This window comes from Gobio gobio, assembly GCF_949357685.1.
Source record: "Gobio gobio genome assembly, chromosome: 22".
Lineage (NCBI taxonomy): Eukaryota > Metazoa > Chordata > Actinopteri > Cypriniformes > Gobionidae > Gobio > Gobio gobio.
In genome coordinates this window covers 22633692-22777870 of record NC_137118.1, presented here as the reverse complement: position 1 = coordinate 22777870, position 144179 = coordinate 22633692, and the positions used below count along the sequence as shown (strand labels likewise).

At 37.2% G+C, this 144179-nt stretch overlaps 1 protein-coding gene across 1 annotated transcript; it reads left to right on the top strand.

The window, feature by feature from the left end:
* Positions 1 to 24986: 24986 nt before the first annotated feature.
* Positions 24987 to 131245, top strand: epha5 (EPH receptor A5). The gene is made up of 17 exons (XM_079804515.1): positions 24987 to 25261; positions 33559 to 33623; positions 54370 to 55033; positions 82613 to 82768; positions 82850 to 83185; positions 100375 to 100499; positions 103395 to 103554; positions 105430 to 105532; positions 111816 to 111883; positions 113216 to 113341; positions 113794 to 113979; positions 114514 to 114575; positions 116260 to 116469; positions 118414 to 118563; positions 125429 to 125622; positions 128376 to 128531; positions 130333 to 131245. Exons 1-17 carry the CDS (start codon positions 25171 to 25173, stop codon positions 130436 to 130438), a joined length of 2958 nt encoding a protein of 985 aa, XP_079660641.1. The 5' UTR covers positions 24987 to 25170; the 3' UTR covers positions 130439 to 131245.
* Positions 131246 to 144179: the final 12934 nt, after the last annotated feature.

Here is a 144179-nt window from a genome sequence, read left to right as displayed (position 1 = left end):
TTCATAAATTTTTTGATTGATATAATGTTTAATGTTGATGATCACGTTATTTTACATATGCAAATGATTACATACGAACGCTTGTTTTTTTGTGTCTTCTTCGCTAGTGTTTTGATCAGGAGATTCTGTACTCATTCAGAAGATGCGTAATAGTGCCCCCTAGCGTATAACAGTGAAATCGCGGAAACACGGAAAATACCGTGTTTGGCAGGGAAGCGTCTTCTGCAACAAGGTCTCATTGGCAAAACGTACCAGTGCCAACGCTTTTGCAAACCCCAAAATACGTACCAATACATACATATCACTGCAGTTTCCAACATAAATGAACACTTGAGGCAGTAAAACAGCAAGCACGTTTTTATTATCATAGTCCATGATTTGTAAACATACATTTTGGACACACAGTTATAGTACATACAGTTTGCATCAATTAACCAGCTCCATATGTTCGACTTTTCTGATATACCAAGCTTGCTCAGTAGCTCAGCTGGTACAGATTTGTACTTGCAATGCCAAATCTCGTGAAAGACGAGTCATGATAAAAGAGCTCAAAAACGAGTTCAAAACACAAGCTAAATGACATGGTTACAAATGTATTTTTGTCACATTTGTTTTTGTTAACACTATCGGGTAGGTTTAGGGTGTACATTAAAAAAAAAAACTTAAACAAACGTTGCCAGATTCACGCTCATCTGTTCTGGAAAAAAACTAAGCTTTTAGCGCCACCCAGTGGACATTTCACTTTGAAACTGTCGCGATATGCACGTATTGGTTCGTATTTTGGGGTTTGCAAAACCGTTGCCACAGTACGTTTTTCCAATGAGACCAGGCTGGTTTTCTCACAAATAACAGAAAATTCTGAGTTCGGCGGGCAAAGAGTTAATAGGATCTTAATAGAAATGCAATGTAATTGTTGTACAATATTACGGTTTTGTAACAATTGGCTCTATAGGTTAAATCACACAATGAAGGAGAAACATGACCACACAAATGTAAACAAGAACGGACAAGGGACATAACAGGGAGTATAAATTGAAGGTGAACATAATGACAGACAGATGCAGATAAGTACAGGAACAAATGAGGAAATAATCAGAAAATAAGGAAACCAAAACTAAACAGAGCAGGAATATCAAAACAGAATATCAAAATAAGAGTCCATAATCGTGACAGTAGTCCCCCCTCCCGGAAGGCGCAGCTTTGCACCATAACTGCTAATCCAACTGTAGTGGGAGGGAGGGGGATCGCTAAGCTGGTGATGGACAGGGACCAGTATGAGCCAGTAGAGGGAAACACTATGGCGGCGATGACGGCAGGAGGAGCCAGGGTGGAGTTTTCAAAGGTCTGGGTTGAACCTGTCCACAAGAACAAAAGTACAGAAAACAATTTAAAAAAAGAGCAGGGAAACAGAAACTAAAGGACACGGAACAGAATATCAAAATTTCCATAAAATATCTAAATGTCCATAATATCCAGTCCATAATCTGTGACTATGACAGTTTTTTTTTTTTTTTTTTTAACTAATTGAAACTAAACTAAAATTGGATTTGAAACCCTGACTCTCATACAAGAAGTGAATCAAGCTGATGTTCTCCATGTTTTGTGGCTTTTCACTACAGATGTCGGATGTCTGCTGAGTTGACATGAATGTTTATGCAAGCATTGTGAACCTGTTGAATGTTCAATTAGATTTGGTTAACACTTTATTTCAATGGTCCATTTTAGACATTCTACAACTATAAGTAACTTTGCAACTGCATGTCAACTATAGCCATGTTTCCACCGCAGGAACTTTGGGGTGGTACTTGGTGTGTTTCGACCACAGGAACCAGGGTCTAAATGAAGTTCCGGGTAAACATTTCCCTTCCGAAAGTCCCTGCTCGTGAGGTAGTCCTTTTTCAAAGTTCAGGAACTTTCGGGGGTTGGACTTGGGTACTGAATATGTTGATTGGTTGAGCTCACGCAGCATTTTATTTCAACCGCCATAAGTCTTTTGCGAGGTTCACGTTCGCTCTGCGTTCAGTAAAAATCAGTCTTGCTCTTTCTGTTCGATGGTGCGCGTTCGTTTCAGCAATCTCACGGTCAATATAATGTCCGTAAAAGCTGATAACATATGTTGTCTTATTTTAAATCTAGCTTTACAAGCTTTCAGAATACGCTTTAGTATCCGGGCTCGTCTCTTTTCCGCCATTTTGTTAATTACCTCTTTTGTAAACCAAAATATAATCAACAAAAGCAGCACAGCTTGAATCTCCTCCATACTTGTTATTTTTGCAGACATTATCGCACAAAAATGATTACTGTCTGTCGTGACTGGGAGGAGCAATCGCGCATTAGTCTCTGGACTAATCTTCAAGGTACTTTAGACCGCAGTGGAAACGCAGACAGTAGCAGGTCTGGGGGAAAAAAGTTGTTCCTGGTACAAATTGTTCCGGGTAGTTTCGGTGGAAACGGGGCTGAACTCTCATTAGAGTATTGGTAGTAGACTGTTAGGTTAGGGTTAGTAGAATAAGTTGGCACGTAGCCTACTTGCAAAGTTACTTATAGTCAGTAGAATGTCAGTTGGGGAGCATCAGTAAGTGTTAGCAGATATTAAGCAAACAGTCTCTACTGAGAGTTAGCTAACATATAGTTGCAAAGTTGCTTAAAGTTAGTAGAATGTCTAAAGTGGACCATTTAAATAAAGTGCTACCTAGTTTTGTGTAACAAACCATGGATGCTTACAGCAATATTAATGTGTGAGTCACTGGTCACTGGCCACTGCCAGAATGTTTTCTCCCTTCTTTCAAAGAGCTTGACAGTGTGACAGTGACGAATAGCAGTGATTGATCACCTCATTGTTACACATGATTTCATTAACAATGAAAACAAAAGCACTTTGGAAGCTTTCACATCCTTCCATTTACAAAGGTGATTTGGTCTTTCAAAGAAAGTGAGAGGATTTCTTAATGAAATTAATTTGAAACAAGATTTTAGGATTTTTTTAAAGACATTGCGGATAATGTTTGTTAGGGATGCACCGACACCGATACCAGTACTCGGGTGTTGGACCGATACTGTTGTGAAGTACTCGTACTCGTAAAACTACGCCGATACAACCGCACCCGATACCACTTTATGGCAATGCATCTTTGGATGTGGAGCCGCGCGGAAAGTTACATATTTCGCCGCGCACACCGCGCTGCCAAGTGCAAAGGGGTCTCGCGCTCTCAAAGCGCACGACTGCCATAATATGGCTTCATTTTTGCGCGCGCACCTGAGCGCTAGTGCGGACGCGACAAGTATAAACCAAGCTTAACCGCTCGTGAGGCAGATACCTCTCGGTAGTGAGTGCTGAAAGTGAAGGGCTGTTTAGTAGGGATGTGCGCAATGACTAGCCTAACCCTGGTAGTATAACAAGCCTAAGCAAGCTTATTGTTAGTTTGACATGACATGGAAGAAAATGGAAAAGTTTTGTGTAACCTTTCAAAATCCCTCCTTCACCCGAGTGGAGATTTATCTGAAGCCTCCGCGAGCGCCAAAGAAAACCAACGCATGCAAAACCTGAAGTAAAATTTAATTATTTTGTTTTGCTGCAGATATACACTTTTCAAAATAATATATTAATTTCAAGATATAACATTAACACGACAGTAATTTAAACAATTAAAAAATATATATTTAAAGCAAAACCTTAAATGTGCCAAAAAAATGTAAACACCTAGTATTTTCCAAGTGGTCTAGCAGCAGCACTAACGTTTAATCGACTAGTCTCGCACATCCCTAAGTTAGCTCAGTGGTCACACATTGTAGATGAAAACAGAAACAGGCTCATAGCTGATAATGCAAAGAAGCTTCTTTTCATCAAAAAGAACCTGCCTCTCACTTTTCCGAAAAGGGCTGTATGGCTATGATAACATATAATAATTTAATTCAGTGGTTCTGCTACTAAGTTGTGTGGTACTGGAATCCACTGAATGTTACAGGTTACATTTATGTGAAATGGGCAGCAGTGCCATGTTTGTTTAGGAAAGCACCAAGTTGAATGATAAAATGTCAGCAACAGCATCAATTTGTGTATTTACTTTGTTACAGTCAGAAAGTGAAAAACATCTGATGAAAATAAAATATTGTTAGAAGAACTGTATTGGTATTATTAAGTACTCATATCAGTACTCGGTATCGGCAAGTACCCAAATGTAAGTACTTGTACTTGTACTTGTACTTGGTCTGAAAAAAAGTGGTATCGGTGCATCCCTAATGCTTGTCCATTCTTACCAAGAATGATAATGTATCTATAACAATGATAACTATATCAGTGCCCAGACTAATGGTCTGACAGATCTGCCAGGCTCTCTCACCAGTCAATCACAGCAGACCCAGTCACCAGAGTACTTATCACAGTCAGTTGTCCGTTCTCGTTCATACACGGACTACTTACCTGTTCCTCCAGCGATTTCTCCTTTGTGCTGTTCTCCAGCGTCTATCTCCAAGCCTTACCTTCATGTTCCATGTTCATCCATCACAGGTCGAGGTCCATCCAACCTGGTTTCATCTGCAACGAATCCCCATGAGTCCCTGCACCTATAAGGAAAAGACATTCCATCATTATCACATCCAAAGAACAAGAAGTTTCTACTGTGTGTCTACTCACCTATTGATACTGCCTCTTGCTTCATGCTGTCTTGAATAAACTTGAATAAACTTGTTTAATATACATTTCGTTACAAATGGACAATAACTTTCTGTTTATTGTAAGCGTGCAGTAGTTTTGTCATCTGCCACTATAAATGCTTGAGCGCTTTAAAGTCTGGGGAATTCTGATTGTCTGTCAATGTTTTAATCTTTTTTTTCTTAAAAAAATATTATATGTCAATATTCCACCCTCAAGTCTTTATTATATTTATTGGTTCAGATAATCAATTTATAGAACATTTTTCAACAAGAAAGCTTACACCGTCTTGTAAAACAGCTGCAGAAAGAACTAGACTGGGTGCCAAAGAAGGTTAACCAGAGGTGTAAAGTATTTGAGTAAATGTAGTTACTAAGTATCTTTTTGGCTACTTTACTTATATTTGCTTGAAATGTTATGAACAGCAACTACACTAATTATTTTCCATTTGCTTCTCTGTTTGGTCGGCCTAACTACCGAGTTCGCAAGCACCAGTTTGGATCCATCCTCTTAAAAAGATTTCAGATGACTTAACACCTGTGAAGAGATGATGCCGACCCCTGCAAGGACTTCAGATGACAATTCTGAATCAGCATGCACCACTGCCAAATTGTCTATATATTGTAATCATTATGATCACAACTTGTAATGATAATTGCTTTATTGAGCTCATTGTTTCTGTCTAAATTAATACATGTTAGATAACTGCATGATTTGTATTATCTTAGAACTGTATATTTCTGACATATGGACATTATTTTGACACAGTCACCTCTGATAACAGATCACTCTAAATTGTAATGTAGAAACATGCATGTAAAGCTGCTCTGAAATTATGTGTATTGTGAAAAGCACTGTACAGATACATGTGAATTTAATTTAATTAATCAAATCAGGAACAAAATTACTGCTAACTGATGGTGATTGATTATAATTATTACACAGTTTGAAAAAGACAGATCCAAACAAACGTCACCAATGACATTTTTAAGGACATTTTTAAGGTATGTAAGCTTATTGCAAAACACGTGTCAGATATACACAATTTTTATCAGCTTGAGAGAGTAGCTAGAATCTATGCAATCTGGAATTTCGTGTGAGGGTGAAAGATTTCTCCACAGAGATTTCACGATGGTTAATGTTGGTCATGTGGATTTGTCACAATGACCAACATAAACCTTCTTGGTTGATTTCATCTATTGCTACACTATTGACAATAGACAATGGCCTGTGAACTCCTGCTGAAAAGTTGAAAGATATAAAGACATATCTTGACCTGAATAGAGCACACATATAATAGCACAAATAACCAAAGAGTCTGAAGTCATGTGGTTTGACAAGTTTGTTAGCATCAGTGCTATATAATGTCATAGGAACATGTTAGCCGAATCTCACCATGGGGGGTTAAGCCTTTCACCCACAATCCAGACAGCAAGTGGGATTTTGCAAATTATATCTGATAACCAGAGCCTCTGATAGTTGACTTGTAACAAAGAATCAAATGATGCAATCAAATAATAAAAAGTATGCATTCAGCACAATGTCGTTCGATGTGAATGAATTGCAGCTGGCAATGGTGTCATAAAGAGACGCAGTGTAGCAGACGTCTGGCCTGCTCGTATGCAGCTCACACACTCACCATATGCTTGAGTTTCACAGAGTTACCTCAGGAGCCTCCAACATGCTCAAGGACCGGCTTAAAAACATGCTGCGATGGATTGCTCTTAATATCACTTTCAGTTTATTTTGAGATGTATGTGAAGACTCTGTCATTGACTGTACAGTGAGCTCAGCTTGAAGCACAAAACATATATATATATATATTTAAAGGTAGATTTTGATTGTAATTGTTTTTAGTGGTGAGGCAAGCGGCTCTATTACTCACATGAAATCACAAAACTGAACACCTCAAAATTGCAATAAACCAAGGTCGAAACAACAGCCTCTTAAACACACAAGTCTAAGTTAAGCTCAAGTGCTCAAAAAGGCCACTAGTAAATAAATATCCTTCAAAAAGGTCTCTTCAATATAATGGATCAATAGAATAATGTTAAGTAAAATTAAATAGTCAACTTGCATTGGACGTACTGGTTTCAGCTGCAGTCACTTCCTCGTCTCATAAATTAACAACTGCAATTCACAACTACCTGCTAATGCATTCATGTAAAGTAATCTTGTTTGGGTGATATAATACACTGTAAACCTGAGTAAGTTGGCAAAACTCAAAATAATTGAGGTAATCAGTTACATAATTTTTTTAAGTTAAGAAATGTAAAGTTTAAGTAAGCAGAACTTGCAGATTTTTATTTTGCATAAATTTTCATTGCTAATTAGTAAGCTAATTCATAACTTAAATTATAATTTTTAGTAGCTAATTCAATACATGCTACCTTGCTAAATGGTGACACAATACTTTGATAGCATTATAGCATATCAATTGCTGAATGAATACCGCAATATAAAACATTGAACACATCTGTTCTCAAATTATGCTCATGCTCCAATCGTCACCATGATGGTAACCCTACAAAAAACAATGTAAGTGAAACTTTTCCAAATTAGCATAACAAAACATTAACCACTACTAAATATCCCACTTATTATTAATCTTTAATAATAATGATACATTTAAGTTTGTCTAAATTAAAAGAAACAAGTTCATAAAGCTCAAAACAATTAAACAATTCAAATTACTTCAAATGTGTCAGTTTTGTGAACTCAATTTTGTTTAATTTGAGTTGGCTCTACTCAAACCAATTACTTATTATGAGTGTTAGGGTTTACAGTGCATTTGATCTGATATAACTGGAGTGCAAGGTTATGAAATGTGAATACTTGGCTAAAGAGATGTGTATGTGTAATCTAGATTTTAAATGATTTGCAATTATTTAAAATTATAACGTTATTTGCCTTGCTTAATGGGATGTTAAATTGGTAAGTATGTAAAGTGCAAAGTTTTATATCTGTCTTTAGCGCATGACTTGAGGTAGGGGAGTGTGGGGGTAAGATGAGCAAGTGGGTAAGTTGACCCACCCCCTTCATCTTGGCAACCGCAGACTTTTATTGTCATGTGACCATATATTTTGGAACAACCCATCATTTCTGCCAGACTGTGAAAAGGAGAACCACATGGGAGGAGTGGAAGGCACCCATTTACTTTAAAGAGTCAAATATTTAAAGTGTCAAAGTAAAATGTTAGATGTAACAGATGTAATGGCTGTTACATCAAAGCAAAGTCCAGGTCTAAAAATATGTATCATAAAAATATGATTTAGCAATGTATAAAACCATGCTAATCATTTAGCAAAATATTAGCCTGAATTGCTAGTTTTGTCCAAAATGGTGGAAAAGTGAGCCAAATGCTGTGGGGTAAATTGAGGCAGCATTTTACAGTAACCTATCCCATCATAAGACACTATAGTTAAGTTAAATCTCTGAAGTACATTTTCAATATTACACAACATGGTTTAGTTTTTCTATTTATTTATTTAAGTTTATTTGAAAGTAACAATGCACAAGTACACTAAATCCTGTTCTGGTAAGACCCAGAAGATGCTTAATCATATATATCTTACACCTGTAGTTCCTAATGGCCTAACATGTTCAACATTGCAGAAAAAACAACCATGCCAAAAACCTTGTTTTTGGGAAGGTTACAACTTTGCTGTTCAACGTTTTGTTTCAGAAATGCAAACAATTAAAGATATTGAAATGTTAGCTTAATTTGGTTGGTTTATGTTGTTTAAGTTAGCTTTAAGAAAATAAATATGTCTAAAAGGAAATATTACCTAGATACCTAGAAAAAATAACCCAAGGTTTTTTAGAGTGTGGGGCATCCCATGAGCCATCCTCAACTGGGCTGGGGGATTCCCTGACTCCTCCTCTGGCCGCTGTCCCCACCACTCCACCTCAGCCCATCACCCTAACTCCTCTGCCTCCACTCCTCCCTCCCTCCCCCACTGATGACCATCGGCCATGCAACATTACCGGGCTCCCTCGACCTGCCAGCTGCACCTGGGTTGGACATCACCGGCTTTTGACCATGGACCATTTCACCATTTCACCAGCTCCCCACCCCTGCAGCTTAGCTCTGCCCTCCCTCAGGCTCAGTGACAGTCTGAGTCCGCCGCAACCCTCCGCAGACCTAATATAAAATGTGACCAGCTAATTTTTCCAATTGTAGTGTGACTGAATGTGTCACACTGGAAAATCTTTACTACTGTATAAGTATTGTGGCCTGCAACTTGACAAGTCTCTAATACTGACAGACAGACATTTAACATCAGGGTCATTTAGAGCTTCATTATTCCAAAACAATGTCAGAAAGAAGTTCTGTCTCTAATTAAAACCATCATAACATGTGTAGGATGGAAATGAATAATAGATCTTGACGGCACTCAGTATGTTATCTTTGGACTAGTGGCTGGGGATAATGCATATTTGTGTCATTTATGATTTTGTCGCAAAGACATGGTGAAATTCTCTATGCAGTGTGCAGCAATTATTGCATCATTATACATATTATTGCATTACGATTTTCAAAATGCAGCTATAAAGTTCATTCATCATGGATGTGAGCAGATATTTGCATATTATCCCAATCTATCAACTGATAATTACTCAGAAACGCGTCTGGGGTTGGTGTTAAATACTGAGGAGGGTTGGTTTGGGCCATGAACTGCCAGGCCCAGCTGTCTGAACCACAAATCTTCTTAGTCCAAAGGGAGGGGGGAGAAGAAGAGTGGGTTGTTAAAATGGCAAGCCCGTCTGTTACCGTGCATGTGCGAATATCTCACATAGAAACTCTCCATAGTACATGGAAAACCTTCTCTGGTAATACTCTGATTTATACTCTAATCCTCAGACAAACTGACAGTGAATGTAGTTTGGGGCTGCAAAGAGAAACCACCAACATTTTGATCCTGGTTACAGTGGTCGGTCTATGTTTTCCTGCTAGATAACCTGAGGTTACAACCATGTGTGGCTGTTGAGGTTGCACATGCATATGACACTTCTAATCACACAACCCACAACACTGATTGGACCTCAGGGATTTGGGAGAGTAACATGAGGAGACTTAGCTGATGAGGGTATTCATCACTTGCTTTGCATAGCGGTTCATCCTGTCAAAATACTTACAATGTCATTAGTGCTGTGTGGCGAACTTCTGAAATGAGGAGGTAACGTCCCCCCACTTGGGATTTTTTTTAGTCTAATGTAAATAACGGTTCAGTTCCTTCTGATGTTTGCACATTTTCTAGATCAAAGGCATTTGGAACACCATTGTTTTTGGGTTGATGATATAGTTTTAGTTGATGATATAATAATGTATAACTATAATAACTGTCTTATTAAACTATTTTATTTCAGCTAGGTGCCAAGGCAACATTAATCATGTTTTAATGTAGTAAAATAGAGTTTAACCCTTGTGTGGTGTTCATATTTTTGTTATCCAGCCAGTGTTCGTGGGTCTGGTAGACCCGCTGCATTTTTGGGTTTTTAATTCAACACAATCAAAAATGTTACGTTAAAATACTCAACAGATATTTACTGCATCCCAATTACAAGCAATATAAACAGCATATATGGTTAATATTTTCTCTTTACCTTTGTTAGATCACATTTAAGAATTGCAACCTCGTGTGGGAACGGCAGGGGTAGAAACAAAACTCACTCTTGCACTCTCTCACACTTACACACAATCTCTCTCTCTCACACGCACGCACACACACACGCACACACACACACACACACACACACACAAACACACACACACACACACACACACACACACACGCGCACACACACACACACACGTTGGGTTTTCATGTTTTATGGGGACTTTCCATAGGCGTAATGGTTTTTATACCGTACATACCGTATATTCTATCCCCCTACACTGCCCCTGCCCCTAAACCTACCCATCACAGGAGACATTCTGCATTTTTACATTTTCAAAAAACATCACTTAGTCTGATTTATAAGATGTTTTCCTCATGGGGACCAAAAAATGTCCCCACAAGGACGGATTTCGGACATTGCCATCTTTGTGGGGACATTTTGTCCCCATAACGTAGGGATTACCAGTCCCCACACACACACACACACACACACACACACACACACACACACACACACACACACACACACACACACACACACACACACACACACACACACACACACACACACACACACACACACACACACACACACACACACACACACACACACACTCACTCACTCACTTGGATATGTGGTATATGGTTACTCTCCATAGGCATAATGTTTTTCCTAATGTAAAAACTGTATAATCTATCCCCCTACACTAACCCTACCCCTAAACCTACCGATCACAGAAAACTTTTGGAATTTTTTGAATTTCAAAAAACACCATTTAGTATGTTTTAGTATGAGGACACAGATGTCGTCATAAACCATGTTTATGTTATAATACCCTTGTCATTATACACATTTGTGTCCTCATAAACCATATACATGAAAATACACACACTAACAGCAGGCCCTGACAGGTGGAGGACAGAGTAAAGGTACACAGGACCTACAATTTCCACACTTTTATTAGCCCCGGGTCCAGTGGACCCGAACATCCTGTGTGTAATATAAATGTGTAGGGGGGGTATACAGTGTGTGGTCATTGAAAATGTGTTCTGATATATATTCCTCACAGAAAATGAGCCAAGGCCAATGAGTCTCAGTTTGAAAAAATAATTCATCGTCTCATTTTTCTTTTGATAAAAAATGAAAACGGGTCCAACAGACCCGAACACCATACTAGGGTTAACATGACGTACTGAAATAACAAAAACTAAAATTTATAAAAAATGTAAACACTGCCCTTCAAAAGTTTTTGATCGGTAAGATTGCTAATGTTTTTAGAAGAAGTCTCTTATGCTCACCAAGGCTGCTTTTATGTTTATTAAAAATACAACAGTAATACAGTGAAATATAATTAAAATGTAAAATATACTATATATAATATTTGATATATATATATTACTATATATAAGATATAATATTTGAATATACTTTAAAATGTATTTTATTTCTGTGATGCAAATCTGAATTTTCAGCATCACTACACCAGTCTTCAGTGTCACGTGATCCTTCAGAAATTATGATGATTTGCTGCTCAAGAAACATTTATGATTATTATAAATGTTGAAAACAGTTTTTAGGATACTTTGATGAATAGAAAGTTCAAAAGAACAGTTTTTATCTGAAATAGAAAACTTTTGCAACATTGTACTAACATTCAAAAGTGTTGGGTCAGTAAGAATTTTTTATGAATATTTTGGGGGAAAGAACTTAAATAAATGAATACGTTTATTCAGCAAGGATGCGTTAAATTGATCAAAAGTGACAGTAAAGACATTTATAATGTTACAAAAGATTATATTTAAAACAAATGCTGTTCTTTTGAACTTTCTATTCATCAAAGAATCCTGAAAAAAATGTTTTACACAACTGTTTTCAACATTGATAATAATCATAAATGTTCCTTGAGCATCAAATCGAATGATTTCTGAAGGACCATGTGACACTGAAGACTGGAATAATGATGCTGAAAATTCAGATTTGCATAACAGAAATAAAAGACATTTTAAAATATAGTCAAATAGAAAATAGTCATGAGGAGATTGACCAATCAGAATCACATATTTCAGACAGCCATAATATAACCTAAGTTTATCCTCACATAATGTTTTTTAGTGTGTGGTTATGTGAAGTGCCCTCTTATGTCTAACCATATTATAGTTTGTATTTTATCAGTCATGACTACCCACTGGCTTCTGAGTCACCCTCTACATCCCACAATGCACAAGTGTGTTGCTCTGAGATTGTGTGTGCTGACTCTCAGATTGTTCCTCTTCCTTTACTTTTATCCAAGTCCTCTCTCTCTTTAATGCCAGGACATGATTATCAGTAGTGACAGCTCAGCTGTGCCTGCCTAAACCAAGCCTCCGCTCTGAGTGTGGTGGCAAAGACCCTGCTGATTTAAGGTTGGTCTTTGCTGAAGTCTATGACAAATCCAGTTCACTCTTTAATTTAGAAGCTGCAGCCTTTTAAAAAGAGCTGGGGTTAGGGTTAGGACACAGATGCTCTCAGGTGGACTTGTACTCGAAATTGACATTTTTTAATTTTTCAGAGGACGGTCAAATGCACATATAAGAAGAAAACAACAACAACATAAATTAAGATAAGATATTAAAAAACTCTCCCACTCAAACAAATTTGGTTAAAAGGGGTATAACTGTAACGGACTGCTCCAAGGCTTGAATGGTTGAGGATCCAAAGGCAGCTTTATTGAAGGGTAATCCACAATCGTAGTCAAAAACAAGCAAAAGGTCATACACAGACAAGCAGTCCAAACAAGGCAGGAGAGACAGGCAAAAGCGTAATCCAAGACCAAGAAACCAGGGAGAATGCTCAGAAAGGCAGTATTACACTTAACAAGATTTCACAGTGAATGACAAGGTGAACATGGTTTATATAGGCAGAGGAAATTAGGTAAATGAGACACAGGTGTAAACAATGAGCGATGATGAGTCCGTGCAAAGGATTATGGGTATGTAGTCCTTGATGGAGTGACAGTCCAGGGTGGAGTGCCCTCTGGTGGTAATCAGGGGCACTCTCACTGATGAATCGTGACAATAACACGCACGGTTTCTGCCAATCTCATGTTAATCTTGAGTTCCTATAGACAACCCGTTCTCACTCCCAAGGCGTCAAAGTCCGAAGCATGGTCAAGTGCTTTCCGCATCACAATAAAGACGCTAAAGGTACCCCTAGGCATCACTATATCGACTCGCTGAGTGCTCCATTCATTTCAATGTGAAAACTTTGGTTTTGATTGGTTTATGATTTTGCCATTATGACATGTTGGACTGTGATTCCCAATTTAATCAGCCAGCAAAATTTTATTTACGCTATCTAGACACGTTTTAACATGTAACCCAACCCCATCCCATCCCTAAACCTACCCATTTGTGTGGTATATAAAACACAGATATAACAGGCAGATACGACTGCATGCACAATTTATTCAAAAAGTACAAATATTCCAAGTCTTCCGAGGCCAAGCGATTGATTTGTGTGAAGGAAATCCCCAAAAGCGATCAGCGTCTCCATCCGCTGAAGATCATGAACACATGAAATTTCAAATATTGCCGCCCGTTACGTCAGTTTTCAAAGTGAAATTGCATTGGCTCTCGTATGTCTTGTGACCAATTGCGTCATTACGTCAGCTTTGATAGTAAAATGTAATATACTCTCATTAGTCTTGTGACTGAATGCGTCATGCTAAAGAGTCGTGTGTATTATTTGAATGAGATATGAATGCGTGCGTTCACGCTGCGGCGGGATCGTCATCTCAGCGATTAAAACATTAAGATCAACTCTGTTCTTTACGTAAAGACATTGTGTGACTTCAGAAGACTTGAAATGCAACATCAGTTAATACTTTTATACTGTTTTTGGTCAGTTTTTGCAATAAATACCTGTGACTGTATTTGTATTTGCCTGTTACGGGTTTTATATTGTTTAGGAGTGGGTAGGTTTAGGATAGGAGTTGGGTTAGCTGCTCCAAAATATAAAAGTAACCTTTAAATATTAATAAAATATGAATAAAATCATGTCTGCTTTTACACATGAAAAGAATAAAATCCATCCTGATCTGACGCATTGGGTAAACAACTGAAATGAATGGAGCACCCAGCGCGTCGATATAGTGACGCCTAGGGGTGCCTTTAGCGTCTTCGTTGTGACGCGGAAGGCACTTGACAATGCTTCGGATTTTGACGCCTTGGGAGTAAGAATGGGTTGCTATAGAGTACTATTGCATCCTTCATATGTCCGAAGAGTCTTTAGTTTTATCATATTTATAAAAGACAGATATGCTGTACCGATTCTTTCTGAAAACAGGCGAGCTTGAGCTGGCGTGCAGTGGGCAGAGCTAAATAATCTCCAGCACACACACACTCCCTAGATAACTTTCGATTCACTATATGTTCGTGTTTGTTCACATCATATGCTCTAAAACTAAATGACACTGCTCCAGACGACTTCCGTAACCCAAACAAAGCTCGTTGTTGACACTCTTGCTCTAGTTCTGGTTGATGTGCGCATATGTACAACAAATTTTTTAAAATTTTGGCCATGTTTATAGCATGAGAAAAAAAGTGTAAAGTCAATAGCATTAGAGCCTTCACCTTTAAGAACTTGGACTTAAGAAGGTGGACTCGGACCCAGCTATTGTTCATTTTTAATGCTGTACTTTGCTGGGGGGGCTACATATCTGTTGAGGACAAAAATAGGATAAGTAAGCTGATCAAGAGAGCTGGTTCGGTTATTGGTCTTACACCAGACTTACTTGAGGTTACTGTGGAGAAGAGGATAAGGTCGAAACAAATTTTTTTTTTGCTTTTTGAAGGCCATCTACACAATCTTTTTAAAGGACTCAGAAGCTCTTTCAGTGAGCGATTGCTGTGGTGCTCCAGTGAGCGAATGAGAAGGTCTTTTGTCCCTGCAGCGGTCAGATATTTCAACAAACAATGTTAAACTATATATATATATATATATATATATATATATATATATATATATATATATATATATATATATATATATATATATATATGTTTTTGCATTCTGTACTTTTGAATTGTGAAACAGTATCAGTATGTCATAACAGTATGTATACATAACAGTATGTCTCACTGGTTCTTAATCAGGTTGTAATAGTCTTTTAATGCAGAATTATGTATTTATCTGTCTGTTAGTTGTGTATTGAGTTTGTTGGCTGTATATGGTCTAAGTTGGTGGCAAACCAGTTTCCCTATTGGGATTAATAAAGTTTTTCAATCAATCAACAGTATTGGAACATGTAAGATGCATTTTGACAACAACTGGACTTGTCATACTCAATACTCATTGCCCTAAAGATTCACTTCTTAGTAAGTAAGATGTTTTTTAAAGAAGTTTCTTATGCTCAATGCTGCATTTATTTAATCAAAAATACAGTAAAAACAATAATATTGTGAAATATTATTACAATTTAAAATAACATTTTTGTATTTAAACATGTAATTTACTTTTGTGATCAAATCTGAATTTTCAGCACCATTACTCCAGTCTTCAGTGTCCCATAATCCTTCAGAAATCATTCTAATGTGCTGATTTGATGCTCAAGAAACATTTCTGATTTTTATCAATGTTGAAAACAGTTGTGCTGCTTTATATTTTTGTGGAAACCATGATAACATTTTTCAGGATTAATTGAATAAATAGAAAGTTAAAACTGCAGTCCTTTTATTGGTTAAAAATGATCCAAAATAAATTTTTGAGCAAGTACATATAACTAGTCAATGTTCAAAACTATATCCTTACCCTAGCCCGATTCACAGCGGTAAGCTTGTAATAATGTGTTATAATTTGAGTGGTACTGGTAGATTTCCACAGGAAATTTGAGCATGGCGCCGTTCGTCTTTGCGTCATTACGCCACGTCTGTATACATAAAGAAGGAATCACATGTAGTATCGTATGTCAGGATGCTGCAGGTGGCAGATCATTTATAGCCTTTTCTCACAGCAGCTGGAATAATTAAACATATAATTTTGATGGCCGATTGTAATCCTGAAAGGTCCAAAGTCATCAGTGACAACTGGAGATTCACCCGTAGTCAGATTAAACTGTACAGAAATTGAAATCTACAGGTAACGCTAATACACACTAAAATCACACAATGATCTAATGTTAATGTTGTTAACATTAACAATTTGAGAACAAAGTATAACAATAATAATAATTTGCAATCGTTAGATTCAATAGAATCTCCTCCTTGAACTGCCACCTTAACGTGGTGGAGGGGTTTGAGTACCCGAATGAACCTAGGAGCTATGTTGTCCGGGGCTATATGCCTCTGGTAGGGTCTCCCAAGGCAAACAGGTCCTAGGGGACGGGTCAGACTAAGAGCAGTTAAAAAAACCCTTATGATGACCAAAAAAAGGAGGACCGTGACGTCGCCCGGTACGGCGCAGCCGGGGCCCCACCCTGGAGCCAGGCCTGGGGTTGGGGCTCGTATGCGAGCGCCTGGTGGCCGGGCCTTCCCCCACGGGGTCCGGCCGGGCTCAGCCCAAAGGAGCGACGTAGGGACACCTTCCCGTGGGCCCACCACTCACAGGAGGGACCGTAAGGGGCCGGTGCAGAGAAGATCGGGCAGCAGTCGAAGGCAGGAGCCTAGACAACCCGATCCCTGGACACGGAAACTGGCTCTTGGGACATGGAATGTCACCTCACTGGTGGGGAAGGAGCCTGAGATTGTGCGTGAGGTTGAGAGGTTCCGACTAGAGATAGTCGGAATTACCTCTACGCACGGCTTGGGCTCTGGAACCACACTCCTCGAGAGAGGATGGACTCTTCACCGCTCCGGAGTTGCCCATGGTGAGAGGCGGCGGGCTGGTGTGGGTTTGCTTATAGCCCCCCAGCTCTGCCGCCATGTGTTGGAGTTTACCCCGGTGAACGAAAGGGTCGTTTCCCTGCGGCTTCGGCTCAGGGATAGGTCTCTCACTGTTGTTTGTGCCTACGGGCCGAATGGCAGTGCAGAGTACCCGGCCTTCTTGGGGTCTCTGGGAGGGGTGCTGGAAAGTGCTCCGACTGGGGACTCCGTCGTTCTACTGGGGGACTTCAACGCCCACGTGGGCAATGACAGTGACACCTGGAGGGGCGTGATTGGGAGGAACGGCCCCCCTGATCTGGACCCGAGTGGTGTTCAGTTATTGGACTTCTGTGCTAGTTACGGTTTGTCCATAACGAACACCATGTTCAGGCATAAGAGTGTCCATCAATGCACATGGCACCAGGACACTCTAGGTCGTAGGTCAATGATCGACTTTGTGGTCGTTTCATCTGACCTGGGGCCGTATGTCTTGGACTATCGGGTGAAGAGAGGGGCGGAGCTGTCAACTGATCACCACCTGGTGGTGAGTTGGATCCGATGGCGGGGGAGGAAGCTGGACAGACCCGGCAGACCCAAACGTACTGTAAGGGTCTGCTGGGAATGTTTGGCCAAGCCCCCTGTCAGAGAGATCTTCAACTCCCACCTCCGGCAGAACTTCGACCGGATCCCGAGGGAGGCTGGAGATTTTGAGTCCGAATGGACCATGTTCTCCACCTCCATTGTCAAAGCGGCCGCTCGGAGCTGTGGCCGGTAAGGTCTCCGGTGCATGTCGAGGCGGCAATCCCCGAACCCGGTGGTGGACACCGGAAGTAAGGGATGCCGTCAAGCTGAAGAAGGAGTCCTATCGGGCCTGGTTGGCTTGAGGGACTCCTGAGGCAGCTGACATGTACCGGCAGGCTAAGCGGACTGCAGCCCGGGTGGTTGTGGAGGCAAAAACTCGGGCCTGGGAGGAGTTCGGTGAGGCCATGGAAAAGACTATCGGCTGGCCTCGAAGAGATTCTGGCAAACCATCCGGCGCCCCAGGAGGGGGAAGCAGTGCCCTACCAACGCTGTTTACAGTGGCGATGGGCGGCTGTTGACCTCAACTGGGGATGTCGTCGGACAGTGGAAGGAATACTTCGAGGATCTCCTCAATCCCGCCATCACGCCTTCCATTGAGGAAGCAGAGGCTGGGGGCTCAGAGGAGGACTCGTCCATCACCCAAGCTGAAGTCACCGAGGTGGTCAAGAAACTCCTCAGTGGCAAGGCACCGGGGGTGGATGAGATCCGCCCTGAGTGCCTCAAGTCTCTGGATGTTGTGGGGCTGTCTTGGCTGACACGCCTCTGCAGCATCGCGTGACGGTCGGGGACAGTGCCTCTGGGATGGCAGACCGGGGTGGTGGTCCCTCTTTTTAAGAAGGGGGACCGGAGGGTGTGTTCCAACTACAGGGGGATAACACTTCTCAGCCTCCCCGGGAAAGTCTATGCCAGGGTACTGGAGAGGAGAATACGGCCGATAGTAGAACCTCGGATTCAGGAGGAACAGTCTGGTTTTCGTCCGGGCCGTGGTACACTGGACCAGCTCTATACCCTCTACAGGGTGCTGGAGGGTTCATGGGAGTTTGCCCAACCAGTCCACATGTGTTTTGTGGATTTGGAGAAGGCATTCGACTGTGTCCCTCGCGGCATCCTGTGGAGGGTGCTCAGGGAGTATGGGGTCCGGGGTCCTTTGCTAAGGGCTGTCCGGTCCCTGTACGACCAAAGCAGGAGTTTGGTCCGCATTGCTGGCAGTAAGTCAGACTTGTTCCCGGTGCATGTTGGACTCCGGCAGGGCTGCCCTTTGTCGCCGGTTCTGTTCATAATTTTTATGAACAGAATTTCTAGGCGCAGCCAGGGGCCGGAGGGTGTCAGGTTTGGGGACCACGCGGTTTCATCTCTGCTCTTTGCGGTTGACGTTGTCGTGTTGGCCCCTTCTAACCAGACCTTCAGCATGCACTGGGACGGTTTGCAGCCGAGTGTGAAGCGGCTGGGATGAGGATCAGCACCTCCAAATCCGAGGCCATGGTCCTCAGTCGGAAAAGGGTGGTTTGCCCACTTCAGGTTGGTGGAGAGTTCCTGCCTCAAGTGGAGGAGTTCAAGTATCTAAGGGTCTTGTTCACGAGTGAGGGGAGGATGGAACGGGAGATTGACAGACGGATCGGTGCAGCTTCTGCAGTAATGCGGTCGATGTATCGGTCTGTTGTGGTGAAGAAAGAGCTAAGCCATAATGCGAAGCTCTCGATTTACCGGTCAATCTACGTTCCTACTCTCACCTATGGTCATGAGCTTTGGGTCATGACCGAAAGGACAAGATCCCAGATACAGGCAGCCGAAATGAGCTTTCTCCGCAGGGTGGCTGGGCGCTCCCTTAGGGATAGGGTGAGAAGCTCAGTCACTCGGGAGGAACTCGGAGTAGAGCCGCTGCTCCTCCACATCGAGAGGGGTCAGCTGAGGTAGCTCGGGCATCTGTTCCGGATGCCTCCTGAACGCCTTCCCGGGAAGGTGTTTCGGGCATGTCCAACCGGGAGGAGGCCCCGGGGAAGACCAAGGACACGCTGGAGGGACTATGTCTTCCGGCTGGCCTGGGAACGCCTCGGTGTCCCCCCGGAAGAGCTAGAGGAAGTGTCTAGGGAGAGGGAAGTCTGGGCATCTCTGCTTAGACTGCTGCCCCCGCGACCCGGCCCTGGATAAAGCGGAAGAAGATGGAGATTCAATAGAACAATTTATTTTAATGTTTTTTTTTTTCCTCAGTTGGTCAAGACAAAAGTGGCAGACATGTTACTTACTAGTTCAGATGACATTTTCTTATGAAAATTCTTATTTTGTTCATAATTTACAAGACGTAGAATATGTGATATATTCCGATGTACAGGATCCACACCGGTGTGGTGAATGAATGACAGCCACAGAAACTCCCCAAAACATTTGATTTATCCGTATATATATATATTGATTTATATATATATATTGTTTGTTTTTTTTGCACATGTTGGTTGCATTAGCTAAACCTAATTTCACAAACACTTGTTTTTTTCCTCTATGTCATTGTATTAAATGTGTATTCATCGTTCTTCTGCATCTAGCCAGCATGTGACAGTTACATATGGTTCCACAAGGAATAAAAAATTTGCCACCTGCATTTCCCAACCCATATTTAACAGCCTGGCTTAATGTCACAGCCGTAAAAACCCACCAACTACGTAGTACAAAACTGATTTCACAACCAACTTTACAGCAGGTGAATATTATGAAATATATATATATATATATATATATATATATATATATATATATATATATATATATATATATATATATATATATATATATATATATATATATATATATATTATATCAATACCATTACATCAATCCCTTATTTTAAAGACCATTAGATAGCTTGGTAGCTTTTCAAATTCATGTCTTGATGGAACCATTCGAACGCCATAATAGTTGCTCTTAAACATACATTGAAGACTTTGAGGTGACTTGTGGAAGCAATTTTATCAATGACTCAGTGATGCATATCATAACATCTTAGATTAGAGGGATGTGTCATATTTAAACAGATTTAAATACTTTTGTAGGTGTTTAAGCCTTCTTTATCTAGAGGATAATCATTAGGACCTGACCATGATTGTGTGGTGTCACATGCAACTGAAACAATGATGCTGTAATGGATACGTTTGTATAACCCAACTCTTTCCTTCTCTGTTTTTGTTGACATCTGAAGACAAAGCCATCGTTGTTGTTCTTTAGTTTGTCATTTTGAACTCAGGATCTGAGTCTGATTTTGGTTGCTGAATTTCTCTGTGAGTGTCTGGTGAATGAGGACGTTGAGGAGCGTGGGATGTGTCAGGAGGGCACGGCACGGGAATATGTATAATCATGCAGATGAAAGAGATTGAGCTGCAGTCATTGAGCCACATTTATCTTGTGGGTGGAAGTGCCGCTTCGGCTTAAAGTTGGATTTTAAGAATGCAGTGAAAAATAGAGCTGCAGATAAAAAGGCCATGTGAGCTTAAATCACATTTGTTCTGTGAATACAGACTTGCTCTTGTAAATCTTTACATTTTAATGTTGCAAAAGCTTATTGCTTTGAGGAAAATGTATAGTTAAATGTAGTTCGCATAGTGCAAATTACTATGCCATATTATTAGTGTTTTACTTTACATGTTTTCCTTACAAAACTATAAGTGCATATATTACATAAACACTAAAGCCCGGTTTACACCTGGTATAAATATGTGTTTTGGTCGATCGGATCACAAGTAGACGAGGGAGATTCATTCTCGTTTACATCTGGTGTTGTAATCTCTTTTGTCCACTTTCAACCACTTCTGTCCTGATTTCTTCTTCGGGGTGGATCCATGGCAGGTAAATGTATGTTTTTTTCCCCAGATCTTTCAATCTAATGGACGAACAGCCGAACTTAGCCCCGTCCACAACATTTAAGGTCGGGAAGTTCGGTCTGGACTTGATCCGTTGTGGAGCAACTATGCCCGAACCAGAGCTGTTTGGACCAATCAAATTGTCCCTTCATGTCACCAAAGAGCGCTTGGGTTGAATTCGTTCTAATCCTAAATGGAGAACTTGTTCATATATGCATTCACCTTTACTATTTCTCTCAAAAATGATTATCGTGTTGGTAAATACTCCGATATATCCTTAAATTATTTTTACAACTCCGGCAAAGATCGTTTACACTCATCTTCTTCTTCTATTTCTTCCAGTGTGCGTGCAGTTGAGTTCTGTGGACAACTATGCGTCGCTCCGTTGCTATGATTGGTTGTAGACCTATCCAATCGAGTGCAGATGCATTTTCTTTCCTGGTTCGGCTGAAACACGCCTCATAATCACAGCCCAATGGATCAGTATCAGACTCATATTCTGACTAGATTCTGAGTATGACGACTTCAGGCAACGGAAATGGACGAAAGCATCAGCTTTCGTTTTTGCTCTGACAGCCTCAAGACCACACCGAACGCTGTGAGTGTGTGTTAGAAATCAAAAATGGTGAGAGAACATTGTGCTTGGTACGTTTTTCATCTTCAAACCAAACTGGGACTCCAGCCAAAGTTTAAATCCCGTCTGGTTAGCGCGCTTCCCATAATGTTCATGCATTAGGTGAGTAGGTGTTCTTTTGTGGCTGTTCGAATGCATTTAACCACATGAGCATTTACACTACGAGAGCAATTCGGTCATGCATTTTTGACTATCTCTGGAAGTAGTGGAAAGTGAATCAGCTCAAACCGTTTTAGACAGCCTGGACTAAATATAAAAACATACCTGTGGCAAAAAAAAAAAATTCAAAATACATTGCGTCAAAGTTTCAAAGTGAAATGTCCAGTGAGTGGTGCTAAAAGCATGTTTAGTTTTTTTCCGGAACAGATGAACGTGAATATGGCAACATTTTATTAAGTTGGTGTTTGTACATATTTCCGCAATTGTGATTTAAAATGTCAGAGTGAGTGGCACTAAAAGCTTAATGCTTCAACACGTTTTAAAATAATGTACACCTACACTAAAACCTAAACCTACCCGATAGTGTTAACAAAAGCAAATGTGACAAAAACACAGTTGTTACCATGCCATTTTAGCTTGTGTTTTGAACTCTTGTCTTTGAACTCTTTTGTCGTGACTCGTCTTTCACGAGATTCGTACCCAATCTCTCAGCATTGTAAGTACAAATCCGTACCAGCTGAGCTACCAAACATGCTTGGCATGTCAGAAAAGCTGAACGTGGAGCTGGTTAAGTGATGCAAACTCCTAAATATATTCGTTATGAATTCATGCACTATGGTACAAAAGTGTTTTGAGGTCATAACGCAATATTGTGCAAGGTGCCGCGTGAAAAGTCATTAATCCATAATCTGCCCCTGTAATCATAATTGTGTATGAAAATGTTTAAAAGTACTTGCTGTTTTACTGCCCATAGTGTTAATTTCTGTTGGAAACTGCAGTAATGTGTATGTATTAGTATGTATTTTGCGTTTTGCAAACATGTTGCCACAGGTACGTTTTTTCCAATGAGCATGTGTTGGTTTTAGATCCCATTTACAACTGTATTTATCATCGTCCACTTGTGATCCGATGAACCAAAAGACATCTCACACAGTTTCTCAGATCAGAATTGAAATTCTCAAAACACATCGTAACACTTGTGCACATCGAAAAAGCAGTTTCTTTGAACAAGTTGCAAATGCTTTGGTACATCCATGCAAATGATTATGTACAATTCTCTGCTGTTTCCTACATTATCAGTTGCTTATGCCATGTTGATCAAAATGTTTTATAATGGGTCTCTGTTGAATAGTCTCACCCCCCACAACATTTAGGAATTATCTCATAGCATAAGTCTTTACATGCATAATGGTTGAACAAGTTGTCATAATATGTCAAGCATATTTTACATTTCCATTCTAATTTTTTTCTAAAGATATTCGTTGTGATGTGGATGAGAATTTGTGGCCTAACAGCCAGGAACGTCAGGAGGTGTAGGAAGACTAAGCACTAAGTAATTCCTACAGCACTGCATGTAGTTTTCCCTAAGGAGACTGTCCTATGTTCACATTTCTACTTTTGTTTTTTGTTTTTTTCTTCTTTGTGCTATGCAGTGCAGTCTTTTCCTTTCTGTATCGCAATGACATGGTCTGTCAACAAATTACAGTACAAACAGTAAAAGTGTAAATGTGAATCTTCCAGTCTCTTGCAATCAAACTCCCACATACACTAAGGCGTAACCTACAATTGACAATAATTGTCATCAAAACTTTAGCCATAGTTTACATCAGAACATCCCTCCAGAGTACACTGTTATATTGACAACATGACTTATCCATACACAAGGACTTGTCATTCTGATGGCACTGACCTGTTCATTGACACAGATATTTACTTTTGAGAGATAAACAAAGGATTTTGATTAAAAGACTGGCTTTTGCAGGTAGCCTAATCCATGGCGTTTTGCTATTTGTACAAATTGTTTTGAGAAATGCACTTACTGTTTTGCAAATGTCGAGGATGATTCGAGAAATGTACCAAAGCGACTGAGAAAAACTGTAATACAAAGATGTACTACTATTGCATTATCATTGCCACTGACATTTTAACCTATTATTCCAACTGTCCCTATTTGATGTAGCCTATTGATTGTATGTCCTCATTATACTTAACCACTATAGAAATGTTTTCTAAATAACCATTAAACAGTTGTGTAGAACTTAAAAAGTTGGCATTAAACTGCCAAACCCATAGATAGATAGATATATAGATAGATAGACAGACAGACAGACAGACAGACAGACAGATAGACAGATAGACAGATAGATAGATAGATAGATAGATAGATAGATAGATAGATAGATAGATAGATAGATAGATAGATAGATAGATAGATAGATAGATAGATAGATAGATAGATAGATAGATAGATAGATAGATAGATAGAGTTATTTGGGCTTTTAATAGTCTCCATCAGGATTTTCTTAGCTAATAGCTACAATACTTTATGGATTAAAATATATATAAAGTGCAAATCTATCATCGTTACATTTGTAATGCATGCATCTTCATCAAAAGTGTTCCTTTATTAAGCTCATTAGGGAAATTGCCGTGTCCTATTATAAGTCAAACACGATCAATATAGGATTGACACAATGTGCACAAAGATGTCTTTGTTTTTTTTTGTTTTTTTTACCATTATTCGTCTGACTTACACCTTCATTAGTCTAGATGAGTCTCATGTCTTGAGCAGTCACTGATGTCTATTGGAGAGCTGTAATCGTTTACTCCTCCTCCTCATGCTGTCGGCTGTGTGGGTGTCTGACAGCTTCGCCAGTCTCAAACGGGAGCGCTTCAACACTCACCGCAACGTGCGCGCCGCTTCTCTCCGCTCAAATGTGTTTTTATTCCTGCGTGTCTACGGTCAGCGGTCCTCATGTCCTCCGTAACTCTCTCAGGATCGCTTCAGCGCTGATGTGATTTCAGTACATTCATTCATTTGACACATTTCTTCAGTCGATGAGTATGCGTTCACGGTGGAGTTACATCGCCTGGATTTGCGTCTTCAGTCTCGGCGCGTTCAGGACTTTCAGCATTCCTAGCAATGAAGGTAAGACATGGGCTTTGGGAAAGGTGGTATTTGCAGGGATATGATGGTTGACACTGGAGTCCGCAAAGAGAACATGCGGTTCTGGAAGTAAAGGTTCTTCAATGGTTTAGCAAAGAACGCTTTTCTTATTCAGAGCCATTTTTGGATCCATTGGTTTCTTGGGTTGCTATGGTTGTTTGGAGAATAATACAAAAGTTCGTGATGTTTCATTAAATGTTTCTCAGATAACGAGTTTTCTACATTACAGGTATACAATAGGCTACTTTATACATGACCAGAAAAATAAAATTTAAAAGTTGTTTGTAGAACTTAAAAAAGGTCTCCATTGATATCAGATTGCCAAACACCTTTGGTCTTAAATAGAACCATTATTATGTTGTTGTTGATGTTGTTGTTTTAAGATGCTTAAGATGCATTGCCACTAACGTTTTTAACTATTATTCCAACTGTCCCTATTTGATGTAGCCTATTAATTGTATGTCCTAGATTCATAACCACTAGCTATACAAAGGTCTTCTAAATAGCCATAAAACACAGTTGTGTAGAACTTAAAAAGTTGGCATTAAACTGTCAAACCCTTTTGGTTATAGATAGATAGATAGATAGATAGATAGATAGATAGATAGATAGATAGATAGATAGATAGATAGATAGATAGATAGATAGATAGATAGATAGATAGATAGACAGACATATTTAGATGATGACACTGTACAGCACAGAACATACCACAGATATTACAATAAATACAGGACATTATAAACAGGGTCCACAATATACACATGAAGAAGTATAAATTCATCAAACACCAATCAGATCTTCTCTAGAACATTTTATGGGTATTTCTCTGTATTTTATGGTATACACGGTTACATGTGGCTCTACACAGGTTGAAATGTTATGTCGTTTGTGAAGCATTATGTAATATATAGTCCATAAAGCCAGCAATAATTTCAAACCAGACCGTTTAATGGAGCAGAAGTTCCTGAACATCAGTGAATACAGTTCACCAAACTCCCAGCCTGGTGTTATTTAAACATCACTATGCCACACTGAAAACGTGGATATATAAGTCATAAAGTGTATTGTGAATTGCTTCATTTCCTTTGAACATGTTCAATGGAGCCCTTTAAAGATTTTGTGAATTGTGTTGTTCAATAAGAACATCCATTCAAAGATGAGCAGAATGAAAGCACTATTCAGTGATGCTTTACAAGTTATTAAAGTAGATTCAATAGTCTATTTTAAGACCTGTTGTAGCATATTCTTTAGGACATAGATATTAAATGCTATATTATTGCAGGATGAAAAGGAATGCCTATACAATATGATTTCTACAGTGCACGGAGACAAAGATGAGGCACTTTATGAAGGTTTTAAATATATCAGAGGTTAAACATGTAATAGAAAGGATCAGACAGCTCTAAAAACATGTTGCATTGGACCACAATGGCACTTTTGGTAAAAAAAAAAAAAAAAAATTTGTGATAGCTGTACACGTGGGATGGTGAATTTGCATTAGAGGCGTAGAGACAAAGGAAACATAGACACGGCGTGCATCAAAGTTCCCTAAATTTGCTTTGTAGTGGTCAGAGAACATCAGGCACAGTTCCATATTTTACAGCTTTATTTCTCAGGATAGAACAGCATATTTGCATGAAACCCTTTCAAGCTTTTGGACATTTTAACTAGCAAACATAAACATTTTTTTCCCGCTGTCACCATGGGAAATGTCAGCAAATTATCTGCAACTAAAATGAATGTGTTCCAATTTATCACTCGGGCTGAAGTGCTCGGACTATAGAATATGTAAATATTCTAATGAGCAGAAGTCAGCATATGGATAGTGCAATGACAAGTGTGGGGATGAGTTGATTGATTGTACGCTGATGATGGCACAATAAAAATGAGAGCAGGATGGGGGGAGGGCGCTTGGGTGCCTACACAGACTGGCACAATGGCCCGGCAGACGCGGAAGGACAACGGCCACTTGAAAATCACAATAGCTGCAAGTATGGGCGAAATTCGAACGAACCTGTCGATTCTGAGAGCTGCTTGCCTGTGGTGAACTGTAATCTGTAGGGCAATGTGCTTTTAAAACACTTTAAATGAACATGAACAATTTTAGCCGTTGCATTTGTACTGTTTAACCTTCAGTACTCCAAAGGAGAAAGGCAATAAATCTGAATATTTGCCAGCTAGAAAATATCCCGAAGTAGTCAGTGTTTCTCGAGAATCTTTCTTTCACGGCTTGCTTTTTTGTGCTGTGTTTAAATATGTTTTCTTCCCCTCTCAGAGTTAGATTTCCATATATTGCACCTCTTAAACACTTGTATTTGCCTAAGGATGGACATAACCTCTCTTTTATCTAGTTCAGAACTGTACTTCTTCATGCTAATTAGATTTATGTGATTCTCCCCAGGATATTTTTCAGTTTAAGTAGGACAATGCACATCAATGTCTGTCATTCAAACGAAAGACATTTAGACCTCATTTTAAATGGGCCACACAGGCTATTTCATTGGGTGTTAAAAGCAGATGAAATGTAATTTAGTGTTTTTCCCCTTCTAATGTGTATGAGTCTCAAATTTGGGGTTACACATAAGATCAATAATCTCTCACTTGCATCCAATTTATTGATTAGGGCGTGAAGAAAAATGTAGGGCCGTAACCACCATAGACATTTAGTGGGACAAGTTCCCCGAATAATTAAAAATGGCCAAATTGCCCCCCCAATATTTGATATTATTGATATATTTGATATACTCGGCTGCACTCCATTACGCACAGCTCTGTTTATTGTTATGATGACAGTTTTAAAAGTTACATTTTTAGGCTGGTCTGCCTCAGCAGTCTAACAGCACTTGACCATGTCGAAATGATAGCCAATCAGATCAAAGAAGGTGGGTCTTACTGCTCACCGAAAACGAGTGTGAATTCCAAAGCGATGCTTTAGGTTTTAAAGTGTAAGAATGCATAGTAAGATATACGTAGCTAAACATTTAATATTCGACAACTATTGTACAATATATATATATGTTTAACAACCCTCGGTAAAATACAGTGATGCTAACCTGTTTTTTATGGAATTTCGACATTTTGAATTGAAAATATTCTATCATTTACATGATCTATGTCATTCATAATGTGACGAGACAAACATTGTGCGTTTTTGACAAATTGGACATTCAAATAAGAGCAATTGTGTGTATATTTTTAAATAAAATATTATTTGCAAGTAGTTTAAATGGATTATTTAACAACTAGGCGACAATTAGACTCAATTTATTTTCTTTATTCCATTAAATCCATTTTAATCCTTTAATTATTACATTTATTTATATAAAAAGACCAACACCCAAAACAAACTTTTGATCCCCCCAATGTTCAAGGCATGGCCTTGCTTTTACGTTCTTTTTTTTAGCACCATTGTGACATTTGTGTTGGTTAAGTCATTATCTTGTTGTTTTGGAGCCAAAAATTATATTGCTATTGTGAGTCATCTCACACATGCTAAATAGTCTCGCCACACAACCTTTGATCAACACAAGGTCAAATTAAAATTCAGCCCATATCGGGCTGTGAATGTAAAGGTCATCTAATTAGCTGTGGCGGTACTCATTCGTAAAAGGTTCCAGCAGATAAAAAAAGGACCTGTGACCTACTCTGCGTATCAAATACTGGCACAATAATCTAAAAAAGACAGGATTGTTTTATAGAAATCTCACAAAGAATATGCACTCAATTTAACCAAGGGCAAAGATTAGGCAAGAAATATTTTTCCTTGTTCTATTATTTTCCTATAGGGCATTTTTTCAATGATTGTTCTCAGTGTTCAGACAGATTTTGATCAATATTGTAACAAGCCAATGTGATTTTGTTGGTGTTCAGATGCAGAAGTGTCTGGATACATGATATTTTCCATCTGGGATTGATTTTACCTTTATGAGGGTTTCCCCCCCTCAAACCATATGAGACACACTGTGTTCAAATCTTCATTTTAGATTTTCCATTACAATACACTCCCATCTAAATATTTAAAATATGAAATATAATATTATATTATTTCAATTTCAATAAATTTTTTTGATATTTGTGGTTGCAATTTTGACCCAAGTCCTCGTTCATTTTTGATGATATTACAATATCAACATACTGACAACATCTAAAATACATTTACATATGTGCAACTTTTATTGATTATTGCATTAATTGGAATCAGTGATTTTATTGTATGAGATTAATTAAATGTTTAATGGCATAACACGTAAAATCTATTTTATACACACATTTTCATGTGTATTCTTTCTTTACTCATGATGAATGCCTATGAAAACAAATTGACTCAAAGGCTATGTTCACACTGCAGGCAAATTAGATTTTTTTTTTTCTCTCAGACTCTCAGATTAATTGCATGTGATCAAATAAGAGTTGTGTGTCCAGCGACATAACCAACCTATCTGCATCGGTTGCTTTGGTAATGACGTAGGCATGCTCACGTAAACAAGGCTTTTTTAAAACCGACTCACTCGAAAAATCTCACTCTCCAAATAAGCAGTGCAGAACTCCTCCGTCGCACAGGAAAATCCCACAATGCCACAAATTACATACCATTTGAACACTGTATGAATACTTCCATCACCAGTTTTGAGGTTATCATTGTGTCGCATTAATAGTGACACAAAATACATTTTTAAATCAGATTTGAGCAGCCAGATCATCCAGACTGAGACGCACCTGTAAAAAATAGGATAGGAATCGCATTTCAAGCCACCTCCATATTTGTCTGGCTAGTTATCACCAGACCAAGCTCAATCTTTTAAAGGTGTCATGGCATGGATTTTTTATTTTATTTTATATTGTATTCTGAGGTGTACTTATATTGTTAGTATGATTTTTACATCATAAATGTAAAAATCTTCCCCAGAGCTGTCTCCTTACTGAACTCAAACCCCCGTTGATCCAGTCCCCTCATATACTGATAACTCTCCTACCTCACATCCACCTTCACTTTGTTATTTGCACTACCGACTGTTTATTACAGTAACAACTGTTTACTTATGCATTTTGCACTACCATACCGGATACCATACTGGATTATGCTCATTTGCACTGCCGACTGTTTTTACAGTACCAACTGTTTACATTTGTATTTTGCACCGTACTTCTAACTGTAATATGCAATCACTTCCACTGCACTTTTACACTTTTTTTTTCGGATAGCTTCTGTCCATAATTTATTGCACTACCTTAATCCACTGCCATATTCCTCATTTTAGCCTAACATATCATTGTATACCTCTATCTGTAAAATTCTGTTTATAGTAATAGCCATCTGTATATTATATTATATTCATAGTACATATCCACCTGTAAATTCTGTTTATAGTAAAAGCCATCTGTATATTATATTCATAGTACATATCCACCTGTAAATTCTGTTTATAGTAATAACCATCTGTATATTATTCACTGTACATATTCACCTGTAAATTCTGTTTATAGTAATAACCATCTCTCTATTTATAGATATATTTACATATACTCAGTACATATCCATGTCCTGCACTTATGCAAACGTTGTATATCCTGCACTTGCTGCTATTGCACTTCTGGTTAGACCTAAACTGCATTTCGTTGCCTTGTACTTGTACTTGTGTAATGACAATAAAGTTGAATCTAATCTAATCTAATCTAATCTAAAATGTCATAATTTAGAAATAAAAGGCATTTTTTCTATACTGATGTTTGCCCTCTGGCTGAATGCAATGTTTCAAGGGGCGTGTCTGCTGTGAGACTTCAGTAAAAACTGTTGTAGTTACTAGCATATACTTCAGGTTATTAGTTTATTTCTAGTCGGAGGGACTGTCACTCATGTCAGAAAGTTAGTAACTTTAGTAAATTATGGATCAGCGCTGACTCGAGACCCGAACCGTTTAGAACGATTCAGTCTGATTTGGTGAACTGGTTCGAGCGGTTCACTAAAAAGAACCGGTTCAAAAGAACGATTCGTTCGCGAACCGGTCATCACTAGTGGACCAGAGAAGGAACGATTGCCAACAAATTTATATTGTAACTACTGAGTTGTGAGAGTGCTGTCAGCGCAAGTTTATTTTGTTTGTATCTGAGAGTTCTGAATAAACACAAGTCCCTGTCACGCCGAGCCCGTCTTCCTCCTTATTCTACCAACTTTGTAACACGTGTAATGTACCATTACAGCTGTCGAGATGAACGAGCTACGAGTAAGTGTTGATTATAGCATTATTTTTTAGATATTTTCCTATCATATGAACTATCATATCAGTGACGCACATTGAGTACAGAGCGCAAACAAAGACACAACAGGGCAGTAATCGAATGTAATCCAGTTTATTGTGGGGATAGCTGTCTAGCCTAGCCCGGATACCTCGCGCTTACCCCCCTTCTGCTTAATCTCGCGCCGCGTATGGCGCCTCCGCTGTGGGCGAGATGCAGTAGTGGGGGTCGGTGATGTTGAAGGCTGACCGGTCAGTGCAGCCCGAGCCTCGGAGTGCGTGAGGTTTATCTCTAAAGATGAGGCTCTGCCGATGTTGAGCAGAAACTCACGACTTTATGCACATTTGAGAACAGATAGACGCGACGAGGACATACAAAAACACTGACTCAAAAGATAGAAAACACGAAAACACCGTTCTGTCGGGAGAAAGAGAAGCCGCAGTGTGTGCACGAATAATAAAGTTCTGTGTGAACTTGAATAATTAGCTACACATCAGAAATCACTGATCACTGATCACAGATCAGAAGGAACTGAAAAAACACTTCTGTTTTCATTTGTACATCCAAACACGGAGAAACTGCCTGCATTCACTTGTTCACAAGCCATGATCTCTCGAGGACAAAGAAATATGGTTATGACATCATAACAGGAAAATTCAAGATTAGCTCATCTGAGCTGTCATTTTCTCCAAGGCAGAGAAAGACAGCCAAAACTCGGTTTACACCGATAAAAAATTCTAGCCCCTTGGGGGACAATATTAAGGCTAGGGGAACTCATATTAATGTTGAAAAACCTCATAAAATGAAAATTTCTTGCCATGGGACCTTTAAGATTGAACATTAGTCTGGGGAGTCTGCTCTGTATTTTCTACTGCACAAGAGGCGTGATCAACGGGCATAGTTCAAATGACTCTGTACGCAATCGGATAGTCCTTCAACCAATCCGACCAACTATCCATCGTTTTTTAATCCGTCATCGCGTTAAACCCGCCAATAGCGTGCCAGGTATATAAGCCAGTTTGTGATTGTCCCCGCAAATTTGTAATGGAAGCAGGATAGGAAAATGTACAGGTTTCCAGCCTGAGCTGCAGGGTGAAATCAAATAGCTGGCAGATCGGGCTGGGTTTACCCAGTCTACCTCCATATGTGATTTGAAATAAAAAACAAACAAACAAAAAAAAAATTAGATTCCATGTTTTTTTTTGTTCTGTCCAGACCCATCTGGATGCAAACAAAAAAAATCTACTTTTTGCTGGTATTCTGAACATGGCCAAAATAAACTAGATGAAATTCTTCTGATTGGTATATGCAGATATCAACAACATGACAAAGGTGATACAATATCAACAAATGTGATACAATCCCTTTCAGTTCTTTAGATTTGACAACCTGTCAAATCTAATTAGATCACCCTGAATTAGATGATATTGTGAAAAAATTAATGTGAAGTACAATTAATGCGATAATAATTATAATTAAAATACATTTATTTAAAAAAATGTTGGATAATCTACAGTATAGTACAAAAACGAATGAAGATGATATTGTGATAAAGGACAAATACAAAGTTCTGTCATGAAACTCTAGATGGTGCTGGCTGACAGGTCCTTAATTCAATCTGCTTGCAATCACATCATTCTCTATAGGGCACAGCTGATTGGTTCCTTCTGTATCAGTAGCCAATGAGATCACTGCTAGACTTTCAAAAACTTGGTCAGCATTTGCTATAGCAGTGCAGCGCAGTTTCAGAAACCCTCCCTCTTCCCCAGCTCCACCTGTGTAGATCTGCTATACAGGTAATTAATGTATGCTATTTTGTACAGCAGCAGCATGTCTTACTTGCTCACAGCAGCGTGGTGTGTATGTATAAATATTGTCCAAGCATTTAAATATTGTCATATCCACTACCATGCCAAACACTCCAAGAGTTGTCATGACAGAACTAATGTGATCTGTGAAGTTAAGCAATCTGCATATAAATGTTATTTTTACATTACTTTCTCCAGATCATTGACTTGTTACTGTTTCTTGTTCTCCTGCAGTGAACTTGCTGGACTCTCGCTCTGTAATTGGTGACCTGGGGTGGGTCGCCTACCCGAAGAATGGGGTGAGTTCCACACATCTTCCTGTCTCTCTGCACTTTGAGTTAAAAGCTGGCTTAGGAGAACATCTCAAGGTCCCCAATTCCCTTGATGGCAGAAAAGACAGTTTCAAAGTGAAAAATAATAGAACGTGGCGAGCGCAGCACAGAGAGTGAGGGAGTACGAGAGGTCAGCAACAAACAGAGACGAAGGGAAGCCCTTTTTGTTCTAAAAGAGGCACAAAGACACACTAAACCTGCTGTTCTAATTTCTTTGTGACACTCAGAATGTAATTTATTTCTGTTGAGGCAGCCGATTGGTAAACCCTGCGAACAATGTGTTGAATTTTAATGACAAATGGCCAACTTTGTCTTTTTTTTTTTTATTTCCTTCTGTTGTTTGACATAATACATTGAGAATACCAAAGTGAAGAAAGCTGAAGCTAGATGAAATGGTTTGTCAGCAGAAAAGGAACATAGGTGTTGAGTATCTTGGTGGTTTTTGACAGGCTGTCGAATGAATAAGCAGTTACAAACTTGAACAGAACGGGAAAATAAATATACCAGTATTCTTTTAGGTCTGTCAGTATTGTGCTGTTTTTAACCCCCACCCCGAAAAAAAAAGACATCACCCAGTTCAAGTTTGCTGATACGAGAATAGTTCAGCAATCCAGTGTTCACTTCTAGTTTTTGCACCCCTGCTAAGCTATCACTTGATTTTCAAGATTTGGTAACACTTTATTTTGATGGTCCCTTTTGAACATTCTGTTGGCTATTGTAACATTGCACTTAAAGGGATAGTTCACCCATGATTTACTCACCCTCAAGCCATCCTTGGTTTATGTGACGTTCTTCTTTCAGACGAATACAATCAGAGTAATTATTATTTTTTTAAATGTCCTGGCTTTTCCAAGCTTTATAATGGCCCAAAATTTGAAGACCAAAAAAGTGCATCCATCCATTACAAAAGTAATCCACAAAAATATTTAACATGTCCATATTTAACATGTTATAAAGTAAAATATCTAGCTTCCAGCGGACCGCCTTCCGTATTCAACTTACAAAGAAAGTGTAACGCCTCTCGCCCGAGGTCATCGTTATGCTTTTTCTGTAAGTTGAATACAGAAGGTGGTTCGCGGAAGCTAGATATTTTACTTTATAACGTATTAAATATGGATATTGTTCTTAGAAATAACCATCGATTCTCTTCAGAAGGCCTTTATTAACTCTCCGGAGCCGTGTGGATTACTTTTATAATGGATGGATGCACTTTTTTGGGCTTCAATTCACTACCATTATAATGCTTGAAAGAGCAAGGACATATTTTAATATAACTGCTAACTCTTTTGTTGTAATGGTCCACCAACAGACATTCTACTGGCTATAAGTAACTTTGCAAGTACAACTTATTCTTAACCTAACCCTACCAGTCTACTAATACTCTATTAATACTCTAATGGGTGTTACATGTAGGCGCAGTGTTACTTATAGTCAACAGAATGTGTTAAAGGGACCATCAAAATAAAGTGAAACCCAAGATTTTGTTTAGAAAAGTGTATTTATGTTACGACTGTGCAAACACTGTGATTTCTCCTTTCTCGATATCAGCTTGCTCGTCCCAGCTGCTGTTTAGAGGCCTTTATTGTTATAGCGTGGCCTGCATTCAGTGTTGACAGTGTTCTGTTATAGCTTAATTCAGTTTCCTGTTGTGATGGTAAAAAAGAGCGCTTGCATTGTGCTTACCTGCACCTGCCCTCCAATGCAACAATGCAGGCCAAACAATAGATCCTAAAGTCTCCAGGCACGCTGCATAACACCTGTTATGGGAGACGATTATTCCTCCTTTGAGATGGAAATGCAAACATCCTTGCGTGATATCCTGAATATGACGCGAAATCTGGGGAGCGATAAATCAGTGTCAGATATATCAGAGGGCTATTCAGATTCTTCTCAATGGTTATTGAGATTAAATGATTTTTGCTCTATTATTAGATGTTCAAATTACTCAAGGGTGACACTTGCAGTTGAAGATTATGTCAGCAAGCCCGGGATGCTAACTAGTCTGGCTATTATGCAAGACGTATTGAGTTTAGATCGAACAGTTGATTCAATATGCTGACTGATTTGTTTTGCTACATTGATTTTTCAATCTTAAGTCAGATTTTTAAGTGTTTTGTGACACTATTCATAAAGATATTCCATTATGTTACTAGTGCATTAAGTTAATCTTTTTCAACACCATTTCAATGGAAATGAAGGTATAAAAGGGCTTTAATGAATTAGGAAATTGTTAAGCCTCCCAGACTAGGTAACTATTCAAATATGATACTAATTTTTAAATCTATTAATTTATTCAAAACACATTAAAAATGTAGTTATCGTTGATAAGCATTTTTTTCTGAACTAAAATTAATTTATTTCAGTAACACTATTGCAATGGTCCACCTCAGACATAAGTAACTTTGCAACTAATCCAAGCCTAATAGTCTACTAGGTTTTGGCTAGTTGACATGTAGTTGTAAAGTTACTTATAGTTAGTAGAATGTCTGAAATGTACCATCATCTGTTATTGTAACCGTTATATTTTGGAGGGCATAAGGTAAAAAAAATGGATGATACATAATGTCTTGATATCATAATGAAGAAAAAAAGTCTCATTGAAAGAATTAATTTTTCAAAGAAATCCTTAGAAGTGATCTTCTATTATTATTTCAAAAAGTTGAATAAATAAAAAGACAAAAAAATAATATAATTGTCCATCAAATCAAAGTTGTGTGGTTGGGATCGATATTCATAAACCTGCAGAAAAAATTTAACCAAAAAAATACAAAGGAAAAAATAAAAACATAAATAAATTACATCATAAATAGGGCCCCAGTGAATATGTCTTCAAAAATCTCAGATAATTTAACATTTATTAAATGGTTGTACAATATTATATGGTGCGAATGCCCATAAACCTAATTATATTTTCGTTATGTTTATGTTAAATTGTTCAGCTGTTTGTACGTCTATATTGTTTTTCAACATTGACAAAAATTACTGTAGCAGGACGATATTACAGTGACAATATTAGATGGTAATACATTGATATGCACCATTATACTGAATCATTGTACCATATACCATGGTACAAATAAAAAAAACATGTTGGTGATTTGTCCCAAAAAAAAAAAAAGGTGCATGTGCACAGAGAGTGATTCTGGGAAGTGAGTGATGTGACATGTAGCCAAGTATGGTGTCCTATTAGTGCTCTGAATTTCACCCATCCAAGTGTACACACAGCAGTGAGTATTGAACACACCCAGAACAGTGGGCAGCCTTTTTTCTTTTTCCTTTTTTTGCTGCGGCGCCCAGGGAGCGATTGGGGGTTAGGTGCCTTGCTCAAGTGCACCTTAGTTGTGGGTAATGAGAGAGCACTGTTCATTCACTCCCCCCACCTACACTTTCGTGCCGTTACCGAGACTCGAACCCACGACCTTCAGGGTATGAGTCCAACTCTCTAACCATTAGGCAACAACTGCCTAATGTGTAGATCACCATTGCAAAAGGGGGTGTACATACAAATTGCAGTTAGAGAGAGAGTTCCCATTTGAAATGAAACACAGTTATATAATTCAATAGTTCAGTGTTTTTTTTGTTGTTGTTTTTTTACCAAAGGTAGTGAGGTTGGTGGTAAAGGTTGGAAAATTCCCAGGTGATTTGGGATTGATTATGTTAGTTAGGGAGGATACGCTGGTTTCCGGGAGGCTTGGGATGTTTGTTATGCTGTTAGCGTTGACTACACTCACAATCATATTAATTCAACAGAGCATGTGGCATGTGAGATGGATTTAGCAACAGCTCAGCAGTTTCAAGAGACTCAGTAAAGCCTGTCACTAATGAGAAAAATGGCACATGAACCCTCTTAATTTATCTAGGTATTGGTTAACATTTAATTGAGGTTTTAACATTGAGAAACCTAAATCACACAAGGATTAGCATAATTCTTACATAAAACCTATGGTCAGACATTTGCTATCTCCATCTTTGCGATCTATCTTAGAGTCTCCATATAGTCTAAGACAGCATCCTGATTGAAACTCAAAAAAGTTACTTATTTTGAATTCTCTTCATTGGTAGAAACTCCTCACAGAAGGCCCTCCTTATATTGAAGAGCACATGAGACTCACAATTGATGCCCAGACGTTAGCATGTTGCTAAGCTAACTGCATCACACTCTAACATTGTGTTCACAAGACCTGACATGATAATCAAAGGTATCTCTTCTGTGTTAAGCTGTGTTTTTGCCTTAACCAGCTATGACCACAGCAAACAACACACCATTTTGTCGGTTGTTGGTTTCTGTTTATGCAATGTTGCTCCAGGTAGCCCTGAACACACTGAAATAGCGCTTGTTATGTATATTAAACGTCAGTTAGAACGAGAGAAAACACAAAGAAAAAAACATGCCATTACTGCTTAACTTAATAGCTTTCTAAAAATATACACAAGCTTATGTTTGGAATGTTTTCAAACATCATGATAGAAATATTAATGTGTTTAAAGCTTAATTTTTCATCAGGCACTAATTTGCAGACTCATTAAGCTACACAGTTGCTTCACATTTTTAAGCTGCAATGTAGGCAAAACAGATCTGAGAGAAGTTTGAAAAGGAGAATTTAAAACAAAAAAGGAAGGTAAAAAAAAATGTACCGTGTGGGAGCGTTTTACTGAAATAGTTGGACAAATCAGGTGATGGGTATGTGATATGTAACGGCTGTGAAGCTCTGTATATGACAATTAACAAACAACGCCTATATCCAGACTTTGCTTGAGATGAACGTATTTAATTCCGGGAAGTTGCAGTGACGGAAAAAGAGACAATTTATGTTCGAAGGGAGTAAAGCCTGTGTTTTGGCTATTAAGGAAATTCAATTTGGCCAGAGAAGAACATTTACTTTAGCTAAATGTTTATTTAAAAGCAGCCTGCTTCAGTGTTGCCATATCATCAGGCTTAACACTGAAAATTAGAATAGTTGTAATGTGATGATTGGGTGCATTTGGTTGACGTCCACACATCTCCAATTGACAGCTGCTTCTGTTGCCAGTCATGACTCACTTGATCCACCTACTGGTGCATGTGCAGTCATTCTCCTAAATATTGCTTTTAACTTGACTTTATTTACATACTGTCACGGTTGGTGGCTGTACTAAAGCACACAATGAGGAAGTAAACAAAATAGTCTTTTAATTATAGCTCTAAACAAGGAAAACACGCAGGCGATGACTTGAAGACACAGAATTGAACAACCACTCAACATAAACAACAAACAATACAGGACAAGAAACTGACAGAAACTGAGGGCTTGTACATGGGAAAATAAAGATAATTAACAAGGCACATGTGAATGGGATGAATCAATGACACACATGGGAAAACAGTAACTGAACACACATGAAAACTAAGAGTCTGTACACACGGAGACGCGTTTAGTTGTATATGTAAAATATGTGTATTGTGTCTGCATTTCGTCCAGACGGATCCGGCATTTTGCGAGCCTGAAACCGCTATTTTTTTCAACTGGGTCCCAGAGTGGATAAATCTGAAAAAGAAACACCTTGCACTTTCGTGTGTGCCAATCCATATATTTTGTGAAACGATAACGTCATCACCCCATGTCTCGACCATAGACTGTAAAAAAAAAAAATGGACGTAGTGTCCGTGATGTCACCCACTGGATTCTGAAGAGCAGTTTTGAAGCGTAAAGTAGGGACGAGCTGGCCGTTGCCATCTTGGCAGCGTGCCATCGCGCTAATAGAAAATGGGCAAAGAGGCAGGACGTGGGTGGAGCTGAGGTGACGCGATGACTTACAGACAGCAGATAAATGGCAATCCACCTGTCACTCAAAATGGCCACGCCGTTAATTATGCAGAACTTTAAGGCTTTATATAATGTATAAAGTTATGAAAAAAATCACCCCCCTCACAGTTGTCATGAAGGGCAAAATTAGCCGTATAGACCAAAACCACAATTTGTACCAGGCTTTTAACATGTTTTTTTTCTGTTGTAAAGTTGGGCATTTTAACATGGGGCTCAATGAGATGAATTGCAGTTTAAGTCACTTCCGTATTGGCTTCAAGAGAAACTGAGGGAGGTTGCCACTTGGTCTCTTAGGGTGCATTCCATTCGACAGGGTCCCTACGCACTGTTCACTGCTCCCTACTCCCTGAGCACGGTATATCAGTTGAAGTGGACTTCGCTGACAATAATCACTCATTTGGAACGCCCTGCAACGTCATCAAAGAAAGGCAACGACGGGTGCAGATTATTATATAGCCTAACATAAATTAATATTGTAATTTACTTTACTTTCAAATTGAAAACCATATAATAAGCATACACGTTTACAAAACACACAGTATAGGCTATCTAAAACATATAATCAAAACATTGTCCATTAGTTGTATTAGTTTAATTATAACCTGTATTGACTATGAACAAATTTGAAGCTGCACCTGTCATTCAATATGAAAATACTTTGATTTGGTTAACTATGTATGTAGGCTATTCTTAATGGTCTTTGTAGCGGTCTCATCTCGTGCGCTTTCTTTCCCAAGTGCAGCTGCAAAGTAAACATTCCTGAGGTAAATAAAGTAAAATATAAAACATGACAGCCCTCAGGTGCTTCTCAACACTTTTAATTTGTTTACATATTCATAAAATATAATATACAAATGTAACAGTTATTGCCATAACATTCATAAATTCTCTAGTTTGTATAATAACTATGATTATTCAAATGCATATGTAAACTCCTTAATCGCAGAGCTGTTTAAAAACTCTCCCAACCAACGGCTCTGCACCATCATTAGTTCAGACAGGTGATGCATGCGACGCGCAAAGACATTTGGGTGATTTTCACTCTCTACTTCCTGTGAAGTGATGTATCGATGTTCCCTTCTTCCCTGCGCCGTTCGCAGTACCCTTCGGACTGAACTTGTTCGCTTCCTTTGGATTGGAATCTCACTTAAGATGACGGAATACCCTCTGAAGTCCACTTCGCAGTCCACTTACGGTCGAATGGAACGCACCCTTAGTCTCGTCTTGGTCGTATGCCCCAAGTCTTCTTCTCCATTTTTAGTGTATCTCTGTGGCTGAATTACAGTGCCACATACTGGTCTGGCATGTATACTACATCGTTTTGAGTCAGTTTCAGTGGTTTTGTGTGTACGCAGATATTTCTTGAGACGACGTCGTGTTTACGGAATTGAAAAAAAAAAGATCAGATAGGGAAAGCCCTGGCTTCGAGTGGATGTGGCCTAATACAAAACAAAACATAACCCTGACGCATACAGTAGGTGACCTTGAATGAATCCAAAAGTAATCAGATTACATTACTTTCATATTGTGGTGCTTGGATTATATTGCTGTATTTTCTTACGAAGGAATTTGTAACTGTAACACAATACATTTTAAAGTAATCCTCCCTCGCAACTGATTATAGATGAGGAGATACTTTTTAAGATAAGAATCAGATATATCAAAAATCCTGTTTATGGGGGTGGGGGGTGGGGGGGGACTGTCTGTAACCAAACAGTTGATGGACCCCATTGACTTCCATTGTATTTTTTGGTCAATGAGGTTTGGTTACCCATGTTCTTCAAAATATCTTCTTTTGTGTTCACCAGAAGAAAGAAATTCATACAGGTTTGGAACAACTTGAGGGTGAGTAAATTATGACAGAATTTAAATTTTTGGGTGAACTATCCCTTTACGTTGTTGAAGTGCATTCTGGGATCCTCCGCTGGCAGAGTTTGGTCAACGAGGCATAGAAGATAGCATAATGTTGCTGTTTAAAATGCTGTCTAGGTAGGCAGCTGACTAGATTTCGGAACAGAACTATTAAATAGTAATCGTTTGAATTCTTTTTTGCATGGTTCACATAGGGAACGCAATTGGGTTAGATGCTCGTTTTTGAAGACTCAAAGGCTTTTGGGGCTTTTGGATCTACAATCAGCAATCTGTACTGGCAGGTACATCACAAAATACCAGCGATTATCTTTCCTCCCCGGTTTGTTTGTTTTCAACCATGGCTTCATGCTGCTTTAACCGCTGTCAGAACAGGCGAGATTTGCCAAGTCAACGAAGCGGTTTACAGGAGCTCAGCTAAATCCGGGCTTTGTGCAGGCCTAGGGCACCTCTGGCTCACACTGCTGTCCTTTTTTTCCTGTCTCTTACCAAAGGGTAAAAACTCATTGACGTGATGCTCAACAGAGGAAGCGCTTCACCCACCCTGAAAAGTCACATTCACATGTCCCACCACACTCTCACGCAAAGAGCCAAAATCATAGCAGGGAGTTGTTTTCAACCATTGCTTGTCAGTCATGTTCGGCTCCGCCCCCTGTGGACCCTGGGCGGCAATGAGAGGGATGGCTGGGCGATGGTGATTGGTGGGTAATGAAGGGTTATTGTTTGAAAGTCAGTGGGTCGTACTTGCTCGTTCTCTGTGGTGTAGCATCAGTAAACAGCTGATGAGGAAGTGCTCTGGGAGTTGGGGTTTATGGGTAAATGCATGCCTATAGCACATGCTAACTCACACTGGGAGAATTGAGGGTTTTAGGGGCAGAAAACATTGGTAAATAAGTGTGTCGGGATAGCAGAGGGAAGGATTTAAATGGAGAGAGAGAGAAAATGGACATGGACTCAGTAGGGGATGGTAGAAAAGAGAGTTTGGGTGATTTATAGCATAGAAATTTATATGCTGAAAGGCCTGACAAGTGAACTAGCCACAGAGGTACCGAAAAAAAAAAAAAATTATATGTTTTTTCATATGGTCTGTTAGACACATAATAGCATAGATGTCCAGGCTCCACTTAAAGAGTTCAAGAGTTAGTTCACCCCAAAATGAACATTACTAGCCCTCATGTTGTTGAAGACCCATTAGACTTTTGTTCATCTTTGAAATACATGTGATAGATACTATTTACCACAAGTGAAAAGTGAAGTGACAGTGTTTATTTAGCTGCTGTTTATACTTAGTTGCAAATAGTGGCAGATACTATTTGCACCTTAGTGTATTGCATTTTATAAAACTATGCAATAATATCATATTTAGTGTATATGATTATATTTATTAAAATCATAAATGGACGCTGCCTTATTGGGACATTACTTGATTGGTCTACTCTGCTCGGATTGGTCAGTTGACCCAGGCCGTTGTAAAAGGTCTACTCTGCTCTGATTGGTCAGATGACCCAGTCTGTTGTGATTGGTCTTTTCTACTCTGATTGGTCTGGTCCAGTCTGTTGTGATTGGTCTACTCTGTTCTGATTGGTCAGATGGTCCAGTCTGTTGTGATTGGTCTTTTCTACTCTGATTGGTCAGATGGTCCAGTCTGTTGTGATTGGTCTACTCTTGCTTTCCTTGCTTTCCTACTATTGCTTTCCTGTAGCTCAAACAGTAGAGCATGGCGCTAGCAACGCCAAGGTCATGGGTTCAATTCCCAGGGAAAGCAAGAACTGACAAAATGTAAAAATGTGTACCTTGAATGCAATGTAAGTCGCTTTGGATAAAAGCGTCTGCCAAATGCGTAAATGTAAATGTAAATGTCTACTCTATTCTGATTGGTCAGATGGCCCAGTCTGTTGTGATTGGTCTATTCTACTCTGATTGGTCAGATGACCCAGTCTGTTGTGAATGGTTTACCACTTACAGCGCAAAGTAGACATTCACGTTCACGCCAATGAAGACCATAGGCTGACATATGCAAATGTGTTTACTAACCTAAATAGGTTCAAGCAGGAAGTAAGACTGGAATTACTGATGGCTTGTTTCAGGCAGTTCAGAATCGGGTTATTTTCTTTTAGGAGATGATAACTCTCAGATTTCATTAAAAAAATTGCGATTTGTGTTTATTTGTGAATATGATCAAAATTCTTATGGGTTTAGATTGACATGAGGGTTAGTAAATGACAAAAGAATTTTCATTTTTGAGTGAAGAAACCCTTTGAAGTTCATGCAAAAATGAAAAGTCTGTCATTCTCGCTCTGGTGTCATTCCAGACTTTCTTCCACAAAACACAAGGGTTGTTTAGTAGACTGTTCATGATACTCTTTTCCATTCAATGGAAGCATACCAGAGAACATTGAAACAAAGGATTAACATTCAGGATAAATGATTCAAGTAGTTTCCTTTTTTTTTTTCTTTTCACTAAATGCACCATCTGGTTTTAAGCTTAATCTTAAAGTCAAACCCAGTCTGTTAACCTCCCCTTGACTCATCGGCACTAATTGGATTTATTCCCTCACCCCAGACCTGGGCCAATGTCAGACCCAGGACTAAACTTCTAATACAGTTACAGGTACTCTGTTTTTTTTTTCTTTTTTTTTTTCATTTAACATAAGCAGCATTACAGTGGAACTCCAACAAAAATAAGTTAATTTTCCTATGAACATCTCTTTAAACATCGAAACATGTTGAGCAAATATTCAAAAGCTTGAAGTTTTGAGGATATCTATATACCCTGAGGGGACGTTCAGATGAGGGAAAGAAGAGGCAAATGCATTGTATGATTACAAATATTGAAAACTATTTATCCACTTTTTAAACCTAATAGCGTCTGCTGCCGTTTTTTTTTTTACTTAAATGTGAGGCTTCCAGATATTTTAGCTGTACAGTTAGCTATGCTACTTGATATTGCAAACTGGTATTTGTTATAATATTTTCATTTATTATCCTAATAAAATAAAAAATAAAATAAAAACTACTGCACTGCACTGTTATTTTTTTTAATAGGAAGTCACGCACATGCACAGAAAATAGCTTACTTTCACATACAAATATAAGGTGGACAGGTGAAGGATGTAAAATTTGTAACATTCATCAAATTGTTTAATAAACAAAATAACAAAATATAATAAACGTCCTAAACTCACACTATTGGATGAGCCATTGTTGCTCCAGGAATGTTCAAATTAACAGAACAATGATTTTATAGCACTACAGAGACACAGTTTTCACTCAAAAATAAATACTGCCTTCTATGATACCCTGGGCCAGATTTACTAACAGCTTAACCCTCTTTTGGTGTTAAGAAATTTACTAAAGACATGGAGTGGAAAATTAGAGATAAAAAAGTCGTTTTTTTTCTTACACATTGTATACACATTTGTATGAGTTTCACTTTCAGACAATCTACTGGTATCCGCGCTATTATCCAATGCCCACCGCTCCAACATAAAAAAATAAAATAAAAAAAAAACCTTGCACTTTACTATAGTTGCTGCTACTGCAGGAGGACCGCAGAGAACAGAGAGAACGTGTGCTAGAAGAGAGAGAATTTTCTCCACATTCATTTATTTGAAATGCAGAGGAAGACGTTAAACCAACATATCGATTACCAAACCATGTTATTTTTAATTTTCTGTGACCCTACGCTAATTTGCACTGCTCTTGGTTTTATCACATTGGTCATTATGGAAATAAGCTGCATCTGTGTCTGTGTCAATAAATAAATCACCCACAGATCGTTTCACTTCCACTGGTGCTTTTATAGGATTGTAGACTCTCACTAATATGCCCTGTTTAGTAAATCTGGCCCCTTGTTTTATTTTTTTAACCACATTTTAAAATTGCATTGTATGTACATCCATTATAGAGAAGGCGCTCCCGTAACAGTAAAACCAAGAGTGAAGCCAGAGCAATGTTGTTTATAAACAAACTTGGGTAACACTTTAGAATAATGGTCATTAGTTAACATTAGTTAATGTATTAACTAACATGAACTAACCATGAGAAGTACATTTGTTACTGTATTTGTTCATCTTTGTTAACGTTAGTTAATATAAATCAGCTGTTCATGGTTTGATCATGTTAGTTCACAGTGCATTAACTAATGTTAACAAGATTTGAATAATGTATTAGTAAATGTTGAAATTAACATTAACAAAGATAAATAAATGCTTTATAAGTGCAGTTCATTACTAGTTCATGTTAACTAATGTAGTTAACTAATGTTAACTAATGACCATTATTCTAAAGTGTTACCCAAACTTGTATTTCATTCAGTACTGAACAGGATTGATACAAATAGATCAGTGTAGTTACAAATGTATTATGTTTCTTAATATTTGTGTGAGCACAAATGCTGAGTGTTACAGTGTTAGCGTAGCAACATGCTAACCCAAATTCTGTTGTAATTAATTAATAAATGTTGTAATTAGAGTTGAGTCCTCATGGTTTGTACTATTTGTATATTCCAAATCAGTCACTTAAGAGGTTTCATTTCAAATTGGATGTTGTCTTAATTAGGTTTTTTTCCCATAAATTACTCACCCTCAAGCCATCCTAGGTGTATATGACTTTCTTCTTTCAGCCAAATACAATCTGAGTTATATTAAAAATATCCTGGCTCCTCCAAGCTTTATAATAGAAGTGAATAGTAAGTAGCATCCATCCATCACAAAAGTAATCCATACGGCTCTAGGGGGTTAATAAAGGCCTTCTGAAGTGAACGCAAAGCGTTTTTGTTGGAAAAAATATAAATTTTTATAACTTTATGAACTATAATCACTGGCTTTTGGTAACGGTCGTATACGCAAGTCGAGTTCCGGCGGAAGAGTGACCCCTGACCCAACACATGATGCATCACGAACGAGCAAAACAAAACACCGGTCATGAACTAGAACTCTAAAACGAGAAGTTTTAAAGAGAAAAGTTGAAGTAGCTTGAGTTTGTTGCCCAGCCCTATTTGTTTGAACCTCGAAAGGCGTTTATTCTCACCTAGGGCTTACGGCCGTTATCGGAAGCCAGTGATTATAGTTTATGAAGTTAAATATTTGATATTTTTCTTACAAAAACACATCGCTTCACCTTGGAAGGCTGTATGTATCACTTTTATGATTGATGGATGCTCTTTTTTGGGCTTCAAAATCTAAGATACCATTCACTCCCATTATAAATCTTGGAAGAGCCAGGATATTTTTTAATATAACTCTTATTGTCTTTGTCTGAAAGAAGAAGGTCATATACACCTAGGATGGCTTAAGGGTGAGAATTTTTTTTTCCTTTTTGGGCAAACTAATCCCTTAAAAGGCAGCAGGGCATCTCTAGGATTTGGCAACATTGTGTTAAAAGTACGAAGACTCTAAGTACATTTTATTTTATTTTATTTTGATTCAAACATTTAAATCATATTAAGGAATTGATTTTCAGATTTATACTGCATTTAACAAATAAAGGGTTTAGGGATTGTCAGATGGAAACAGGCACTACTAGGGCCACCAAATATGACAGGCCAGGTGTGCCATTTCAATCTTTGGCTTGGTATGATTCATGTTATCACTACACAGCTGTGACACGTGCAATCTCCTTTTTCGATGTGTTTTTGTAATGAAGGTCTTTTGGAATTGTCTATTCATCTTCATGCATGTGTCAAAAATGGTGTCGTCCCGGGGTGCCTGGTAGCTATTAGTAATGCATTTTCATATGAGAGCTTGAAACGAATATCCAAACGCCCTTGGTTGTCTGCGTGATCCAAATTCACACAGGCCCATTTTCATTTCAAATGGTGGCTTTCCCTAAATTGCAGCTTTGCCAATGTAATTTACCAGATCATGGCCACAGTGACTCATATTGGAGAAATCTGTAACACACACTTTTCTGTAGCATTGTGGTTCTGATGCATCACCGAAGGCTCTATAGCTGAATATGATCACCTCTGCTCGAGTAATATTCAGATGGTAATATGTGCGTTTGGCTGACTGGAATGAAATTAAAATGTTCCATTAGTTGAGTATTACAGTGTTAGCTTAGCAACATGCTAACCCAAATTCTGTTGGAATTAAGAGTCTCCATGGTAGTTGTGCTATTTTTTATATTCCAAATCAGTCACTTAAGAGGTTTCATTTCAGTTAGGATGTTGGCAGATTATCAAAAGCAAGAGAGAGAAAAAGGAAGAGTAGTAATGGCACTGTGAAACTGTGATTTATTTTCCAGCTTGTGCTTAGACTTTGAAATTGGATACAGCTCGTGTCAGAATTTTATGTTGGATACAAAACAGTGTATATAAATGATTTCATGACAATATTCTGTTAGTGGGACACATTGAATGAAAGAAGTGATGCATATCTTTCTTAGCTGCAGAATTGGTGAGTATGTGCCTTGAATAAATATTCATTGAATGGTTCGTAATACCAATGAATTATTGAATGTGCTTTGCCATAGTACAGATACTGATTTCCTAGCTAAAACCTTGTTAACATTTATCTATAACTGAAGAATATTCTGTGCAGCATGTTCTGTAATACTGGATATTTTGACAAACAGAGTCTACCTCATTCCTCCGTGAAGCTTCACTCTAAGGGCCCTATTTTAACGATCTGAAACGCAAGTGTCAAAGCGCGAAGCGCAAGTAACTTTGTGGGCGGGTCTCGGCGCTGTTGCTATTTTCCCGGCGGGATAAATGGCTCTTGCGCCCGGCGCAAATCTAAAATGGGTTGGTCTGAAGTAGCTTCATTATTCATAGGTGTGGTTTGGGCGTAACGTGAATAAACCAATCCGAGCGTCATCCAACATTCCCTGTAAAAGCAGGTGCGCAAGTTCCATTATGGATTGCTATTATTATGGCGTATTTACCAGGCGCACCCCAGGAGCGGTTCACAGCCGAGGAGACTGATGTTCTTGTAAGAGCAGTGAAAGACAGAGAAGTGAAGTTGTAATGTTGTACATTATGGTAAAGGTGATTTCACAGTCTTTTTTTTTTTCAGTCTTTCAGTTTTTTCAGTTTTTCAGTCGATTTTTTTTCCTGGTTCTTGACGGACAAAGATGTCCTTATATACATATATGTCTTGCCACTATTGGGCAAACAGGTCTTATCCTTAATTATTACAATTAGCCTGAATCATTTGTAAGCTAGATTTATGCCTATTTTTTCACATCTTCGTGGCACATTTCCGTCATCTAATGTGTTAATATTTTTTTAGTGTAACAATTTATGATTTGCAAAAATAACTGTTGCATCTGTGTAGATTACATGAGCAAAGTGTTTGCGCGTTGTGCACGCTATACATTATGGTCAAGCATGCGCCCTTAAAATAGCATAATGAACAACGCGCAACGCGCCACTGACTTTAGACTAGGTTTTTTCTGGTCAGTGGCGCAATTGTTTAATGGAACAGCAAAATAGCACCAGGGATTGTTTGCGCCGGAACACGCCTCCTTTTTTGCGCTGAACCGCCCAGGGAGCGCAAGTTCATTCACTAGTTTAGCGCCGTGCTTCTGTGGAGGGAAAAGCGCGCTTTGCGCGGGTGCAAAATAGGAATGACACATGCGTCGGTGTACAAAGTCAATTGCGCTGGGTGCAAGATAGGGCCCAAAATGCGTGTGCAAAAAGTGTGCTTGATTGAAATTAGTGTGCACTTGTAGTGTACTTCAAATCTAAAAAGTCGTTTTTTTTTATTGTTCATGCAGATAATATAATATTAATGTATTAAAAGTAGGGTTGGGTACCGAAACCCGGTGCCAATATGGCACTGGTACTTATATAAACGGTATGTACCGGACCGAATCAGAACGCAAATTTCGGTTCCTAATTTCGGTGCCAAAATTCAAACGACAGATCCGATTCTGAGGCGCAAACTAACATGGCGCCGCCCATTGCGCTTTATAGATCAACTAACACCCATTCACTCACACATTTGAACATCAGATAGTTTGACACAGTTAAGAAGTTTGTGAATATTTTGAATAAAAAGAAAAAACTAAATAAACCCGATACAGCTGAGCTGTCAGCGCTATTGCGGCTGCTGTGTTTCATGTGAGCAACATAACGCGTCGCCATGGAAACATTAAGGCGATGCGTTCTAAAATATTTAGCCAGAGAATATGATCATATTTCAAAATAAAGCTGAAGCTTGAAGCTGGTTTGTAGCATACCAAGAATACAGACTACTGCTGTTATTACTGTAACTGTTATTTAGAGTTAAATTAGGCCTATTGTAGTTGGGTTAGGTGGCTTAGGTTTTACTGTTAATTTGTAAATAAGTCAATAATAATTAGTTAATAAGTAAATTGTGTTTTGTATTTATTTATGTTCATACATTTAAGTATACATTAAACTTTTAATAAATGGTTCAATTTAAATAAAAAATAAATAAATAAAAAGCCATTTAATGTCATCCACCTCGTTTTTTGGCCTTTTTTTTTTAAAAGTATCGGTTCAGGCACAGTTTAGGCACCGGTACCGTTTTAAAAGTATCGGTTTGGCACTGGAATCGAAAAAAACCCAAACGATACTCAACCCTAATTAAAAGCCACTTAAGTGTGCTTAAAGAGTGTACACTTTGCTGACTGAGTACTGAGTAAAAATAATTAACAACTTGTACTTACTTTTGGATTAGGGTTTGGCATAGGGTTAGTATTTATGTAATTATATAGTTATTACTACAGTAACTACATGGAACATATGTCAATGACACTAAAATAGAGCATTACCCTTTTTCTTAATTCAATTAACTTTTTCCCTGCCATTGACGGAAATATTAAGTGAAACACAAGCGAAAAAGAAGCAGGAACAAACAATATCATATGTAAACAGAAATAACCCGATCATCAACATTAATAAAAAGCATATGAATCAAAACTGCCTAATGTTACTGAATGAAATGTCGACCCAGGACAAGCTATAGGACTGTGGGTGTTTTAGGGGTGTTGATGGACTTGATCTGCTCCATTTGTGTTTTGATCATCATTCTGAATCCCATCTGGATGTAGTCTTTGATTTTCTCAGCTTTTTATTCAAAATGTTGCTTTTTTATGAAACTTACCCATATTCAAGTGTTGATAAAAAATGAATGCACGAAGCTAGAATAAAACTTTTTATTTTTTACAAACAGGTGCTCTGTTCCTTATGTTGATATGTTCAGATATACATACAACAAAAAAACTCTGGGAGCCATGAATGGCTTGTTCAAAAATGCTGGCAGTGAAAAATACTTTTTTCTTTTTTAAAGAGTTTTAAAAAGTGCTCTGTCATGAAGAGGCAAAAAATCAGCATAAGCTAGAATAGAGGATTTTTTTTTTTTTTTTTTAAAGATGAGGTTAAGTGCTCACGGAAGAGATGTGTTTTCAGATGTCTTTTGAATGTTGTCAGATTCTGCATTCCGGATGGAGGTGGGAAGATCGTTCCACCAGCAAAGAACAGTGAATGAAAATGTTCTAGAAAGGGATTCCATGCCTCTCTGTAGTGGTACCATTTTTAATGTGTTGATTAACATAAAGCACATGTAAAGCAATTGATTCTAATTTTATCTGTAGTGTTATTAGATATTACATTAAAGTTAATAGATTTTAAATGTACTAAATTACAAATGTGTAATTATTTAATGTATTTAAATTCATTACATACATGTTTCAATAATAATGACATTAAATGTTTTAGTTTACCATAAATGCTTGTCAGTACGTACAGCAGCACACTACACACTATAATCGTAATTCAAAGACAATATATCAGTAATTATGAAATATACTGTATATAAAGATGTACCACTTAAGTGGGTCAAAAAGCCCTCTAAAGTTCTGCTAATTGAATATTTTAACTATACTTCATACTGTATACTAAATGTCCAAAAACATTACATTCAGTTTACACTTATGTATATATTTTTATATTATTTCCATAATAAGTACTCTTTCTAAAAGTATGCTGGAATTTACTTCTTTTTCCACAAGGGCATACTGCCAAAAGTATAGTTTTTCAATAGGATAATATTTCAAACTCAGTCTATAACTAGAATGAGATAAAGGCCCTATGCATCATGTATTTAATAGATTTTGAAGCAGTTATGTCTTTGAAATTAATAACAAATTACTGCCAACACAGAACTTCATAATTTGTGCTCCTTCTAACAGTAAGTCCTACTAAAAGAGCTGGTGTCTGAACTGCGAGACTCAACTATTAGCACACGCTGTATGACTCCCAGTGGTCCAGACTTCAGTTCTTCTACAGTCCACACAACTCACAATCGCTCACATTCAGAGAGTGTCAGGCAGAGGTAATATGAGGCCTCGGGAGGGTCTCTCTGGTCATTGACTGCGCTTTTGAAGAGCGCTGAAGGGCCGCTCGGGCCCTCAGGGTGCATTTCGAGGTCTTGCTTTGTTAACTGCCATGTTACAAGCCTCCTGACTGCGTAGATTATAGCTGGCAGATTGTTTTTCCAATCTCTCTGCCACCTGATGTATTGTTATTGAGCATCTCTATGGACAGCAAAACATACAGACGTATATTTTGTTAGATGTGGCGGTTGTGTTGTGTGAATGGATGCCACAATGTTCTTCAGAGGTTCTCGTACAGTATTGTGTTACATTCCCTAATGTACTCTTAAATATAAGTCCTCAGTACAGTGTTTAATAAAATTGATTAACTTCACTGGCAGAATGTAAATTGTTGTTTTTCTTACTCTACTATGCCTGGCTAATTTAGAAATGTCTTTTATAGATTTTATTGTTTTACCCTTGTCCAGAGCCAGACATTTGCTGAAAATCCATTATAGAAATATGAATCATTACATATAAAGTCAACAAATAATAATAAATAGCAATAAAGATTTGATAATGTTTTGATAGTTTCTTATGATCAGCCAGGCTGCAGTAATTTGACCAAGAATTGTCTAATTTTCTACTTTAATGTTTTAAAATAATTCAAGAGTTTATTTATATTTTTTAAAGCAATTTATTCCTTAAGCTGAATTATCAGCATCAATACTCCAGTCTTCAGTGTCACATGATCCTCCAGAAATCATTCTAATATGATGATTTGGTGCTCAAGAAACTTTTCTGATTATTATTATCAATGTTGAAAATCAACCGTTTTCTTTAAGGATTCTTTGATGAATTTATATGAAATAGAAATAAAGGTAATGTAGTGTACAGTAATATTTATTTTTGAGGAAATATTTATATACATTTGTACTTCATTTTTGTCTTGTTCATTTTGTCATGTTGCCACTATAATAAACTTCAAAAGTTAGTCTATATAATTTCATACGTGTGTGAAGCGATGTGTAAAGAAAAGGGAAAGATCATGTGATATGTGAAGTAAACAAAGAAAAATCAACATGTGAACAGACTATTTGATTTTGTCAAATTATGAGGAAGGTTTTGTGTATTTATGATACATAAAATGCTAGCTATCAGACATTATCTTAAACACAAACGTCATTTCCATCACAGAATCACAGGACACAAGGTACACAATTTGTGATAGAAATGATAATGGTTCATGACAGTTCGCAAAAAAGATGAGAAAAATTCCCTGTGAACCACCAGATAAATTAAATAAACAAGTGAGGGTGTAAAAGTGAATGTTAAGGATTAGTTTACTTGAAGAAACACCCTTAAAATCCAGTTAAACTTTTATTGCATCAGCCACTGCATATTTTTAATATAATTCCCAGACTGCACTTGACCCAAATGTCCATGAAGTCCACTAGAGCGCAGGGTGTACAATTTGTCCTTTCATGATTCAGAGGAGGCGAGCGCACCCTTTCCGGGCATAATTCACCCTCAGTGCACCCTTCTGCCAAACACGAACATTATGTCACCCAAATGTAGACCTGCATTTGGGATGAGGCCACTCCGAATCCACACTTTTGTGATGTAATGCGCTTTTACTGTCATGTAGAAGTCTGTTCCAGAATTCACCTCAGTGCCGGAAAGTGACCTTTTTACTGTCAGCAGGACACTCAGCACACTTTTTATTACCTTTTGTTCCTATCACATATTTTAGTGATCATAATAAATTAGGTCGAAAGCTTAAATATTTAAAAAAACATTTTGAATTCGGACATTGCATTACCATGGAAAACCCTTTTAGTGGGCTCCTCCCCCTAGTAGGAGGTCTCATGTTTCAAATTTGACAGAATTTACTACAGTATTTTATATATATATTTTTCTAATCTTGACAAAACACATCGTTGGAATGGTCTGAGACTCAGGGTTCCATAATTTCCATTAATTATTCCATATTTTTTGTGATAAAAGTGATATTGCTAAAGAAATGTATTCATTTGTGAGAATGCAATTTGTTGCATGTTCTTTTGAATGTGGATTTCACACAGTGGCTATTTTTGGTATAATGCCTAAACAATATAAACATTTTTTTGTGATATCAACTTCAAATTTGGAACACAACTTGGTTAGACATGTGGCTTTGATTTTATAACAATTTAGAGTATAAACTTTGGGTTTTGGATTTTACGTTGCCCTTAAAACAACTCAATTATACATTTAAGTACTGAGTAATATTAATTAACCACATTTATTTAATATCGAGTTGGTTCAGGGTTAGTTGCATGTAATTATTATTAATTTACTGTTATTACTAGAGTAAGTTCATGGGTAACACTTTATTTTGATAGTCCCTTTTGAATATTCTTTTGACTATAAGTAACTTTGCAACTACATGTCAACTAACTCTCATTAGAAATTATTAGTGGTGCTCCTCAACAGACATTCTGCTGACTATAAGTAACTTTGCAACTACATGTCAACTTATTCTAACCCTAACCCTACCAGTATACTAATACTCTACTAACACTCTAACAAGAGTTAATAGACATGTAGGTGCAACAGTATACTTAAGGCTTTACAGTAAACTTAAACTTCTGTAACTTTTTTACACTGTTTCAAAGCCTTCACGAAATACAACCACTTAAGTTTGAATAGTCTATGCTCAAAAAGTGGAGTGACAGTTAACAGGTTATTCTGCTTTTTCTCTCCTTGTGTTTTAGTGGGAAGAAATCGGAGAGGTGGACGAGAACTATGCACCCATCCACACATACCAGGTGTGTAAGGTGATGGAGCACAACCAGAACAACTGGTTGCAGACAAACTGGATAATAAACCAAGGTGCTCAGCGAGTGTTCCTGGAGCTCAAGTTCACTCTACGGGACTGCAACAGTCTCCCTGGAGGACTGGGCACATGCAAGGAGACTTTCAATGTCTACTATTATGAAACCAACGACGAGGAGAGAAGGAATATTCGGGAAAGCCAATATACGAAGATCGACACTATCGCGGCTGACGAGAGCTTCACAGAGCTTGATCTCGGAGACAGGGTCATGAAGCTAAACACGGAAGTTAGGGATGTGGGACCGCTGACCAAGAAAGGCTTCTACCTGGCTTTCCAAGACCTGGGCGCGTGTATCGCGCTCGTGTCCGTCCGTGTCTTCTACAAAAAGTGTCCTTTTGTTGTCAAGAATTTGGCCCTCTTCCCGGACACTATAACCGGGGCAGATTCCTCGCAGCTTCTTGAGGTGTCAGGGACCTGCGTCAACAATTCGGTGGCTGATGAACTTCCCAGAATGCATTGCAGTGCGGAGGGGGAGTGGCTGGTGCCCATTGGGAGGTGCATGTGCCAGGCGGGCCATGAGGAAGTTAATGGCTCCTGTCAAGGTTGGTGAACATCTTCATTATTATGCAAATGCGAGTGCTGCCGATGCCACACATGTGTGACATATTCCCCTTGAACTGCATCTCTGAATGTCACAGGCGCTGATGAGAACCTGACCTCTTTGTATTGCGTGGGTAGACTGTGACATTCATTTCACAATCTAGTGATTTTACGGTTTTAATTTCACATGTATTATGCCAGCCGGAGTTTATATTTAAGATGTTCATAATGGTGGCGTGTATATTTAAGATACTACAGGTATTTAAGATACTTTCTCAGAATAGTTAGAAGGATTTACGTGACTCAGTGGTGAGAGGCGTTGTTAATCATGCAAGTAATGGTAGAAGTGGGTTGGTGGAGAAACAGCTGTCAGAAGGTATATGAATGACAGACAAATGATTCATTGATATGAACAAGAAAATGAATGTAACTTGATAGCAGCCCACTTCATGCCGGATACTGTTGTCTCTATGTATATACTGTATATATATATATAAATATATATATATATATATATATATATATATATATATATATATATATATATATATATATATATATATATATATATATATATATATATATATATATATATATATATATATATATATATATATATACATATATATAAATTTTTTTTTTTAATACACCATTTACTTACAGTGCCCTCCACTAATATTGGCACCCTTAGTAAGTAGGAGCAAAGAGGGCTGCAAAAATAAATGACGTTTCATTAACAAAGTTTGGGAGGAGCACGTTCAAATGATCTATCCAATCATTATGTCATTCCAACAAGCTGTCAGCAATCAGTAATCAACATGTCTACCCAATCAGCACAAGTGGAAGACTATATAAAACCCAGTCAACTCACCAATGTTCCTTGACAGGTTTTCAGCATCCCTCCACCACCCCGTCTTCCTCACACTCACCTGATTACTTTCTTAACCAGAGATACGGGGGAAGTCTCCTCTTCTCGGACAGCACGCCAAATACGCATACCCTTTATTCTATCTGACTTATTTGTAAGTGTGAACTCGTGAAATCTGCATTGTTTATCCTTTTGATCGTTCTTTTTTTTTTAAATCACAAAATTCGAACCTTTCATTGAAGTAAAACAATTGAAAGTGGGGGAAACTCACATTATGAAATAAATGTTTTTCTCAAGTTCACGTTGGCCACCATTATTGGCACCCAAATTCCAATTTCCACAGAGCTCTGTGTTTTCTTCCATAATGCCTGATGATTTTGGAGAACGCCTGACAAGAGATTAGAGACCATTCCTCCATATAGAATCTCTCTAGATCCTTCAGATTCCCAGCTCCATGTTGGTGCTACAGTTCACCCCACTTATTTTCTATAGGGTTTAGGTCAGGAATTGGAATGGCCATGGCAGAAGCTTCATTTTGTGCTCATTGAAACTATTTTGTGTTGTGCGTTTGTTTTGGATCATTGTCCTGGTGGAAGATCTAATCATAGACCATTATAAGATTTCTAGCTGAGGCCATCAAATTTAGATTTTTTTTAATCTGTTGGTATTTGCTATAATCCATGATACCATGTATCTGAAAAAGATGTCCAGGACCTCCAGCTAACAAAAAAAAAAAAGGCCCACAACATTCAGCAGTATTTTTAACCATTGGAATGAGGTACTTTTTATCCCTGTTTGCACCAAACCCATCTGGTGGTTTGCTGCCAAAAAGCTTTTTGTTTTTAGTTTCATCTGACCATAGAACCAGGTCCCTTTTGAAGCTCCAGCCGTGTCAGACAACTAAAAATGTTGGAGTTTGTTTTTGGATGAGTGAGGAAGGATGGTTTTTCTTGAAACCCTCCCAAACAAATGAATGAATAAGGGAATTTGGTCTTTGTGTTTCCTCATATTTATACTCCTGTGAAACAGGAAGTCATGGCTGGACAATTTCATGCTCCTAGTCACCCTAGGAAGTAAATATGACTGGGAATATACTTCAGAGATATTATACTCATAACAATTTCCAGGGGTGCCAATAATTGTGGCCAACATGCATTGGAGGAAAACATGTATTTTATAATGTGCGTTTCCCCCCCACTTTAAATTGTTTACTTCAATATAAAAGGTTAGAACTTTTGAAAGATAAAAAGGATAAACAATGCAGATTTATTTTCACAGCGTTCTTTTCTCATATTTACAAAGGGAGCCAATATTAGTGGAGAGCACTCTATACTGCAACAAACAACTGCAACTTGAGACAATTTGAAACTTATGTGAAGTTTGAGCACAATGTTTGTGCCTCTCAAATATCAACTTTTCAAAGGAAATGTCTTCAAATTTGACAGGAAAGTTTTCTCTCAGTTGTAGGTGGGCTCACTGTGTTCCAGGAAACAGCGTAATCAACTCATAATGGATCAGTCTGTATCAGTGTCTTAGAAAACATTTCCTCTCTTTAACTATATAAATAATTGCCATTGTTTGAGTAAAAGTGAAATCGTCACCATGCTGAAATGGCAAGGAAACTCAAATTTGGAAGGTCATGTACTGTACAGTGCTTCATTTGGAAAGCTTTGTGCTCTAATTTAGGCATAATTCCTGTATATAAACAGCTAATCCACAAAAAAATTATAAATTCAAAAAGTTACATTTGGGGAAAAACTTTTTAAAAATAATAAACTCAACTAAAGGAATAGTTCACCAAATATTTTTAAATTTTCCCATAATTTGCTCACCTTTAGGCCATCCTAAGAACATGACTTTCTTCTTTCAGCCGAACACAATCAGAGTTATATTAAATGTCATCCTGGCTCTTCCCAGCTCATACATTGGGTCTGAGGTCACCCTTCCGCTGGAACTTGACTCTATCGTGATTGCATGTGCGAGTTTTGGTGGAAGCCAGTGATCATAGTTAATAAAGTTTTAAAAATTGATATTTTTCTTACAAAAACCCATCGCTTCGCTTCAGAAGGCATTTTTTAACCCACTGGAGCCGTATGGATTATTTTAATGATGGATGGATGCGCTTTTTGGAGCTTCAAAAACTTCAATTCAATTGAAAAGCTGGGAAGAGCCTGGATATTATTTATTATAACTCTGATTGTGTATCTTTCTAATGATATCTCCAGTGTCTTTACAAAAGAGTGGCCAGTGAATTATATAATGCCAGTAAGACTTCATAAATATAATAATAACAAGTGAAATGTACATACACTTTCTGCATTTACAAAAAACAAAAAAACAAAAAAAACAAAAAAAAAACAGCCAATTGATTTAACAGTCTATCACTTGTAGCCAGTAATTTTTCTCTCTCTTTAGTAGCAGTTGTCCTAAATTGATTAGATGCTGTGCAAAAAAGACTGTGTTTTTCTAAATACCTTAACCTTTCTTTTGGCAAGTAAATATATGCAGCATTCTGACTTTGGTTTCTGTAGCAACCACAGTCAGTCTTTGATCGTCAACAGTATTAAAATTTAAATTGATTCATCTGTTTGCAAGTTAAGTTGCAGGGTGATGAAAGTACTGTCGATTCCCTGTGAACCATGCTCTTGCTTTCTTTAACATCCTTCTTGAGATGCAAACACAGGGGGTAGCAGATCTTTGCGGTGTCTTGTTTCATATTAGAAACTGAAAGTCTTGTTTCACAGATCATGTCGTCCATCTATATTTGTTCTAGTCTTCAGTTAGCTTATGGCTCGGTTAGATCTTTATTAGTAAATAATCACATTAAACAGTTTTTCAGACAAACCTATTACTTTAGAAGACTTGCAATGTGATGCATTACACTCAAATTGTATGGTCTTTGATACTTTGATATGTTTTTTGGAACTTGAAAGACATGCTCACTATGAACTGCTGTTGTATGTGTTACCAGTCCTACTCGATCTGCTCTGTGTGGGATGTGCTCTAGGCATAATTATTGTATATAAACAGCTATAAATACCACAAAAAGTTAAATGTTTGTGCCTCACAAATATCAACTTTTCAATGGAAATGTCTTCAAATTTGACAGGAAGTTTTTCTCTCAGTTTTAGGTGGGCTCACTGTGTTCCAGGAAACAGCATAATCAACTCATAATGGATCAGTCTGTATCAGTGTCTTAGAAAACATTTCCTCTCTTTAACTATAGAAATAATTGCTATTCTTTGAGAAAAAAAGTGAAATTGTCGCTATTCTGAAATGGCAAGAAAACTCAAATTCGGAAGCTTGTGTACTGTACAGTGCTAAAATGTAAATTAAAAAGTGCATCGTTTGGAAAGCTTTGTGCTCTAGGCATAATTATTGTATATAAACAGCTAATAAATACCACACAAATTAATGAATAAAAAGGTTAAATTTGGGGGAAAAAGTTACTTTTAAACCAATATTTAAAATCTCATTAAAGGAATAGATCACCCCAAAATGAAAATTATCCTATAATTTACGCACCTTCAAGCCATCCTAAGAACATGACTGTCTTCTTTCAGCCAAACACAATCAGAGTTGTATAAAATAATATGTCATACATTGGGTCAGAGGTCATCCTTTCACCGTTTCTCAGACAACCCTATCATATTACTTTAGTAGACTTGCAATGGAATGCACTACGCACAAATTGTGTGGACTTTGATAGTTTAATGATGTTTTTTGCAGCTTGAAAGACATGATCACTATGAACTGTTGTTGTATGTGTAACCGGTCCTACTCTATCTAGATCTACTCGATCTACGCAGGATTCAAACCGGGGTCTCCGGTGTGGAAGGCGGGCGCGTTAACAACAACGCTAAACATTGCAGCCTTTAGCATCAGTCGCTAGAGCGCAGGGGAGTGAGGTTTACACACACAGCTCTTACTGGCTACTTGGCATATGGAAAAGAGCGATGTAAAGATTATTGTTCTTTTCCATTTTTTAAGTCCTACTGAGTTAGTTTTCCATTTAATCATTACTCTTCCAGTTAAACATGAGGTGCTGTTTTCTCTGTCGTTTAAGTCTTAGTTATGATGGCTTTACCCAACCCCCATCCACACCACTGGAGCTCAGAGGATATAATGATGGCTTGGATGGAAAAGACAGGAAGTGATAGAGGGGTCCACGCTCCAGTGCTGGAGGAGGGCAGTGTGTCCTGTGAATGAAACAGTGCCTTCATCCTCTTCCTCCTCCTCTGCTCAGATTGCTTCCTTTGTCTGCTGCCAGAGTTGGAGCTTTGCGATAAGGATTCTTTTTTGAGCGCAGTGTGTTATTTCTGTGCGAATTAATTTCCATTGAGCTGTCCCGAGGGAATGTCCGGTGCTTCTGCAGTGTAAGCTTTAGAGGGAGTTGGTTTGTGCAGTTGGCCAGGTTACCAAGCAGACCAGGCGACAACGTGTCGGAAACGCTTTCGGTGCTTTTGTCTGGAGGACGGGCTACAATTCAGTAGGAAAAATGGTACAATGGGTATTCTGAGATGTGGGTGTGGGTGTGCAATGCTGTTCCTATTCAGATGTTTTGTGCAAGCAATTACAAAATTAATGTAAACATGACAGGCACCTGAGATAAAGAGGAAAGGGGTTGTCTGGCTCTTTAGGGAGACACACTGAATACATTCAGTTTGTCAAATAAGCAAGGACATTTTATCAGAGCAGAAGAAATAATGCAGAGGTTAATGGCTTAGAGGACAATTTGTTCCTCTTGCAATAGAACAGAACAGAACAGAACAGAACAGAACAGAACAGAACAGAACAGAACAGAATAGAATAGAATAGAATAGAATAGAATAGAATAGAATAGAATAGAATAGAATAGAATAGAATAGAATAGAATAGAATGGAATAGATCAACTGAGCTGAACTATGACAGATTGTAGTAGGCCTATTAAATTGTGTGCAATTACCCAGCAGGAAAGGCCTTAAAGTCAGCATGAAATGGAAGTTGCACTAGTCTTTTTTCCCCCTATTGTCATGTATATCTGAGTGAAATGGCTTCTGGAACAAGAACAAATTTTGTCTATGGGGAATTGACTCGATTTGCTATTGGTGGATCTCATGTGAGTGACAGGAAGTCCCGCCCTCGTGCCAGTGAACACATCATCAGAGAAGGGAAGAGATGCTGCAAGAGCACATCATTAAACAAATATTAATCAATATTTAATACCATACAAAAACAAGACATTTTGATTAAACCTTTAGATTTTGTGGTGACTTTAAGGCCATTTCTTAGAACGATAACGCTTCCTGTAATTGTAACCACACCATCGGACGATAACATTATGTTTATTAGAAGATGTGTTCTGTGAACATAATTGCAGGTTTAAATGTTTGCAGGATTGTGGTTGTCAATCACGGTTCATTAGCTGAACAAATATGCTCTGAAAGTGATTCTAATTATACCTTTCCTCTGTGCAGTTTCACATTTGACTGATGTGTCTATATCACCATTTTCTGATTAATGTAAACATTTGACTGATGTAGAATTGTATAACATAAAACACGTAGGCGACTATTACATAAAGTAATTTGGAGACAAATCCATGCCACATATCTTTGCAAATCATTAAAGTATTGCAAAAGAAAAATAAAGTATATTAAGCACATTTTATTTTTATTTTTTATATGTATGCAATGTAAAACACTATATCACAAGCTTACACGTGACTGAAATGCAGATTAAAAGGGGCATTGCAAATTAATTAGTATGTATCACCACTGATATGTGTTGCAAAAACCATTGATGCTACGAGATAAATTAAAAAAAAAATCAAAGTTTTTAAGCTTCTTTTATAGCAGTCATTATTTTTTTCAATCAATTTTTGCTTATTATTTATATATTGTGATTCTTTGTTTTTTCTTTTTTCTTAATACTTTCTTTTTCTTTTGTGATTCTTCATTTTTGTTTGCTTTTACATATGGCTGACTCAATCAAAGTACCATTGTGTTAAATCCAGATTTTATTACAGTACTTTCTGATTAATATACTGTATTTATATACCAAGATGACCAAAGTATTTAGCCTAAATCCAGAGTCTTGAACACCGAGAAAAAGGGTGTCAAAATTGTACCTTTAGGGGTACAGCAGCTTGTCGCTGGGGCAGTACCCTTAAAAGGACATTTTTGTACATGTTTTACTCCTAAAAGGTGCATATTAGTACCTTAGAGTACACACACATACCTTTAGGTACTACTATGTACCTTTTTGTGGTAAAAAAAAAGGTACAAATATGGTAATTTTGACACCCTTTTTCTCTGTGTCCTTTTAAAATCCTTAATTGATGTCTGACAAAATTAACAGGAGACAGAGCAGAAGTGAATCAGCTTTTTCAATGTACCCATATCATACATGGTTGAATTGAGAATTAATGTCATTTGCACCAAAATGTAATGCCAGTCCACGTCTTATATAAATGAACAGTGGTGGACATAGCAAACTAATTGGCAAAGACTGTCCTGTTGGCCTGTGGAGGTGTGAGTGAGGGAGAAAAACACAGAGAAAGATGGACTGAAATACAGAAGGGGGGGTGGATGGAATGGCGTTCGGCCCTCTGTGGAATTCAGTCAGGCTCTCCGGGGCGGAAGCTTTCAGAAAGAGCTGGATCTCCAATGATCTCCCTGTATTTTCAATCCTGTCAGCCGTTACTGCTGCAAATGTCAAACTCGATCCGGTCACTCGCTGCATACCAAGGGATTGAGCTACTGTGGAAATGTACCAAAGACAAAGATATTTTGGAGGGAACATCATGCTAACAGCATCGGGAGACAAGTACTGGCTGGGTTTTAGTGAAATGTGGAGGATGGTATTTCCACAGTGTTGTCTATTTTTAAAGGAAAAGCTCAACCAAAAATCTGTCAATATTCATTCATCATCATACCATTCCAAATCCACATTACTTTATTTTTGTGACACAGTATAATGAATTTGGAAGTATATTCATGCTGTTATTTTATTTAAGTTGCAACTTAGGGCTGCACATTATTGGAAAAAAATTGCGGAATTTAAACTAGACTGGAAATAGTTAATCAGTCTAAAATATGTGGTGTTCTTTTATTAAATATTATATAATATAATATATTTTATTAAATATTTTTTATATATGAACATAGGGAAATGTACACAATTGGGTATACTCTTTACAAGAACAAAATAAAAATGAGTTTATTATTAAAATATGGAAAAAACTAAAATAATGAATATAAAAAAATATATATTGTAATAATTCTACTCGAATACAATTAATAATAATAATTTTATAGATTTAACTGTATCAAATATATATACATTTTCGATATTTCGATATATCATGGTTTTGAATACTTTAGCTTAGAAGCCACAGTCATAAACTGTCCTTGTATGAAATGTGAATGTTTTGCAGTGTAAACATCCTTCAAAATGTATTCTAAAGAAAACCAGAGATTATATTGTTGCATAGTAGTGTCACAGCTTTGACGAAAATAAAGGCTGGATCTAGTCGCAACAGTTGATTTGAACGAAAACAAACAAAAAAAATACTCCCAATTTCAAAATACAAAAAAATCTCCAAAAAGGACAACCGCTTAACTTAGACGAGATTAGACAATGAAAACTACAAACACAGGGCTATATACAAACGTAGACCAGTGAAAGGAAATGAGAAACAGGTGCAGTGCATTAATCAAACAATAATTAACCATAGTAACAAATACTAACACAGGAAACAGAACAGGAAACGGTGCCAAACCAACCAAGAATACAACTCAAACTCAGACTCAACGTGAGTTCATAGTACTCACCGTAGTAGACAAAGGTTTTGGCCACTATACGTATAGACCTTATCCGCCAGAAAAACAAGCGCAAAGCCATCTTTAGAATTTTGTGTTTGAACTTTGTGTTTGGGCTTTGTATATTTCTATTTCATCAGTGATGAAGAGTAATTAGCTGGTCAAGTGGATTTACTCATTGTAGAGTTAAAGACACAATATGTAATTTTTCAGCGCTAGAGGTCGTTTATTCAAAACAATGGTGTAATTTGATGGCGCCTTGACTTCGCAGAGCTTTTATTATGCCGCAGATGACTTCCGCTTTTTTCCGGTCATGCGTTTGAATGCAGCATTCACCCCTTTGGATTTTTAGATTTTATATTTTTTAACTCTTGTAGGACTTGTTCAGTTACAAGAAACATATAAAGTCATGTGGGGTAACACAGTGCTGTTTTATCATATTAGATACATTTGTGTGTTGAAAGTAATGTTATAATGCTACTCTGTGCGCTCGCTCGGCGGTTACTATGAGACACTTTTTGCACACTGCATTAAGCTACATCGATATTAGGCATGGTAAAACATGGTACTCGCTGTAAACTAAAGGACAACTCCGGTGAAAAATTAACATAGGGGTAATTAACACATGGTTACTGAGTAGATCGTTCTCTGGGATGCGTTTTCATGAAAATCAAATCGTCCCCTTGGAATTATAAGGTTCTATCTGCGTTCTGAGCAGTTTTGAGATATTGAGCTTCAAAGTTTTTGCATTACATATAGGAAAATGTATATGGGGAACAAGTTTCTTTCAAACATGAAAATAACAGGGACCCTAAATGTATTCTAAATATACAATATCAAAATCCTCTCAAAATTGTAAATGGGGATTTTTGGAATGGGTCAAATGCAGATAGAACCTTCTAATTCTAAAAAAACACTTTTTGCTTAGAATTATAAGGTTCTATCTGCCAAACCATTATTTGAACATTAAATATAAAAAATAATGTTGTAACAATGTCTCAACATGTGTTGGAATGTAAAATTGTATCCTTTCTTATGACATTTATTTCATATTTTTAGCACTTCCATGTATTTAGGACATTTCAAATTAAGCTAGGCAGGTCTAAATATTTTGTCCAGTGCAGATGTAAATTTTTGGTACCAATTTGGTGGGTAATTAAACACATTATTGCAGAAATTGTTCATCTTTCTTTTGTTTAGACAGAAAGCAGCTACTGTAATACATCTGAGCAGGATTTTATTCCACCTAAAGTGGGCCAGGTAAAATGTCTTTCTCTCTAGACATCAGTATGGCTGAAAGAACATGCTAACGTTTATTGTTGTAATTAAGACCTCATCAATTAAACTTTTTACTATTTGACCTTTAAGGCTTAATATTGTAAAAATTAAGACATTTTAAGACTTTAAAAACTGCAAGAAAACAGACATGCTTCAGCAAATTAATTCATAAAGTTTAATAATCATTGAAAAATGATTCACTGACTATATGTGATGCCTGGAATTCGGGCTGCTGTCCTTGACAAGATCGTCAATAAAATTGTCGATCTTGAGGTTTCTTAAAAACTTTGCATTGTGTGCCATAATCCTCACAGATATTGTGTGTCTGTGATCTTTCCTGTCAAGGAAAAAGCCGGCGACACAACCTATAAAGTTGATCCTGATTGGTCCTCTTCTGTGCATTCGAAGTGCTGATTGGCTCACGCAGATAGAACCTTATAGAGCCAAGTCAGAGTTCGACTTTGTAGATAGAACCTTTTTGTTTTTCAATAAAAAGTCCCAAAATGTACACAACTTTAAAAAAAACATCACATAATGTAAATAAGTTGTCACAGAATAAGAATATGTGAATAACTCAATTTTGACAAAAACGTCAGATAGAACCTTATAATTCCAAGGGGACGAAATGTAAAGAGTTTTATCTCTAAAAACAGATAAGCTTATAACGCTAGTATATGGGGCATAGAATAAGTAAAATTAAATCGCTAGTTAATACCACTAACAAGGCTCAAAATAGCCTCACACTAACACGGTAGCATAATGAGGGTCCCTACATGCAAACCGAAGCATTGAGAACATTGTAAGTGGTACAAACAGTTTAATAAGAAGATACTTTATAAAGACAATACATTACGCGTATACAGACAGGAGCTATCTTGGAAAACCGCGTCGATAAGTCGAGCCACGGTTGAATAATCCGTCATCTCTTTAGTGTGTATCCTTTGGAAGCACTAGTCATTTTTCACCGGAGTTGTCCTTTAAGAAAATGAGATTTAAACAATAAGACTTTTCTGTTGATGAATGTATCCAAACAGTTGCTCACCTGTCTAATAAAACACAATATATTAAAACGTCTTTGGTGTTTCCATGGTTTCTACAAAATAAAACTGCGAAACGTGGGTAACATGGGTATGATATCATTGATAGGCGATGCATGGGCACGGTCCGTGTCCTGGTTAAAATTGCTTATTTATCTGGATTTAAACATTCTTCCAAACATTTGGAATAATGAAAGTACACAAGTCAGAAAAATATGTAACATTGTTGTAGTAGTTTTTGGATATTTTAATTGAAAACCCTTACATGTTGTGCCTTTAACGGAAATTGTAACGTTTGAAGCGAATGTCATAACAACCCTGTCTAATAAACCAGCATAGAGACAGAGCGTATTTAGGCCACGCCCACACCGGGGGGAAAACAATCCAACGCTCTCCATTGACTTTGCATTGCGGGAGGCTGCCTCATTGTCATTTCGGACTTATAACAAAAAACAGAACAATGTCTAAAAGCTGATATGTGACAAGGTGTACAGCAAACAAGCTAAAAAACACAGAAATAAGTTTTTATAAGCTGTCGACCCAAAAAAACGAGCGTTTAAGAAGATAAAAGTGGATACAGGCAATACGAAGTGAAGCTTCAGCAGGAAGAATGGGTACATTTTGGGATCCTGACACTCAGTATGCCTCAATATGTCTATGTGTGCAGTAAATATTTTGTCACTGTTAAGTCAAATATCCAAATGTCTGTTTTATATATTATATTTCCTGTCGCTGATTACGTTCCCCTCTATTCGCCATAGTTCTCAGTGTAATATGACCCGTCGCGCGCTGTCTCAATGGCCTGAATCCACTTTTTTGTCCTTAAACGCTCGTTTTTGGGTCAACATCTTATAAAAACGTCTGGGTTTTTGCTTCTGGGTTTTGTTTAGCTTGTTTGCAGTACATTTTGTCACATATCAGCTTTTATACATTTTTCAGTTTTTTGTTATAAGTCCGAAATGACAAGAAGGCAGCCTCACGCAATGCAAAGTCAATGGAGAGCGTTGGATTGTCCCCCCCCCCGGTGGGCGTGGCCTTCAGATTATGACGCGTGTCGCTCTGTCTCTATATGCTGGTTAGGTATGTTTTGAAGCATGACGGCTGGTTTGAGCTGGTTTGAATTGGTTTAAGCTGGCCATGAGCTGGTTTAAGCTGTCCTTAGCTGGTCATGAGCTGGTTTAAGCTGGTCAAGTGCTGGTCCTGAGAAACTAACTCCAGCTCAGGACAAGCTTAAACCAGCTCATGACCAACTAAGGACCAGCATAAACCAGTTCAAACCAGCTGCCAAAGCCTTCAAAACATACCTAACCAGCATATGCTGCTTTTTTAAACAGGGAAATGTCAGTAGAACGGGGAGATTTTCAAACGAGCGGTTCATTGATAAATCCGTAAGACCTTACCTTCATGCTGTGGAAATACAAACCGGAAGGCAGAACACAATGAGTGCAGCGCTGAAAAGGTGTGGGGCTACGCAAGATCTATATGTTTTTTGTTGAATGGAGAAGAACAGAATGAACATATTTTGTGTTCCATGGAAGAAAGAAAGTCATACGGGTTTATAATGACATCAGGGAGAGTAAATCATAACAGAATTTTCTATTTTGGCTGAATTATTCTTGATATTTGTCATATCAACTGACAATTTCACAATCTTTTGTGGCATGCAATATCATACAAGAAAAGAAACCAAATTAGTGATTGATTTATTTGAACGCACTGTTCATAAAAGGCTTGCTACTTTAGTAGGATGGTGATTTTATAGTGATTGACTACATTTTCCCGTGCCATCAGTATGAGGATTTAATAGGGTTTTTTATGGGCTCATTTGTAAGCCGTTATACCTGTGATTTCACCCACTGGTGAAGACTGCAGTGCAGAAATTGTTGCTCTGAAAGTGGTACGTCGGATTTTCTTGAGAGTCAGAAAATGACAGCTTTATCCAGAGAGTCTTCTTCTCATCCCGTCTGTGGGCCCTGCTGGCAAAAGAAGGCCAGCTTCACACACACGAGTGAAAAATGACACAGCTAGAGCCATCAACACTCGCTGCTGTGTGTGAAGCCGCACCAGGTTGTTTTTAATTCAGCATTTCCTCCTGCACACCATGTGAGGTTTATACCTTCCTAATCCTACAGTTACTTCACATTGTCAATGTGAGTCGACATCGAGTTTCACATAGAGCTTTATAGGTCAGACGTGTCTAAAATGCGCATGGCTTGATTTGTATTATTTGTGGATGGCAGTTATGTGTTGTTACTGATGTGATTATGTGTGGGTGAACACTGATCTGAGCACACTGAAGTGTTGTTTTTGAGCAAACTAGGTCTGCATTGACACTAAAGAAATGCAAGGTCTTTGGAGGTTATTTTGGAGGTGCAGTCAAATGCAAATCGAGCGGAGGTTTTGCCTTATTCAGACACACTAAGAAGCTTTTGCTGTTTTGCTGTTTACATAAATGTTTCAATGACTTTTGTTCATAATTTTTTTCAATAACATCATAATCTAGTTTTCTTTGGTTATTATTATTATATTCTGTTCATAGATGTATAGGTATTTTATTAACTTGTTTTGGGACTTACTTTTATAAGTGTCTTTAACTACTATGTACCTACATTTAAATGAATAAATTGATACAATGCATTTATTGTGTACATGCATGTTATTACATTGTACTTAATATTTAAACATTTGCAGGCATGTAATTACATCTGCATGACATCTATAATTAAACTGTTAAACCTAACCATACCACCAAAACTGTCCTAATCTTACCCATATACCACCTCAATAACAGAAAAAGTGTACAATATGAACACAATAAGTACATTGGAGCTAAAAAGTATTAGTATTATGTAAGTGCATAGTAGTTCAATACACCTTATATAAAGTGAGACCATATTTTACTTGAATAACACCGATTATCTCTTCATCACGCCACTGTTAGCGGGTGGGATATATTAGGCAGCAAGTGAACATTTTGTCCTCAAAGTTGATGTGTTAGAAGCAGGAAAAATGGGAAAGCGTAAGGATTTTGAGGAGTTTAGCAAGGGCCGAAAATGTTATGGCTAGACGACTGGGTCAGAGCATCTCCAAAACTGCAGCTCTTGTGGGGTGTTCCCGGTCTGCAGTGGACGGTATCTATCAAAAGTGGTCCAAGGAAGGAACAGTGGTGAATAACTGGTGGTCGTTGATGCACATTGGGAGCAAAGGCTGTCCCGTGTATTCCGATCAGACAGACAGCTACTGTTACTGTAGCTCTACTGTAACTGTACTGTAAGAGCTACTGTAGCTCAAATTGCTCAAGAAGTTAATGCTGGTTCTGATAGAAAGGTGTCAGAATACACAGTGCATCGCAGTTTGTTGCGTATCATGGGGATGCATAGCCGCAGACCAGCCAGGGTGCCCATGCTGGTCCACCCTGTCCACCTCCGAAAGCGCCAACAGTGGGCACATGAGCATCAGAACTGGACCACTGAGCAATGGGAGAAGGTGGCACACCCTCAGTGGTCTAGTGGAGTCCATGCCTCGATGGGTCAGGGCTGTTTTGGAAGCAAAAGGGGGACCAAGACAATGTTATGCCTGATCGATGTATATGCCCTATTTTCATGCAGTATGCCTAATTGTTAATATGACATGACATTTACAATTTTGCTAATGCTTAAACACCAGGCATATGATTTAGATTATGCATGGAATAAATACAGCACCAAAAACTGTAGTATAAGTGTTAGCTATAATACCACGTAACAAATGATGTTTGTCCCAATGCCAAAAAAGAACAAAGGAAAGCATTTTCTTTTCCCTTTTCAAAGTTGATAGGTCTAACAGTGCTTGATTATATTGTATAATTAGTTGCACTTTATTATGTATATTTAGCATTGCTTTTTCCTGCTGTCCTTCATCAGAATAGACCTGTGATCCATTATTTTGGGGTGGCAACCACCAATTGAGAATAAGTGAATTAGATAAAATTACATAAATGTTCCAATTATGTATAATTATGTTCAATTTGTGTACCTATTAAATTCCCTGTGAACACCTGCACACAATTCCTTCATTCCTTTTTACAAGCAGCACGTTACAGTTGGGAAATGCTAATCACTGCTTTTAAAAATGTTTTTTTGGGGGGTTTTATCAAAACAGAAAGATGAAAACCTAAATCGAAAGCCCACCAAATCAATCAAATGCTGGTAAAACATTGAAATTTTGGCTTTGACTGGATATTTCATGTTTTCATCTTTCTGTTTTGTTAAAATCCCCCAAAAAAACATTGTGTAAATTGATAATTAACTATGTCAATTTACATAATCTTATGCTGCATTTCATTTGACTCAGATTTGTAATATTCCTACTTATACCCACTTTCAGAAGACATTGGAACAAAAGCTAGCATTGCCATTTTGTTTATCAGGTATAAAATTAGCAAACAAGATAATTTACCTTGCAAATGTCTGCTGAGCCAAGTTATAATGTCATTTAAATGCAGTAACTTTGACTTCAATTAATGTGTGTTATTTGCTTAAACAGTTTATCATTAACTAAACCACAGTGTTGTGTGACTTCTAACACCCATTTCTCTGTGAAACCTGAGATTTCCACAGTTTCTAATTTGGAAGTCTAACATCAAGTGCTGTTTCTTTGTTGTCATTTTGTCAATATGAAGCTGTAAATTCTGGATGTCTGAGTTTAATATAATGCAGCATTAACCCTTTACAGTGTATAATTTTGCGTAGATAATGACAGGACTTGCACTTAAATTTGCACCGTTTCCACTTAGTTTACACCAAATATGAAGAAAATATAATTGATTATTCACAATGTCATTTTTTTTTGTGTGTGTGCTGTAAATAGTCTAGCATTACATCCCTTCTAAACGCTTTTCATGTTTCACAATGAATGACAAAACCCAACAATAACAATTTTGATGCGTTTTCAGGCCTGCCTATACCGGGCATCAGCTAGAGATGACATGCTGTGGGTATTAGCAGACGTCCAACTAGATGTCATTGACATAATGGAATTTAGATAGCGGATTTGCTATGCTATAAATCAACTTCAATCCGCCCCATATTCAAACAGAGCATTGAGGAAAAATACACAAGTTTGGCGTCAACAATAGCCGAGCACAAAGACCAACACTAGACGCTGCCAATCACATGTTTGCATATTGGCATTTGAATGTATTCGTTTAAAGTTGTGTTTATTCAAAGGACGTTAAACATAGGAAAAGGATGTTTATTGGTGAAAGTCAATAGCAATCTCAATAGCCATCTTTGCGGTCTGTTTCTGTTTTAAAATGCATTCTTGGAAAAGCAAGTTTATGTTTTCTCATTGGTTTTTTGTTTGATAGATTTTGTCCCCCGCCTGTTCTTAATAATATTTCACAGATTAAGGAATTTAGTGATTCTGGCTCACATTCCAACTTGTCAATAACTGTTCTGATCAATTTTGTGAGTGAGTTTTTAGATTGATTTAAACTGAGCTTTCCATTTCAAGTCTTTGATTCACCAAAAATAAAGAGATTTATAAGATTTATTCATTCATGTGTTAGTTTTTTTTATAATAACCTATGATAAATGTATTTATTATCTAATTCTGGGTTCAGATTACACAATTTTGACACAATCTGTTTGACGTGGGGATTCGTAAACGATAATTTGTCGGGACGCTCTCGTTTAATGTGTCATAGTGGACGACAACAGACTGTGACGCTTCACATCGTCCTGACAGAAAGACTAGCGTGCTTCATTTTTTTTGGTCCTCCATCAATAGGAGCACAGAAGCTCTTCCATACACAGCTTTCAAACATGACTAAACGAAAGAGAGACGATACTATTGGTGCTGCTAGGTGGAATTATGCAATGGAGAGAAGGTTTCTGAAGCTACAGTATAGCAATAATACTCCTGCCTTTATGATGTTTCCTCAAGTGACTACCATGACAGAGTGAAAAAAGATGGCGAACGATAGTGGAGGGGCATTAGAAACTCTGAGAGTACTGGAATTAGCATTAAGCTAACGCGCCGCTTCAGTAGCCAATATTTGTTTACACTCTTGTTTCCAAAAGTCAGTTGCTAGTTCTGCCTTCTTGATGACATCACGCATGTCGTTAAAGACGGCTAGTGATGATTGGTCAGGAAGCAATGTGTAGTCTGACATGTTTCTTTTCCACAACACAGCAATAAATTAGGAGTCAAAATCGCATAATTTGACACAGTGACATAACATAACAGAGACAAATATTGTGTAGTCTGAATCCGGCATATTTATTGTCTTATTATTGCCTAGTCTTTATCACACACATTTACATTGAATCAATTTTTAAGTTACACATCCACTATGTAATTTATCTTTGTGAAAAAGGGGTACTTGTAGTGTACCTCATCTTAAAAGCATTAAAAAAACTGTAATTTAACATTATTTGTACATTAATATTATACATGCAATTTATTATTAATGATGCAGGAAACTTAAGTATACTTAAAAGATAACACTTCTGTGACAATTCAGTGCAATTTTAAAAAGTGTCAAATTAAAAGTTTTACTTTAAAGTACACTTTTAAACATTGAGTTTAGTGCTTTACAGAAGTACACTTATTTTGATAACATTAGAAGTAATTATGAAATTACAAACCATATAAAGACATACTTAATACCCACATAAGTGTTCAAAATCATTCTAAAGTTCAGCTAATTGCACTTATATATTTAAACTATAGTATAATTAAGTTTCTGAATGCATTACATGTAGTTTGCACTTTGTACTGTAATAAGGCTCTTTTTAAAGTATGGGTTACACTTTAGTTTAAGGTGCCATTGTTACAGTGTCATTATATATTTAAGTACTGAGTAATATTAATTAACAACAACACTTACTATAAGGTTAGATTAGGGTTTGGTTGAGGGTTAGTTGCATGTAATTATGCGTTGTTTACTGTTATTATTATGTATTAAGTACATGTAACATATGTAACAAGGACACTGTAAAATAAAGTGTTACCATAAAGTGTTACCAAAGTATGCTAAAGTGTACTTCTTTTTCACAGGAGTAGTTTTGTTGTGTTATGAAAAGAATAATTGAGTGCATACAATTAAGCAACAGACAACATTTAGCTCAATTTGCCCTTATATGCATGTCAAACACTCAACTTCCTGTTCTAATTAGCATCAAATCTATTTGTCAGGGCATTTATCAAACGCTTTCATCGTAATCTTCTCCAACCAATTAGCTTTCGTTAACCTACTCTGCCTTGCATCTTATAGTGAGCATCATGGTTTCAATTATAGGACGTCTGCTATCAAAGAAAAAAAAATCCTCTGGTAAATATAAAGCCTTATCAACACTTCTTGTCTCAAAATGTCTATCTTTTAAAGGCACTCAAACGGAGATCCTTGCCGACTCGTTAATTGCCAGGCGCACCACTGTTTGCTGCATATTAATTACCCATTAGCCTTTTGCGCAAAGCATTTCGACTTTGGATAGACTCCCTGCCACTGTGAGCAGTGATCATCCCTGCATCATCAATGAGACGCTGCAGTCAAGCATGCTGAAATCAAATCGCATTTGAGACGCGGCAAGGCCAAAGTGCACTGGAGTGATTTAGAAATTTCATGGCCTCCGTTTTGCTTGGACGGGTTGTGAGATAATATTTAGCATCTGTCATTGTTTGGTGGGTGGTTGTTTGGGTTAGATGTGGTGCAATGTTGTAGAATTCTGGGTAATGTGAATGTTGTGAGGTGGTTAGCAGCTGTATAGGAATGATGTAATGAAGTGGATCTCAGTCAGCTTGATCTGGTATTTTTTTCTGTACACATTGAGGGTTATATATCAATTTTTTTTTAAAGTATGCACTGAGGAATAATGCTCAATAAGAGGAATGTGCATTACAAAAAGTGTAGCTCCACCAACAACAATCTCATTGGTTATAAATTCCACATAACTGTTTATTTAACATTAAATGTTATTATTCGCTGTGATTGTGTCATATTCCAGCCTAATCTCACAGGAAAATTTTACTGTTTTACAAGGTGAAGTTTTCATATGAATTTGTATGAAAATGTATGATTTTCAGAAAAAAAATGTAAGCTGGGCGTAAGCAGATTGTACAAAAAAAGGTGGAGTTTTCATATGAATTTGTATGAAAATGTATGATTGTCTGGGGAAAAAAAGTAAGCTGGGCATGAGACTTTGGGCCTTATCATACACCCGGCGCAATGCGACGCCAGGCACGACACAAGTGTTTTAGCTAGATCAGCCCGACGCAATTCTCATTTTCACGTCCTGGCTGCACCACGTTGTTTAATAGCAAATGCATTTGCACCCATTTGTGCGCTCATGTGCATGCTGGTCTGAAAACAAGATGTGTTCAGGAGCAGTGTTGGCACATTGCTATTTTGAGGCAACTGGAATAAACTGCGCCATTGACCAACTGAAACCACCTGGCCTAAAGTTTTTTGTGTTATTTAAAGAGTGTGTTAGTAATATGCACCTATAGGCGGGTGCACAACGCGCAGACACTTTGCTTTTTACACACACAGGGACACGCAGCATCACAAACATTTTTAAATATTAAAAATAAAAGGATTCCTCTCTGGAGAAGTGTTCAGCCTTTCCGCTCGCAAATTCGACCATGTAAATAGCATCCCGCCATGTCGCAAGCGCAACTGGCTTTTAAAGGGAATGGGAGATGAGACTCTGATTGGTTTATTGCACGTTACACCCAAAACACACCCTTTACTCATTAAAAGAATTGGGACAGCCCTTTTAGACTATGCGTCAACGCGACGACCATTTTTCCCATCGTTACACTAGCAAAAGTTGATTCGGACATGTACACCTGCGCCGTGTGCTTTAGATCAAGCGCGTTTAGATCATTAAAATAGGGCCCTTTGGGGCTTTTCACACTGCGCTTAACCCCGGGTTGTCGTCATTCTAAATACCGCTTTTAACAATGGGTAAAGGCATTTCACACTTGTAATTTAGATACAGGGTTAGCACCAACTTTTAACCCAGGGTTATGAACAGCTTTTGTACTGTTACCCCCACATTGCGGTACCAACTTTGTACAGTGTGAAATGGAGCTGTGTTAGAATGTTACATCTAGACGCTTAGCAAAAGAGAAACAATCACATACTCGTGTAAGTGTACTTTGGATATTCACGGAAACACTGCACATTGTATATAAACAGTAAATTCAGCATTTGAGAAGAACATTGTCAAATGCTGACTGAAAACGTGACAATTTGAATGAAGAAAATACTTCTTTCTTAACTTTATAGTTCAAAATGTCCATAAAGTTTAACCTCGATAGTACAGTCGGCAATACGAGGATGCACAATGCTAGAGCTTTTATGTAAACAGGTTGTGAGCTGCGTTTATCCAATCAATGACACTGGCACCGCAACTGTGCAAATAAGAACGTTAACCCAAGGTTTACGAATGTACAATGTGAAACGTCAGCTTATGAATACCCAGGATTAATTGTTAACCCCAGGTAAATTATGAGCAGTGTGAAACATGAAGCAAGATAACCCAGGATTCTGTTTACCTGGGGTTTAGAATGACCCAGGGTTAACTATTTCAAGTTTGAAAAGCCCTTTTATGAACTCATATGAAATATCCACCAATTCGTAAAACAGTTATGACTGCCATGAGAGTGAGTTGCATATTCTGTGTTCATGCAAATTACTTGGTTAAAACAGTCAGCCCAAGGTCAGCCCAGTGAAGGAATGACAACAATGAAGCCATTTTTCTAGTTTCAAAGGTAAAACACAGATTTGCTGTGACATCTTTCACTCTCTTGTGTTGGAGAGACACGGAGGTGATGATTGAGTTACCACCCAGCTGAAGAGCGATAAGAGCGTGTGTGTGTGTGCGTGTGTGTGTGTGTCAGAATTGAAAGAGCCTGGTGACAGTGATGAATCGAGCTTGTGAGCAGGTTTCACAAAAGACTGAGCCATTGAGAGGTGATAAACAGGGCGGCTGACTTTCAGAGGTGTGTGTGTGCGTGCGTGTGTGTGTGTGTGTGTGTGTGTGTGTGTAAGTGTGAGTGTGAGTGTATGTGTATATTATTTATGAGGGCATACATTTGCATAATGACATCATTATTACACTGGTATTACAATGTAATTGTGGTTTATGAGGACATTTCCTGAGTCATCGTAATTAAAATGGCTTAACAAACATACTAAACAATGTTTTATTAAAAATGTAAAAATACAGAAAGTTTTCTGTGATGGTAGGTTTAAGAGTTGGGTTAGTTTAGGGGAATATAATATACAGTTTGTAAAGTATATAAAATATTAAAGGGATAGTTCACCCAAAAATGAAAATTAGCCCATGATTTACTCTCCCTCAAGTCATCCGAGGTGTATATGACATTCTTCTTTCAGACGAATAAAATCTGAGTTATATTAAAAATGTTCTGGCTAATTCAAGCATTAATAATAGCAGTAATAGTTGCTCTGTTTTTGAAGTCCATAAAAACTGCATCTGGAGTTTTTCGATGCGAATCGATGCGTTTGTGTAAGAAAAATATCCATATTTATCCAATTTCCATATATCCATCAGCCGTCCCCGCACCATCACTTCCGGCGAATAAGGTCAAAATACATGCAAAATACCGGCGCGATCATAGATATATACATAGATTCCTCATTAGTGCCTGCATGGACCGGTCGAATGAGGCATCTACGTATATATATCTTTGATCGCGTTAGTATTTTGACCTTATTCGCCGGAAGTTATGGCGCTGGGAATACTAGATGACATTCGTCTGATAAGAGGTAAAAAAAGAACATAAATACTGTTCGGTTTCTCGCAGAAACCGATCGTTTCGTGTCTTAAGACATCAATGTGTTGCCACGAGCCGCATGGTTTAAAAAGGATTTGTATGTCTATGTGTTTTTACTCTCATTGCTCTCATACTCTAAAATATCCCCATTGACATGCATTATACGACTATCACGCTGCAACGGTTGGAGTTTAAAATCTTCATTTGTGTTCTACTGAAGAAACAAAGACACCTACATCTTGGATGCCCTGGGGGTAAGCAGATAAACATACACATTTTGTTTATGGGTGAACTATCCCATTAATACCATTATGGAGTGTCCTCAATATGATAGGTTCACCAACGTATGTGTTTTCACAGGTGCTTGTTGGCTAAAAATGTGTGCTAAGAATCAATTCTCAAAGATATTTGGGTCATATCAGAAGATCTCATCATTCATCAACATTAATAGTAAATTAAATTATTATTCTGCTTATCTTAATAGAAAACTGTGTGAAAACTGATGCCTAGTTATGACCCAGTTTCATTCTTTTAATTCTGATGTTAAATCATCAACCTTATAATCTTTCTATTATCCTGAGTAACGTCTAGGGATGTTTTCATTTCTGCTTTGTTATTCTTTCACTATTGTTAACAGGCTCATAAATGCTCAAAACAAATCAATAAAGTCATGGTGTGATAAAAATATGATTATATGTTCAGTTTACAAATCAATACAAAGACATCAAAATGCTTTTAGTGCTAGACGTCTATGCTAAATCAATAAGTAGAATGGAATCAGCAAAAAAAAAAAAAAGCCTGTGTGATGGAAGATTTTAATATTGTATTTCCTGGTCTAATGTTGCATGACAAGAGAACAAGATTCTGTCTAGGTAAATCAGTCAGTGACTGAAAAGCAAGGTTTGCAAAGGGAAAAAGGTCTTTGGGAAATAAATAAATACATAAAATAACACTACCAAATCCTTCCTTATGGTGCTGTTGGATTATTGCTTGAAGCACTTTTGTAAACAGAATACATTTTTTTTTCTAATCTTCAAGGAAGCATCTGCACGCCTCATGAAACAATTTCATGAAATATTTTTAAATATCAGTTCTGTGCTGGTTCGAGCCCAGCATGTCAGAACAGATATATTCTTGTCTTGTGACTTCATTATGTAGATAAACTGTTGAATAATCTTGTCGCCTAAGCTGTTCATTTAATAAAGACATGTGTGGCCGTTGGACGAGAGTGTAATGCAATCAAAGGTTCCTACAAGCTCCATTAGTGCAGCCCAGCACCAATCCTTTATTTAATCAAAGCTTGTTTCGTTTCCATTAACACAGGCTTTTATATCATAATGCTGCATGACATTTGTGGGGATTATGCAGCGTGGAGTTGAGTGAAGTGTGGAAAAATGCATTTTACCATGTTGTGATCTATATCTGTCAACTTGCCATCTCTTCTAAATGGATCACGGTCAGATGACGAAATGTTTAAATGAAGTAGCTGAATCGACAGGCTGAATGTAATTCCTTAGCATCAATACGCCAGTCTTCAGTGTCACATGATCCTTCAGAAATCATTCTAATATGCTGATTTGCTTACCTACCAAAGACTGCGGTCTTTAGCATCCTTGTTTGCGTGCCCACCGCCAACTCCAGAGATACCGGTTCGCATCCCACTTGGAGCAGATTGAGTAGGACCGGTTACACCAGCAGGATGCAAGTTAAAGGGATAGTTCACCCAAAAATGAAAACTAGCCCATTATTTACTCACCCTCAAGTCATCCTAGGTGTATATGACATTCTTCTTTCAGACAAATACAATCAGAGTAATATAAAAAATGTCCATGCTCTTCCAAGCTTTATAATGGCAGTGAATGGCTGTTTCTGTTTTGAAGTCCATACAAGTGCATCTATCCATCATAAAAGTGCTTGTAGGACGCAGGCGTAGTGTAGCGCAGAGGATAGAGCAAAACAAAACTTGGTTTCTTGCGAGAGCTAGCATATTCTCACCGGAGCGTCCTACGCTGGAACGCCAGTCTCTCGTGAACGCACATACGACTAGCCGAAGTGAGAGATTACAGTTTGTAAAGTTCTAAATATGGATATTTTTCTCACACAAATGCATCACTTCGCTTCAGAAGACCTTTATTGACCCCCGTGCAGTGTGGAGCACTTTTATGATGGATAGATGCAGCCAGGACATTTTTTCATATAACTGATTGTATTCATCTGAAAGAAGAATGTCATATACACTTAGGATGACTTGAGGGTGAGTAAATCATGGGCTAATTTTCATTTTTGGGTGAAGTATCCCTTTAACCCGTAAATGCAGGACTGTTTTGCCAAACATTCTTACATATTCAGGTCTTTAGCGACCCGGATCTATATCTAACATGGGTAGATCTATACCTGTCGCGATAATATATAAAACTCCCGATATTTGAGTAACAATTACAGAAGAATAAAATAAAACACATTTCGTTACCTTTTGGAGCTTGGAAGGGTTCAGTTTGAGCAGATGTTTTATACCATCATCACTGTCCTCGTCAGAGCTCATTTCCCAGTACATTCTGCATCTGGATCATATTCGCGATCTCACGCATATCCTCAAAACTCATTATATATATATATATATATATATATATATATATATATATATATATATATATATATATATATATATATATATATATATATATATATATATATATATATATATATATATATATATATATATATATATATATATATATATATATATATATATATATATATATATATATAGTTTCGTTTTCTGTCTGAGGTAAATATGAGTGAAACGTCACTTCATCATTGTGTATCAGACATTGGAAACAGGTGATTTGCACTAATTTCGTCATTATAGATTTATTTATTATTGTGCAGATAAAAAATGCGTACAATCTAACACGCCTCGGGTCGTTAGCGACCCCACACAATTTTGACAAAAAACTAGCGGAAAAACAGGCATTCAATTATAATTTTTTTGTTTTTTTTCTTGTTATATTGTTTAAAATGGATTGATTGAGGAATACTAAGAAGGTTGATGTCTAACTTTAAAAAATGAATGAGGAGGAGGGGAGTGAATGATGTCTCGGGTCGCTAAAGACCCGATTTATGCATCTAACGGTTAATAGTAATTGCAAAGTCACTAAGAACTGTTTGTAATTTAGGCCGTGTGTCCACCAAAGCGTTTTTTTTTCATGCGGCTGGCGTATTTTTCCAATTGTTTTCAATGGGAGTGCTTGTGTTTTTAAAATGGCATGAGCGTAGCAATGCACTTAGCATCTATTTCACACTCAAGCGCTGAGCGTTTGTCGTTTTTTACCGGTCACCCGAAGAAGGTTGAAGAACTCAACTCATCACTGTCATTTTTTTACCCAGCCGTTCAATCACAGTGGAGGAGGGGTGGGACAAATACAACACCGACCAACTGCCACATTCTGCTTGTACAACGTCAACAGATGACAACAACAAGCATAATAGCGTAACAAAATAATTTAAAACAAGAGCTAGAGCAAATACTTTACATTGTATCTGCATTTTTATATAGAAAACATACAGAAACCAACTATCTGTGAAATGAGACACTAGTAACACTTCCGCGGATAATCTGTATCATAGCAAGCGAAGTGTCCCAACTGAAAAAAAAAAGAAGAACGCTCTGCTGCCAAAATGCTCCCAAGCGCTCACAGCTAGGCGTTTTCAGCAGAGTGCCTAGCGTTTTCAGCTGGGCTTTGGTGGACACGTAGTCAGTTCTAGTTAGCACAGCTCTAAAAGAACTATAGGGAAATAAGATGTGATTTTAAAGAGATAGGTCTCCTAAAAATTAAAGTTTGCTCACTCATTTCATTCCAAACCTGTGTCATATTTTTTTTTCTCTGTGGAACACAATTTTTCACCATACTAACCTAAAACAAGTAATCCGTTTAGCTCATGCAAGGGTAGTCTCGTCTAAATGCTGTCAATGGGGCAAAGATGATCTATTTACGGCCTCAGACAGGCGGCTACAGTTGAGCAAATCTTGTCTGGAGGCCATTGAATTGGCACTAAAACGATGGATATGCAAGTCATCCAGAAGAAAAAAAGTGTTGAGACCATTTTACAGAGATCAGGTGATTTGGCAACAGATGAATCGGAATTGATCAATGATAAACAGGGACAATTTGGCTACAGAATATCATACCATCCCAAAATACAAATTACTTTATATCTTTTATATCTTTCCTTTTTGACAAGACATTGACTGTACCTGTATATTTTTAGTCATTTCAGCAAAAAATACTTGCACAGCAGTTACAGGTTATCAATATAAAGGGTCAATAAATATAAATGTGATTAACTGTGAACATTATAAAATATAAAAAAATTTATGTGTTTTTATTCGTGATTAATCACACAAAAAAAATTTTACATTTTTTTTTTATCGATTGACAGCACTAATTTGTCATTCTAGTGGCCTTAAATAGTGGTTGGCAGATTTTTATAGGACACATTTATTGAAAAACATTTTTATGATTTACTGTAGACTTACTTTGCCCATCTTGAATGACTCAAGTATTAATTTAGACAATCATAAAATAGCTTATTTAAATATAAGTTTTGGTTACAATTTAGTATGGGGAAAACATATTCACTATTAACTACGACGTTTGCCTCAGTAAGCTCCTAATTTACGGCTTATTAATAGTTAGTAAGGTAGTCTTTATATAATTTAAGTTTTGGTATTGGGTAGGATTTAGCGGTGTAGAATATGGTCATGCAGAATAAAGCATTAATATGTGCTTTATAAGTACTAATAAACAGACAATATGCAAGCTAATAAGCAACTAGTTAAAAGTGAGAATTGTTCCCCATACCGAAGTTTTAAAATAAATCTAATTTGCAACTTATTTACTTCAGTAATCTGTCACATTTTCAAAACAAAGAAGTCATGATTTTATACCTTCGAAGCGGATTGGCTTGTGATGGAATGCGTATTAAAAAAGAAAATTTTGGCTCCATTTTGATTTCATATTGAAATTTAAGAAAATCTCACAAACTGTTTTTGGTGCATATACGCCTTAAGTGGACTTCAGGGAAAAGCATAAAATACTATAGAAGTGTTGAAAATGGCCCATTAATAGTAGTTAAAAGCTGAAGGATATATATCATATTATTGTACATTAGCTTGTTCTCGCTGTGGCTTAGAGTTGGGTTGAATTCACAGCGCACCTCTGCTGTCTGCCTCTTAATGCACACCAGGGAGGCTTTAATTAATGTCTTTGTGTGCACTTTGGACTGCCGAGGCCATTGATAATCTATCTCTCTCTCTCCATGGCAATACATTATCTAAATGCATTTTGCGCTGACAGGGTGTCTGCTGTGCATAAGCACCTGTCCTGAATCGAGAAGCATTTAAGTAGTTGCAAAACCCAGGTATACTGATTCCATTTGTCCCACTTGTCGGTGTGATATTGTAAATTGTGGTTTAATGCTTTCTGAGCATGTTTCTGTGAAAAGTGTGGAGTTTCATAAGTGAATGTTTGAAGATTTATACTAGGGCTGTCAACGTTTCATTTGATTAATTCCAGATCCTTAACACGTTAAAATAATGTTATTAAGTGATCAAGTGATAACTTATTAAGTGTGTTCAAAGCATCAGCTCTCTATTGAAATAAGTACCTGCTCTTCTAATTGAAGTTGTTGAATGTTTGACTTTAATGACAAAATTTTCTCATCAGCCCTGAACAAGCTGTACAAAGGCGCTGATCGATCACATTAGTAATGTAATCACCTCTGTTTTGTGCTTGATATCTCTACAGTCTGTAAGCCGGGCTTTTACCGATCAGCTCTTCAGACCAAAAGCTGCAGTAAATGTCCTCCCAGAAGTTTCACCAAGGTGGAGGCTTCCACATCCTGTCAGTGTGAGCAGGGATACTACAGAACCGAATCGGACCCCACCAATATGGCCTGCACAAGTAAGTTCCACTTCCGTTATGTGTGCCTTTGTGCAATTTTTTGTGTTTGTAATTTAGTCATGACACTATATCATCTGGCAGAGCCCCCTTCCGCCCCACGAAACGCCATCTCCAACGTGAACGAGACCAGCGTCTTCTTGGAGTGGACCGCCCCAGAAGAGACAGGTGGCCGGAAAGATGTTAGATACAATATCCTGTGCAGTAAGATCAGCACAGATTCAGGCCACTACGAGCCGTGTGGAAGCCATGTGCGATACCTCCCCCAGCGGACGGGTCTGAGAAACACCTCTGTCATGGTTGTGGATCTCCTGGCTCACACCAACTACACCTTTGAGGTGGAGGCTGTGAATGGGGTGTCAGAACTAACTGCCCCTTTGCGCCAGTATGTCTCGCTCAATGTCACCACCAACCAAGCGGGTGAGTAGATTCGTCCCTCTGGAATTGTTCTCATTACATGTTAACATGACAATACTGTCTGCAAGAGCTTAAAACAGCATTTGCAATTCATTTAACTTGTGATATGTGACATATAAGAGTAAAACAAAATATTCAGCTGGAAACAGTGTAGAGAATGGATTTATTTGATCCTCAATCGCAAAACATCTAATGTTGGCAAAGTGGACAAAGGGCAACTGAGGGCTATATACACTGAGAAGTCAAGTCAAGTCACCTTTATTTATATAGCTTTTTTTACAATGCTGATTGTTTCAAAGCAGCTTCACAGTGTTAGACAGGAAAATAATGCAACAGAATTTGATTTGACTCTACAAACGTTCTGGAGAAAACGGTGATATTATCCAGCTCATTTCAATTATCATATAGTGACAATGCGGGCAGATCAGTAATTTAGTTGAACATTTATTTGAATATTTAGTTGAACATTTTGTGTCCCAAACTGAGCAAGCCAAGCCAAAGGCGACAGTGGCAAGGAACCAAAACTCCATCAGGTGGCATGAGAAAAATAAACCTTGGGAGAATCCAGGATCAGTCGGGGTGCCAGTTCTCCTCTGGCCATCATGCCATGACGGTGAGGCAATTATTAGATAGGGATATTCGAAAGATCGGAGTCATCATGCCGGAAACGGTTTATTGAGGATGGCGTGTTTATGAGGCAATTATTAGATAGGAATATTCGAAAGATCGGAGTTATCACGCCGGAGACGGTTTATCGAGGATGCCGTGTTGATGAGGAGATTATTAGATAGGAATATTCGAAAGATTGGAGTCATCACGCCGGAGATGGGTTTATTGAGGATGTCATGTCGATGAGGCAGTTATTAGATAGGAATATTCGAAAGATCGGTCATCACGCCGGAGGGGGTATATTGGGATGACATGTCGATAAGGCAATTATTAGATGGGAATATTCAAAAAGATCGGAGTAATCATGCAAGGGATGGGTTTATTGAGGATGCCTTTTCGATGAGGGAATTTCAGGTGGGAGTCTAATTGACACGGTCTCTGCTGACACTTCAGGGATGAGTTGGTCATGTCTGGGCGCAGGTCCACCATCTGATCTGGATACGGCCCGGATCCAGCTGACTGTAGTAAACCTCGGGATAAACAGAGAGACTAACATTAGAGTAGATGCCATTCTTTTTATGATGTAACGAGTACTTCAAGTGTTATGGGAAGTGTTCCTGGTTCCGGCTGACCTAGTTAATGCAGCCTAACAATCATTTAACTGATTTGAATGATAATGAATAATAGAGAAACACTGGGGCTGTGTTTGAAAATCGTCCCCTACCCACTATTCCCTACATTACTCCACTAATATAGTCCACTTGAAGGAGGGAATGAAAATGAGTCAGTGAATTCGGACACTGAGTGCGCAGCTTTTGTATAGTTTGTGCTTGCTGTTTAATAATCATTAAAAATATGGCAAACTGGCAGCTCCATTAGTAATGAAAATATTTATCTTAAACTCTGTCATGGAAACTAGCATTATAAACCTTAATAAACAATTTAATAATCAATCAAAAAGGAATTCATACCATTATGGTATTACGCTGTATCCACATTGGACAAGCGGTTTGGAAAATGGATGGATTGATGATTCAGTTGCGGGGCGGCATCTTCTGGTCAGATCACTTAATTCGGTATAAACCTCACAGTGTATTATGGGTATTCTATCTAGCTGTTGAGCGTATATCAGTTGTACACTCATTATTGCGGTTCATTATGGGATTGAATAAGTGCACTCGATAAAGTATGTTATGGTTTCGGTCACTGCCACATTTGTCTGTCCCCTCAAATGGCCGTATTTTAATGATCTTTTAATGGAAATATTTGGGTAACTTTTAAAAATCTTCATGGAACATGAATGTAGGGAAACAAACAGTTGAGATATTAAACAATATTAAAAATGATTTTTCTTTTCTACAGGGTGATATTATTGGTTAATCTCATTATCCCCACCCACATGACCTTGTTTATATTATTAGAAAAGGGAAATTATTTCAGAGATGGCGAACGTTATTACATTTTAAAGAAAGCAGATATTTTCATTTAGAATAATGTGAACAATAATACCATAATTAAATAGGGTAAATCCTTATAAAGGAAAATTGCATTACTTGTTGCCTTTAACGTGATAAAAAAAAACCCACCCAGAAATTATTTACTGTAAACAGCAGGTATTTTTTTATACTGTTTAACCAGTCAATTTACGGCATTTATATAATTTTCGAGGTTGCCATGTTACTTCTTATTCACATATATAAAAAGAGGGGTAACAAGGGTAGCTGGCACTAAAACCTTTTGAATACAGTGGCACCTCTTCTGACTGCCATTGACTTTTCATTAAGCTAATGATGACCCTAATGGACACTGAAGCCTAATCTGATTTATCTGTAAGCAGGTCTGTAATTGCAAGGGATTGCCCAGAGACAGCGGGGTGGGGACTCCTTTGTGCCCCTAATGAGTGTGTGTGTGTGTGTGTGTGTGTGTGTGTTGTGGAAGTGTTAGTGTTGATAAGGCACTTTTGAAATGAAGGATGTTGCGTGAGCAGAGTGGAGCTTGCAGTGGAATACTGAGCGCTTTGCCTCTGCAGTCTGGATAATCCGCTTGGTCGATGTGTCGAGTAGCGGTCATGTTTTATGTGAACTGGATGGCTGGAGGCTAAGCGAGAGGTTTGGCTGGAGTTCTGAGACCAGACGTGCTCACATAGGTGCTTGACTGTCTGAACGTGAATCACTATTGAACTATTGAAGGGGAATACAGGCTTTCACTGTGTCGACTGACTGAAAATCTTTTCTTTTCGTTTTCCATTATCTTGCTTTTGTCTTCCCTCGTTTGAAGCAGAACTCCATTTGAAGATTTTTTTGTAAGCCAGTATTCAAAGCAAACACATTCTGGGATATTCCTACAATCCAGTACATGTACTATGCCCCTATTACACTTTTCAGATACTACCTTTCATGCAATGTGTAATATAGCTGTTTGTGAATGTAAAAGGTCTGCATAGTTTCAAAGATAAATGTGCAGATATATGAGGGATGTTGCGTGAGCCGAGTGAAGCTTGCAGTGGAATACTCTTCTAAAAAGACATATGGTCTTCATGGCTGCCCGCAACCAAACATTGTAGTTGTAGCTAAGACTGAAAGAGTTTGGTTTGTGTTGTCAACATGTTGAGAAGATGCTGTTTTCTGTGCTGCGAATTTAAATCCATTTTGCTTCCAAAGAATGTGGACTCGCAATAGAATTGATAGAGTAAAAGTGATGCCAATCTTACTGTTAGTATCACTGTGTATCAAGTGATGAGGAAGATCCAGAACATAGATTCAGATATGGTAATAGGCATTTTGTTTCCAATATGCGCTGTGAGCAGAAGACCAATCAAAACAGACTGGGCCATGTGACCAATCAGAGCAGAGTAGACCAATCACAACAGCCTGGGCCATGTGACCAATCATTAGGGTTGGGTACCGAAACCTGGTGCCAATATGGCGCTTTGGCTGACGCCGAGCCAGAGACAGACACGCTCAGCGCTCGTCACATATCACAACTATTCAGTGTTTTCAACCACATCATGTTTATTTTAGGTTTCAGACATGTAAATGCTGGAAAAAGTACTAGCAAAAAATACACACTGATGTGTATGGAAGCGGCAAAAACAATCCTTTCAGACAGTTAAGATAACTTGACTACGTTTTTTATTCACATCAGATACACAGTATTTAGTGACTATGTAGTTTACTCTATTCTTCTCCCAGTTCAGCAGAGGTCACTTACTTTCATGTATTTCGTGAGAAGAAGATACATTTATGTTATGTAAATCCGACAGATCCGATTCTCTGAGGCGCAATTTAACGTGGCGCCGCCCATCATGCAGTATAGATCAATTAACACACATTTACTCACATATATTTGAAAATCTGAATATCAGATAGTTCATGACATAGTTAGCGAGTTTGTGAATATTTTGAATAAAAAAGAAAAAATGAAATAAACCCGATACAGCTGAGCTGTCATACAGCGCTATTGCGGCTGCTTTGTGTCATGTGAGAAGCATGACGCGTCTCCATGGTAACAATAAGGTGATGCGTTCTAAAATATTTAGCCAGAGAATATGGTCATATTTCTGCAAAATAAAGCTGAAGCTTGAAGCTGGTTTGTAGCATACCAAGAATACAGACTACTGCTGTTATTACTGTAACTGTTATTTAGAGTTAAATTAGGCCTATTGTAGTTGGATTAGGTGGCTTTAGTTTTAGTGTGAATTTGCTAAGTAAATTGTGTTTTGTATTTATTTATATTTATAAATTTAAGTATACTTTAGACTTTTAATAAATTGTTCAATTGAAATAATAAAAAAACATTAAATAAAAAGCCATTCTTTAATCTCATCCACCTCATTTTGTGGCTCTTTTTTTAGAAGTATCGCTTCAGGCACCGTTTAGGCACCAGTACCGTTTTAAAAGTATCGGTTTTGCACCGGTATCGAAAAAAAACAAAAACAATACCCAACTCTACCAATCATGCAAACTTAATAAAAAAATGTTATGGAAAAAATCTAAATAAAAATATTATAATTTATAATTATGCTTAATGGACATGAATTGGGGGATTTATTACATTTGATAAAACATTTTTATCAAAATATTTTAAGCAAACCAACTTAAGTCTTAGGAATTTTGTTTTAATTGTCAGTTTATAAGTATTCCCAAGTTTCAATATTACTGTATATACTATAATAATATAATAATAATGTCCTGAATCATTTGTACAAAAATCAATTTTATCCAGACAATTTTCTGGCTATTGAGTAAATAATCAAGTCTGCAACCTTTTTAAATAAATACCTTCTCAGATTACAGCACAACATTTTTTATTTTATCCTTTTTTAAATTTCAGAGACAACAAGGTTCTGGATAACAGGAATTACCCATATATCAAATGAAATGCTCTGCCTATGTAGCGTTGGCCAATCAAAATCGTATTTCCCCTTTTGAATGTTGTGCCAATGAAAGCAATGCTAAACCGTTAGTGACCTATAAATCAATATATGAATACGGCAGGGTACCTCAGGCTTACAGCACTGCAACACAATAACAGGCGCAGGTGTTGCAGGTGCTGTTAGGCATAAAACATTTATTTCCACTTTGCGTAATCCATTATCCTAAACTCTTAGGCCTTTTTTGCAACCTTTACGTACAAAAACTGCATTCTAAATTTGGGAGAAATATTTAACATAATATTTGTGCCTATTTCCGTGCCGATACATCTCTGTCACAAAAGCACAGCAGATGCGGTTACAAGGCGTACAGAAACAGTCTTAGGGTGCTAATTTATTTCACAAGGGCTGTGAGGGTACAGTATTTCCCCCTGAAGAGACGACTTCAACATCTGCTCAGCTCATTAAGTTACTCTCAAATCAACAGAGGAATTATGCTCTTTAAAACACTATTAATTATGACAAGCAAAATGATCATTTCTGCAGCACAGGGCGAGCTGTCATGCATAGTCAACAAGGCTTGTGTGCGGAACTTTAGCTCGCTAACGCGAATCTTTACAAAGCCGTAGATGATATAAATTCTGTTTTTACTTCTGAAGTGGGGAGATTTTTAGAACTGGAAGCAGATTGTACAGGTTGATCAAATGCTCGCTAATTTCCAGCGTTTTTGAACGAGCAGGATTTCAAAACAAACTGAATAGTTTGCAGGTGCAAGTGATTAGCGCGTAGCATTGGCGTGCCTCTCAAGTGCTTTCCCTGATAAATGTCGACAGACGCATGAGTGGAGGCATTTGTGGAGCTCTTTTTTGTTGCCGAATTATTTTGTAAGCTTTGACTATTTTCTCATTGACAGCTGAGTACATGACGTATCGTTCTGAAAAGAGTTGTGACACTAAGCGTTCTCAAAGCCTCTCAGCAAAGCTCTTCTGGCAAGCGGCTGTGAGCACTTGTGCTTCACTAAACTCAGCACATCCGTTTGAGTCTCTGCAGATGGTGACCCGATCGCCATGGTAGCAACGAACTAAAAGTAGCAACACAACTAACTTTTAATTTGTTTGATAGCTAAAATAGTGTAGCTTTCCATTAACATGTTCATTTCAACTAGTAGCGTCACAGTACATTGCGCATACAGGTTTACAGTAAAGCAAGCTAATAATTAGCATTTCATGTACAATATTAGAAATTCATGTTAATGCTCATGAATTGGTTTGTTTGGCCATACCATGTAAAGGCATTGATCAAAAAAAATATTAATCACTTCTGTATAGTTAGCAAGGTTTTGTTTTTAGCCTGTAGCTGCTAACTACGTTGCTTCACTAGCTACAAAGTATCTTCACCAGCTCTGAAGTCATTTTAAATCTACATGCATTAAAAAAAAAAAAATAATGTTATTAAAGAGAGAGTACAAATATATCTCATCCAAACCATGTATTTAACAAATACACTTTGAATAATGATTGTAGAGTTGTCGGGATGCATGCCAGGATGGATTTTGCTGCTAATTACATACACCATTCGCCCATATGTGTGTCATGTCATATCCATACCCAGAGTAAAGTATAGCTTGTCATAATGAACGAGAAAAAAACTGCAAAACTCTTGGAAAAATGGAAGCTTGTTTCCACCATGGACAACAGACAGAGGCAGAGGATGAAGTAAAGTTATAAATGTTTATTTAGACAGAGACACAAACACAGGTTGTGGGTATGGCAGGAAATGATGAGAACTAGCACTTCAGACAGTCACTTAGCTGAGTAAACAGAGTTTGTAGAATGCAGGGAATTGGAGAACACGAGGAACGAGAGACAAGGAAGACGATGAGTTGCAGGTAAGGAGTCCAGGTACATGTAACGAGACCCAGATGTGAAGGGAGTGAGTGTTCTTATAGTGTCCTTGATGATGATGTGGGTGATTAGTATTCGGGTGATTGTGAATGAGTGGGTGGAGCGTGGAGATCTGAGCTTGGCGAAACCTGGAAAATGCTGCCTTCGGAGGACACATTTCAAGGCAGGAAGGCACCAAGGCACGTCCGAATCTAATGTTAGCTTCTCCTGAGATACCTTCATCTGATCGATTTTTGAAGGTAGCATATTTGTATCCTTCGCTGCCTTTGATATCCCACAATCCTGTGTGTTCCATTCTGTGACAGTTGAGCTGGGAAAAAAGATGGCGTCCGAAAGTTGTGTTTGCTGGTCAGTTTGTGTGTAAATGTACGTTTTCTACTTCTTAAGTCATTTCTAGCAAGAAATTACTAATATAGTAATTAAATATTTATTTAGTTCTCCCCAAAGCTCTCTCTATTTTGCTGTAGATTATTAAACGGTTACACTGCCTAAGAAGTCTGTCCGAAATTAGTATCGTGAGGAGCCTTTATGCACAAACACTGCCTTACAAGCCATTGTCTGATAAGGCAGCGAGGCAACGAGTCATAGGTTTTCGGACGCAGCCCTGGTGACGATGCCTTGGTGTTGGTGGGTGTTGTCAATGTCAAAAGTAATTGGAACTTTTTTTACCTTTGAAATTCTAAGTTTAGATATAAACTCAAAACTGTGAGATATACACTTGGAATTGTGAAAAATAAAGTCAGAATTGTGAGATATAAACTTGCAATTGCAAGAAAAAAAAAAGTATTTTTTTTAAAATAAAAAAACGACCTTGTTATTTATGTATTATATTTATTTGTGTGTTTTTTTTATGGGTTTTTTATGTTTTTTTTTTCTGTCTCAGAGGTGCAAAGCCAAAACAATATTCGGTCCCACTTTAAATTAGGTGGCCTTAACTACTATGTACTTACATCCAAAAAATAAGGACAATGTACTTATTGTGTTCATATTGTGAACACAAAAAACACTGTATTGCTGATATTGTATTGCTGATATTGAGGTGGATACGGGTAAGGTTAGGCACAGGTGTGGTGGTATGGGTACGTTTATGGGTAGGGTTAGGTGTATGGGAAGTGTAAACAGTGTAATTATAAATGTAACTACAGAAATTAATTAAAGATGTAATTACATGCAGGTAATTTTTTAAATGCAAGGACAATGTAAAAACATGTATGTACAAAATAAGTGCAGTGTATCAAATTATTAATTTAAATGTAAGTACATAGTAGTTAAGGTCCCCTAAAATAAAGTGGGTCCCAATGTACTTCTGCAAGACGCATACAGTATCATTGTCACTTATTTACACTATATATATATATATATATATATATATATATATATATATATATATATATATATATATATATATATATATATATATATATATATATATATATATATATATATATATATATATATATATATATATATATATATATATATATATATATATATATATATATATATATATATATATATATATATATAATATTTTAAATATTTGATTTTGTTTCCACTAAAATATAAAGCAGCACAGACGCAGGTATTGCGATCAGTATAAGAATGATTTGTGACACTGTGAGTAATGATGCTGAAAATTCAGCTTTGATCACAGGAATAAATTACAATTTAACATATATTACAACAGAAAGAATAACATTACAGTTATTTTAAATTGTAAAAATATTTCACAATATCAGTTTTTTTTTCTTCTGTATCAAATACATACAGGATTTGGGAACATTTCATCACTATTATTTATTTATTTTTATTTTTTTATGTTACCAACCTCAAACTTCTGAACGTTAGTGCATAATAAAAATACATAAATAAATAAAAGTAAGATATAATTTAAGACATATTGGCCTGGTTTCACATACAGGGTTTAGATTAAGTCAGGATTAAACCTTAGTTCAATTAGGACATTTAAGTAGCTTTATAAACATGCCTTAGAAAAAAAAAGAAAAGAAAAAAACATTACTGTTGTACATCTTGAGACAAAACAATGGCACTGGCATATTTTTAGATATGTCAGTGCGAGTTGCATTCAGTTAGAACAGCTCAAACATGCATTTTAGTCTGGGACTAGATTAAGCCTTTATTTTTTTTAAATTTTAGATGGTTTTGTTTATCAAGCACATATACGTATCTATCTCATTAGTTTTTCAAGTTTATTTATTTATTTTTTTTAATTTATGATAATCGAGAGTACTGTTTTGCATTGTTCTAGAATCTGTGGGCTTATTTCTAGCCAGATGCTATAAATATATGGGCAGATATGTTTGGCAAATATAAGATTGTATTTCGTAGCTAATAGTTCTCAGGCCAGGCCTCTGGCTGCATGGCATTGAGTCTGTTGGCATGAGTTATATCTCAGGCCTAGATTTGGCCGATGGGCCGCTCGGCTCTGCCAGAGGTTTTTCATCTTGCTTCTCGGCAGGGCTCCCCAAACAACACTTGTTTACAAACACACGGCCTGTTGAGATCTTCGTGTTGGCAGTGATTCGGGGCCGGAGCAGAGGAGATGACCTTTCTTAGCCAGATGAAAAGTACAGCCCGGTATGCTAACTTCAGTTAAATTACATGCAAATATTTGCTTGGAAGATTCCACCCACACAAAAACCAATATTGCCTGGAGTCACTGTGGCACCGCCAGGAAGTGATTCTGCTCACACTAAGCTGGATTCTTGTTTGACAACTGCGATTAAGCTAAAGTGGCTCGCCTGTGTGAAATAAAAGACAAAAATAGTTTGCTACATGAGTTCGGTGTGGAAGTAGTGACATTTCTTGCTGTTTCGTGTTAGCGATTCCATGACTGGCACAGATATCGAGCGTTTCCGAGTTAGAAGATTGTCACACTAGATGAAGGCAACACTTCCCATTTGGAGGCATTAATCAGAGTGCTATCATCACACTTCCTCTGACACGTTTCCCGGAGAATGCTGGCGTTCCATCTGTTAATGAACTGAGAGGCGGCACTTTGGCAAGACCTTTGCACTGCGAGTTGTCATCGGTGACAAGACCGTTGAGGACTTTATTACCTTTGCATTTTAGAGCTAACAGTATTTTGCAACTCACTGTTTGGCAAGTGTTTTGAATCGTTGGCCTTTTGGAAATGGAAAAAGATCATTCCAAGCTGTGAAATTAACACTGGATTTATCACATTTATTAGATGGTCCACAATTCACTCAGCGAAGCGTGTTCGATGAAATCTCTCACTGAACTAAAAAGAGGACTGTGAAATTTCACACGGAGGAAAGCTTTATTGCTTTTGTGTTGCTGTCTTATAAAGTCTATGCCAAATATTCACATTTCTGGTTTGATTCTGGGAGAATATCTGTGGTATAAGATAAGATGGATTTTTATACTCATAGGTTAATGAAAGTAGGATCAAATTTGTCCAAAACGTCCAAATTTGTCCAAACCGATCAGGCATAACATTATGACAGGTGAAGTGAATAACACTGATTATCTCTTCATCACGGCACCTGTTAGTGGGTGGGATATATTAGGCAGCAAGTGAACATTTTGTCCTCAAAGTTGATGTGTAAGAAGCAGGAAAAATGGGCAAGCGTAAGGATTTGAGCAAGTTTGACAAGGACCAAACTGTGATAGCTAGATGACTGGGTCAGAGCATCTCCAAAACTGCAGCTCTTATGTGGTGTTCCCGGTCTGCAGTGGTCAGTCTCTATCAAATGTGGTCCAAGGAAGGAACAGTGGCAAACCGGCAACAGGATTGATGACATGGCAACAGGATGATAGCATGGGCGGCATTTACTCATTGATGCACATGGGGAACGAAGGCTGGCCTGTGTGGTACGTTCAAACAGTCAAGCTACTGTAGCTCAAATTGCTCAAGAAGTTAATGCTGGTTCTGATAGAAAGGTGTCAGAATACACAGTGCATCGCAGTTTGTTGCGTATTGGGCTGCATAGCCGCAGACCAGTCATGGTGCCCATGCTGACCCCTGCCGAAAAAAAAAAAAACAGTGGGAATGTGAGCATCAGAACTGGACCACGGAGCAAAACTGAATCACGTTTTCTTTTACCTCACATGGATGGCCTGGAGGTCTGCGTTGCTTACGTGGGTAACACATGGCACCAGGATGCACTATGGGAAGAAGGCAAGCCGGAATCTCAATCCAATTGAGCATCTGTGTGATGTGCTGAACAAACAAGTCTGATCCATGGAGGCCCCATCTCGCAACTTACAGGACTTAAAGGATCTGCTGCTAGCATCTTGGTGCCAGATACCATAGCACACCTTCAGGGGTCTATTGGAGTCCATGCCTCAAGGGGTCAGGGCTGTTTTGGCAGCCAAAGGGTGACCAACACAATATTAGGTCATAATGTTATGCCTGATTGGTGTACGTTAAAAAACTGGCATCGATTTTTACGGTAAAATACTGTTAAATGTAAAGTTTGTGGAAGTGAAAAATATCAAGTAATCTTATAAGTTATAGAGAAAAAACGTAACTTGACATTCCCAGAATTCCCTGATTGACACTTCACAGTTGATGTTTTTTCATTTAAATAACTGTTACTTCTTAGTTTATATCATTTTATATAAACTAAACTAACTATTAAATATATATATATATATATATATATATATATATATATATATATATATATATATATATATATATATATATATATATATATATATATATATATATATATATATATATATATATATATATATATATTAGTGCTGTCAAACGATTAAAATATTTAATCGCGATTAAGTTGTCATAGTTAACTCACAATTAATCGCACATTTTTATTTATTCTAAATGTCCCTTGATTTCTTTTTGTCCCATTATTTTTTCTTATTTTAATGCTGTTATCAACATAGAAAAGTGGATCGGCTTGCTTTGTTCAAATGTTTGTTTTATTGAAAACAACATTGGCATACTTTAGTGTTCGATTTCACACCAACATTCTCACTTGGAGCAAATAATCGCTCACACAATGTAACACTGCCCATCAATAAAAGGGTGAAACAAATACTTTGTTGCACAAACAGCCCCTTCAACAGCCCTTTCTAAGGGATCAAAACAGGGTGATACAAAATAAAATTACAAAGTGCACATGCAAGGTAAACTAGGACTCCGCCTATAGTGCAGTTAAACCAGGGGTCGCCAACTAGCGGACTCCGGTCCGAATCCGGACCGCGAAGCCTTTTGACGCAATGAAACAGTTAACATTGCAATGCTCAGTTACTACATTCAGACCCAGACGCGCGGTCAAGCATGCAGTGAAGAAGAGACTGATGGTGCGTTCACACCGGACGCGAATGACGCGACATGCACGCCGCTTAATCCGCGCCGCAGAATGTCTATTTGCGTCTTTGCATTGACTTAAATCACTCGCGCAAAACGCTTCATTCGCGTCTGGTGTCAGAGCAGAAAGCAGCGCTCAAGACAAGCACTTTTAGTTGAAGACCCCTGAGTTAAACCATGGCTTAATACGTTTCTCATTTCGGCGTCTCACGCTTGCCATCCACGTCTAATCTTTTAATGGCCCAAACGAGTGCGGGCAGCCGCAGCGTGCCTGATGTTTTGTTTCCGGTCTAGCTACATCCGGAGTGGTGTTGTAGTTTTTCTGACGTTACTAGTTGTTGCAACAGCATGTGAAAAAACTACAAAGTTTGTTAGACCAAAAAGAACGTTAATCTCGCGATAAAAAAATTGACGCCGTTAAAATAGGTTTGCGTTAACGTCGTTAATAACGCGTTTAACTGACAGCACTAATATATATATATATATATATATATATTTATATTTATATTTATTTATTTATTTATTTATTTATTTATTTATTTATTTATTTATTTCAGCTTGTGGAAAAGCTGATTCATCATGTGTATTTCTCTTTGCCATCTGCGTTTTTATGGTGGCTTTCAGTATTACAAAAGTATAAGAAACTATTTTAGTAATTTAGTAGTTTGGTATATTATTTCAGCTGATAAAATATTGACAGAATTGACAGAATACATGACAGAATTTTAATATTTTAGTATTATATACTATAATATAAATTGATTCATTCTATTTTAGCTGTTAAATATACAAGGCAACATTTTTTATGTTATATATCAACATGTTCTCATATAGTCAGGACCCCCCTCTGCATCACTTTTTAACACACAGAGTACCCCTTTAGCCTCATTTTCCGATGCGCAGTGTGCTCCATTGATTTAATTTGTTTGGCCAATGCTTCAGATCTATTATAGATACAGATCAGATTTATAGGCTACTTCTATATTTTGGAGCAACTAAAACCGCTCCTACCCTAAATCTACCCACTTCTAAACAATGTAAAACACTTAACAGGCAACTAAAAGTACAGCCACAGGTATTTATTGCAAAAACGGACCAAAAACAGTTTACATATTAAATAATGTTGCATTCCAAGTCTTCTGAAGTCATGCGATATCTTCATGTAAAGAACATAGTTAATGTTTTAATTGCTGAAATGATGATTCCGCCGCTCTTTGAACGCACGCATGCACTCAGTCAGTCATATCTCATTCAAAAGATACACCCGACTCTTTTGCATGACGCAATTGGTCACGAGACATACGAGAGCCAATGCAATCTCACTATCAAAGCTGTTGTAACGTTTCTTCAGGCAGCCATTTTTGAATGTGTGCATGATCGTCGGTGGATGGAGACGCTGATCGCTTTTGGGGATTTTCTTCACACAAATCAATCGTTTGGCCTCGGAACATTTGGAATATTTGTACTTTTTGAATAAAAATGTGCATGCAGTCGCATCTGCCTGTTATATGCGTTTTATATCATATAACACACAATTGGTTAGGGATGGGATTGGGATATATATTCAAACGTGTCTAAATAGCCTTAAAAAATAAATAAATAAAATCAATATAAAATTATGCTGGCTGGTTAAATTGAGAATCACACTCCATGTCATAATTTCTAAATCATAACCCAATATATGATTTCATCATGACGATAAAATTCCCATGCCCAACGTGTCTGTGTATGACGCCAAAGGTTTCTCATTGAAATCAATGGAGCACCTGCGTGTCGGTACATTACGCTAAAGGAGTGCCCTGTGCATTAAAAAGTGACGCAGAAGGGTCCTGACCAAGCGTCAATATGTGACGAGTTGGGAGTGAGAATGTGTTGTGTATATATACATGTAATCATGTGTTCTGATTCTGTGGAAATCTGCATCTTCAAATATTTGGATATTCTCACTCTGTCACATCACACTCCATGACTATTTTGTTTGATGGATCCCCTGCTTATGTTTTTGTTGCGTGTCATCACTAATATATATCCAAATTCCCTGTGCTGACCTTAAGGATTATTGAGAATCAATAACTCAAAGGGCCGCGTCTCCTGCTTGACTGAAAGTCAAACATTTAACAGGCTGCCAGAGCGTTTAAGTGGCCCATCTACCCTCCACAATACCTCTCTTTCCCTGCAGGCCTGCAGATCAGGTTGCCATAGTATACCGTTTCAGGCTTTTAAGATAGGAATGATTACAGTTTTGTCTGGGCAAAAAGGATACAGTTACTCTTTGTTAGGGAAAGAGAGGATGGGGAAAAACACTTTTCTTTGCTTTCTTATGGAGGGGTTCTATTGAGCTATTGGATCAGCGCTTGAAGGATCATCCTAAGAACTTAAACGCGTTTTATCTCTAGGACACAGTCCGACACTTCTGTTAAGGAATATAAAGCCGGGTTTGATTTCAGTGTTCCACAGACAGATAGGGGCTTTTTTCTCATATAAGTGACACCAAACACAGTAATATTGGAGATACGGTGAGGGAGAAAGTAGAGAGAGAATTTGTAAAATTAACAACTGAATTTAGTTTTAGTTTACAGTAAGTTTAATGTGTGTATTCTACACAGGATGTGGGTTTTACAGTTTTTCTTATAGATCTTACAGTGCAACGGCAGAGTAATGTACTAGTAACAGTCTCAAGTTTGTCTCAAAATTATATAATATGCAGTGGCACTAAATATGACACATACTTAGGACACTTTAGGCACCATACCATCATTTTTTCACCCTCATTTTGTTCATGTTGTTGGTGAATAAAGATATTTTTAATTTACATTTTTAATATAATATACATCCATCGAAAGTCCACAGAACCAACATTTCCAAGCTTCAAAAAGTACATAAAGACCTACATATACAAGCAATACATATTAAATAAGTGTTTAATCCAAATCGTCAGAAGAGAGTTAATTGATTGTATTGAAATGTATTGAATTAAATAATTATAATAATAATACAAATAAATACAACTCTAATGTACATAACTGATAAGAAAGAAAACTGAGAAGTAAAATCAACTGTGAAGTTTCACACTGAGAATTCTGGGAATGTAAATTATATATTTTAAAAAAGGGGAGGAGCTGATCGATATGTCCCACCCTATCTTCCTGTTTTTGGTGGAGATTACGTCAACACAATGAATAATGCTGTGCGTTTCAAGGCACTTCAGTGGGGCTTTGATGTTCTTTTCATTGTGTTGCTCCTGCGTTCAAAGTTCCTGTGTTTAGTTCCTGTTTCTTTAGTTCCCTAGGTTACTAAATAGTCCCTTGTTTGTTATATGGTTACTTATTTAGTCCACCTGTGTCTTGTTTAGTTCTAAGAAAAGGTTCAATATAGAACTTAAAGAGTTGTGTCAGGCATTTTCTATGTTATGTAGAAGTATTTTAACTGTTCCCATCATGAGATCATTTTATGGATTTAGTTTTAATTATTAAATTTTTTTATTAATTCATGAAAACAACATACTTTATCTCTAGAAAAAATTGAAATAACCTATTAACTCTTTCCCTGTCAGTGTTTTATTTTTTTATTTTTTAAGTTACCAGCCAGCACCAAAAGCTAAATTTTTAGCTAAAAGCTGAGAAAATCGTATTTTTGTTAAAGACTACATCCAGATCAGATTCAGAACAATGATCAAAACATTGACGCACCCAATACTTGCACAGTCCTATAGCTCGTCCTGGGTCGACATTTGTTTCAGTGACATTACGCAGTTTTGATTGATAAGCTGTTTAATGTTGATGATCATGTTATTTTACATATGCAAATGATTACATATGAGATTGCTTGTTTCTGCTTCTTTTTCGCCTGTGTTTTGATCAGGAGATTCAATAAACTTTCAGAAGAGTCATAGCACCCCCTAACCTATAACAGAGAAAACACGGAAACACAGAACATTCTGTGTTTGGTGGGGAAAGAGTTAAACATGAATGTATCATGCAATCATTTAAGACGTTTCTCTTTATATAGAACTTGTCTGGCATAAAGGGAGTCAAGAGTCAAGAACCTATAAACCCGCTGACCTTTTTTTCTAAGAGTGTATATATCTAGCCCCGTGGTTCTCTTTAGTTTGTCAGTTACTGGCAAGGCTCTAGCGGTGCTGGTCTCCTTATTAGTTGGTTATCTTCCTCTTCTAGGATTATCTTCTTGTTTTGTATAATAAAGTATTGCTGAACTTCCTTGACTCCACTCTTCCCCATACACTGTGACAAAATATAACCATGTTATGTCATGCATTATAGTGATTTTAAGATACAAAACAAAACAAAAAAATCTGTGAAATACTTAGTTTAGACATTTCGACCCAACATTTCAAAGCCACTCTTGCCACGTATTGTTTGAACTCCATTTGAATTGTAAAACTATAATATAATGCTGTGAATATTTAGAGTTGTTAAATAGTATCAGTCAAACTGTTTTATAGACAAATTATATAAACTACAAAACAGGTTAATTCCTGTTCAGAGTGTCTGGGACTTTATGGGAAGGAGGTAAACCAGTCTGGGACTTTATGGGAAGGAGGAAAACCAGGACAGATTTCCCAATGCAATAATTAAGTTAAATAAAACTTAAAGTACGTCATTGCTTGAATCCACTTTCAAAGTGATTTCTCAAAGCGATCAACTAGTTAACAAGAAAGTAATTTTCTCTGATAGTCTTTACCACTGAAGTTTGGAATATTTCACATTTCTGAATTGCTTTTTCTCTGAACAGTATGAAACACATTAAAGTAATTAGCACAATATGATATCTTCATTTAATTAGATTTGCTAAGGGGATGGACTTTTCAAAAATAACTCTCAAATATATAGACTTGGAAACTTTCAAATGACAATTACAGCACATTGCATCAGGACTTCACTGCATCATGCAAGAAAATACATTTTCTGCTTGATTTGATGTAAAAATAGTAAAGTGAGATGTAACTGCTTTGCTTTGCTCTTAGCTCCGTCTCCTATAACCGTGGTGAAGAAAGGAAAGACAGCGAAGAATAGCATCACAGTGTCCTGGCAAGAACCCGACCGACCCAACGGCATCATACTGGAGTACGAGATCAAGTATTTTGAGAAGGTAAATATTGCATCACATTTGCATATCACATTTTACCTCATATTATATAATATAAAAAAGTCATATATATTTCCTTAAACGTTTTTAACCATTTTTAGTTGCATACACTTTTGTCATAAAAAAAAGGATTTTCTGTATACATTCTATAATGTATATACTATAATATATACTATAATGTATATACTATATATATACTATAATGTTGAATTTATGTTTTTTTTCTCTTTAATGACAGAAGCACTCAATCTGACATAAAGAATGATCTGATGATCATGATTTAAAGCTTGATTTGAAAATGTTTTGAAGTACATCAATAGCCCAGAAATCTGAGTTAACATGGTCAAATAAAATAAATGTGCTTTGGTTTGATTATTGACCTAGAAAAAGTGTAGACTATTCCTTCTTCATTTCAACTAAGTTATTACATGATGTGCTGACTAATTAATCAAATTAATCGCACATCAATTTTGGCTGAAATTGCATTATTGTGTAAGATGAGAAAATGTTTGAATAGACAAAAAAAGTATTTTGATTCAACACAGAATTTATTACACATACACTTTAATTATTTATTTTCAGAAGCTGCATCTGAAGTGGCATTTAGGCATTTTTACACAGACTGTTTAATGCAGCTCAGAGGTGGCATGAATATGAATGAAAAATTAAATGATACTCTAAATATGAAACAGCTGGTGGTGGCAAGTGTCTTAATGAATGAGTCATTCAGTCATTCATTCAACCGATTCATTCAAACGGCTGATTCATTCAGTAAAGAAGCAAGTGAGCGTCTTTATGACTGGGTAACTAAATCAATGGCTCACTCAATACGATACAAACTTGAAAATTTTTATGAAATCATTATCACAGCAGATATTCAGGATATTTCTCGAGTGATATTCCTAAACTATATCATACGGATCAACGAAAAACAACTAAAAACGCTGTATTCTACATAAAGAAACACTACACGTCTACGCATTTGAATTTTTCTTATGCAATTTGGACTGTTTTGGTTTTTGATTAATTGAATCAGTTCCAAGATTAACTGCTCAATAGAGATCAGGATCAATGAATAACAACTTTTTAGTTGTGTTCCTCACACAAAGATATGTTTGGCATCAGATGAATTGATATATAGTGCACAAATCTTATGGACAACGTTTATGATATTGTTCTAGTGTTCATTTTGACAGCACATTTTGATTTAGATTTATTCATAATCTTTAGACTAAATTGCCATTTAGTTGTAGACATATTTTTGTCATCTGAATGGTTTTAGTATAGTTTAGTAAACTAAAATCTAATGGGCTTAGTTAAATTGTAATGCATCAATTAAGCATTTATCTAAAATCCTAACTCATATACTCATGGAGAAGCATTTATCTAAAATCCAAACTCATACTCCTGGGGAAAACATCTATTAATATGAATGATATTAAGATTTTAACATGCAATACAGACACAGATTAAACTGCTGTGACATAAAACATGTCTTTATTTATCTGAAAATTAAAAAGCCACTTCTCAAAAAGAAGAAAATTGTCTTCTTTTTAATTATTGATGTATGCATTCTTTACAAAAACTTGCATACGACTTTCAAGCTGACATATATTTTTTTTATAAATTAGCCAGTGTATAAATTTAATAGAATTTGTATAAATTAAATATAGATACATCCTTATTAAAGCTATTAAAGTTATTTAGTAAAGTGCAGTGAGTGATTTTCTTTTGTTTGATGAACTTTAATGAGGGACAGCAACAGGTTTATTAGGCTGTCACAGTAAATGCGCGGAACCAATAAACTGATACACATCAAATATTCTCCCAACTGTTCAGACATAACCAACTGTGTTTACATGAACACTCGCCAAAACTGACATTTTGATATAATTTTGTGTGTATTTGTCCGTTCAAGTATGAAAAGATGCGAAAGAGAGCTCAGTTCGGAACTTGTGCGCTGTCTGAATTTTTTCGGACTTCCTTTTCTCCCAGACGTTTACATTTTTGAGCGCTTTATGAGACATACAGCAAGTGTAAGTGTTACTGATGCCCCAACGGGTATATTAGTTACAATTCAAATGTTCGCATCATCTACCATGCAGGACCTCAGTTCTGACTGGATCTCTTCCCAAAATTGTCCCTCCCTAACATGTTCATTTAGTTTTTATTAGTTGACGAAAATGTCAATAGATTTCCATCATAGTTTTTGTCACTCATAACAGGTTTTTATTTAGTTATCGTATCGTTTTCATAGGTGAGAAAATGTAGTTGACGAAAATTATGGCGATTAAAACAGTAACTGTTCAAAGAAATAAACACTAAGCTGTGATTACATGGAAAAGAAGGACCAGTATATCAACCATAGGTCTGTACAACAACATGAGGTAGAGTAAACGATGACAGAAATATTTGTCTAATAAAGTGACGTTACAAGCAGCAGGGTTGCCGTCGCACATCTCACCAGACCTCCCCGCTGGCGACAACACTCACAAAGCCTGAAACTAAATCCCCTCTCCGATCGCCATCTCTGATTGCTCCTCACCTTGCAGCATTTTCCGGCTGCTTTGTTGAGCCATTTAAAGACAGAATACGGCTGAAAACGAGCCTTAGCTCTTCATGACCTCAGTGTTTTGGACCGTTCTGTGAAACACTGATACGATGCACTTAGAAAAAGAAAAAGCTATGACGCCCCACACCCGGTCATATGAAAGCTAATGGACGGAGCACTTAACACAGGGCTTTAAAACAAAACCAATGAAGACCATGAAAGCGATCCTCTCTACTGGCCCCAACACACACACTTTGCCATTCTCTCATGGGATGCAAGGCCTTTATCCCTCGTTCTTTCCCTCTTTGACCATTTTTGTCTTCTCTTTGCTTTTGGTGTCTCTATAGGATCAGGAAACAAGCTACACCATCATAAAGTCAAAGGAGACGGATGTTTTGGTGGACGGCCTTAAACCTTCCTCAGCATACATCTTTCAAATCAGAGCACGCACCTCTGCAGGATACGGAGGCTTTAGTCGCCGCTTTGAGTTTGAAACAAGCCCTTACTGTAAGTGAAACAGGATAAAATCAACTGATTAGCCACATTCAAAGTCATTGGAAAATAACAATGCATGCACTGTAAAAAAGGAATTGTTGAGAAAACTTAAGTTCAAGTTTATATGTTCAGATTTTTAGGTTCTCTCAACTATTGTCTTAAACATGGCCCTACGTATGTCAGTTTGAATTAGTTAATTCACTAAATGTAAAATGCATCGTTCAGTTGATTTGCAGTGGTAGAAAGTGTTGATTATTTTCCAGTTTACAGGACCTTTTGAGTCATACATGCTGAGAAATATTTAACAATAATCAATAGACATCACTTTTGGCCACCACCATATGATTATGTTACTAATTGAAATCTGTGGTTGCCGCAATGTACATACTTGCTCAAAAGTTTGCAGAATCTGTGAAAATGAGAATAATTTTAACAAAATAAGAGGAATCATATAAAATGCATGTTATTTGTTTTATTCAGTACTGTCTTGAATAAGATATGTTGCATAAAATATGTTTACATATAGTCCACAAGAAAAAAAAAAGCTGAATTTATAAAAATGACCCCATTCAAAAGTGTATGTACCCTTGATTCTTAATAATGTGTGTCGTTACCTGGATGATCCACAGCTGTTTTTTTGTTTTGTGATGGTTGTTCATGAGTCCCGTGTTTGTCATGAGCAGTTAAACTGGCCAACGTTCTTCAGAAAAATCCTCCAGGTCCTGAAAATTCTTCAGTTTTCCAGCATCTTTTGCATATTTGATCCCTTTCCAGCAGTGACTGTATAATTTTGAGATCCGTCTTTTCACACCGAGGACAATTGAGGGACCCAAACACAACTATTAAAAAGATTCAAACATTCACTGATTCGTCAGAAGGAAACACGATGCATTAATAGCTGGGGGGTGAAAACTTTTGCCCAACTTTCGAACCGGATGAAGATGCCCACATTTTTCTTATTTTGTTTAAATGTCTTTTTTTTCATTTAGTACTGCCCTTCGGAAGCAACAGAAGATACTTGCATGTTTCCCGGAAGACAAATTAACTACAATTTACCTGGATCTTCAAATTCAAGAAGTTTTCTCCCCAATTCTCATAATGCATCGTGTTTCCTTCTGGAGCAGCAGTGAATGTTTGAAACTTTTTTAATAGTTGTGTTTGAGTCCCTCAATTGTCCTCGGTGTAAAAAGATGGATGTCAATATATATATACTGAATATCTACACTTTTGCGTTTTCTCATAAAACCATTTGCGTTCCCCCAAGAAACTTTGCGTTCGCTCGCAAAGAACTCAAAATGTTAGCAAGCGAAAAGTACACAAAAATACGCAAAAATACATAAACAAAAGTTTTCCTCCTATCTCATATTTTATTCCCATTCACCATGTTCCTTAAGGGGCTCCGTATATACAGTATGCTATTAACGTCACTACACAACAAATAACTAAATTGACAAAATAAGTGAGCAAACAGTGAAACAATAACCTTATAACATTAACCACATACTTTATTAATGCGGCAGTGCATGCTGGGAACTCACAAACCCTGCACGTTTGAGCAGTATTGTTCAATTTGAAAATCTTTGTTCGACTCGTTGGGACAACATTTTGGAGGAATTCTGTCCAACATAGCTTCTAATGTAGTTTCAAGTAATTAATATTTCTTTGTATTTGTGACTCAAAAAATGTGCGACTCTTTTTTTTTTTCTTCTTTTTTTTTTAAAGTGTGCACATCTATGACACATAATCTTGGGGTGTTTGTAATTATTGATGTTACCATAATTACAGTTATTTTAGCTGAAAACAAGATGATCATCAAGATAGTGAGCATGATGGTTTCTGACGGTCTCTCGACCCTCCTCTTAGTTTCTCTTCTCTCTGCTCCAGCAGTAGCGGCCTCCAGTGAGCAGGGTCAGGTGCCCATCATCGCTGTAGCTGTTACTGTAGGCATCATCCTCATTGCATTGGTCACAGGTTTCCTGATGAGTGGCAGGTAAGAACCCACCATAACAAAACATCCAATAAAGTAGCATTTATTTGAAGGTGAGCGGGATTTCACCAAGTACAACATGTTCCCAGATCAACATCTTTGTTGATCCTGGAACAACATTCCAATCAACCAATCAGATTTGTGTGACAAGTTTGCAGTTTTTGTCAAGGGTAGGGATAGGGTTAAATTAAATTTTTGGACAGGAAAGTTGTTCCTGTCTGAAACAACATATCCGTCTTGGCAAGATCACAGTGACCTTTATTTGAAGGATAGCACAATCCAAAGCAAAACAATTCTCGATTTGTGTATGCTTTAATTTATGTGATATGGTTTGTTTTAAATGATAACAAGTAGGCTTCAACAACTAATTGATAATGGAAATAATCGACAGCAAGTATAGATTAATCGCACCAATTTAACAATAATCCTGGGTATTCATAAACTGGCATTTCACACTGTACATTTCTAAACCCTTGGAAAATGAACTTATTTGCATATTAGCTGTGTCAGTGTCATTGATTAGAAGAATGCAGCATGTGACCTGCTTACATGAATGTTCTAGCATTAAACGTGCATTTTGTTGGACATTAAATGTATATTTAAAATGAGACGTATCACGCAAATAATTGCATTTTTATTTTTTGGGAGGAGAACATTGGGCAGGATGTAGCATTAAATACAGTAAAACACTATAAACAATAGGCCTAAAAAAAAAAAAAAAAAAGATTAATCGTATACAAAATCGACAGATTAACCGATTATCGATTATCTAATCACAAAGTTTTTTTCTTTTTAATTTTTTCAATTTTTTTGTTTAATGTTTCTGGCTGTCAAATATTAATAGTAAATGTCCATAGCTATTTGAGAAGCTAATGTCATTTGAATGAAAAATACTGTAAGATTCTGAAATTGTCTTACAATATTTGAAGGAGCCCTCATGGCTTATTATACACTAATAACTGTGGTATTTGTCTGAAACTAACCATCTAAAATGCAGAAATGAATCCTAAATTAGTCACACAAAAGCAAGTAACATGGGGATGACAATTTAATCATGTGTTAAAATGTACTATAATATATATATATATATATATATATATATATATATATATATATATATATATATATATATATATATATATATATATATATATATATATATATATATATATATATATATATATATATATATATATATATATAATGTATGTGTGTGTGTGTGTGTGTGTGTGTGTGTGTGTGTGTGTTTACAGTATTATCACATTATTTACAGACATGTCAATACATTGATTTATCTGTCAGTTTTAGTTGTCATGTATTAAGCTAGTCAAAGAGTTCACAGAGGCGATTATCTACATCTCTGATCTTTGGTGGAAGTTCTACAGTGGGAAAAATATTAATTATGTGCCTCCCATTTCTTAAAGTAAACAGCGGTGGGAGATTTGTTTTCATAAAACACAATGGCAGAGCAAAACGAGGAGCCAACAACAATATCCTGTTTCATACACAATGTCCTATTTTGCATTTCAGGCACAACATTTTAAAATGAGACCGTAATGCATGCTATTGTCCTCACTGGCTTAGAGGAAACAAACTGAGATGTGTTCTGTCTATCTATAATAATAAACAGCAGACAATTTACTGAAATTACACGGGAAGTGCACTAGGTGTAGAAATAAATGTGTGTTCATCTTTTGTCTGCTCTAATGAAATGTTATTTTTATTAAAAGAGATATTGGCAGAAAAAAAAATACTTCCTGCATCCAGGAAATATACGTGAACGTTTATGTCGTAAATGCTTGATATAATCTTTGAGGCCATTACAGCAAAACATTTCCATTCTGCCATTGAAGAATCTGTTCCGTTAGTATTAGCATTTCCATTTGATCTCATTGTGTGAATGTTGAATTGTGTGTTTTATTTCATTTGAATACACAGGCTGCTTCCCTTGTGAAAAATAATTTTAAAAATAGTACTTGTTATAGAAATAATATACTATAAAATATATTTTTTGGACAATTAAAATAAGTACATGTTGTTAATTATTATTGCAGAGTACATAAATGCATAAGTACACTGTAACACGGACACCTTAAAATAAAGTGTAACCAAATGCATTTTACTGAACTAATGTGCCTTTTGACCCACTTAAGTAGGATTTAATTACATATTTATCAAGCGGCAACCTCCCGCAGTTTCTCTTGAAGCCAATACGGAAGTGCCTCAAACTGCAATTCATCGACTGGCCGCTAGGGACAGGCTCCAGAAGGGAGCAGAATCTCATTGAGCCCCATGTTAAAATGGCCAACTTTAGAGCAGAATAAAACATGTTTACAGCCTGGTACAAATTGTGCTTTTGGTCTATACGGCTCATTTTGCCCTTCATGACAACTGTGAGGGAGGTGAATTTTTTTATAACTCATTCGTTTACATTATATAAAGCCTTAAAGTTCTGCATAATTAAGGCCGTGGCCACTTCGAGTGACAGGTGGATAGCCATTTATCTGCTGTCTGTTAGTCATCACGTCACTTAAGCTCCGCCCACGTCCCGCCTTTTTGCCCATTTTCTGTTTTCCGGGAGTGACGCGCGATCCGCGTCCATACTTTGCGCTTCAGTAATGATGAAGATGCAATTTAGTGCATTTAAAATATATTAAGGAATAATTAACTCCGGTCCGTTGAATTATTCGAAAATAATGCACACCCGAGGTGGTAATGCAGCCGCTACGCAAATCGGGTGTGCATTATTTTCTAATATTTCAATGGATTCAATGGAAAGTCAATTATTCCGCTCATACTAAGGTAACCACACATTAAAACGTTGTTAAGATGATGTATTTCAAGACATTTGTCAGGGTTTTGTCTTTAAAACGTTCTTGTGTGTAGGATTTATTTCTTACGCATCTCATCTCATCCCATGCCTTTGTCGCTAATTCCAAAAAGTAATTTTAGAGCTAGTAATGGAGGCTTGAGCCATTGTTAGCAGATTAATGCAGTTATAAATTAATTTATTAGAGAGAGAGAGAGAGAGAGAGAGAGAGAGAGAGAGAGAGAGAGAGAGAGAGAGAGAGAGAGAGAGAATTACCTGAATATGTGTTCGGCAGCAGCGGGACACTAATAGTGAAACTGTAAGTTGATCTGCTTCAAAAACAGTGGCGTTATTGCCTTGCTAGTGAGCAATGTCATGTAGCTTTTAACCCTCTGAACCCTGAGCTGTTTTCTGGGCCCTGGAGGTGTTTTGATATGCCCTAACATTTGTGTTTTTTTCAGTTGCCTTAAAACATATTAATAATGGCTAAAGTCTATTTACACTGTATTCATCACAAACAGGGCTACAGTAATATGTGAGCAACATGTACAAACAAATTTGTATTTAAAAAAAAGTAAAAAATAAAAAAATAAAATAAGGCCATAAATTGCTAAACTACTTTACTGATAAAATCATCAGAGCAGCGCTGACAACACGTTTCTATGCGAGTGTTTGTCCGTACATATTTGTCAATTTTATCCTATTGTTTACTATATTTATTTATTTGTTTGGTCAGTGTCGTTGTGGGTTTTGGCTGTTTTGCTGTTGTCGGCTGTAAGGACCTCTGAAATAATCATTTGGCGAAGTGATATGGAACCGTAATGCAGTCAAGACATGCCTTGAACTACTTTAGCCGTGCATTTCCCTGAAAACAATTGCACACCTTAGAAAATTCATCAACCAATCAGATTCAAGCATCCAACAGCCCCATAGTATATTGTCGGCTGTAAGGACCTCTGAAATAACTGAAATCTTTTGGCGAAGGGATATGGAACTGTAATGCTGTCAAGACCTGCCTGGAAATACTTTAGCCGTGCGTTTCCCTGAAAACAATTGCACACCTTAGAACAATCATCAACCAATCATATTCAAGCATAGTATAACTTTAAATTGAATATCAAATAACATACTATAGTTAAATTATAGCCAAGTACTTTGCATTTAGTATGTTATTTAGTGATTTAATAAGTGTACTTTCAAAATATTATTAACACATAAATATAAATGGACAGATAAATGGCCATTTATTTAATGAATATTATGTTATCTGCAAGTGGAGTTATTTACTGTATCTCCTAGCCAGGGCTATCTAGCCAATGCTAACCTCACACTGTGTACTCCACCATCTAGTGAATTAATTTTATAAGGTTATTTTGTCGTCCAGTATTGGAGTCTCACAGCCTCTTCCCCCTCAAGTAATTAAAGATGATTTATTAAATCCATTGAAGTGCACTTTTTCTTTTTGGAATTTTCACTACTCACTATTTATACTGCAAAATGGCATAGAAGTCTCTCCTCGCCCTTCACCCTTGACCCGAGCTGTAGCCTTTAATTCGATGCTGTCAAGACCTCACTGAGATTGACGGTTGCCACGAGAGGAAGACCTCAAAAAGACATCAGCGGGTGGAAATCCTTACAAGCCTCAAGATTGCCACTTGAAAGGAAGTTGGAATTGTTTAAGCAAGGGTTAGGATGTCCCTCAAGGGTGTGACGGTTTCAAGCAATTACTCTTAAAGAGTATATCAGTGTATCATGTGGGCCACAGCCTTGACACTTCCGTCACCTTTCATGTCACAGATCGTTTTGAAGCACGCTCTCCTGCAGGAAGCAATCAGGGTTGTTAATAGCCTTCTTGGCCTTACTAGGTCAAGACTTATTCATGAATGAGATACAAGGGCACCATCAGAAGGCTATTACAGCAAGCTGTCTGGAGAACAAGTGCTTACTGGACAGGGCTGTTAGTATAGCTGTCAGAGAACCGCAGTGATTTGAAGGTGATGGTGCAAAGATGTTGGGTTGAGTCGAGGACAGTTGAAAATGTACACTTGGCCTTGCATATTAAAATATCAGTTCATAATGTGATTTTGTTCACATACTGAAAGCTTGTACTATTCAGAAGAGCAGTCTTCCTTACAGTTAGGATTTTGGTTTTGTCAGTTATTGGGCCCTATCATACACCCAGCGCAAAGCGACGGCAGGCGTGACGCAAGTGTTTTTGTTGCTAGTTTCAGCCAGACGCAGTTATCATTTTCACGTTATTAAGAGACAATGTGCCTGATGCATCGGCCGTTTTTTTTTTCTTTTCGTCGTTAAACTAGCAAAAGTGGATTCGGACATGGTGCACTTATGCCAGGCGCTTCAGAACATGCGCTCAGATCGTTAAAATAGGGCCCATTATGTCAGGTTGAGTGATAGCACAGAGTTTCAATCAAATTCAGCAGAAGAAAGTAGAGCACAGGAAGAGGCGGGGCTTCAGGGTTGACATACTGGTCAGACTCAAACTCATAAGCTCTGCACTAGTGGTTTGAAGCATGTGTTCCTCCCCTGGGGCTGGAACCGTACAGCCACATCCCACAGGACTACACACACACACACAGGTTTCCATGGGGACTTCCCGTAGACATGATTTGTATACTGTACAAACTGTATATTCTATCCCCTAACCCTACTCATCAGAGAAAACTTTCTGAATTTTTACATTTTCAAAACACTTAATTTAGTATGTTTTCATCATGGGGACAAAAAATGCTCCCCACAAGGTCCAAATTTACTGGTATTATTATCCTCGTAGAGACATTTGGTCCCCATAGGGAATACCAGATACACACACACACACACAACATAAAATACACACATAAGAACAATTGGCTACAATATACCCCTAAACAAAACAGGGGTCGGCCTGAAAGGGAAATGGCTTGTTTAGCATTAAAAATAAAAAATAAAATAGGGCATAAACTGACATTCATACGCATCCTGTACATGGTAAAATGGTATTTTCTACGAATATGAATATGAAGACTATGCTTATAATGAAATACTAGTGTGCTGCAATATATATAGGCAGTCAATTAGTTTTGCCTTACTGTCTGTATCTCAGTTCTAAAGTGGATATTGCCTTGTTTATTCTAGTTCATTGTGGCTGGATGTTCACTTATTCCGTTCACACACACAAACACTGACTGCTGGCAGATAAAACAGTGATGCATTGAGTTCACTTAAGACTGCAGTCATATTGCATGCCTGTATATTTGGATAGTCCTCTCTAGAGTATTCTTGTGCTGAAAGCAGATAAAACCATTATCAGTCCCGTATCCACTCTATTTACTATACCCTCCTTTATTAGGCCGATTCAATTAGTAGCATTGCATCTGAAAATGAGGCAAAATGAGTGCAGGGGGCTGTTTTTTAGAGAAATGGCTTTAAAAAAAAGGAGATGTGTTGTATAAAGAATAACATAGGTCTTCTTTTTCACAGACGTTGTGGCTACAGCAAAGCCAAGCAGGATCCAGATGAGGAGAAGATGCACTTTCACAATGGTCACAGTAAGTCTAACAGAAAGGGACAGACAGACACATTGGGGTTCACCCAGAGTTCAGTGGGCTAGTCTCATCCTCTCATAAGCTCCAGTCATGAGGGCAATGGCGTCACGGCAGTTCGGGATTAATGAGTTTTGTTTTAACAGCACTTTTACAGTCATCAGGTTGTTTTTATCCCTGTTATATTATGTATTTATATTAAATCCAGGGATTTCCTCCCTTTTTTTTTTTTTTTGCACAAACCATCATCCTATGTGATTTATGGCACACACACATTGAGAAAAAAACATATAAATATTGCTATACATTTTTGTTGTTATTATATAAATATATATAATTTATTATCATTGTTATTATTATTATTAATTACAATGTTATTAACCACTACCAACACATTTGTTAATAATAATAGTTTTGTTAATACTAGATTATTGCTGTTAATATTAGTGATTAATTATTATTGTTAGTATTAGTATTATATCAAAATTACAACAACAAAATACAACAATAACAATAATATCAATAAAAATAATTAATTAAAATGAAAGAAATTGAATATTATTGTTTTTGTTGTTAATACATGTATTATTATTAATTACAAAATTAGTAACATCTACAACTTTTTTGTTATTAAGAATAATAGTTGTGTTATTAATAATACATTATTATCATTAATATTAATTATTATTGTTAATATTATTAGTATTATATCAACTTTTCAGCAACAAAATAAAAAAATCATTCACAACAATAATAATACTAACAATAATAACAATACAAATCACTCTTTAATAATAATTAATATTATTATTGTTTTGTTGTTAATAATGTATTATTATTAATTACAAAGTTATTAAAAACTACAACATCATTTTTGTTAATATTATTACTACTACTATTATGACTACTACTAATAATAATAATAGTTGGTAGTAGTATTCACTGGCAATAGAAGGATAATGAAAAAATGTTTTGTTTATTAACATTACAGTTACTTTGACACCCATCCGTAACCTGAAAACCTCATCGTCCCATTAGGCTACAACCACACTAACAACATACCCAATAATACAGTGGCACATTGAAGTGTGGCATATTTTGGCTTATTCCTATTATGTAGTCCTAGTGCAATCCATCAATATGTTGTGCTTGGCGCAGCAGGGAAGGGAACAAACGCGGTCTCTAGAGATGAAACCTCAAACAACATCTCCCCTCATTCCTGCATGCATCTTCTTATGTTACATCACATAACCCAACCCAAGAGCTGTGAAGAGCCCGGAATCAACATTTCATCCTCTTTTTTTTCTCTGTTTCTTGTCCTCTCTCTCTTCATCACAGTCAAATTCCCAGCGGTCCGCACATATATCGATCCCCACACCTACGAAGATCCCAACCAGGCTGTCCACGAGTTCGCCAAAGAGATTGATGTCTCCTGTATCACCATCGAGCGGGTTATTGGAGCTGGTGAGTGAGTTATGCACAAGTAAAACAAAACAGGCCTTAGGAACAGAATTCCAATTAGGTTACATGTGAAATACTCACCGCCTAAAAGAAAAATGTGAGATGGTTTGGAGTGCAAAATTCCAATTTGGTTTTCAAATATCATCTTTAGGACTGACTGTTCATAGCATTTGTGTGTGTGTGATGAAATCTGTTCAGATCTTTTCCCAGTAAAAACTAATCTAAACATCCTTAAAACAAGAGGCTTGGGCTAAACATTCAGTTTCAAATCTTGCTCTGGAAGTGTCACACTGACAGACTTTATTCATTCAGAACTTGAAGGAAGCAAATTCATACCTCAGTGGCTTTGCACTTTGTCGCTTCACAAGGGAAATCTGCCCGAGCACAATGAGGCGTTTCATTGTCTGGCTCTTTCCTGCTGCGGTTCATTGATGGCTCTTGCCTTCCGGTTGCAGGTGAGTTCGGTGAGGTGTGTAGTGGTTTGCTGCGGCTGCCAGGGAAGAGAGAAATCCCAGTGGCCATTAAAACTCTGAAAGCCGGTTACACAGAGAAGCAGAGGAGGGACTTCCTGGGCGAGGCCAGCATCATGGGCCAGTTTGAACATCCCAATATCATCCATCTGAAGGGGGTGGTCACCAAGAGTGAGTGCCAGTGTCTTTTATTACTGAAAATGACTGCATGATAACTTGGTTTCAGTATTATGATCAATTCAAAGTTAGTAACATTATTTTGCATATGATCAGCTCAGTACTTTCCCACTAAGAATAATAATTATTCATTACATGTAATGTTGCCAAAAGCAAATTATAGTGGTGAAGACCCCTCTTATAATCGTCAGTGTTCATATAATTTTTATTCCGCCATGGAAGTCTATGGCAGCCCATAGAACCGTATGGTAAAAAGGTGTGAAATTTGGCACGTAATTAGAGGATATTGGCTGAACACAAACCACAGCAAATTTGTATTCTCTATCACAAACTTTCTAGCAGCAAGAACAACTCAAAGTTGCACTGTTTATGCCAATACCATTAACATTAATAACAAGGGCTAGAAACTGCCATAGGCTGACCGTGTAACAAGTGCCAAAAATCTGGCTTTTTATTTATTTAGCTATAACGTAACACATAATAATAACATAACAATGCCCTGTAATGAGTGTGATTTCTTTCTTCAAGGTAAACCAGTGATGATAATAACAGAATATATGGAGAATGGATCCCTTGACACCTTTTTGAAGGTACATTTTCTGCTTTTTGGAAGTACTGTCAATAAAGTAATTCTATGAAATGTATGGAAATGTCATGAAAAACTAAGGTTTAACATGCAAGTGTTGTTACACAGATACTGTTGTTGGGGTAACAGCTTAGAACCCAGGACCAGTAGTGAAAAATGAAGACCAAGAGTCTGGAGTTAGATTAATTAAAGAAAAATTTACTGAAGAATAGTTTGCAGTTTCATCAGCAGAAGCCAGCTTCAAGTCTCACAAGGAGTTCGTAGGCCGCGATCCCTCTACCAGTCTCCCCGCATCCGCCTATCGTACATACAATTTCTCAACAGTTATACCGTTTTCTAGGTCTAACCTTGTCATTATTGCCATGTGGAATGATTCTGATTGGCTCAGAGAAAATGAACAGTCTTGGTCAATTTCCACACATTGTCAGTTAATCAGATTCACGAGTCCAGATTCTGGAGCAGGCGCCAGCTTGTCCAGAACAACAAGCCCCTCATCTTTTAGCATGCCCGCAATCCACCTCCAATACTGATCTGTAACACCGAATACTGCGCACATACACAGATACACAGTCTTTCCAAGGTTGGAGTTGGTGAGATCTGGTCCAAACCAGAGAAAGTTTTCCAAAACATATTGATAACATGTGCTTTTCTCTCAGTGAGAGATACAGACAATAGTACAGACCATATTCATCTTGATTCTTTAGGGTTTCAGTAAAAGGAAATATAAAATGAAATAAAATAAAGGAAGACAAATCCATATTTAATTTCTGGAAGCCGTCACCACTCAGAGACCAAATACAAGAGACCAAATACAAACTTTAGGAAATATAAAGGAAGAAACAATCATTGGTCCTCTTGATATAAGCAAAATCATAACTGGAAAGAATCATTAAAATCATAATAATTATAGAGGAGGATGAATATTGATTGATATATCTCCTAATATATATATATATATATATACACAACTATATTGAAGCGGTAGTGCATTTCAGAATCCACCTTTCACTGTATATTATTTTAGGTCACACATTATTTGAACATGTCCTTGTTACAATGTAACTACACAAATAGTTACTGAGTGGTAGCACTTTAATTTACAGTCCTGTTCTGCATGTACATTCTATGTACCTATTATAGTCATTACAATAACTGGGTAATTACTAGGTACTAACTCTGAATCTACCCTAACCTAAGTACACTGTAAATACACATAACTGCACATGAAAATAAAGTGCAACCTAATTAACTTTCTCATGTACTTACTATAGCGTTAGGGTTTGGTTTAGTATTAATTGCTTGTAATTATGCATAATTTACTGTTATTACTATAGTACAGTATGCACAGTTGTAAGCCTCTCTTAGTGCAATAATCCCACTGTTTAGTGCAATATATTGTTATTTCACTTTTATTTATTATCCATATTACTGTTAACTGTAAATGTGTTCATATCTGTAAATTTGGCTGTTCTGTCTTATAATTTTCATATTTTTTATTCTTGTTTGTATTATGTGTCTTGTTGTTGTATTTATATGTGTGCACTGGAAGGTTAATTTACCTTGAACATTTCCTTGTGTGTGCAAGCACACTTTGCAGTAAAGCTCTTTCTGATTCTGATTATCTTCCTGATTTAATTTCATATATTACACTCATATTCATACACATTATGTCTTTACTGCTTCAACAGAAGAACGACGGTCAGTTCACTGTCATCCAGTTGGTTGGCATGATGCGTGGCATTGCTTCAGGCATGCGCTACCTCTCTGAGATGGGCTATGTGCACCGTGACCTAGCAGCCCGCAACATCCTGGTCAACAGCAACCTGGTGTGTAAGGTGTCTGACTTCGGCTTGTCGAGAGTGCTGGAGGACGACCCAGAGGCGGCCTACACAACCCGTGTACGTGCTTCAGAGCATAAACGCTGACTAACCTACTACACCTTGCATCTATTAGCAACCTCCCGGCAGGCCTTTGTTTTAAACCCTATTCAAACCCAGTGCCAAAAGCATCCTACTTTTCCTGAACACCCTTCCTGCTCTCTGATAATGCAGTAAAGTATTAAGCTGGACTCTTCTTCCATCTAAGAATGCATTTTAGATGGTATGTGATAGCCTCCTTCACAACCCAGCACCCTGAACTAACCTGCAAAATCCTTGATTTTTCCATGATTTTTCACCATGCAAATTGCGTTTAGCAGCCCTTTTTGCAGTGAATTACATATTTATTTAAGGGTAGGGTGGTAAAGCAATCCAGGGGCCACATTCAGAAAAATCGTATTAAAGTTATGAAGAATGTGTAACTCTTGAAAAAATCTTAAAGTGCCTCTATTATGCTTTTTCGGATATTCAACTGCTTGAATCAAGTGCTGAGGAAGAGCTGAATTTCAGATATGGCAATGAGCGTTTAGAATCCGACTCGGAGTGGTGGACCAATCACAACAGACTGGGCCATCTGACCAATCAGAGCAGAGTAGACCAATCACAACAGACTGGGCTGTCTGACCAATCAGAGCAGAGTAGACCAATCACAACAAACTGGGCCATCTGACCAATTAAACAGAGTAGACCAATCACAACAGACTGGGCTGTCTGACCAATCAGAGCAGAGTAGACCAATCTCAACAGACTGGGCCATCTGACCAATCAGAGCAGAGAAGACCAATCACAACAGACTGGGCCATCTGACCAATTAAACAGAGTAGACCAATCACAACAGACTGGGCTGTCTGACCAATCAGAGCAGAGTAGACCAATCTCAACAGACTGGGCCATCTGACCAATCAGAGCAGAGTAGACCAATCACAACAGACTGGGTTTCTGACCAATCAGAGCAGAGTAGACCAATCATAACAGATTGGGGCCTGGCTATCTGACCAATCAGAGCAGAGTAGACCAATCACAACAGATTGGGGCCTGGCCATCAGACCAATCAAAGCAGAGTAGACTAATCACAACAGAGTGGGCCAGTGACCAATCAGAGCAGAGTAGACCCACCACAACGGACTGGACCCTTCTTATCAATCAGAGCAGAGTTGACCAATCACAACAGACTGGGCCATCTGACCAATTAAAGCAGAGTAGACCAATTACAACAGAATTTGCCTTCTGACCAATCAGAGCAGAGTAGACCAATCACAACAGAATGCGCTGTCTGACCAATCAGAGCAGAGTAGACCAATCACAACAGGCTGGGTCATCTGACAAATCAGAGCAGAGTAGACCAATCACCACAGACTGGGTCATCTGACAAATCAGAGCAGAGTAGACCAAATCACAACAGACTGGGTCATCTGACAAATCAGAGCAGAGTAGACCAATCACAACAGACCTCCAAAGCAAAATTAGGATAGTATAAAAGGGGCACTTTAATGAAAGATATGTTGCTAAAACACATCAAGAATTAAAAAAAAGATCAAAACCAGTTGAATTTTACCAAAAATATATTCTACAGTAGAAACAAATTATTGTTGAGCCCTGAAAATGGAGCTGCTTTATTCTGAAAGAAGATAATTAGAGTTTTTGGTGGTGGCTGTCATAACAGCTGTTTCTTGTTTTTGGTGTGTCAAAGTAACACTAAATAAAGCATTTTATGTGTGTGTGAATGTGTGTGAACTGTCGACAAAGTAAATTAAGACATGTCTCTCCTGTGCGCGAGTTGGCAACAGAAATTGAGAGCGCCAACACCAGGACAGTCAATTAGCGATCAGCATGCAACAGCCGTCCACAGACCTAATGCTTCCTGTCAATTTTCACAGCCTGACACCATTCTTTCCCAGTGATAATCATCCATTAAGATGCATCTCTGATCTGAGACATGGAATTCACTGTGCGTTTTTCTTGCAGGGAGGGAAGATTCCCATCAGGTGGACGGCTCCAGAGGCCATCGCCTACAGGAAATTCACCTCAGCCAGTGATGTGTGGAGCTACGGCATTGTTATGTGGGAAGTGATGTCATACGGCGAGAGACCATACTGGGAGATGAGCAATCAAGACGTAAGTCGAAATGAGACTATTCAATTCTATACAAATGTGGTCTTATTGGTGCATTCTAAGTCTTTGTAACCAAAAATTTTGAAAAAAAATGTAACCCGTCAGTCTCACTTTTTGAGCTAAGACCTGAAAATGACATTTCCAACTTAAAATTGTATAAATCTATAATACACATCAATACTGGAGCACAAACTTAGCCTAAAAAAAATTAGTTGTTGAATTTACTCAAAAAAGCAGGGTCAAGTGTTTCCACGCAACAATATTGAGTCATTTTTACAAATAACAATTTAGTTATATGAACAAAAGAAATTAAAGTAAAGCTGACAACATTTCTTTGAGTAAATACAAACCATTTGAATTTGTCACTGTTACATAATATTTATATGTGCAGTTTACTTAATAATGTCATGTTACATTTATAAAAGTTTATTATGTTAGGTTAACACATTAATCAATTTAATTTACCTTATTAAATTCGCTATTTTTTAAGTGTAAGTGGAAAACTATTAATTAACAAGCATACTGTTAGAAACAAAATGCAAAAATAACTCATTGGACAAACTTAATTGAATTGAGGGCAGGAATTCCATCCAATAAATGTGTGTATATGAGTGCCCACAGCTTCACTCTTCTGCATAATGGTAACCACAAAATTACAGAAACTCTAAATGTCCAACATAACTGAACATTAAACACTAACATAAATTAACAACATATTTCCCTTTACTGAAAAACACATACAATAACACTTCAATCCCTAAATGTACTCTCCTAATGCAGTCCCTTGCAAAGCATGCTGGGAACTACAGATCCACTGCCCAGTTTGTTTGTTTCACTCAGCAATGTTAAGTTGACCGAACAAACACTTACATGTAAGTAAAGCTTACAATACTCATTTTTAGTAGAAACAACTCAGTCAATTTAAGTTCATGTAGTTACATGAGTTTTTTAAGTAATGTGAACAAGGATGATTTGAGTGCAACTAACAACAGCAAAAGTTCATTTTTTTGAGTGTAGGTTTGGTCTTTTTAAAGGAAACACTTAGCAGATTATTTTAGAAGTGAAGAAAAAAAAAACTGTTTTAAAAGTCAAATTAAAAAAGCTATGAAAATGTATTATATTTTATATAAAATATATATTTTACTAAAAATGTTAGACTCTAAAGCTAGAAAATCAAGAAAATCCTGTGATGAGATTTCTCGTTGAGGTGAAAAGCTGTCTTGTGTCATATTGTCATGACCTGGTCTGACGGAGTGTGAGGGTGAAGTTAGGATAGAATATGCCAATGCTATGTGTACATTACGCCTCCACTCTAGTTTTGCTTTTTAGAAATAAAAACAATTTAATTCAGGTGGATAACAGTCGCTTCAATTACATCAGCTCATCCGACGATATAGTGCGCAGCACTGATCACGTAACTGAGCGTGTGTTACGAGTGTGTGTGTTAGTGGACTGGACAGTGGCGGAGGATTCGTTGCGCAGCAGAAGCGGCGCACGATCGCGAAATTGAAAGTGAAAGTGAAAGTGAAAATCAAAATAAACGGGAGCGCGCATTTAAGCGCTATTTCTATACGTTACCGCTGTTTGAAAGCGGCTCCCTGAGGCACGCGAATATCTCCCAATATAAAGCCTATCTCGTTGTAACCATCGCTTAGCTCTGTATAATACTTGGAGAAAAATCTGGTCTCTATTTGCACTTTGAATATTGAGTACTTTGATTGTGGTATTATGGTTATTGTTTGCACTTAATATCGATCAATTTGTGGGAAGGAGTTCAGTTTGGAGGTCAAAAGATGCTCATGTGCAGTTCGAAGGTCTGAAGAGACAATCATACAAGAAACCAGTCAGTTGAGTTTTTGGAAAAACCTTTACAGTGCTTGTTGTCTTTTACTGCATATGATAATTCAATACTCAGAAAGTTGAACTGAACTGAACTGAACTGAAATGGCATTCATTACAAGATGATGAGTTTAAACATTTCAAATGCACCTGCAAACAATTTGTCATGTATTTCATCATTGAGGATTTCTTAAAAATACTATGCAAAAATCTTGTCCCGTCTCGTTCTCGTGAACCCAATCTCGTGTGTCTCGTCACACCCCTAGTAATTACTGTAATTTCGAGATGACAACACGTGACATTCTATTCAGAGTTGTGTATGTCCTCGGACTGGGAATTATGCATTTCTACGTCAACACTATCAATGTCGAATTTATCTGCAGCAGTCAGGTGGTACAAGTAGGAGCTCTCCGAAAATCCCCAGCTTCTGACACTATCGTAAAATTATCACAGGCTATCTTTGGTCGCAAGACCGTGACAATGGCCATCTTTGAACCTCTCTCAGTGTACGACGTAGGACCACCGTTTAGGAGCCACGACCACAGAAATCACCACGATTGGTCATCTTTCTTCTGGGACAGCCCAAAATCATACAATGTGTACCGGGCATTAGGGGGGCTGAGACCCAGACAGACAACACCTAGTTTAGACTAAGACATTATTGTTATAAATATGTACTTGCAAACGTCCTATAGGTGGGATGGTGACAGGTTTTTTTTTAAGTAATACATAAAACAAACATAATTTTATAAGAAATACTTCTAAATTTAGCATTTAATTCAATGCGTCACTTGCTGTTTCTTTGTAATTGTTTGCGAAATTAATAGCAATTTCTGAGCGAAAACTGTTTCTCGACCAGTTCTTTTCAGTGTAACTGTTATTTATATACGTATAATCTTACCTCCAGAGATTATATAGTATATATTTATGAAAAGATTCTGTGTAGGGCAGTGTTACAGCCAAAGTGCAGTTTTACCCTGCAGTATTTTAACACTACACCACAATAATTGCTTCCCATGGCTGTTTTAAGCACTCATATGCTCTCTTGGATTTGCCTTAGGGAAAATGAGAGCGATAGAATGCTGATGTCTATAAATGGATCAGGAAGTGAGAGTAAACTCTGAGCTAAACTGACATATCGAACACCATCAGTGGGCAGAGATCCATGCAGATTTTGGGGTTGGGTTGGGGGTAGATCAACTCTTTCTCCCACTGCGGTACATCTGCCTGTGGTCGAGTTAAAGGTCACGTGCTTACGAACAGTAAAAAAGGAACACGCGGGATGTTGGGTACTGGGTATTTGGGTTGAAAACGGGAGTTTCAGATTGTGGGTACGGTGATTTTATTCTTGGCTTCTACATGGAAAGGGTATCAGATCTCTGCAGACAGAAATCTGCCGGGCGTAATGGAGTTTGGTGTTGGACATTATGTACAGCAGCTTTTACCAGACACTTACGTCGTCTATGGTTTCCCTGTCTTTGTCTGGATGCAAACATGATGTCACTGGCACACATCCCATATTTTTGTTTTTAATATTTGGATAGACACTGAAATATACAACATATGATAATGTATGGGCAGCTTATAAAGCATAGTGTAAGCAGTGTTTTTTAGTTAATTATTATTATATAGTATTATTCATATTTTGAAATTTATTTTTATATTTTTAGTTTTCATGTTAATTTCAATTAAATCTTTGGTATTTTTTTGTTATTTAGTAATTGCTTTAGTAATTGTCATTTTAATTAGTTATATATTTTTGGTAAATTTTGGTATTCTTTTGTAATTTAGTAATTGCTGTAGTATTTGTACATGTATTTTATTACATTTTATTAATATATATATATATATATATATATATATATATATATATATATATATATATATATATATATATATATATATATATATATATTTATTTATTTATTTATTTATTTATTCAGCTTTAGTTAGCTTTAGTGTTAATTTCCAGGTAATAATTTTAGTTTCAGTTTATTGCCAAGGAATCTTTTTCTGATTATTGTTTTTTCTTATATAATAAATTATTAATTAAATGGCATAAATACATAAGTAAAATCAATTTATCTAATTTTGACATTATTTTGTTTGGTCAGAATAATTGGAATACTTGATACTAGTACCACAGCAAAATGTAATGTACCATTTAACGCACTAATTCATTTAAAAAGAAAAATATTTATATAAATATTAACAAATTTAATTATCATAAATAATTAAATATAGTAAATATATTGTGTCTTTCATTCATTATTCAAGTAATATCAGTGAGGAAAAACAAAGAAATTAATTACATTATGCTTTATAATATTTTTTAAAATGCAATTTATTCCTGTGATCAAAGCTGAATTTGAATCTGAAGTTTTATGCTCAAGAAACATTTCTGATTATTATCAATGTTGAAAACAGTTGAGCTGCTTCATATTTTTATGGAAAATGTGAAAATCCTTTTTTCAGGATTCAATTAAGAAAAGAAAGAATAGCATTTATTTGAAGTGGAAATAAACACAAATGTCTACAAATAGTAAAAACAAGGACCATCTATTATAATTTTGTATATTTTTTTATTACTACAGGCTATCAGTTTACTTTGCATATATTAAGCCATTACAGCTTCAGATATTGAAAAACACATGCCGAGCAGCCGCCTCGCTGTCTTTTGTTATGTAGATCCGCATGTCATATGTCAGTGCATGAGATGACAAGTATATTTGCAGGCAGAGATGAAACACAAGGCGATGCTTAAGTTTTCCCAGCATATCCCAGAAGGAGGTGCACATAGCAGTCATGGTTTTATCAAGCACGACTGACCTTTTTTCCTCCTTTACAGTTGCCAGTGACGGCTTCATCTTTGCCTCACATCTCGTTCTGTGCTCCATCATTAATCTGTTTCACACACACTCGGGAAGGGAAAGTTATTTGATGTTTTATTTAACAGTTTCTTGAGGGTTCCCCTCAGATCTCGGCTTCCTCTGCTCAGCCAGACACTTGTGTGTTTCTCTCGCTCTGTCTGTCTGCGTGTCAGTCTGTCTCTGTTTTCTCTCTGAGTCTTTTCCGCGAGGGAGCTGCTGTTGATGCGGTGTTGCTCTTTGTGATGTGGGAGTGTGGGGGATTTTATTTTAGCTTGGAGGAGAGGAGAGATGCTCTTTGTTGATTCAGAGCTATGTTGGCAATATCACGAAAAGTTAAACTGATCTTATAGACACATCAAATTCACTCTGTAACACAACATGACTGTCTATTCATTTTCATTAATTATACAATATAGTATAATCTGTCAAATGAGGCACTACAAAAACACATGCTTAATCTCGTTGCATGTCAAACATAATTTCGAAGATTCTTCTGCTCACTAATGCTGCAATTATTTATATAAAAAAAACTGTAATATTGAAATATTATTACAATTTAAAATAACAGTTTTGTATTTTAATAAAACAATTTTAAACATTCTTCAGTCCCGTGATCCTTCAAAAATCATTTAATTTGCTAATTTACTGCTCAAGAAACATTTATTAATATTATCATTAAATGTGAAGATTTTTTAAAGATTCTTTGATTAATAAAGTTCAAAAGAACAACATATGTGACCTGTGCTGGCAAAATGAGTTGCAATGAGCACATTTTCAAAAATTAGTTATTGTTATTTTCACATTTTTCATAAAAAAGCCCCCTTCAAAATGATGTATGATTTGTTTGTAAAAATGACTGAGCTACATCTGTTTGAAGTCAGTAGAGTCAGCAAAGTTAACTTTGAGAAAAATCGAGTTCAAGTTTTCTGAAGGTTCCAAAACAAAACAACAAATATCACCTAGCAACCATACCATAAAATCCTTGGTAATAACACCAACTTTGACACACCAAGTCAACACCAAATATCTATAGAAAAAAAATATATATTCAACTTTTTGAATCAATTGTTTGATTGCACCAATATAAAATAGTGTTACACATCAGATGTTTTTCCATAACAGTTAACCAAACACAAATACAAATAAAGATACTTTGAGATGTTTAATTGCTATTTGGAGCATTGGGATCGTTAGATGAGAGCTTAATGAACTATTTTTTGTGAAAACCTCAAAATTGAGCAAAATCTAAATTTTTCACTTGTTTTGCCTGTAGCTCGAAATTATCCCGCGTGCATTCCGACTCCTTTTGCCAGCACGGGTCACTTTTATTCTAAATAGAATTTTTGTTTGTAACAACGTGAAAAGTATTTATGGTGACTTTTGTGTCCTTGCTGAATAAAATTATTAATCTCTTAAATTTATTCTGACCCCAAACTTATCATACAGCACAGAAACACAATAATAATAGTGATAATAATGCATATACTCTGCTTTTTCCGGTGAGCTTTTTGTTTTTCTGCTTATATTTTTGCATCGTAAAATAAAACCTATAGCTGTACCTCAAGCCACCCTAGGTGAATATTACTTTCTTCTTTCAGCCAAACACAATCAGAGTTATATTAAAAAATATCTTGGCTCTTTGAATTTTGAATCCCAAAAAAAGATCATCCATCCATCCATCCATCATAAAAGTATTCCATAAGGCTTCAGGGGGTTAATAAAGGCCTTCTGAAGTGAAGCGATGTGTTTTTGTAAGAAAAATATCCATATTTATAACTTTATAAACTATAATCACTGGCTTCCGGTAACGGCCATACACAAGTCTAGTTCTGGCGTAAGAGTGACCCCCTGGATTCATATAGATTACTTTTATGATGGATGGATGTGCTTTTTTGGGCTTTAAAACCTATGGTACCATTCACTCCCATTATAAAACAGGATTTTATATATATATATAGCTAACCCTTTAATTTCAGCTGGCTAGGAAGCCAGCTGCCTCTGTAAGCCATAGACGGCAAGGTCAAGTGTGATGACTTTACCACTTGGTACCCAGCAACAATTCATGAACCAGAACAATCAGTGTTTGGACACGTAGGCCACATCATATATTTATTATGGAACATGATGTAAAGTGGTTGCAATCTTTTCTGTTGTCTCAGGTGATAAAGGCAGTGGAGGAGAACTACAGACTCCCGGGTCCCATGGACTGCCCAACCGCACTCTATCATCTCATGATGGACTGCTGGCAGAAAGACAGGAACAGCCGGCCCAAATTCGAAGAGATTGTCAGCTTATTGGACAAACTCATCCGCAATCCCAGCAGCCTGAAGGGTCTCGTTAACCCCTCTAACAGGTAGAAGACCAGCCGTTATAGTTTACTTTGCTCATGATTCTCATTTGTGTAACTCTCTCCTTTCAATAATCTTTCGGTTCTCGTTCTTTATTGCTCCCATCAGACTATATGCTAATTATGTTGTTATTTACAGCATGTGATTGAGATCACAAATGATGTGACGTCTGTGAAAAATTGATAACCGAGGGTTAAGCACCGTGCTACACGCTTGTCACAGGAAATCAAGGTTTAATGACACTTGTGACAAATACGCACTCACATTTCATGATTTAATGTCGCGTTAAACAGAAGTGACAGTGTGCAAATGACTTCCAATTACGGTGATTATACGTATCGAATACATTTGCCTCACGTGACGTGTTCTGTATTCTTACATGTCGGAATCATCCATTATCTGTAATTGTGTTATGCAGTTATGTTCAGGTTTAATATGAAATTGATTTGGACTCTGGGAATGTTTCTGTAGCTGTTATTGCACCGTAATTTCCTTTATTTGCCTTGGATTATAATATTAGCAAGTGTGGCCAAGTGTGGCCACTGATTATATTAATATTTATAGTCATAATAAGGTTTAATTCAGCATGCATATGAAATCAGAATAATAAGCTTACTTTCATATAAATATTTGTTCTGAATTTTAAGGCAAGACATTACAGGCAAATGGTCAATGGGCACTGGTCAATTTTGAGATTTTGGGCTGTTTGGCTTTTGTTAACGTTTGGGGTTAAAAGAAAAAGCCCTTTTGCTGGGTGCCCCGGTGCAATTTTTCCCTCGCCAGGTCCAGCATTCTCCCATTCTCTCTCATTTTCCTGTCCTGCGCCTTGCTCCAGGAGGGAGGAGCAGAAGTCTAGTGTGGGCCCGGGCACCTCATCCAGTCCCAGCCTGCTGGGGGTTGACCAATTTCTTATCCAATTTAGTTATTTGGGTTTTTGCAAAATGTAGAGAAAGGTTACAGAATCCAGTTCAAGTCTCGTCCTCTGCGTTTCAATGGTGTGCTCTCCACTACAGTGAAGCCAGAGCAGATTCCCTTGCTTTCGCAGGAGTTGAAGTCTCTCCTGGACAAAAGGGCCATAGTGTTTGCCTCCAAATGAGACTCAGGTTTTTACAGCCGGTAATTTTTGGCACCCAAAAGATGGGTGGTTGTGTCCCATTTTCAATCTTTGTATTATGTATCGTACTCTGTGAACGTACAATTTCAAGATGTTGATGTTAAAACTTTACGAGGCCTATCATACACCCGGCGCAAGTGTTTTTCAGTCGGAACGCAGTTATCATTTTCACATCCAGTGCCACGTAGCAAATGCACTCGCTCCCATCTGGTCACCCATGGGCATGCTGGTTTGAAAACGAGTTTTGTTCAGGCGCATTGTTGGCGCATTGCTATTTTGAGGCAACTGAAAACAACTGTGCCATTGACCAACAAAAACCTGGTCTAAAGTCAATAGCGCAATATTTTTTTGTGTTATTTAAAGGAGGGTGTGTTAGTAATATACGCCTATAGGGCAGCAGCACACAAACATTTTTAAATATTTAAAATAAAAGTATTCCTTTCTGGAGAAGACTTCAGTCTATCTGCTTGCAAATTCCGCAATATAACTATAGCAAAACTGCATGGTGCAAGTGCAACTAGCTTTTAAAGGGAATGGGAGATGATACTCTGATTGGTTTATTGCATGTTATGCCCAAACCACACCCATTACTCATTAAGAGAATAGGTACAACCCTTTTGGACTATGCCGACCGTTTTTTACGTCGTTAAACTAGCAAAAGTGTATTCGGACACGCCCTAAGTGCACCTGCGTCATGCGCTTCAGACCATTCACTCAGATCGTTAAAATAGGGCCCATTGTGTCTTAAATCCAATTAGAGGTTTGGTTTGTTACGATAGACTTAAACAACACATATTTTAACATATAAATATTACCTATAAACATGAACTTCATGAGGTTCGTGGGGGTCACAGGGGGTGAGGTGGAAAGCTTACCAGCATAAGGTTCTTCCCTTCGGCATCTTCACCAAGTGCCACCTGTAGTACAGGCATCCTCTCAGTATGGCGGCAAGGGTATTATCGTTCCCATATCACCAATGCAGTGATGTGGCTTCGATGTTCCCTCGAAAGGGAACTGAACATTGGGTACTGATAATATGAACGAGACGCCATGTCGCATTGCCATACTTCAAGTTCGCCCGCACGGCTACTTCATAAAAGTTAATATGGTGACGCTCCAGCGCAGATGTTATTTATAGACTTAGTCATGCTCTACATAGTGTCACCTGACTTCGTCTGTGGCCAGTAGATTGGCGTGTGCACATTTGACTCATTTTGTGTATTAAAACAACATTTCAGAAAACTCAATTCTTGAATAATCAATCAACAAGTGGAAGTGTTTTTTCTAGTTTTTTTTTACCCTATTCACCTGGAGTGTTCTGCTATATAAAAAAAACATTTTGTATTTAAGGACTGTGTGAAGAAGAAAAAAAGGTGGTCTCAGTGTGGTCTCAGACTTTTGGACCTTATTGTGTATTATAACTCAGTTATTATAGTATTATAACGCATTTTGAAGGGGAAAAAACTTACAGTATAAATTTGCTATATATCTTTTTGTGTATTTTTAAAAGCCTATTAGATGATACGTTATTCTGCTTGAATCAGCCCAGATCTGTAAATGTTTTTAGTATCCGGCCTTCACCTAGAACTTTAATGTCAGGTTTATGCATCCATTTGTTCACTACTGTACCTGTCTCTCCCACAGAGTATCCAATTTATTAGTGGAGCACGGGAGCCCTGAGGGCTGTGTATTCAGATCGGTGGAAGAATGGTTAGAGGCCATAAAAATGGGTCGATACACCGAGCTTTTCATGGAAAGTGGATACACTTCTCTGGAAGTAGTCACTCAAATGACCTTGGAGTAAGTCATCTGTTGTGGAGGTCATTGAGCCTGTTTGCTGTTCATGTACTGGAAAAATGACTGTATTGGGAGTGTAACTTCCATTTCATGTTTTGATCCTGGGGGAATTTGATGCACTTTCTAATGGTTAATTGTTACAGCTTAGTTTACATGGGTCTAAAGAGGTGCAGAATAATGAATTGTAAATGTAAAATCATATTAGGTAGAGTACTCTTTCCCCACCAGCGTTTTTGAAAAAAAGTTGCTCATTTTTATAAAAGTTTCATGGCCCCCAGAATATTTTGTTGAATGAATATGCAATGGATCAAAAGAAAGAACAGACACTCGGTTTAAAAAAACAAAAAAACAACAAAACAATGCATTCTTTTCAGCTTCACAGTCCTATAGCCCATCCTGACTCAACATTTAATTCAGTAACATTAGGCAGTTTTGATTTATATGTTGTTTAATGTTGATTTTACATGCATATGTAATATATTTTTTGCATATGCTTACATATGATACCGCTTGTTTCTGCATCTTCTTCGCATGTGTTTTGATCAGGAGATTCTGTACTCTTTCAGAAGGTGTGTCATAGCGCCCTCTACTATATAACAGTGAAAACAGAGAAAGCAGGAAGTTTCTGTCAATGGCGGAGAAAGAGATTTAGTAGTAAGTTTAGTAGTAAAGTTTTTTATAGATAATATTTTTCCCTTACTACATACACTATTATTCAAAGGTTTGGGTTCAGTAAGATTTTTATAGATTATATGATTTTTAGAAATGTATTTTATTGAGCAAGTGTGCATTGAATCACATTGCATTGCATCACAATTTCCACAAAAAATATGAAGTAGCGCAACTGTTTTCAACATTTATAATAATAAGAAATGTTTCTTGAGCAAAACAATAACAGCATATTAGAATGATTTCTGATTATTGTTGAACCAGCAAACTTGTGGGGCTAACTTTTTAAGATCTTTTCTTCCATTTTGTGTAACAAGAAACAAATGTTGTGGCAAAAAAAAAAGAAAAAAAGATCTTACTGACAAAGACAGAATTTAAATGTTTGACCTTCATTATTAACTGCCAATGACGGAATTTTCCGGCTTTCCGTGTTTCACTGTTATTCAGTACGGGGTGCTATTACGCATCTTCTGAAAGAGTACATACTTTCCTGATCAAAACACAGGCGAAGAAGAAGCAAAAACAAGCAATGGCATATGTTAGCAGATGCAAATGTAAAATAATGCAATCATCTACAATAAACTGCATAGAAATAAAAACTGCCTAATGTTAATGAATGAAATGTCGACCCAGGACGAGCTATAGGACTGAAGCTTTGTGGGTGTTGATGGACTCGATCTACTATATCTGTGTTTTGATCATCGTTCTGAATCTAATCCAGACTTGGTCTTTGACAAAAAACGCATTTTTCTCAGCTTTTTGCTCAAAACGTTGCTTTTTTAAGAAAATTATCCACATTCAAGTGTTGATAAAAAAAGAAAATGCAATTTTTATTTTTTTTATAATTTTTTTTAAAGCAGAGGCTCTGTTCTCTTGTTTTATATATTGCATGTTCAGATATTCATGCAACAAAATATTCTGAGGGTCGTGACAATTTTGTGAAAATGGTCAAAAATGCTTGCAGTTGCTGGCAACTTAAAAAAAAAAAACGCTGGCAGGGAAAGTTAATGAATAAAAAAATTAGTTTACATTTTACAAATTACTAGATAAACCTTGATTGATTCCAGCTTGTTTAATCATTATCAGTGAACCCTGACAGAAATATATTTGATAGCTATATGTTGTTATTTTGCAGAGATCTTAGGAGGGTTGGAGTCTCTTTGGCCGGCCATCAGAAAAAGATTCTCAACAGCATTCAGGAGATGCGAGTCCAAATGATGAACGCTACTTTGCCCATCTGAGACCTGCTTCAGAGGAACTTCCAACAGTAGCCTAGCACTTTCTACGGACACTTATTTATTGAGCGGAACTATTTAACAATGAAATTTGACTCTAAAGAACAAAAAACGCTGGATAAATGGGCAAGCGGTTACCGTTTCGTTTGTGCAAAGCCTCTAAACTAAGAGTCACAGGAGGAACTTGACTGAAACATTGAGTCGTTGTTTGGAAAAGTGTGGCACATCTCCAGGTAGGACTACTGACTTGGGATCAGGTGTCTCTGGGCTGAATGTATAGCATTTTTCCATGACCTCATTCAACAATATTATTACCTCCGGAATTCCATGAAAGACTGCGGTCAGTTTCAGCTCGGATGTTTTTGTCACACCAAGTTCACCTGGGGCGAAGTTCAGACAGTGAGACTGAAGTCATATCATGGGCTGAGGGAACGAATGGCAGTGTTAAACAAAGCAATAGTAGATTTCGAGCTTGATGTTGATTTTACGTTGTTCTAAATGGTTTCTTCCTTGTTTTAATAAAAGGACAAAGCAATGGACAGGATCGTTTTCCTTTTGCACAATATATGTGTCATGAAGGGCAGAGGAAATCTATTTGTATTTGAAAATGTGACACGTTTCCAAACCACAAGTTTATTTTAGTTCCACTGATGTTTTGATGTTTTACGTGTAAATAGTGTACAGTTGCGTAGATAAAGTGGAGCTCAAATGCATCCATCCATGTTCATGTGGGGTTGATATACTGTTCTTTAGTGCGCGGGTGGGCTAACATACTATGTATATTCAGTCCAGTCAATAAATGTTTATATTGCCTCTCAGTGCTTCATTAGATAGAAAATGAAAAATTGTTTTACCATTGATGTATGAACTCTACTATATTTTGCTACCCATAATTTTGCCTTGCTCAGTTTTCACAGCATGGTGGATATTAAAGTCAACATGAACTCAAAACAGACCCTATTTACTTTCTTACTTCAGGTTTTTGGTTTTATTGAACACAATTCATTGTTTGCATGTCAAAATAACTTAGCAAATAATGATAGATTGGGATAAAATTAAGTACATCGCGTTAAGTAAAATGGGTTGCATGGGTTTCATGTTGACTTTAAGTTGGTTCAGTATGTCATACAGTAAATTACATAGTATACAGTTCTATGTGAGGCAGGGTGTCGGTTACTGTTGAATGTAATTTTGACCCTCAGTGTTCAAACAAGCAGTAAATTGTGTATATTTACTGTAAACATACTATGTTATCTCAAAAGTAGGCTAGAAAAATTTAAAGTTTCTATTATTGTAAATAACTTTTTTTAGTTAAATGTTAAGCTGTTGGGTACAATGCCTTTTTTTTAGTTGGGCAACTTTGTTGGCTATGAATCTTAAAGGGTTAGTTCAGCCAAAAATGAAAATTAGCCCATCAGTTACTCACCCTCAAGCCATCCTAGGTGTATATGACATTCTTCTTACAGGCAAATACAATCGGAGTTATATTAATAAATATCCTGGCTAAGCCAAGCATTATAATAGCAGTGAATGGATGCCCAAAATTTGAAGCCCAAAAAAGTGCATCCATCCATTACGAAAGTAATTCACACGGCTCCAGGGTGTTAATAAAGGTCTTCTGAAGCGAATAAATTTTTTATTTTGTGAGAAAAATATAAATTTTTAACAAGTTATGAATTCTAGCTTCCGGCGGACCACTTCCGTATTCCAAAAAAAGCGTAACTGGCGCGATAATGACGTGTTACACTTTCTTCGTAAGTTGAATATGGAAGATGGTCCGCCGGAAGCTAGATACTTTTATAATGGATGGATGCACTTTTTTGGGCTTCAAATTATGGGCATCCATTCACTGCCATTATAATGATTGGATTAGCCAGGATATTTATTAATACAGTATAGCTCCAATTATATTTGTCTAGGATGGCTTGAGGGTGAGTAAATTTTGCGGTGAACCATTTCTTTAAAGAGTTTTCTGAACTCGACATGAAGTAAGAGATGTCAATAATGTAGTTAGCCTAGCATGCTAATGTTATCAGTCGCCCATGTCCTTTTCTAATGCTGCCTTCACGTGCCATCAGAATTATAGTAAATACGAGTTTTCTAGTTGGAAACTGGACATGAACACCCTCTTAAGTTGCATTTACTACTGGTAAACTTGATACCTGAGTTTCCTAGTTGGGTGTGGCATAAACTTTAAACATGGCTGAGGGAAGACTGATTGCTGCTGTGACTTCTATCTTTATTAGTTTCGCCTTGCTTTGTCATTAAATTATTGAATATTTACATGTATCAATAGCCATATTAAGCATGTTTATACACAGCGAAAATAGCCTGCATTTGACAGAAATTCCATAATCGTCATCAAGCTGACCATCTGGATAGCGCAGTGAATGTTTATATGGATATCAACGACATACATTTTATTTTAAATTAAATATCTTTACATTTTGGCTTAAATAAGATTTCCCCAATTAATAGGAAAGAGTAAACATGTCCTCCATGATCTCTATTCTTTCCAACAACAAAGCACTTGAATGTGACAAGCTCATAATCACAAAGTGGGAAGTAGGACATTTCTGATAACACGTGAAGGCAACATAACTTCTCAAAAAGAGTAGTAGAAGGAGTTTTTATTACACTAAGGTCAAAATTATTGTCTGTGTTAATCGACAACATGCCACATATTATAGCATTATAGGTTTCATAATAAAAGGAAATGTTGAATGTTGGGACAGAAATTCCAGGCATTAGGTAATTTCTAACCATATTTTAGGTCCATAATTGTTTATTGCACCACATTATTTTCCTATTAACACTACTGAAAGGCCACAAGATTGTATTAATAAGTGCTCAAGTATGTCACATATTTCCTCAAAACCTTGCTTATAATTATGGTTAGTGTAAGTATTTCTATTAAGTCCACTCTGGTAGAGATATTTATTACTTTTAATTATTTCTTGAAGTTTGATCTTATCAAATAATTAGAAGCAAAATGCTCCTAAATTAGTCAAAGGAAAGTGCTCAGAGCTTCATTGATCAGAATTAATAATGGCCAAAAAACTTAATAACAAATGTAATGATACATTTTCAGTTAATTTGAATTTACATTGATTTGCACTTAAACATATGCTTTTTTTATAATGGGTGAAGATTATTTGACATGTATTGCAATGAATGTTACTATAATGTACTTGGGAATTGGTCTTTTATGCAATGCAGTTTCTCTTGCACTGAAATTCATTTGGTTTAGCTATGTATCATATTAAGTTAAATATAATTTTAGTTGGAATTTATACATGTGTTTTAACCCCATTGTATCTTCAAAATAATGGCTATTTAATGGATTTGAAAAAAATGTCATGACATTATACTGTAGATTGAAAAACATTTCAACCCGACCAACCACACGCCATGCTTTAATACTGCAAAATGCTTGAGTGTTTTCAGATTTGTAGCTGTTGTTTATTGTAGTGATATTTCTTCATAACCATTGATCATATCTGTCAGAATGAAAAGCCAGATTCATCATGTTTTACAAGCATGTTTTTTCCCTATTAGCAGGTTGTTTAAATGTAAATTTGGATAACTTTTAGTTGTAGCCATAAACATAGAACAGTTGCCTTTAGTTTGACATTTATGATTGTGGTTACGCAAAATACATCTAATTCACACATGGAAATGTCAAATGTAGCTGCAATTAAGAAGCTTTCTGGTTAGTGTTTCTGAATATCAAAATCGTTCTATAGCCCTGTGAACTTTGGGAGAGTTTAACGGCAAGCACAAGGTTACACAATTTACCCATACTGTATAACCTCACACTATTTGATCTTTGTTAAATGAACCCAGCACCCCCAAAAACACATCTAAAATCACTATACTGACTAAAATTATTTTATCATAAAGCACTGATGTTGAGTGCATCAAATAATTTCCAAACAGTTATTCTAATACAAAATGATATGCATTGTGTTGGTGGCTGCGTATTACAAATGCGTTTTATCAGCATAATGAATATATTGTTTAAATATTTCATCATAATTGGTCCAATAAAGAGGGGGGAAAAGAATGGAAAGCACAGAAAAAAGTGTAGTTTCTATGTGATAATTGTTTGTCTATTACCTTTTTTTGTGTGTTTTGTTGTGTAAATGTCTTTTGTAGTGTAATATATTAAATTTTATATTTTTTTGTAATAAACTGGTGAGAAACCCAATATTGCAGTGTTCTCTATGCAATGCAATATCCTAATACTAGCTGACATTCACCAACACCAGGCGATGAGGTTGTGATTTCCACAATTTGTGTTATAAGGTTGTTACTTTTACAAGAAGGCACTAAAAATTCACTTTCCAAATATATCCATAGGCTCAAAACATACAATGTATGCCTGTTTGAGACAAGGTTGGAAGTGGGAATATCCCAATTGAAATGTCACACTTCAGACCTCAGTGAGTTTCAGTCAATCAGACTTCACATGTTGAATCCAACTTCATCACTTCACATGTTGACCACATGATGTCGCCATGAAACAAAGAGAGCATTTCGTGTTTTGGTGTAAATATTGCAAAAACTGAATATAAATAGCATAACATGATGCCATTCACTTTGAAAACAGCTGACGAAAAGCAAAAATGAAGGTAAATCATTATTTAAACTTTATGTCTAATGTTAAAGTTTGAGCTTCCACAAGAACCAATGGGGTTCATCCTCATGTTACGCAGCACGTTTGAGCTTCCACAAGAACGAATGAGGTTAATGCTTGTGTGTTAAGCCGCACATTTGAGTTTCTGCAAGAACCAATGAGGTTTATTCTTGTGTGTTACGCAGCATGTTTGAGCTTCCACAAGAACCAGTGAGGTTAATTCTCATGTTACGCGGCACGTTTCAGCTTCCACAAGAACCAATGAGGTTCATTGTCATATTATGCAGCAAGTTTGAGCTTCCACAAGAACCAATGAGGTTCACTCTCATGTGTTACGCAGAACGTTTGAGCTTCCTCAGGAACCAATGAGGTTAATTCTCGTGTGTTACGCTGCATGTTTGAGCTTCCACAAGAACCAATGAGGTTATTTCTCGTGTGTTAAGCAGCAAGTATGAGCTTCTGCAAAAACCAATGAGGTTCATTCTAGTGTTACACAGCACGTTTGAGCTTCCACAAGAACCAATGAGGTTAATTCTCGTGTTATGCAGCAAGTTTGAGCTTCCACAAGAACCAGTGAGGTTAATTCTCATGTGTTATGCAGCAAGTTTTAGCTTCCGCGAGAACCAATGAGGTTCATTCTCGCTTTGTTACGCAGCACATTTGAGCTTCTGCAAGAACCATTGAGGTTCATTCTCATGTTACATGTGCTGTGTTTGAGCTTCCACAAGAAAAAAAAAAAAAGGTTTGTTCTCGTTCATCAAGCGATTGAGCATCTGTTTATGTTCACTGGTCAATGTTTATTTGTAAATAAAAGCCTAAATTCAATCTGTTCAACATATATAGCGATCATGTCCCTTCAGAAAATTTGCTCTATTTATATGGATTAGTTTTATGTTCTCTTTATGAACTTTTTGAAACGTCAAAGTAGTAGTTGCGTAGACTGTCAATGGAGGGACAGAAACCGCTCTGATTTTATTATAAAGAGCTTCATTTGTGTTCCGAAGACGAACAAAAGTCTTACGGATATGGAATCAAATCAGACACAGTTAATAGCAAATGATGACAGTATTTTCATTTTGGGGTGAACTAACTAGAACTAACCAATTATAAAACTGCTAAACCCATCTACCTTGTTACTTTTCAGAAGGCATAATTGTATCCCAAAACATGTAAACAAATATATAAATGCATATTAAAATATACATTAATTTATCTTATGATTTGACAGTCCATTTTATTAACACTTGAAGACATTCATTGTCCAATGTTTAACATCTTAAAAGTGGTTCCAAACACTGGCCCTAGAGTACCCCAGCACTACACATTTTAGGGTACGTTGAAAAAAAATTTCTGTAAAATTGTCAACGCTATTTGTATAATGCTGCCAGGCCAGTAGTTGGCGATGTGAGCACAAACGCATTCTTCATCTGAGCAATGAATGCAAACAATCAAGAGGGTAAAAACATCAAACAATTTTGTCTAGGTTGACAATGAGGTTGGTTTATTACTACAAGTGTCCCTGGACTAAAAAGTGGCAAAATGTCAGAAAAATGTGGACTGGGAGTCAAGTACTTGTGCATGCCTATTGACCAGGGTCTTTAACCCTGCTCCAGGAGAGCAACTGTCCAGTTCAGCTCCATCCCTAAGCAAACTGAAGCAGCTAATAAAGGTGTTCAGGGTCACTTGACAATTACAGGCAGGTGTATTGGAGCAGGGTTGGAACTGAGGTCTGCAGGAAGGTAGCCCTCCAGGAGCAGGGCTGGAGAAACCTGCTATAAGACTGAACACGTAATACACATGACGTCACCATTTTCACAGATTAGCGTTTACACAGAGATGATAATGGTATTTTTTTCAAAAGTTTGCATTCTCAGGCCCCCAAAACGGCAGCATAAAAAGTGTTGGGGGTACTCCAGGACAAGGGTTGGGAACCACCGTCTTAAGGGGATGCTTCCCCTCAATATGAAAAAATCTGTCATAATTTGTAAATCATTTAGTACCCCTCATGTCATTGCAAGGGGTACCTTGGGATTCCAAGGGGCACTTACTTTCATACAGGTATCAAAAGAAGATATTTTGAAGAAAGCTGGTAGAGGGCCAAATTATTTTGAAAGTAATAATTTTTGTTTTAAATGATGACAGAACTTTTATTTTATTTTATAAACTAACCCTCTATTGAACTTACCTTTTTAAAATAAGTTTAAAAAAAAAAATGAATGGAGTTATAGCTGTGAGTGTTTTCTAAAAAAATTTAAAATTAAATTCTAAGAAATGGAGCAGATACTACTGATCTTTGCCAGAATGAAGCTTTACAACAGCCCTCTGCAATTTATTCATAATGCACTGTTATGTAATTATACACACTCTGAGAATTTTAATTAAGTGATTCAGATGCATTTGCCGCAATGGGGTCAAGATAGTCTTGTTAATTTCAGTCATTCCTACATAGCTAAAAATAAAACACATTATTTTTCACATATTTGACATTGTTACAGCACCTCTCTTCCCAGTCTGTCAGTAATGGGGGCGTTTCCCATACACTGCATGACAAAGATAAAAATCTGGTAATATCTGACCACTTCAGGTTTGCTGGATGTATGCAGAAAATACCTGAGCTAAGTCACAAAGGACAGTAAATTTCCAGAAATACCCAGATACTTGGCGTACACGGACATATACAGGAATCCATGAAATTTCATGGACATACACAGCTGAAACACTGATGGCTGTCAGGTGTGAAGACCTTTTATATGTTAATGACCAGCAGTTAAGGTGCTCGCTTTGTTCGCAGATGGAGGGAGGGGGTGACCCAGAGAAGTTTCGCTAAAAAGTTTAAAAATAGTCTCAACACTTTTGAACTCTATTATACCTAGGTTTATCATTTTGACAGAGTCATTAGAGAACATATATATATATATATGTATATATATATATATATATATATATATATATATATATATATATATATACTGTATATGATTTATAATTTTGAAGGCATCCTTTCTCTCCATTCGTGGACTCACTAATTAACATGAACACTTATTATAATTTCCCTTGTTTGAGGTGTATTATAAAGCTTACATAATGCTTACAATGTTGGTATGTAACTCTCCTTCATTTATTTATTTACAAAACGGTGGTATGTTCTTCAAATCTGCCACTCATTGGCTATGTTTACATGCACAACTTTTGTTTAAATCGGACTGAATTCATTCGGAATAATGAATCTGAATGTAGTGTTTACATGAATGCTAAACAAGAATCCGAAAGAATCCGAAACAAGGACTAGTGGGACGTTGTCCTGCTCCACTTCACAGATGCTGAGTGAAGGGATCATTTTAGAATGACAGGACACTCATTTATATGACACTTTATTCAACAGGAAGAACAGCTCGTTCCACACGTACAGGTCTTTACACTATTTCTACGTCATTGCACATGCGCAGTCTAGTTTCGGTTTTCAATCCGATCAAGTGTTTACATGTCCTCTCGATCGGATTAGAAAAGGAATAAACCTTTTAGTTCTTGGGGTACCACCCTTGGGGTATCGCCCCTCCTTCCGAAAAGTGAAATGTGCTCTTATTGATCGGCTGGATCAGTGTGTTGTTATTGGTCAACAGCTTTGAGAGTGCTTGGGAAATGCTACGCTCCTTGTCATAACCGCGAGTTTCAACACAATACTAACTACTAATATCTCTGATCTTTGTTTTGCCTATATGCCTTGGGCAGGAATTATTTAAAACTCAAGACTACTTTTAAGAAATCCTCAATGATGAAATACATGACTAGGACAATAGTTTGCAGGTGATTAACTCATCATCTTGTAATGAATGTCATTTCAGTTGTTCAGTTCAGTTCTACTTTCGGAGTATGAATTATCATATGCAGTAAAAGACAACAATACTCAAGCACCGTAAAGGCTTTGCCAAAAACTCAACTGACTGGCTTCTTTCCTGTATGATTGTCTCTTCAGACCTTAGAACTGCACATGAGCTTCTTTTGATCTCCTAACTGAACTCCTTCCCACATATTGTTCATAGATATTAAGTGCAAACAATAGCCATAATCAAAATACTCAATATTCAAAGTGCAAATAGAGACCAAATTTTTCTTCAAGCATGATACGGCACTAAGAGATGTTTACAACTAGATAGCTTTCATATTGGGAGATATTCACATGCCTCAGGGAGCCGGTTTCAAACAGCGGTAACATACTGAAATCGCATTTGAATGCACGCTCCCGTTGACTTTCACTTTCAATTTCGGTGGTGCTGAACGGCCATTTTAAAATATAAGACAACTGTCTGATGCTTCAGTTGCGCAACGAATCCTCTGCCCAGTCAGTCTTCTCATCATGTGATCAGTGCTGCGCACTATGTACGACTCGAACAGCTTGTTTTGGATGAGCTGATGGAATTGAAGTGACTGTTATCAACCTGAATTACATTGTTTTTATTTCTATAAAAAGCAAAACTACAGTGGATGCGTAATGTAAATGTAGCGTTGGTATATTCTATCCTAACTTCACCTTCACACACTCCGTCATGACCAGGTCATGACAATATGATGCGAGAACCCCGTCACAGTTTCGTGAGTTTTCACCCTTAGTGCGCACCGATATGAAATTTAACTCCCTTTGGATTGACTTTGTGTTTTGTAACTTTGCAGACCCTTTTCAGGCTTAAACAGCAACATTAGACACTAAAGAAAGTTGAACATGTAAATAGCATAATAGTTCCTCTCTAAACTTGACATAAAGCCCCAAAAATGTGATGCTAAAAAAACAGCATGTGTTCATAACAACAACATTTGCTCTGTGAGCAGCTTCTGAATGTGCGGCCATACTTACCGCTGTTTGTTGAATTTACACAGATGAAATCCAGTCATTTCGAAAAGATCCCATTCAGTCTACACATTTAATGTGTAGAAATGTCTCTATTTATTGTTCAAGTCATGATTTTCACTTATGTTAATAGGGGACACATAAGACACAGATTTTGTAGAATGATCCAAGATACAGAAGTTACATTCCTCAAGTGCTTCACTAGTTCTCTTCAAGTTACCTTAAACTCCCAATACATGCACTATATATGTTAATATCACCTCTTATGTATTTCATACCAATCCAGTTGTTTGTTATAGTACAAAATCTCATCTAACCATTGCGCTCCTTTGGGAAATCACATTGCTAAACATCGCCTTGGGTGTTAATTATCAATCCATGTTTCTCAACCTCCAGGGCAGCGTCATATATCAGACATCGAAATGGCCAAAGATTCCATATCAGCAATACAAGAAACCCCTCTGTACCATTTATCTGCTAGTGCTGCCTTGCCTAACGTCATATTTGATTGTTCCTTTGATGGCTCATTGCTTGCGGCACTGGCTGTCTGTGCTAATGTTGGAGGTGTGAGTCCCTGGACAGTGTCTTTGGCTGGTAATGCAATTTTCATGTATAGAGGTGCCACTAGACCCCCAATCCCCTGGGTCATTTATGAATCATTTGGATTTTAATCATTATGAATGACCTTCATCAGAGTGTCTGCAGTCCCGCCAGTCTGGAGGTTTATATGACACGTTTTTTTTAACTAAAATTGTATTTTAACACTCTTTGTATCATCTCATCTGCCCTACAAAGCCCCAACAACTTACCTATACATACAATTCACTTCAGTTTCCAGTTGAAATGAACACTAGTGGCAGTAAAACACAACAAATTACAACAAATGAATCCTGTGAAACAAAAGTCACGTTCAAAGACTTATAGAAGCAAGCTAAAATTGCATGGTTTCTTCAGGAAGTGTGTTTCTATCTCACCTTTGCTTTTGTTAACACTATTGTTTTGTATGATACGTTGTTCACAAATACGATAGAGCATTTCAGAATATGTTCAAGCAATGTAATAAAAGGTAACACTTTAGTATGGGGAACAGATATTCAATAGGACTTTTGTCTCAATAAATTCCTAATTTACTGCTTATTAATAGTTAGTAAGGTAGTTTGTGTAGCGTTTAAGTTTAGGTTTTGGGTAGGCGTTTTGTTTTAGATATTGTAAATGGATGTAGAATATGGTCATGCAGAATAAGGCATTAGTATGTGCTTTAAGTACTAGTAAACAGCACTATCCTGGAAATACGCATGCTAATAAGCAATTAGTTAATAGCTAGAATTGAACCCTAATATAAAGTGTTACCTAATAAAATGTTTCCAAATTCACGTTCATCTGTTTCGAACTGAAAACTGAACTCGCTAGATTTCACTTTGAAAGTGTAAGGAAACATGCAAAAAGCAACATAAGGCATGTTTTTTTCCAATGAGCCTGGGTTAATTTTTTGTTGTATCATACAATATTTGTTTGCATAATTTATGTACATTGCAAGTTGCTGAATATTTAAAAACATTGCAAGTAGTTTAAACAATAGCTCACCCTAAAAATGTATTCCATCCACATGGTCAGACAAAAATCCACTTAGCCCTAATATTAGCTTAGTGCAAAGCTCTAAATGTAATCTTTTTTTACCCACAAAACTCATCCTAAATGTACCATTTATCCACAATTACAGCACCCAGCACCAATGACCTTTGTGATTAATCTTATCTTGCAACCAATTATTGAGTAACCTTTTTTGTCTACTGCATGCTAATCTGCCTGTGTGGCTAAACATCCCTCCTGCCATAAACAGCCAGTGCAATTACGTGCTCCTTTGCTCCAGGCTCCTACTATATTTCCCTCTTATTTGCCCACCTATCCCCTCATATTGATCTCGGCCGCGATGTGTGATCTTAATAATTCCGCCCTTTGTCACTAGCCTGCGCTTACTAGCCTCTGTGGTGTTCACGGGAGCCCTCAGGCACAGGCCCAGGAGAGCCCGAAAGGTGTGTGGCAATAGACCGCACAAGTGTGTGATGAGGGTCATTGTGTTTGTCACTTCAGCAGAACTCTCAAGGTCTCCCGTGTTTTAAAAGTGTGCTATCCCTGTAGTAAGTGTGGGCGTGCTAAATTGCCATTGTCAGCAGGGGAGCTGACAGCAGTATTAGGTATGTTTCGCTGGAGGTCGTCCAAGGTGAAATGAAATAGCAGTTAACCTGTGACATCCCTGAGCTAAGGCATATTAATAATGGCCAATGCATGTAAGGAGCACCATTATTTCTTTCTAATGAGCACTGTCATTGGTGTTCAGAGGGCACGGCGAGCGCTGCTATCTACTCCCTGAGCAGTTTTGTTTAGAATCACACACTGTTTCTATGCTTGTTTTCTGTTGATCAAAAAGGATTACTAATGTGTTGAAGCCATTATGTGTCACTACCTTCACTTAGAGGAATAGTTCAATCATTGAGAACTGAATTCTGTCTGCTAAAAATTATAAAACAGGACTTTAGGAGGAACATATATATATATATATATATATATAACATATATATATATATATATATATATATATATATATATATATATATATATATATATATATATATATATATATATATATATATATATATATATATATATATATTTTTTTTTTTTTTGTGCAGAAAAAAAAAAATTATTAATTTCTTTTAAAAAAAAGAACTTTGAATAGTAGAGCAGAGTACATATCGCACCACTTTAATTGTGCTTTTAGCCTTTTTTGGACATTGTCAACAAAAAAAATGGTATGGAACAGAGCCGTTCAGTGGGGAAAAAAGGGTTTGGATTCGCATGAGAGTGAGTAAATAATGAGAGTATTTTCATTCTTGAGTGAACTTGTTCTTTAATCTACAATAAAAACGGTCCCATAACCCAATGTTCTTGCTATTGAATCAAACTTCCCTCTAACACAGGCATATAAATGCTTATAAGGCTGGTTTTTGCTGAATGACACAGCACTTTGCCTGCGGTGAAGCAAATGTGATTGCAGCCTACTTATTCTGCCTCACTACCCAGAGACACTCAGGCCTGGTTGCGGTATGCAGACATATTCAAAGTAATGAGCTGTGTGGACGTTCTTGTAGCAGAAATCACTTGAGAGCTCCGGTGGCAGCCATAAGCCACAGCATGAGTTCACAAATGATCGTCCTCATTATACTGATGAGCGAGGGGAGTTTTCAGAGCCAGAGTGGTCCAAGACGCTCCATCATCTGTCAGCGAACTCCAGATGGGAGCACTTTCAAGAGCAATCAGGGACGCCATGTGATTCATCTGCATGGACTCACAGTTTTGCTTTAAAATGGCGTTAAAAAAAGAGTCATATTTCAGAGTAGCATAGGAGGATTATATTGTATCCTGGGAACATTGATTACTCAATATAGCGTGTTCTAGTTTCAATTTCCTGGAATTGGCAACAAGAATGCAAAGGTCTCACTCATCATTATAGTTCTATCATATCATCTATATATGAAGCATGTGCATTTTCAAAATCAGCTAGTGGGTTGCCTGGACATCTAGCTAGCTAATATTAATATGAAATAAAAAATATTATGGGTGTAATGGTACACAGAAGTCACGGTTCGGTGCATAACTTGGTGTTTTGGGGTATCCACCACTCACCCCCCCCCCCCCCCCCATACCCCCTAAAAAAAAAATTGTTAAAGCTACACTATGTATTTTTTTTACAATGCTAGGGGTCGCTAACCTCTGCAAAACAATAACAAAGGTGTAGATTGATGACGCAGTGAATGAACGGGGGATCATGGAACTTGTTGTCATACCGATGGATCTAATTATGTTTATGGGGAAATAATGTTTATGGATGAGTGAATGCATTCATGATGACTGAGGTATGAAGCGGGGCGCGATTACTAATAAGAGACCGATATCAATGCCACATGCGCGAGTCCCAGGGGATGTAAATAAATGAGGACATTTCATTCTACCGAACTACCAGCAAGTGCTGAATTACTACTCATTCAGGTCAGTTTATTCAAGGAAACGCAATGCTGTTTCACTTGGTCTACACTATCTAAACTGCTATATGAGACTAGCAGTAAGCTACATCAACATTAGAACATCACACTGATGATATTCTTAAATTTCATCGTGTTGAGCTACATAACATTGATTCATTTTATGTATATTTGCTCACCTGTCTATTAAAGCCAACCTGGTCTCATTGTGAAAATGTACCTCTG

Bases quoted from the DNA above. Each gene is read 5' to 3' on its own strand.
- epha5 (XM_079804515.1), top strand. From the start codon at position 25,171: ATGAGTATGCGTTCACGGTGGAGTTACATCGCCTGGATTTGCGTCTTC. The intron at 113,342-113,793 runs GTGAGTGAGTTA...TTCCGGTTGCAG, and splicing joins CGAGCGGGTTATTGGAGCTG to GTGAGTTCGGTGAGGTGTGT. The intron at 113,980-114,513 runs GTGAGTGCCAGT...TCTTTCTTCAAG, and splicing joins GAAGGGGGTGGTCACCAAGA to GTAAACCAGTGATGATAATA.